The sequence below is a fragment of the Gossypium hirsutum genome, chromosome A11 (assembly GCF_007990345.1).
Source record: "Gossypium hirsutum isolate 1008001.06 chromosome A11, Gossypium_hirsutum_v2.1, whole genome shotgun sequence".
NCBI classification, from domain to species: domain Eukaryota; kingdom Viridiplantae; phylum Streptophyta; class Magnoliopsida; order Malvales; family Malvaceae; genus Gossypium; species Gossypium hirsutum.
The window spans coordinates 4,071,781-4,213,030 of NC_053434.1; the positions used below are offsets into that span (position 1 = coordinate 4,071,781).

The window sequence follows — 141,250 nt, forward strand, 5'->3', positions numbered from 1 at the left end:
TTTAGAATTTTTTTAAAAAGTTATAATTTTTAAAAAATATAAATTTTAGATTTTTTTATAAATATTTTGGATTTTAAAAATGATTTTTTGAGAAAGACCAATTTGTTCATTTTCAAAATTGACAAGGACGAAAGGAGTATTTATACCGATATGTTATTCAAATTATTCGAGTTATTTGAATTGTAAAATTCAACTCGATTCAAACAAGAAACTCGAAATACTTATTCGAGTTGACTCGAATAATTTGATTCGATAAACTTGAATTTCGAATTTTTCGAATCGAATTGAGTTTTAGTCATCCCTAGTCATACGACTATAAGTAATTTTTTTTAAAGTTCAAAATGTTATACCAGAAAATTTATTAAAAGAAATTTTAATGTGATAACAATTGGAATTAAATTTTTAAATCCAAAAAATAGACGATCGTATTCCTAAAAAATTAAAATAAAAAGATTAAATTTTAAATGTACAAAGTATATAGAAATTTACAGCATAATTTAAAATTTAACATTTTTTTATAATTTAATACAAACAAATAATTAATTGGGACGGAACCATACTAATTATATATTATGAATGGACAATAATACCAACAAATTAATTAATATGCTTACATGGCATAGTTGTATTGGATTAGAACTTAATTACCTGAAGAAAAAAATACTACTAATAGTTATAGTTGTAGTAGGAGTAGATAACTGCATCTTATAGCATAAACGAAACTTGGAAAACCATTCCTAATTAGAGTTCTACAGCGGTAAAATTACCCAAATTCTCACCAAAAACAAAAGCGTAAAATAAAAAAAGTAACAAAACCCCACTATTTAAGCAAGCAGCTTTGTGGAAAATAAACAAGGTTTCAAAGGAAAAAAAGATTAGAAGAGAGAAAAAACAGAAAGAGAGAAGCAGAGTTGCCATCGCTCTTCTTCTTCTTTTATTATTATTAATTTTTTTTAATCGTCGTCTCTCTTCGCTGATGGGATCATTAAATCCTTTTTTTTGGTTATTTTTGGGAAAAACTTAAGATTTGCATTTTCGTAACATTGAATTTTAACTCTTCCCTTTTTTTTTCTTGTACGAATTTTTATTATTTTTTCAATCAATTTTGATCTCCGTTTTCTATTGTTTTTCTTGGTCGTTCAACTTGACGACTTAGGGGAAAAAAGGGAAAGGAAAAAAATACAATTTTGTTTAATTAGGGTTTGATATGGCTGCAAATATTAACACGGCTAATTTCAATACCTCCGCGGCGGTGACCGCTGTTAATCACTCTCCCAGTAGCCCTAACCAATCACATCCTGTCACGAATCCTGTTTCTTCGCAACGGAATCAAGTTGTTCGTGGAGAATTGGAGACGATCGCGGCGGTTCCTTTATCGTCTTTGTCGTATTCTTCATCATCACCATCAACGGCTATGATTGAGCCAACTGTTACCACGATGGGCGAAGAGGAAGGGGCGGAGCATGGGAATGTTGGTCCCAATGGCAATGCTGCTAAGAGACCGGCTTGGAACAAACCTTCTAACCTCACGTCTGAGTCTGAGTCTGAGTCCGTTATGGGGGCTCGGGCGTGGCCCCCCTTGCCTCAGTCCGCTAGGGCTCCTTCCAAATCACCTTCAGATTCGTCCAGAGCTTCGTCGGATGGATCATATTCTCCTTTTGTCCCCGGTTCTCAGGTTTGTTTTTTCAAATATCTAGGCTTCTTTGTTAATTCCATTTTACTCTTACCGTTTCAAGTATTTTGATACCAACTGTTAAATAGATGAAATTAACTGATTTAACTGAACTGAGTTAAAAATGCAATTATATTTACAATTTGCATTATCTGTTTGATAAGCAAGAGATTGAGGTTAAATGCAAAGAATCTAAATTGGCCAAAGCAGCGAATGCTGTGAGTATTGAATTGTTAATCCTGCTTTAGGGTTTACATGAGTTATATTTCATTTGAAGCAATCTGAATAACATATGTTATGCATGAATACAGGGAGTGTTTAGAGATTAGCTTATGCAATGTTATATATGACCCATTTTATTTATTTATTTTGGATTTTGTGGCTGCTTAGACTTGATGTTTTGCTATGTTGCCAAAATTGTAGGGGAGCAGACCTGCATCATCATCCTCTTCTTCACAGAAACAAGTCAGGAACAATGCAAACTTCAATTCAAATTCCACTGCAAACCATACAATGCCTGCACGCCAGAGGTCAATGAAGCAAAATAGTAATATCTCTGCATCCAATGATGGCCTTTCACAGCCACCACCTCAAGGTCCAATGGTTGAAGCACCTCTGAATAGCCCTTCTAGGGACCACATACAGAGAACTGGATTTCTGCCTTATAGTGGTGGTCCTGATCAGCAGCATCCACGGAATTCATTTAGACATCGTAACAATGGTCCGCATCCACGAGGAAATGGTTCTCACCATCTGAATTACAGAGGAAGGCGCAATCAAGACCATGGAAATCAAGATTGGAATGGTCGAAATTTTATTAGTAGGGATGGTCATATGATGCCAAGAGTTGCTCCCAGGTTTATGAGGCATCCACCACCACCACCACCTTTGCCAGCTAATACTGGACCGCTTTTTGCTCCCCCACATGTTCGCCCTTTTGGCACCCCTTTTGGCTTTCCGGGTAAGCTGTACTTTTGCTTTAGTTCTTTTCTTTCTTTTTTTATTTTTTGGTTGAATAAGAGTGGTAATCTGAGTTTGCGCTAACATCTTGGCCTTTCTTCAGAATTTTCATCTCAGTTTTATTTAGTCCCAGCCCCTTATCCAGAGTCACTTAGAGGTGTCCCTTTTATTCAACCAATGCCGCCAATGTTTCCCCCTCCTCAAGAGCCTCAAGACCATCAGTTGTATGCTAAGATAGTGAATCAGATAGATTATTATTTCAGGTAACGCTCTGTTTATGTGTTAACTTGGGTGACTTATTTAATTTAATGGCCATTTGTTGGTATAATATGTTACCAATCATCTAATTTTCTGTTCTCTGCAGTAATGAAAATCTAATTAAGGATACATACTTGCGGCAGAACATGGATGACCAGGGCTGGGTTCCTATTAAATTGATTGCCGGCTTTAGAAAGGTGAGTGTTCAGACTTCAGAGATTTTGAAGTTGATTTCATTTGTGTGATTGTGATAGTTCCTGTCAGAGCTTTTTCATGGCGATACATTTTGGGTCTTCGGCAACATCTTAAAGTTTCATAACTTCAATAATCAATGCCTACTGGACTCATCTGCTATTCCTTAGTGGCAACTCTATGCTGTTATCGTTAGAAAATACATATATTAGTTCCCTATGAGTGTGCTTGTCGCTGGCTTATCTTAAGCTGTTGTATGTGCTTAGGATTTTCCTCATGCAGCAACTTAGGTAACATTTTTGTTTATGCCTTCTCCTTTTCAGGTTTCACTTTTGACAGCTAATATTCAGCTTGTAGTAGATGCTCTGCAAAATTCAACAGTTGTGGAAGTGCAGGTATGTTCTAGAATGAAATCCTAGGTTATGCTTTTTTATTGATTGATCAGTGTAATGAAACATATGCTGCTCTGATCCATCTTTAAGACACACACACACACAAACACACACACAGTGCCTTGTACTGTTCATGCTTTCTTGATGGTTCCATTATAGCTGAGCTCCAAAATAGTAGAATGATGTGGTTTCTGGTGTCTAAATCTTCTTTGCATTTACATTCCAGGGCGACAAAGTAAGGAAGCGGATGGATTGGATGCGTTGGATAATGCTGCCTTCTTTTCAGTTCCCTATCAAGTCTGGTCAAGATATGCTGGTAGCCGGTGTTCAAAATATTTCATTGGATCAGGGAACTGCTAATAATCAGACTGGTTGAATGATCCAAGGAGATGCTAGCGCTGATGGACAGTTAGGTAGATGATGATCTGAGAAAACAATGGTTACGGATGTAATTGAATACAATAAAATCATAAAAGCTTAACTTTAAATTTTCAAAAAAAAAAGCACAACTCTTTTTTAGCATTTAGAGGAAAAAGTAACATGTTATAGACTCTTTTAACTTTAAATATTACATATAATTTCTTAATATACCGTTCAATTATTGGTTTTTGTGTTTTGGTATTTTAATTCTTTAAAGTTTCAATTTCGTCGCTCATGAAAATTGGTTTCTTAAGTCACTTGTACGGGGTGGTGATATGGCATTTGTTAGTTTGACTTTGATTTTTTTTTCCTGCTAGTTGATTTTCTAAACTTCCGTTTCTTGGTTAGAAATGGGTACTCGGAGAAAGTCTCCACAACCGGAGAGTACTTAGAGAGTGACCAGAACTGGAGCAGAAAATTACATAAAAAAACAGACTGATCTTCTTCTATGAACTAATCTAAATAAAGGATCAAAAACCATCGACCTCCTTAATCCTATCACAATCCGATTTCCTATAACCAAACCAATATCCTCATTTGCACTAACATGTCAATCCCCATCATCAACAGATTTTACTACCATCGAAACCATCCATTTTACTATCACCAAAACCAACCATCCTTCCCTTTTACTATCACTGAAACCAACCATCCTTATCATTGTTGCATGTCATCCGATGCTTGATGTTTAACATTTTTGAATGAGAACACTAACATGTCAAAGTCTTTAAAAAAAAATGCTTTCGAATGAGATTTTTCTCCGACGGTTCATTCTATTAGTGAATGAATATGATTCATTCAATAAAAGCATGCAATTGACTAGATATCTAAAAGTAAGAATCTGTCTTCATTTCCCTCTCTCAACCAACATTCAATGTTTAAGCCCATGAGTGAAGTCATCTACTCAGACATAAAATACTTACATGAATGCGAGTGGCAGGTTGAGAATCCTTCCTTCGTCTTTAGTCTTTACTTTCGGTTTGAATACCAAAACTATGCGAGGGAAAATGCTAATTAAAATTCTCAAGAGTTACACTTGTATGTACTACATGCATGCATCGTAAACTCAGATCAACAAATTAATCAAAGAGTTGAACACCTAAGTCAAGGTGTCTCGGTCATCATACAATGTATATAGCTACCATCAACTCTCTTTCTAGATGAATACTACAAATCCGAAGGACTCCATGCTATTATAATATCTTTAAGGAAAGAGACTTAAGGTTAGTGTTCAAAGTTTGCTTAGTATGTCGCTTGCACTTAAAATAAATTTTATACTTTTAGAATGTATTTTTTATTCTCGTCACACTAAAATAATTGATGATGAAAATAAAATGAATTAAAACATTTTTTAATTTTCATGGTGGTTGTGAAGATTAATTGATGATGAATTTAAAAAAAAATAAAGTATTTCTCTTTCTTTTAAAGAAATGGAATGTGAAAGCCTTTCAAAATATCAACCAAAAAATTACAGTCTTAAAATAAAGATTGAATAAGCTGATGAGATGATAATCGATGAAATTTAGATGATTTATGTTCTCCGGTCCTCTTGGGCACTCCTTTTATTGTCGAGGTTACAACAAATATGCTGCAGGAATGGAAATTACTCACACTTTTTTAATTAAGTAGAAAATTATTTAAAAAAATTTCATCTCATCCACCATTTAACGTAGTGTCTATTAAAAGAATAAAATTTGATAACATTAATGGGTAAAATAAAAAGTTTTGGTGTTGGATGACAAAAATATAAATATGCTAATAGTTGATATATATTTGGTAATACAACAAGCTTGAGAAATTTTACCAAAAACTCTTTGAGCTCACAGATCTTAGGGGCGGCCTTTTCCTCTAAAACATCATCAGCAAGTATATTTTAAAAGAATATATGTTCCATTGGAATCTATAAGAAAGCATTACATATTTTAAAAAATCAATTGTTCCATCATGTGATCTACTTAATTAAAACATATGTTTTATTTAACCATTTACTAAAAAAAGATTTCCCCCAATTGCCAATCCAGCCCCCCTAACTATCAAGTCACTTCCATGCAAAATGCTTTTTCAACCCCAAAAGTCAAAAGGTTTCTTTTTCACTGGCATGAAATTCTCATTCTTGCAATATTTAGGAACAATGGTTGTGTCAAGCAAGGAATTATTGATTTGTAAAACTCACCAACCTTAATAAGCAAGCAAAACTTGATTAAAATCTCAACACTTTCTTATCCCCAAACCTCCAGTTCTTTAGGCGAGAAGAAAAATTCCCGTTCTTGCCTCTTTTACGGGTAGTGCGTTGTTATTCCAACAAAATTTTCCAATTACCCTCTCTTTATGTCTTCGTTGATAGTGTCTCTTAGACTAAGGAATGGGATGGCCTATATCATTGTGATATAGCCGTTCTACTATGGATTCCCTCTTCCAAGGGTCGAATACAGGTGGAGCTTTCAATATCCCTATGTTTCTACTATGATTTTTGTTTTCAGGATGTTTAAAGGGACGCAGTGATAGAAGGGAGCGGGTGATGCCCCTTTTAGATGTTTCAGGTGACAATAATTGTGGCACCCTACCATGGCTTTGTTTTTTGTCCACTATAGGAAGCGGTGGTTTAAGCGCTGTCCTATGTTGGTGCCGTTGCGACCTTAGAGTGATATCTCATTCTTTTACCTTGAGGTGTGCTACGCTATTTTGTGCCAACAACTCTTGAAATTGTTGCATGATTGGTCGAGTGTTACCTTCCTCTTGAAAGCTGCCATAGTTTCCCTCTTCTGGGTGATCCACTAGGAGATCAAAGGGAAGTGGACGAGAGTGTCCGTCATTCCACTGTTGAGGTAGCAAATATGATGAGTGATAGGCCTCCACCATGTTGGCTTCGTCGCGCTCCTTAAGCTCAAAGTCACTCGACCTTTCCATTCTAGGTGACCATGATTTTCAGCGGATAAAGATAGTTTTTTACCTCATTTTCTCTTTAATTGATGTTAAGGGGTATTTATAGGGGAGAAGGAGATGAATGAGCTTAGGCACCATGATAGTCTGTCAGCTTATGGTGCTATAGGACTTGACGGACCAAATCTGTTGGATGTGATGATTTTTTTTAGGATGCGAATGGGGCGAACTGATCGGTTTCTTAAGGGGTCTCCCAAACATATCTTTTATAGATTGTCTAGGCCTAGGGGATATGATATATTGGCGAGAATGTCAACTTGGGGTCTCTTGGGGAAAGTAGCTAGTGGGGAAGATGTCTCGCGAAATCTTAGGAATCAAGTGTAGTTCCGGCGTAGACTTTTACGTTAATAGATCGTTTTGGTGAAGGGATCTAGATATCTCGTAAAATACAAGATGTAACAAATATATTAAATATTATTTTTTTATATTTCAAGATTTTATATAATAAATTTTAAAAGGTAATTTCTATTATTTAGTATCAGTACCACGTTCTATAAAAAGAATTAATACATGTTTATAACCCTTTAATGAAACAATTTAAAATTTGTTTTGGTGAAAAAAAAAGAAAAAAGGAAGAGCTTAAATTACACTATAGTATTCTGAAAATGGATCAATTCTCTTAACCTATCCAAATAAAAAAAATCTAAACTCTTTGTTGGGGGGAGTAAAAAATTTGCAACTCCTCTTTATTGACTAAAGCCAACATTGCTAAGTAATCTACGACTTGATTTTACTCTCTAGAAAGGTAACGTAGAATTCATCGACCTTCTTGGGATAAAATGTATTGTATCCTTCTTATCTGAGCAGAATTTGAAGGAATAGTAAAACTTCATTGAATCGCTTTAACAACTTCTAAACTATCTAATTGGATAATTACCTTATCGTAGCCTCCACGTCGAACAAGTTTAATGCCCTCCAAAATTCCCCACAGTTTAGCATTAAAAACCGAACATTTTCTTAAATATTTATTATATTCAAAAACTCAATTACTAATCACATCCCGTACTGTTCCCCAGCAGCTGCATTATAGAGTGTAATCGAACAAATTTAATGTTTTAATAAAGCAATTAAGTATGAAAAACTTACGTGTGCTTTTAAACTACTATTTACTTGCAAAAAAAAAAAGTATTCCCAATCAATTATTAAGTGGAAAATACAATGATTATGAACACTTATTTTATGTATGAGTTGGGTAAACATACGTATTTATAAATGAATTGTAAATCTCTCAAGTAGGCCTACTCCAACATAAAACACTATTTTGATATTATATATTATATTGATTAAAAAATATATATTTTTAAATATTATATATTATATTAATTAAAAATATTAAAAAATCATATATAATATATACATAATCCAAAATAATAATAATAAACTTTTTTATTGTAAAATTCTAAAATATATAAATTTAAAATTTAAAAATCAAAATAATAAATAAAAACTAAATGATGAAAGTCTAAAAGAAATATAAAACATAAAAAACAATAATTTTACTAAAAACACGTTTTGATTATTTACAATTGATGTTGTAAGATTATAAAATAGAAAATGAGAATAATTTCGTAAGAAATTTTTTTTTTTAACTTTTCACGCATTAACGTGCACATGCAACAAGAATAGTAGAAAATTTTTATATCCATTTCTTATATACGATGTTAAATATATATATGACTTTTGTTGCATAAATATATTTAATATTTAAAATACTCGACGAATACCTCTAAGCAGGGGTGGGTCTAAGAGGGCTGACAAGGGTCTCGACCCCTAAAATGATTTTTTTTCATTTATGTTTTTTATAATCTATAAAATATTAAATTAGTAATAGTAAAATTACATTCTATCCTTTAAAATGAAAAAAAATTAATTTAATCTTTTAAAAATTTATAAAGATATAGGCTATTAAAATGGTGAAATTGCATTTTTGAATTCACCCCTACCCTTATAAGTCGTATTTTTGGATCTGCCATTGTCTCTAAACCAGTAAGAGATTGCAAGGGAAGGGTGACTCCTTAGCTAAGGAGGCTTATGCCCTTTGGTCCACTAATTATGATTAATACAAGTTATTTATAGGCTTATACACTTTGGTTCACTGTTTATGATTAATATAAGTGTATAATCATGATCATGTCTTTGAAAGATTCTACATATATATAATGCTATAAGCATTTTAGAGCTTTTAAAACACCCACGAGCTTGTTCTGAGACTATTGTGCTTTAAACGGCCTCCTTGAGCCTTGTTGCCTCCGTTCACACTTGGAGGGGTCTTTGTCCGCTTTTGGTAGCCATCTTCTACTCTAAGACTAAAAGCTTGTTTTGTGATTGTTGTTTTCATAAAATAAATATATCCAATTGTCAATGAGTCCTTGACATTGTTAACAAAGACTAAAGCTTCGGGTTTTTTGATATTCAGGTTTGTTGGTGCATGAATTATTTTAACTAAGTTGGGGATACAGATAGGTGAAAAAGAAATAAAGTAGAGTGTCTGGAGAGCATACCCCTAAAGAGAGTATTTAGAAATATATATAAAGGGGTTTTTCTAAGTCAGATTCCAGGTCATTAGAACAGGTCGAATTATGATATATTTTTATTATAATTCTATAACAAGTTCATGTGTGTAATTACATGTGTGAGTTTTTAAACTCATAATGCACATTATCACATTATTTAAATCAAACTAATTATATGCTTATGATTTAAGTTGTGATTTAGCTCTTAAACCATACTCTTTTTTCACTTCAGAAACTTTTTTCCTTATTATATTATTGGTATCTAAATTATTACGTAGCATTCTCATTAGACACCAATAATTTTTTAGATGAAATGAGACAATTGAGATAAGATAGAATTCAAGTACCAAAATAGAAAAAAATAGATACCACACCAACACCATATAAAATATGTTTGACATGGAAAATTTTAATTCAATCAAGATATGAAAAAATTGCACTAACACATAATCCACCAAAGTCGTCTTCAATTAAAATAAGGTGGAAAGTGTCATTAGTCATCCAATTTTCAAATGGATGCACATATTGTCTATCAGTCTATCTAATATACATAAAAAGGTTAAAACCATCTGATTAGGCTTATGATGAACTGAACAAAGTGGAGCAATCTTACATTAAATTCAACTTACATGTAAATTACAGCCTAAAGGCATAGATTAAAAAAGAAAATGCAAAACAACGTTTATTTCAACTTACACCTATCTTCTCAATCATACAAACAGCATAAACCACTTCAAGAAATTCATCAATGGATTCAAAATAACTTCTGGAAAAATGTTTCACAGTGCATGCTATTGGAGAAGAGACAACTGAGTAACACCAACTAGCAACAACCCAAGTCTCAGAACCTTGAACTCTATTCTGCTCGGGACTGGCCAGCTCGAGAAGAGAGGATGATGCCAACGATGAGTCCATACAGAGCCAAAGCCTCCGCAAAAATGAGAATAAGAATCATTCCGACAAAAAGCTTTGGTTGTTGGGCATTGGCTCTGCAAATAAATTCACAGACAAACTAAATCAAACTTCGTGCATTCTCATACTTGCCATAATTTATATATACAAGTAACCGAGAGAAAACAACAATGACTATCGGCCATAAATTGGATGCAATACAAGAAAATACCAGAAAGCTATATCCATTGGCAACTATTCCAATGGCTCACAGGTATCATGAGACAAATATTAATGTACATTAGATTGTATCATTGGGAACTATGAGCATCTACTTGGTAAAAGTATGATACTAGGAATCAGATTGTATTTTGCCCCTTTTACTTGGAAAATGGGCAAATTAGCCTCAGTACATTAGATTAGTTAAAAATTTCCAATCTGACTAATTCTTTTTTCCAATCTGGTCCTTTCTATTAAAAATTTCATCTATTTCTACTGTTAACAAAAAGATCAGTTTGCTCTTTGATCTAAGATATTTGTCCAATTCTTTGAGTAGAGGGGCCAAAATGCAATCGGACTCTTAGTACAAGAGCCTCTATGATACTTTTACCAGCTCTACCCAGATTGGGAAACTATATAATATTTATGTATATACATGTAGAAACTTAAGCCCGTACTTCGAAATGCCTTTTGACAATACTTGGGTGCGAGTAGTTGCAAGCCAAATCTAAAAGCTAAAACTTCACCAAAATGACTTCTAAGACTACATTTCTGAAATCGCAGATTTTAGCATGCCCTAAGTTCAATTGCTTTTATTACTAGAATCAGGTAAAAAAATTTTGAATTCTGCAAACAATATTTCAACTTTAAAGAGAAGAAAAGGGAAAATAGCATAATAAAAAAAAAGGTAATTACAATCAGATTAGATAAAATACCTAACGCCAGCATCGCCGACGATTCCAATAGCCATGCCAGCAGAGAGACCAGCTAGGCCACAAGCGAGACCAGAGGAAAGATGAGCATAGCCATCGAAAAGGTAGTAAGATTTGGCCTTTGGGTTAATCCCGGTGCTTATAATAACCGCAATAATCAACCCATAAATACCTAAAACACCAGCCATAACAACGGGGACGATCGATTTCATTACCAGCTCTGGCCTCATCACTCCCATCGACGCCACTCCGACACCGCTCTTGGCCGTTCCGTACGCCGCTCCCATACCTGAAAAAAAAACCGAAAACCAATTGGATACGGATATTAACACCAATCAAAAACGGCAAAACTTTTGGAGTTGGAAAGGGCTCATGTTTTTTACAGGAGAAAACGAGAGCAGCAGCGGCCCCAAGGAAGCCAAAGAACGGAGCAGTTTCATCGCCGCTGAATGTGGACGCCATTTTAGTTTCTCAAGACTTTCACCCACGATTTGAACAACTTTGATCGGTGGATTTCCTCAATAATTAGAGAAGAAAGAGAGACAGAGATGGAAAACGATCTATGAAGCTTCTTAGTGGCCAATGCCCATAGCCATATCATTAACTCAATTAAAAATGTTTATTGGGCCTGTTTTAGAACAAGTTTTTTATGGGCATATTTTAGGCCAAATTTGGGCTCAATTAGGGAACTTTTTCATGGGTTTACTCCTTAAAAAATAATTAAGAAGCCCAAAAACTATACTCTAAAATTTCGCATTTTCACACTAGAAAAAAACTCGACTCAAAGAGGCTCATCAATCGTGAAATAATAATAGCAACTAATGTGGACAAAAACAAACCATCAAAGTGTAATCATTTAATTGTGCTATCCAGTGATAGTCCATTTTGGTCTTTTACGATTTGAAATGAGCCTAAAGCTCTGATAGTGGACTTATGGAAAGGTCATCACAACGTCCATAATATTAATTGCCTTCGCTTTTTAATTATTTCAATGATGGCTCCATTAATTTAAACCAAAAGACCCCTATTACCTTATCTTAACCATTGTCTTTAATCACTTACCATTAAGTTTAATGCACTTGAAACGTGTTAATCAGTTTAAAGACTGTATGTAAATATGTTTTTTTATTAGAAAAACTAAGCTATTTAAATAATCACAACTTGTGTAAATATGTAATCTTGTAAAAACCATGTGTTGTAATCATATTGTATGTGTGAGTGTGTGTGTGTGTGTTTGGGGTATTATCAAAAGCTTATTAAAATGGAAAAATAAAAGGTACCAACAAAAAGAATCAAACCTTTTCGACAAAGGAAAAAAAATGTAATATAATTATAATGAATCCCAAATTGTAGAATCTAGAAGAAAAAAGAGCAAAAAAGGTTTGTCTGCGCAACATGAGCTAAACAGAGAGATCTAAAGAGTCAATTTCCATCGTGTTATAATCGATGCGAATTGGACCCCTCATATGGGGCAACGAATATGTATACAGTGAGGAGCCCAATTCCCCATTGTAAACCACCAGGACCCAGCTCCCTTCCTTGTTATGGCATTATCAATTTGTCGCCCATTCTTTGCCAATCAAAATGGCCCATCTCTACATATTTGAGAGCTCTCCCTGTTGAGAAACGTGGTCTAATGAATGGCCTATCCATTACAGGCGACCAACTAATCAACATCAGACACATATATCCCTTTGTGAAACTGAAAAACTCCTTGTTTTTCCTAAAGCCTGTTTTGTCTCTCTGTGTTACTGTTCTTTCACTGACATATACACATACCTAAAAGGATAAAAAAGTTAAAACCTTCAACACTACTATTCTTTCACAATGATTCTGATATATTAAAAACCCTGGTTTTACTGCAATATTTTGCAAACCATTTGAGAGAAGAAAGTGTTTGTTCGGGTGTTGTTTTCAAATCATTCACATGCTTTTCAATATAAATTAGCCACAGGATACATCCACTACTCTCTATATCACATGATGGTCAATTATCATCTCATAGAATGACATTTTACTGATAAATTTTTAAAATATATTGTCCAGAAGAATTTGTATTTTTATTTCTTTGTGAATTCGAACGTTATGAAATTAATGCCTACAAAGAGGTGCAATCATGGTGGTAGTCGCTTGAAAGAAGCTTGTTTTTCACACCTTAAGAGTATAAGTGGAAGAGTGTCGAGATATAAGTGTAGGTCATGAGATTGTTTTATATATCTTAAGGTAAGGCAGTGTTCCTTGAGAAGAAAAAACAAAAGGGAAAAAGAAAATAAAGAAAAGGAGTTTGGAGGGTTGTCTATGTCAGGAAAAAAAGGGGTTTAAGATCCTTATAGGACCCCCCAAAGATATACTTTGGCTGGTTACGCTAAATCTTATCTTCACATTTTATTTTATTTTCATATGTTAGCCAAGTATTATTTAATATTGCTTATACATCGTTGTGTTAAACTATGAAAAGAAGAGAGATGGGTTTTCGGCTTCACCGCCCCAGCTAGGTGGTGGCTGTGGGTCCACAATGAGGGTTTAATGAGTTCAATGATGCGGTCCGCCGCATGATTGTAGACCCACCGCCGACCCACCACCGTCATACGTGGACAATGCATCCACTTCCTGTCTCCATTGTATCCATGTTCTTGGCCATAATATTATATTATACCATTTGTTTAGAAATCATGTCTCAAACAAAGATATGCATCCAAGCATTTGCTTTAGTAATTGATGGATATATATATGTATAATCTTTAACAAGATTTGAGTCTTATAATAACTTATATATATAAATATGTTTGAAGTATACATGTGATCATAGAGTTCAACACTATATTATAGAAAGCTATTTTTAAAGGTGATGATTTAGATTAATTAAATTAATTTGTGCAGTAATTTTTTTTGGTTGATATCAATGTATTTACCATTGGCTTAATTTTCAAAGAGATAAATAACTAGCTACGAAACTCATTTAGTGAATTTTCTTTTTGAAAGTTTATACAAATTGTACAATCAAAATACAAATTCAAATATAGATTCCAACCCAATAGAATCAAACTATATTATAGCATAAATGAATTAATAACTAGAAAAATCTAGACAAAAGTTGATTAATTCAGACTAAAACTCACACACAGCATTAATGCATAGTAAATTTTTGAAACTCTTACATATAATTGTACATGATAATTTTCGAAATTGAGTAATCAAGACTCCACAAATATTTTTCCAACATAGACTAGTTTTTGATATTAATTTATGCAGTTCAATTATGTTACCTTTTTATAGTTTTGTTTCTTCTCACACTAAATTGTGAAAGCGAATTTGAATCGTTGTAAGACTGTAACTCAATTTTTGCACTCAACGTTTCTTTTCCTTTTTCTTTTTCTTTTTTTTCGTTTTACAAAATTTGTACAAAAGTTTGGCATTTTTTTGAATTATTCAGAGATTTGCATGAAATTATATGGTAAAGAAAAGTAACGTTGTATTGGTCCAAGCCAAATAATTGGTATCCAAATTTAGCATGAACGTGCGACATGCTTGATTCCGAATTACTCTATGATATTTGCATAAAATAAATAAGAATCAAAATTTCAAACCATATAATCCTCCGTGCGTCCTTGCATTTTTATCTATGCCGGCATTGCTAGTTTAAATTGATCATCAACACAGATCTCACAGATCTCGCCTGTTGGGGCATGCATCAGCCCCATCATTCGGATTACGATAGGAATATATACCATCGTATATTGGTCAACAATTGTGGCTAATAAGGTGGGTTTGAATTTCCTTTTATCTAAGTTAATATTTAAAAGGTAAACTACAAAAATAGTCACTTTTGTTTGCCTCATGTTACATTTTAGTCATTTATATTTGAAATGTTACGTTTTAGTTACTTATGTTATTATTTTGTTACGAAGTGATCACTCTTCCGTTAAGTTCTGTTATCTCCCTAACGGTAATCTTACGTAGCAGTTCAACTAAATATTACTGAATCTGCTAATACGTACTTCATCCGGATGAAGTATGTATTAACAGATTCACTAATATGATTATATATATATTTATGAATATATCACATTACAAAAATAAAATTTTAAATACTTATACCTAATAAAACATGTATCTCATTACAATAATAATTATTTTCCAAATAACATATTGTTTTATAATTTTATTTCTTATTTAATATTTTAATTTAATTTTAATAATACATACTTTATCCGGATGAAGTATGTATTAGCAGATTCAGTAATATCTAGTTGGACTGTCACGTAGGATTACCGTTAGGGAGATAATAGAACTTAACGGAAGAGTGATAACTTCGTAACAAAATAATAACATAAGTGACTAAAACGTAACATTTCAAACATAAATGACTAAAATGTAACATGAGGCAAACAAAAGTGACTATTTTTGTAGTTTACCCATATTTAAATTTTGTAATTTTTTTATATCAGGATTTATATATATATTTTTTAAGTTAATTCCTAATAGTTTGTCGAAAAAAGTTGGATAAAAAAATAAGTTCAAGCCTTAAGAATTAATTTGAACTAAAAAATAATTCAGGTTCCGATGTTAGAATAATATTTGTCTAGTTCAAGGATTAATTTGGAGAAAAAAAGTAATCCCAATGCAAGGACAAGTGTTAAGTTCAAGCCCAAAGAATGTATTAACCCATTTAATAATAAAAAAAGTGTTGAGTATAATGATAAGAAGCATTATACTTTTAAGAAGAAAACTCAGATTCAAATGATATCATTTTGAACCTGAGTTTGACACTCTTTTCTAGTGTGGTACTTGTATTATTTTTTGTTCAAATTGGTACATGTATTCGATAAAAAGTTATATATTTTTGTCCCCAAAAGTGATAATGTTAACTTTTACTGTTTAATTTGGGTTTTAAGATTGATCTCATGAAAGTCAATTGCTAATATTATTATGTTTAAAATTTTTATAATTTTGTTAAAAAAATAAATTTAGTGTTAATTATGAATTTATTTAATTTTATGTTTAATTTGTCAAATACAATACAACAGATGTAATTTAAATCTAATATTAGAGTTGATTTTAGACACTTAAATATTAATATTATTAGATAATTATAAATTTTCATTAAATCAATTCTAAAATATTGATTAAATATTAAAAAATTCTGATATCAAAATATATAATTATTATTAATATAATTACCATAATAAATAAAAATAATACAATATATCTCATTAAAAAACTCAAATTCACAGTTAACATTTATAAATGGTCTTATTAGTGAATCAGTGAGTGACAGAGTGGAAAGATTCTTGTCGGCAACACGTGGCCGAGGTTGTCGAAATGTATACCAACGTGGCATCTGTATAAGTAAAGAATACTATTTTTTTCAATAAATATAATTTAAAACGAAAAGTGCAGCGACTTTATATATAAAAAAAACAAAGTTAACATTCTATTTATTATGCTAAGTTAAGCTTTAGGATTAGTCTCATCCGACAATGAATACGAGGCGTTATTATTTTTCTTAAAAATTTACAAGAATAAATAAGTCTTAATTTGATTATAAAAATATTATTGTTAATGTAAAAATTTATGAATTTAAGTATGTTAACCCACATTATTATTTTATTTATAGATTGACTAAGGATTATAGATAAAAAATATTGTGTAAAAAAATAAAAATAAAAATCATATTAAAAAAATAGTGATAAAGGTAGTATTTCTAATAGAAAGAAAAAAATTCGAATATTAAATATTATTAAAATGATAAATATAATCTCTAAAAATTTAATTTCTATATATCATAAAATCAACCTAAAATATGCTTTAATTAAAAATAATAAATAAACAAAAAGAGAAGTGGTATATAGATTGACTTGTCGTGAAAGCGTCGAGATATGTAAAAAGGCAAAAAAAAAAAAAGAGTGAAAGGTAGTATAGAAAGCTTTGACGTAAGGGCAGTGGGGACAGGCATCAACCATGCGCAATCGAGCGGTCCTCCCCTATCCCTTCTACCCTTTTAGATTCGCTTCCCCTTCTATTCTTTAATTCTCTGTCCCTTTTCACATCTTCTTCTTCATTCTTCTCCTTCTCGTCTTCTTATCTCAACAGCTACTACTTCATTGTTCGTATAACCGGGTAAGCTTCTTTGCATTTGCATGCAAAATCATCTTTGTTTCCATTCAATAATTTATTCTTTTCCACATTCTTTTGCATTTATCAGCCTGTTTTTTTTTTTAATCTCTCTTTCTCTTTCTATAAGGCAGCACATCGCTGCTTCCCTAGATTACAAGTTTGGATGTCACAGTCCGGTTAATCTCTCTATTTTTCACATAATTTTTGTTTGGTCAAAGAAAGCCACCTTATTCCATATATAATATATAAGACTGAAATTTGGTAAACAAATTGTTAGAACGTTCATTTCTTTTGTCTTCTGCACATTCTAACACTAACAGGCAATTTTTCTTAAACTGATGATTTAATCTAGAAAAACCCTGAGTTGGACTCCATCTCCTTTTCACTCTAGGTCTCTCTCTAGCAGCTTGCAACTTGCTGACAAAAAAATCTTACCTGATCTTGACTCTCACCTCGCTTATGATGTGAAAACATGACCTTATTGCCAAATTCTGAATTAAGTTTAAAAGTCGTTTTTTTTATTGATTAAGTGAACGTTTTGAAAAGTATAGCTATTCGAGAATTGAAAGCCAAACCCTGAAAATATTTTGTTCGGGTTTGCATTTTGATTTTGTCTCTGGTAGTAATAGTATATCATCAACCTATCACATAAAAGAAGTCACTGGTCAGAGGTGCTATGGATATTCTGGACAAGCAGACAAAGTGGACCGGCTCCGCTTCATTGGCGATCAGACACAGCTTCTGCAAGTTCCTCATCAACACTGCTTTTCTATTTTCTTTTTCGTTTTCGTTTTCTTTTTCTATAGTGCTTGTCAGAAGATGTCAGGCCTTTGATCCATATGGAAATGGTGTCTCTCTTTCTTTTTGCCTTCCAAGGAAAAAACAAACCTCCTTTTTTGTTTTCTTTTTTAAATTTTGTCTTACAAACAAACAAACGCATGCTTAATTGTGATCAGTGTAAAAATATATATAATTAAATTTAAAATTTAAAATTCCCCTTAATTTTAAAGTGACTTTAAATTTTATTATATTACTCTTTTTACAGTCCCAAACTCAAATCTTTATAGTATAGTTATTCTTTTTTAAATGAAGAATGTAATTTGTTTTTATATATATAGTAGCAGTTGTTATAATAGTTTAGTAATGGAAATCCCGTTCTTGATGCATCATTTCCACCATTCACCAGCACAACTACACAAGACAACATCATTACCTCAAACCTCTAGTTGTCTGTTTTCTAGAGGGGGGGATTATGTTCCATTTTATTTTTATATTTAATTCTAATGATTCTTTGTTTTTCCCCTTTTTCCCTTTCATCTCTTCTTCTTCTTCTTCTTCTTCTTCTTCTTCTTTTATATTTGAAATAATTGGTTTTCACTTTTAAGTTTCTGTCATAAGAGAAACTAAGCAACATTGTGAGTGAGTGCTGCTTATTACCAAATGAGCTACCTAGCTATAATACTTTTTTCTTTTTATATATAAAAATAGCAATTTGGAATACAAAAGGATCGTATATATGAATTAACCCAAGTTATATACTTGATTGTTATTTATAGCATTGGTCACCTTTTTAATAGAAAATAATTCATTATCTTTTTTAGCTTTTTTTTCATTTACCCTTTTAAGTCTTTTTTCTTTTTCTCCTGTTCTCTTATTTAAGTTAGATTTATTGGTTATAATTTAGAGATGATGAAGTAAGAGGACTCGAGGAGTGGGTAATGCTAATAGTAGTAGTGTTGGTGAACTTGATGCAGCAGCAACAAGAGTTATGATGGAGTCAACGGAGTCATGTGTCCCACCTGGATTCCGGTTCCACCCGACGGACGAGGAGCTTGTTGGGTATTATCTGAGAAAGAAAGTTGGATCACAGAAGATTGATCTTGATGTTATCAAAGAAATCGATCTCTATAGAATCGAACCATGGGATCTTAAAGGTATATATCTATATACATATAAATCACCACCAACCACCTTCTTTCTTTCTCCTTTTTGGTTTTGATAATCTTTTAGGGTTTCTTTAATTTTGCTGATCTAGATCCACAGTCTGGGTTTCATTTTTTGCATGAGAACTTAAAAACCCTAGACATGGATCAGTTCAGTTGTATACGTGTGTGTAGCTGTATGCATAAGAGCTGATTAATGTATGTTGGTGATGAACAGAGAGATGCCAAATAGGATGTGAGGAGCAAAACGAGTGGTATTTCTTCAGCCACAAGGATAAGAAGTATCCAACAGGGACAAGAACTAACAGAGCAACCATGGCTGGTTTCTGGAAAGCAACAGGGAGAGACAAAGCAGTGTATGATAAATCAAAGCTGATCGGCATGAGGAAGACTCTTGTTTTCTACAAAGGACGAGCTCCTCATGGCCAGAAATCTGACTGGATCATGCATGAATACAGACTCGAATCCGATGATCATGCTTCTCCGAAGGCAAGCCCACATACATAAATATTATCATCCTTAATTAAATTATCCCATTCTTTGTCTAACATAGTTGTTATTAAATGAAAAAAAAAGCATATATATCTTCTTCATCTTCATGTCATGTCCACCATCTCAAAGTCAAAAAAAAAGATTCGACCAAAAAAAAGTCAAAAAAAAAAAGTTAGTATGCTTTTCGATCCCGGCCCTATTCCTTTTCTGGCATGGGCTCTTTATCTCAACCCTTATTCATGTCACTTTGACTACATGATGGGTTACGCAAAATTCCATCTCCTTCTATTGTTTTCATATGTCATATGCTATTGTTTGATTAGTTTTTAAAGTTTTTTTTTTTTTTTTGCAGGAGGAAGGATGGGTGGTTTGTAGAGCTTTTAAGAAGAGAATCACTGGTCAAACCAAGAACATGCAAGTGTGGGAGTCGAGCTATTTCTATGATGAAGCAAGTGGCATGAGTTCAGTGGTCGATCCAATCGATTACATACCCAGGCAGAACTTTTTACCCCAAAATCTCCTTTGTAAGAAAGAAGCAGATAATTATTCCAACTTTGTGGATCACTCGGATGATCAGTTTGTAGAGCTTCCTGAGCTGGAAAGCCCATCACTGCCATTAATAAAGAGGCCGAGCTCCATATCAGAGAAGACTAAACATGAAGAAGAAGATGATGAAGAGCTGAACAATAGCAAGAAATTGACTGATTGGAGAGCACTTGATAAGTTTGTTGCTTCTCAGCTGAGCCAAGAAGATAGATTTGAGGGTGAAGGAGTTTCAAGCTTTGACGCCATTAATAATAATAATAGTAATAGTAATAACTCAGACATGGCATTGATGTTATTGCAGAATAGTAGTAGAGAAGAAGGGAATAAGTTGAACGAGTTCTTAAATTCGAGTTCAGATTGTGATATTGGAATATGCTTATTTGCTAAGTGAAGGGGAAGAAATGAAGAGATTACGATGATGATGAAGAGGCTTTTATCGCTTATTATTATATCGTTTGATGCATAATGAAGACATATTTTTGTAAAAAGAAAAATAGTTGTGAAATGAGTGAAGTTCTCTCCATTTCTTGCTCGAAAAATTGCATTCAAATTATCAGTATTTACTATTATAAATATATATACATGTATATAGATATACCTATAAGCTTTGCGAACCTGAATTGTTGGAATTAATTTCACAACTTAAAAATCCAAAATTCGCCACTATTACAATGGCTTAAATTTATGATTACATCCAACCCGTATTACCTAATTATTAAAATGTAATTTAAGTTCGAGTCAGTATTAATATTAATCAACATTAACAATACTCTAATTTAAAAGTTGAGACTAACCTAAATTTAATGATAATATTAAATTCATCAAATTATAAATTCTACTAAAATTTCATTATTAAAATATTTTTAATCATGAAATTTTACTAATGTTTACTAATTAATTAATTAATTAATTGCTTTTAACATATATATAAACTCAAAATACTATATTATAACTTACTTATAATTATAAAAGAATAATTTAAATTTGAAAAACTTAAAATAACACATTCAAAATAATACAAACAATGTTGATTGAATTTTAATTCGATTGACATTGATATTGCCGTTAGTGCATGAAGACATGGGTTTAAGTGTGTTAAAGTGCATTATCTTCTTACTTAAAGGTTAGGGAGGGGCTATAATTAGTTTAGACATTCTATCAAAAAGAGCACATATAATATATTTTTAGTAACTCATGATTCACTTTAAGAAAAAGGAGGAAATTTTTTTTATATTGAATAGATATTATTTTTTACTAGATTTTTTATTGTAAGTTTAAATTTATACTAATTATTCTTCATATTATTCTAAATTGTTTTGATACATATATAAAAATGAAGTTTTTATATTAATAATATAAATTTTATCATATGCATTTGTGTGTGAAAATCACGTATTTAGAGTACATGTGAGCGTTTAAAAATAACATATAATAAATAAATAAAAGATAAAGCTTAACAATAACACATATGCAATATGTATGGAATTAAAATAAAAAAAATTAATTATGAGTATATAGAAATTTAAATAGGTAAATACATCAAATTAAAAATATTAAATGTGCTTTAATTGTTTATCATGCTAGTGTCATTTTTCTTGAGTTGGTATAGAGTTGACTTGTGACACCAATTTAATCAACGACATTATCAATATATACAAACAATGTCGGTGAAATAATTTGTATAATAACATTGAAATGTATATAAATATTAAAATAAAGTTTGGTTGGAGTGGTAAAAAAAAATTTATAGATGTTGGTGTCATATGTCCAAATATCAACATTTGTAAATTTTTTTAATAAAAGAAAGAGAAAAATACTTTCGTCATAATATAACTTATTTAAAATATGTAAAGTAATTTTAGTAAATTTTTTATCTGAGTTGGTATTGACTTCCGATCCCGACTCAATCACACAAATTATATGTAATCAAAGGAGGTATTAGTAATGCAACCCTGTAGGAAAATATGGTATTTTTTATATAGAGAGGCTAAAATATCCTTGTTAATGCAGCAGGCTAAGCAAAAAATAACGCAAAAAAGCTTGGTTTAACAGCCTTTTTTTATAATTGATATCCTTGGAACGATAGTGGTTGGTCTGCCCAACCCTACAACATAACTATAACATGCTACCATCATAACACTAATGGGTTGAAAATAATGAACAAAAAGAAATTTGGGAATGAAAATGGGCTCTTTTTCTCAACTGGATTAATATATTACTATTGATGCATTATTAGATTTTCTCGGCAACCAAACAAGATGGAAGATATATAAGAGTAAGACCAATATTGAAAATCCCCAGAAGACACATAGAAATTGATCATACAATGTTGAGCATGTGGTGTGAGATTGGTGGGTCCATGGCTTGTCTAGCATGCGCTAGGCACCATGGCTTCTGTTGCCCATGCCTTGTAATTGCCTTTATTCACATTTTCTTTTACCCTAAACCCTGCTCATGTTCAGCCTTCCCATTGCTATATAGCTTCTCAGTTCCATACATAAATAAAACCAAGTCACAAGAAAAACCTACATTAATTTTCTATAATGAAAGTTAAATAATTACTTTTCATATAATTAAGAGATAATTAATTACCTTTTTCTGTACCAGCTGCCTTTTTTTTTTTTAACTTTCAACCGAAATGATTAAACACTTAAGTCATCAAATGATTATAATAAAAATTTTCATTATATGAAAAAGAATAATTGATAATTATCATACCGAAATTGAATTACCTTATTGTTTTGGGTAAATTATTAAAATAGTCACTTGTGTTTCTCTTAGGTTACATTTTAGTCACTTATATTTAAATGTTATGTTTTAGTCACTTACGTTATTGTGATGTAACATTTTAGTCACTAAGCATTAATTGTCGTCAATGGTGTAATGGTAAGCTAATGTGGCACATTAAATCATCATTTGAAACGAAAATTTTAGGTTAAAATATACAACTAGTTCCTTTTTTTTTTGAGCAATTTATTTTTTTTCTTTTACGTTAAAAGAGATGGAGAATTGAGGAAAATAGAAAAGCAGAAGATAATAGAAAATAAAGAAAAAGAAATAAAGTTAAAAGAAATAAAAGAATTGCTCAAAATGAAAAGATATAGGGACCACCGGACCAGTTGTATAATTTAACCTAAAAATTTTGTTTAAAATAATAATTTAACGTGCTACATCAGCTTACCGTTACACTGTTAACGGAAATTAACAACTCGGTAACTAAAATATTACAACAAGTTAACGTAAGTGATTAAAATATAACATTTCAAACATAAGTGACTAAAATATAACCTGAGGGAAACAAAAGTGACTATTTTAATAATTTACCTTATTATTTTTGGCAACTTACCTTATTTATAAGTATTGTCCTTTTTTTACTTGAGATTTTACAAAGTTAACTAATTTAAAGAATTGTCTTTGATTAGAAATTCCTGCCGACAAAGTTCATTGAAAACACATTTCAGCTTTTAAGGCCTTTGAAGTGATGCGTGCAACAAAACTAAATATATCGGATAATTTCGGTAAAAACAACCCTCTAGTCTCTTTCAATTTTGAAATTGAATAAATTGGTCATTTTAAAAAAAAATCAGAGTGATTTAATCCCTGTCAAATTCGAAAGTGAGCAACCAAGGATAATTAATCATAACATTAATTGTTTTCATCAATTGTATATAAATTTGATTGGTATAATAATGAATTTAGTCCTCAAACTTTATATATTCTTTCAAGTTTGTCATGATTTAACAAATTTAGCTCACAATATTTATGTAAATGTGTAAATTTTGAGGCTAAATTTGTTTGTTTTTTTAGAATCAAGACCAAATTGACAAAATATGTATAATCAAGGGCCAAAATTTATTATTATACCAATCAAAATTATGTACAATCGACATAAGATATTAACGTCTTAATTAATTGCCCTTAGTTGCTTACTTCAAAAGTGACACGATTAAATGACTTTGTTCTTTTTAAAAGGACCAATTTGTTCAATTTCGAAATTGTGAGGGACTAAAAAGATCTTTTACCAATAATTTCATGCTATATGATTTTTTTTCCCTTTTTCTTGTAGATATAATTAAGTAATAAATAAATTAAATTAACGTATAATAGTTAGGATTCGGATCTTAAAATTTGAAAAAAAAAATGTATAATAGTCTTCGAATCTTTGATGTGTCAACAGAGAACTTTAAATGATTATGTTGTGGGTGAATATTAAAAATATTGATAGTGAAAATGTAATAATCTCCAACGTTTGATACCCAAGTCCAAGAAACAAAAATCAGAGATGCTTTTGTTGAATGATTTAGGTTTGAGTGAGTGAGAGAATTTGGATGGTAATTAGTGAATAGGGTTGACGAAAACAAAGAATCTTTCTGGAAAACAATGCGAATGATGCTCAACCATAGCACACAACAATCCAAAACATGCCCCATTTTTAAGATTTGACCTTTTGTTTTTTCAATTAAGATTCTCTTCTTTGTTGAATTTCGTCTTCATCCACCTACTGTCTCATGATTAAGTAGTACTGAAGCTCTCACTTAGCAACAAGTCAAGAAAAATATCATTTTAAGGGAACCTAGAGATGCGGCTATTTTACTCTTTTGACCCCAAAAAAATAATATTTACAAAAAATGACCCTAGCTCAAAAACATTCACTCAAATGACCTGAAATGAATAGTAAAATTGGGTAATGAGAAATAGATAGCCGGTACAATTAATTTTTTATTAAAAAATAATTTTTAAGGTTTTGGACACTAGATGGTCGATACCCATTTATTTTTTAAAAAAAAAAATTTTGAGACGCTGTCCCATTGATGGCCAAGCCAACTTTATTTGATTAAAAAATAATTTTTTTGGGGGGTGTCGTGCCGGCCAACAAAGGGCCAAAATCACCCAAAAAAAGAATATTTTAACATAACCCCTCCTTATTTTCTCCTCTTTTTTATTTCCCAAGTTTAATTACATATTTTATATTTTAAAATAATATTAAACTCTTATCATGTTTTTTAATTATTATTGCATCACTCACATTTAAATTTTAAAATTAATTTAAAATATATTGAACTACATATTTATAGGGTTATGTTGCAATATTCCCTTTTTTTGTTGGGTGATTTTGGCCCTTTGTTGGCCGACACCACACCCCCTAAAAAATTACTTTTTAAATAAGGTAAAACGGTGTCGGCCATCAGTGTGCCAGCACCCAAAAATTTTTTTTTTAAAAAAATACATAGGTGTCAGCCATCTAGTGTCCAAAACCCTAAAATTTATTTTTTTTAATAGAAAAAAATTAGTGGTGCAGGCCATCTATTTCCCATTACCTAATTTTACTGTTCATTTGAAGTTATTTGAGTGAATGTTTTTTAACTAAAGTCATTCTTGTAAAAAAAATTTTGGGTTAAAAGGGTAAAATAGCCTAGAGATGCCATGTTGACAAATGCTCATTTCAACTTTAACCAATCACCACATTGAATTTATGTTGATGTGAAAGAAATGGGTCTTTTAGCTTTTAGTTTGATTTGGTCTCTCTCAGGGTTCCACCCACATAAAATTCTAGGGAGTAGTAAATGGGATACAATATTTACTAATTAGGCTATTTTACCAATCTAACCTAAAAAAAATTAATATTTACAAAAATGATCATGGTTCAAAAATATTCACCAAAATGACCTGAAATGAAAAGTAGATTGGGATGATTGTGTCATGCTTTAAAAAATTAATTTTTTTGAGTTTAGGAACCCAATGGCTGGCACCAGGTTTTTTTTTTAAATCGTAACATACTGGTATAAAAAATACTAGTATTTAAAAAAAATTAGTTCTGGCCATGTAATGGTCGGCGCTAGAGATATAAAAAAAAATTGGTGCTGACCAGTAGATGGCTGGCACCAGGTATTTTTTGTGTCCCAAGCCAATTTTTTTACTTTGGAACACTGATGGCTGGCACCAGTGAATTTAAAAAAAAATGGTGCTGACCATGTAATAGCTGGCACTAGGTACATTTTTCGAGTCCTAAGGTAATATTTTTTTTTACTTTGGGACACTGATTGCCGGCACCAGGGTATTTAAAAAAAAAAATTTGGGTGCTGGCCATTTAATGGCCGACACCAAGTACATTTAAAAAAGAATTGGTGTTGGCCAGTAGATGGCCGGCACTAGGTACAATTTTTGGTCCCCAAGACAAATTTTTTTTATTCTAGGACACTGATGGGAGGCACCACTGTATTTAAAAAAAAATAGGTGCAAGCCAATAGATGGCCGGCACCAAGTTCAAATTTTGGCTCCCCATGCTTCTTTCTTTTTTGTACTTTGGGACAGTGATGGTCGGCACCATATTTATCATATATATATAGGTGTTTTGTCTTCCATTTGAGTTTTTGTTTTCTTTTTCTTTGTTTTATTATTTGAAAATCGAGATTAAAAATATTAGTTTTCTTTGTTGAGAAGGAAGCAAAAATTTTTTAAGATGAGTTCTTAAATTTTGTTTGTTTATGTTCATTTTGATGGAGAAATAATAAATATAACTGAAAAAGGTTGTTTATTTCAAAGTTGAAAAAAGAATATGAATGAGATTCAACAAGCATATTTCGCTGGCAGATTTAAAACGAAAAATCAGTACAAAGATAGCAATTCGTTGTGGAAAGCAAATGTTTAAAACTGTTTTACAAATTTCCAGTTTCAACTGATCAGCTCAAGTTCTCGTAAATGGAGCATGAAGATGATGATAATCTAGGGACAATGATAGCAATTTATTGCCCCCCTAAGATAAAAAATCTCAGCCCAGTTGAGTTGTTCGCGGAGATAGCTGAATCGGATCACATTCAAGTTGTAATTCTAGCAAGCCAACGCTCTGGAATTGATTTTGATCTTAACGTCTCCTAGGAAGATCAGTCGAGTTTTAGACGATCAATGCCAACTCTCAAAAATCCAAACATCGGTGGATATTCGTATAACATCTCAAACTCATGTACTTGTCTAGAGATCCATCCAAAGGTGTTGGCCACCATAGAAGATGGTGATGAAGGGTCTGATAATGGTGATGAAGGGTCTGATAATGGTGATCAGTCCCACTGTGATCTCAACGATGATTTCAGTGACCCTAATTTGGATGACACCCCTGAAAACATAAACGAGAAAGGGTCAGTGGAGGGTGAAAATGCAAACCCTTATTCGGCTGGGAACACGGCTGACGGAGGCGTCCGGACCGTTACAAGCCAACGTTGGGGACGTCGCTGAGATCACGATAATTTTAATTTTTACATGTAAATATTTATTTTATTTTGTAATTATTCTGTTTTTAATATTAATTTAATTTCTCTAAAATAATTAATTGTTTGAATAAATGACTTCGAAATATTTAATAAAAAATATATACAATAAAATACAAACATTCTACAATATTAATACAAAAAAATAATACGCACTAAATTAAATTTAAACATCCAACAAACTACAAACAGATAGGTAAAATTAATACACGAAAATTTTAAATTCCAACACATATAATATGGATTAAATTATATTTACATATACAAAAAAATACGAACATTCTAATAAATTAATACACGAAAATATAAAAACGAAACCTTAAATCATAAACAAGTACATTAAGTATACAAATATAAAAAAAATACAAACATTCTAAGAAATTAATATACGAAAATATAAAAATGAAACCTTAAATCCTAGACAACTACATTAAATTTACAGATATAAAAAAATACAAAAATTCTAAAGAAATAATACAATTATTTTGAATAGTAGTTTCTTCACAATTAGTCGTCTTCTACTTGAATTAGGTCTACGTTGCATCAGTACCTCACTTATAAATTGTGGAATAAACGTTATTGTACCATAGATAATGTCCATCTGCGTTGGACATCTCGGTTAGCCATTTATGGTGCAGAAAGTCATCCAACCCTTAATGGAATAACCTTTGGGGTGGATATGACAGTATATAATTCAATTCCTTTAAAACATGACAGTATATAATTTAACCCTGAAATTCGATTGTACACCACGAAAAACTCTCATTTACAATCTACTATCAGAACCCAAACCACCCACTATATACAAGGTTTGGTGCCGGTCATCCGTGTTCCAAAATAAGAAAAAATAAATTTTTTAATATGATAAAGTTGCTGCCAGCCATCGCTATCCCAAAACCAAAAAAAAAAAGTAGGACCTGGAAAAGGTGGTGCCGACCATCAGTGTCCCAAAGTGAAAAATAAAATAAAATTGCATTGGGAGGCAAAAAATGTACTTGGTGCTGGTCATTACCCAAATTAAAAAAAAATAGACTGGTGCCGGCCATCAGTGTTCCAAAAAAAATGCATTGGGTGCCGAAATTGTACTTGGTGCCGACTATGTAAAATTAAAAAAAAATACACTGGTGCCAGCCATCAATGTCCTAAAGTAAAAAAGAAAAATTGCCTTGTGACACGAAAAAAGTATTTGGTGCCTGTCATGTACTGGCCAACACCAATTTTTTTTTTATATCTTTGGTGCGGGCCATTACAAGGCCATAACCAATTTTTTTTAAAATACTGGTTTTTTATATACCAATATGATACGATTTAAAAAAAATACCCTAGTGCCGGCCATTGGGTTCCCAAACTTAAAAAATTAATTTTTTGAAGTCTGACACAATCATCAGGCAATCATGGGGCTAAAAATTATGTAACGCCTGCCATTGGGTTCCCAAAACTCCAATTTACTGTTCAATTCAAGTCATTTTGGTGAATGTTTTTAAATCAAAGTTATTTTTATAAATATTAAATTTTTCTGAATTAGATTAGTAAAATAGCCTCCTAATTACTAAATACAATGATAGACATGTATATAGTTATATGGCTATATGCAACCCACTAAATTATCCTAACAGTTGATATTGAGGATATCAAGACTTTAGGTTCAAAGAATGTGTATGAAGGAGATTAATAGGCAATCCACAGCTTAAGATATTCCATGATTCCAAACAATGAGCTACAACATTTCAAAAATGGAATTGTGACAAAAAAAAAATGGGAAGAAAGTAACAGTGCTTTTGTTTGTAAGTATTTGCTTTAGATTAAATTTATACTATTATCAGTAATATTTTTAATTATAAAAAAATTAATTATGCTAGTTTTTAATAAATTGACTAAAAAGGGTTGAGACTTGAAAAAATGGATGGCTTTCTTTGGGTCCTTTAGTTAGACAACTCGGAGTAGTGTTCAAGCTTTTATCCTTAACCCCAAATGTAAAACAATTTTTTATAAGTTCCAAATTTGAAATAGTTAAAAGGTATTTCCACAATCAACAATCTACGGCTCTTTTAGATGGATATTGTATTTATTTGTGATTAGTGTAGAAATAGTTGTAGAAATAAGTTTAGAAGTTGCAGTGTGAGACAAAAAAATATTAAACACGCTGCATTGAAATTAAACACCCATACTCTTAAATCTATATAATATTAAAAATCCTATCATATGTATATGTTTGTGAAAACGATGTATTTAGAGTCGAGTTAAAAGTTACTTTTTTTTTAAGTTTACTAAAAAGTTATTAATGGTATAATGATAAAAAAATATATTTATAAATTTATTAAACATAAATTTAATCCCTAAATATATTAATTTTTTTTATTTTTAAATTATATAAAAGTACGAAAAAAACAGAAAGGTAATCAAAATAATATCAAACATATAATAAAAAAGCATATTAATAATTTTTTTAAATCAAACTAACCTCCCATACCAATACCAACTCAAACAAACTGAAAATTTTGAAATTTAATACTTTTCGTAAAAGCTATCTGAAAACCGACGTGGATTTCTAAAATGGGAATAGATGAGTTAAAATCTAACAAAACATAAGTTCTTATCAAACTTAAAAATATAAAGTTAGTTGGTTCTATAATACAAGGATTAAATTTCATTTTTGACTATACCATCCAGGACTTGCCCCATAGCATTTTCTAATGCAAAAATATAACAAAGATAATGAAGACATGAACCTTTAAATCACAAAATGCATAGTGCCTAGAAAATGGAAACAAGGCCTTTCTCAAGCACATAAAATCTCCTCAGTCCTTAGTTCCACACACTAATACAAGAGAATTGCAAAAATTTAAATCATCATTAGAACAGAGCAATTTCACATGAAACGACCTGGTGTATAGAATCATTGACATACACGGCAGTTAGGTTAGAGAGGGAGATAAAGAGAAGAGAAGAAGGCAGAGAAATTTAGTTCACCAAATATTTGTTTATTATAAACTGGCAGTCAATTTCACACCAAAACCAAAAGGGTTCAAAAATTATGCCATGAAATTAGCCATAGGCATTATCAGAAGTGATTTCAGAATGTTCTTCGATAGAATTTTCCGAGAAGACTGAACTAATTGCTCACGATATCCAGGCTCCATCAATAATGATTAACCAGTTCGCATTATGATGTGAACACCGCTATCGGTATCCACAATGTCACTTATCTCGCCAATGTTAAGATTATATGTTGCATCCTCAAATGGCTTTTGCATCTGGCCTCGACCAAAAGGACCTCCACCAAAAAGTTTGTATAAGGTTTTTAGTTTGCATTATGTCCCGTAATGCTGGTATAAACCAACTAAAGGTCACAGATAATTAACAATAAGAACTGAGTTGAGGCACACTCCTTGCAGCCTGCAGGATATAGGCAAAGAAAATTACACTAGTATTTCAACATTTTAATAGATTGGCAGTAACCGATGTCAATAATGAATAACATACACAGCATGACCATAGTTGCAAAATGTGCTAGAATTTAAGATTAGGCTAACTTCCATTGTGGAAGAACAAGTATTCCTTGGAACCTTGGGTTCGAAGCAGGTAGTTAAAACTCCATCAATAATAGGAATAAAAAAGAGTTATTAAGAAAATTTAAAGTATCCATTGTCATATATGTATGAAAGCCCATTTTTATCTCAGTTTCTTTGTAAGAAGCTCATGGTACAGTAAAAAAAAAAAACAGAAAAAGGCTTAAACCTAGGAAGACATTTGCTGAAATATTTGCACCATGAGAATGGATATGATAGCAGATATAAGACAAAGAAAGCCAGATGTAAAGGGCTGTTGTCAATTTCTAAGGTTTTTTTTTCTTTTCTTTTTTTGGTTCAAACAATTCCTAAGCTTCTGTATGTTTTAAGTAAAATAAAAGGAAATATCTCAATCGCTATTTGGCTCGCCAGGTTAAAAATCTTGACTTGCAAAGCAAAGCCATTGAAACCAATTAAGTCTTTAATACTGTAAAGCAAAACATTAACATGGAAACAAACTAACCAAGAAACTACAGTTATTAACATATTGGATATCTCTGAAGCCGATGAATAACTGAGTAACAATCTGTTGAGTCAACCTACTTGACAATTACAGCTCTGATTGCAAGGGATCCCAAAAGTCTAATATCTTAAAGACTTGAAACCCTAATTTCATTAATCCAATTCACCTCAAAACTATATTTTACAAAGTATTCGAAACGCTTGTAGTAACCAAAGTGTCTCATTAAACAACCCATAACTATATGACTCAATTGAGACTATCTTTTCAATACTTGTATTGACTCAAAGCATCTTTTTCCCTGCCATAATTTAGCTTCTTACAAGCTTGTAAGCAACCAAACAGAAAATAGAATTCAATTAAAGAAAAAACTACATAGTTCCAGATCGGAGAACTCTATTTTCATATCTAAAAACTAAATCAGCAAAGAAAGTTTCAACTTTTGCACCGCAATCAAGTCAAACAAACTCACCGAGATCACCGCCACGTTTAGCGGAGCTGCAATCCGAGTAGCGAGAGGCAACCTCGTCGAACTTAGCCTTGTTGGAAACGATGTCGTCGCCGAGAAGTTTAAGCTGTGAGACAGCGGCGTCTCGGGTGGTGGTGGAGATGACGCGACCTTCTGGATCCTTCCAAGAAGCCTTACGACGAGAGCCTTGGTGATTGATGAGTATGTGAGATGCCCTCACTTGATTGGCCGCCGTTGATGATGACATCTTCTTTGCTGTTTTTAAGAGACTGCAAAACAAAGAGGGAAAAGAGAGTTACTAACTTGCTATATATAGACTGTGTAAAGCTTCGGTGAATTCGCAAGTCCTCATTCATGTACTCTAATCGTAGAGAAAAACCGGGTATTATCTTCTAACGTGTCCTTCTCTCGTTGCTTATGAAAATCAATTTAATTAAGTATAATAACAAATTTAATTATTAATATTTATATATTGTTTAAGTTAGTCTTTATCTTCTTTTTTTAAAGTTAAATTTATGTTTAAATTTGACTTTTAGATTTAGTGAATTTAAAGTTGTTTTTTTTTCAATTTACCCTAAAAACATAAAAGATTAATAGAACTAATTTTATTGGAAGTTCAATCACATTTTAAAATGAACTTACTTCAGTTATCTTTTAAATTGATATATCGATCGATTAGTGATTTATCCAATCAAATATTACTACAAAATTATCTATGATACGGGCTCCATAGGCCACCTTCTCGGCCTTACAGTTTCCCCAACATCCAAGTGCTTTGGTAAACAGCATTATGGAAGGTTACATGAGAGAACCAAGGATCGGAAAAATTAGCATCAAGTGATGAAAGAACTTGGGAATAAGCAATCCAAATTGAAAACACAAGCATTATTAAATTCAAACAAAATGAACCTAAATATAAATGCCAAAAGAACTAAAACAATAAGTAATACCCTACGCTTAAGCCTTATCAGCCTTGGCTGCGGTGGCAGCGGCTTGTCCTCTGAGCCTACCAGTCCTCCTCGCAGCAATAAGACCAACCTTCTGCCCAGGAGGAGCATCACGCCTAACAGTACTAGCATGACCAATATGTTGATGGTTACCACCACCATGGGGATGCTCAACTGGATTCATAGCCACACCACGCACCTTAGGCCAGCAGTTCCTCTTCACCCTGTACTTATGGTATGCACTGCCCGCCTTAAGAAGAGGTTTCTCGGTCCTTCCACCTCCTGCAATCTGGCCAATCATTGCACGACACCCACTCGGAACAATCTTCTTAGAACCAGATGGAAGCTTGATCCTGTAAAGATTACACACTACAAGGTCATTACCAAAACAACTAGTTCCATGTCCGTCTATAATCAATCATTACAACCTAATTTCAACGATTTAAGAAAAAATTAGCAGTGAACCATGGACGCATCAAAAAGAGTATTGAATTTCACATACAAGAGCCTGTGATTGTCAACACATTAGACAATTAAATTTTCACACGATAAAGGGCAGTGAAACCTCATTTGAACACAAGATATAGAAGTCTAACACAAATACTGGATTGAAATCAGAATCCAGTAAACAATTAAGCACCCTTTGTATCCACCAGTTGTATCAATGTTCTTTCTAGATTCGCACATAAGGCTAAGCAATAACCGAAACAATCTAAAGATGTATCAACACTACGTCCAAATAAAGACAGTAAGTATCTGAGACCTGGTGGTGTCGTTATCAGGATTGTGACTGATAACAATAGCGTAATCACCAGAAGCCCTAGCGAAAACACCACGATCACCAACGTGATGTTCGACATTGCAGACGACTGCTCCTTCAGGGATAGATCTAAGAGGCAACACGTTCCCGACCATAAGAGTAGCCTTCTTACCGCAGTACACGAACTGTCCAGTGTACATGCCTTCGGCAGCAACGAACAGTTCCTTCTGTTTCTTGTAACGGAATGGATGACGGAAGACGACGCGGACTAATGGAGCACCACGGCCCGGGTCGTGGATAACTTCCGTGACGACACCTTTAAGGTAGCCATTCCGTTCACCAAAGTCGAGACTGCGGAAACGAGCGGCACCCTTGCGATGGTGGGTGTGGGACTTGAAAACAGTACCCGCACCCTTACGTTGAGCTCGGATGACACGACCCATTGGGTGATTATGAAGAGACCTCTCTCGTTGAGGCGGCCGATGGAAGCGAAGAGACTAGTTAAATGGGGTTTTAAGATAAGAGATTTGGATGTAACCGTAAATGTACAGTGACTATATTTAGAAATTGGTTTTGGGCTAAGAGAAAATATTGGATTGTTGCAATTATCCAATCCAAAATCAGTGGTTTTGGCCCAATTTCTTTTGGATAGAACTTGTATTATTGTATGTGTTTGGAAAGACCCAAAACTTAGTTTTTCAATCTTTTTGGGTAAACTACTTAGTTGGTCACCCAACTTTCAGGACACTTTCATTGTGGTCATTCAAAATGAAATTTGTGCAATTTCATCACCCTACTTTTAAGGTGTTTTTTTTTATTTTAGTCACCTATGTGTTAAATCTCTAACAAAGGTTAACTGTACATGCCACATCATGTTTACACTTTCATTTTGGTCACTTAACTTCTAGATCGTTTTCATTTTGATCATCCAAAAATTTTTTTTTTGTTAAGTATTGATTGGGGTAAAAAATTTAAGTATTAAAATGAAAAAAATAATTATAATAATTTATTAAAACAATTTTTAGTTTATACTTGTTTACCCCCATTGTTGAAAATTCTAATCTTTTTTAATATTTTAAATTTTAAATTTCGAAGCATCAAAATCAATTAAATAGATTATTGAAAAATGTTATACCTTGATAGTGTCAACAAATTTGTTACTAAAACACTGAATTTAATTCAATTAATTAGTTTAATTTCCTTCTAAAATTTTAAATTTTATTTTATGTTTTTAACTTAAAATCAATTAAAGAAACTCAACTTTAATAATTGTTTAAGAAATACAATTTTTTTATTGTATAGCATTGAATCTTTTATGCTAAGCTAAAAAAATATTATAATTAATTTAATTAATTAATTTTATCTTACATGCCAAACAAAACTCATAAATTTTTTTCATCATTTCTTTATCCAAACGAACAACAAGCAAATAATTTAATAAGTTGCAATGAATTTTCTTCTTTTTCATATAGCTTAACATAGAAGATTGAAGATTATATAATTAAAAGAAATTTAAGTTTTGTAGGCAATCATTAAATATGAGTTATCTGAGTTGATTTTGTTAAGGATAATTTGGAAACATAAAATAAAAATTTTAAAATGTAGGAAGAGATTAAATTAATTAATTTCAATACTATGGCGATAAATTGGTTGACATCAACAACTTATTTTTAATGTTTTGAAATTTAAAATTTTAATATTAAAAAAAAGAAATTAAGAATTTTCAGCCATGAAATAAACAAGTACAAATTGATAATTTTGTGAATTATTTTAGTTTCTACCACTATTCACTATAATCGTTGATTTTTTTACCTCAACCAATACTATAAAAAAAAAGATATTTTTTTGGTGACCAAAATGAAAGGGACTTACAAGTTGGGTGACCAAAGTGAAAATGTAAGTATAATGTAGTGTGTAAAGTTAATTGTCATTAGAAATTTAACGCTCAGGTGACTAAAATGAAAGTGCCCTAAAAGTTGGGTGACGAAATTGCAAGAATTTTATTTCGAGTGACCAAAATGAAAGCGTCCTAAAATTTGGGTAAAAATGATTATTTCAATCCTATTAGTTTTTATTTATTAATTTGGTTTAACCAGTTATAATTTACAAAAAAAACTGACCTAATTAAATTAGAGAAATTGATTTTAGGTCGATCAATCGGCTTAATCAAATTAAGTTTTTTTTTTTAAGTTTCACTAGTACAAATATATATATATATCTAACCAAATTTGATGTAGAACCCTAAAATCCAATCAATATAGTGGGCAATTGACAAAAACTCTCACATATAACATTCACTCAAAATGAGAGTAAGACCCACACATCATAATTGCTGAATGGTGAGCATAAAATCTAAGCCTCCAATGTCGATGGCCTTGACCTTTGCCAAGTGTACCAAAGTGTTATTGGCTTAATTTTCTTCCAATTTTATTTATATGCTAATCATTCTTTTATATATATATATATTTTTTTTTCACACAATGCTTAAAATTACCCCTAATTCATGAATAGAAAGATAATACGTTTCAGTATATTCGAATCTACATATTCCTATATTATCAACTCTACCCATTTATTTTAATCTATTTATAATTATAGGAAATCTAAAGTAGCACATATGTTTCTGTTGGGGCTAGGCTTGTTAAAATTATGGTCTACGACCTAATATTATAATTTAATTTCGTGTCTCGCATCAAGAGGACACCAACACTAGTTATGTACGAGTAAAGATGTGGAAATTTCATAATACGTACGAAACCAATGTCAGCACCCTGTGTGTTGAATTATCACGAAACCATGTAAATAGAAATAGGTTGCATGTTATCTAAATAACTAATTCTAAATCATAACATGTGTTAGGTACATTCTTGGTAAAATAAAAGGCATTAAATATCCATCAACTTTTGGTTATGAAATAAAAGAGAAACATGCAACTCTTGCCTACTGTGACAATTTATCATACCTTGTTTCATAATAATTAGCAAATCAATTATTAGAAATAATAATGTTGGTACCATAGTTTCGAAGCAACAAAGAGGTTAGCGAGAGTTGTACCAACCATGTGGTCAATATTAATGTACAATTTCGGTAAAAGGGTGAAAGCCCCACGCAACAAATTTCTATAAAATTACATAATTAGGATGGTAATATTAAATATTTGCAAATTTTAAAGATTTTGATTTAAGTATTTTTATATTAGTTTATGGGTTAATATTTGTTGCATTGAGAATATATAATTTTATTTCATGAGTAATTTCAAAAAATTATTATGACGTTTCTTTTTTTAAATATTTTATTATAAATTAATCAAGCTTCCAATTAGATAGTCATATTTGTTAACTATAAAAAAACTGCCAAATTTTTTGAGGAAAAAAAGCCAAATATTTAGAGTTTTTCTACTTTAATTATTATAATTAATAGGACTAAAATGTAATTTGCTTTTTGAATTTATTCAAAGATATTTTTTTTGTATTTAATTTTTTTATCTAGTTGATACTTGAACTTGTTTTCTGTCACTTAGTTTAGTACTTATGCACTATCGCCATCAGTTTGTGCTGATACAACATTGATAACCAATCCTATAGTAATAGTGACAACCTCTAAATATAAAAAAATTTTAAAAAATATAAATTAATTTTTAAAAAATATAATTTTTTAGACAAATTCAAGTATTAATTAGGTATTTTTTGGACAAATTTAGGTTCCAATTAGATACTTTTAAACAAGTTCAAGAACTAATTATATATTAATCCTTAAAAAGTTAAAATTGTTTAATGTATGTGACAAAATACAAATTCAGGAATTAATTAAGTAAAAAAAATAAACATCAATTAAATACTTTTTAGAGAGACATTAGTTTTTAAAAAAAATAAGATTGAGAATATTCAATTTTTTATCCATATATAGTCATTATTTCTGCACAATATAAAAAAATTATGCCACATTTGAATGTTGCACATTGTAATTATCCTAAAAAAAATTATAAAATCTAAAATTGATTTGCCCATACCAATCAAAGATTACTTTACCCAATCGGGTCTCCCAAACAAATCCAACTAATTAATTTTAAAGAAATTGCCGTATAGGAAAAGAACTTTTGAATCATGGCCGTTGAATTCATTCGATCGCGCAAGGCAAACCGTCTACCCAAATGCGGTAACACGATGCTTTCCTTAGACCTAATTGCACCATCGTACTCCACCAATGAAGAGCGGAGATGTAACCCATAATACATTGCCACGTGTCCAGTGTAGGGCAAATTCGCAAATCAAACGAAAATCAATTTGGCAGCTTTTTAAAAGGTCAATACGCCGTCGCTTTTTTCTCCCATTTTAGGGAGCGTTTTTAAAGTGAAGCCAACCCGCTCCACTCTGTGTCTTGTCTCTGTTGTTCTTTCTCTCTTCACACTCTGAAGAAAGAAATTAAAAATTAAAAAATAACCGAGTTTTTCTCGGGATTGATTTTTTAACTCTTTAAATCAATTCCAGTTCACTGATCACCGATACCCTGCATTTCTTTCCAGTAAGTTCAATTCAATTTTTTTTTTTCCATTTCGTTGTGGAAAAAGTTTTTAATTTTATTTTTGTTAAATTTCAGTTTAAGTTTTGTTCTTTTTTTTTTCTTTTTATAATATAGATTTTGAAATGGACCGACGAGGATGGCCATGGAAGAAAAAACCTTCCGAAAAGACTGGAACCGACAAGCAGGGGGTTGTATCTGATGGAACCAGTGCTTCTTTGTCTTCCTTAGCATCTCTTGGAGATCAGGTTTTCTTTTTCTTTTTATTTTTCACTTGAAAAATGCTATAAAATGAAACCATTTATGGACCTTGTTCCTAATTGTTTGGAGTTTTGGATTTTTTTTTTGCTGTTTACTGATAGGAAAAGTGTAAGAAGGTCAATTATGTTCAAATATCCATGGAATCTTACGTGCATTTGACTGGGTTAGAGGATGAAGTTAAAAAGTTAAACGATCAAGTTAGACTATGTGAGGATGAAGTAAAGAATTTGAAAGGGAAACTATCTGAAGCCGATTCAGAGATCAAGTCTAAGGATGGTTTGATTAGTCAGCATGCGAAAGTTGCTGAGGAAGCTGTTTCAGGTATGGGTTGGAAATTTTAATTTTCTCTTTAGTCCTACCATTAAGAGTTATGATTTGAGAGCTTTCATGTACTTTTTAGGATGGGAAAAGGCGGATGCGGAAGCTTTAGCGTTGAAACGACAACTTGAAAATCTTACTCTCTTGAAGCTTTCAGTAGAGGATCGAGCAGCCCATTTAGATGGTGCTCTTAAGGAGTGTATGAAACAGGTAAGGAATGTGAAAGAGGAAAGTGAGCATAAATTGCATGATGTGGTTCTAGCCAAAACTATACAATGGGACAAAGTAAAGCTCGGTCTTGAAGCGAAAATAGCTGAATTAGATGAAGGGCTTTTGAGAGCAGCAGCTGAAAACCAAGCGCTTTCAAGGTCGTTGCATGAGCGGTCAAATTTGATAGTTCAGATTGAGGTAGAAAAATCTAAAGCAGAAGCTGAAATGGAACTTATTAAGGAAAACCTTATGTCACGTGAGAAGGAAATAAGCTCACTCAAGTACGAGTTACATATGGTTTCTAAGGAGCTCGAAATTCGCAACGAAGAAAAGAATATTAGTGTAAGATCTGCAGAAGCAGCAAACAAGCAACATTTAGCGAGTGTTAGCAAAATTGCTAAACTGGAGGCAGAGTGTCAAAGATTACGTGGCCTTGTTCGTAAGAGGTTGCCGGGGCCAGCTGCATTGGCCCAAATGAAGCAAGAAATTGATCATTTTGGCCGAGATTTTGGTGGACCTCAATCAAAAAGGAATGCGGTTAAGAATCCTAACCCGAATTTGTCTCCACAGATGGAATTTTCTGCTGGCAACTTGCTGCAATCCCAAAAAGAGATTGATTATCTTACTATGCATTTGTTGGAGATGGAAGAGGAAACAAAGATGCTTAAAGAAGCTTTGGCCAGTCGCAATAGTGAACTGCAGGCTGCCAGAGACGTGTGTGCTAAGACGAGTGTAAAGGTCAAGAGCTTAGAAGCACAAATACAGGCCCTTAATAATCAAACAAGCTCCCCTAAGTCAAGCATTGGGCACCCTGCCGGCGATCATTCAAGTCAATATGCTAGCAATGCACCTAGTATCACTTCCATGTCTGAAGATGGGGTTGATGTTGAAGGACGCTCAGCTGAATCTTTGCTACCGGCGACCTCTGATATCTCTCATTTGGAGATGCAGAAGAGTAGCCATAAAGTTCACAAGCAAGAGAATCCCAATTGCTTGGAATTGATGGACGACTTTCTGGAGATGGAGAAGTTGGCATGTCTGCCAAATGATGCTGGTGGAGCTAATGATGTTTCAAGCCATCCAGGTAATTATGGGAATTATAGAGCAGAAGGTAATATGTCACGCAATGCTGTCCAAGATCAGGACATCTTCTCTGTGCAAGAGTTTGGTTTTAGTCCATCATCAAAGCAGGGTTCTTCAAGTGCAAGATCCTCAACAACAGAGCTTCAGCACGATGTGGAAAATCTGCCCTTCCAAAAGCTTCAGTCGATGATTTCTACGATATTTGAGTCTCAAACTAAGGACTCGAATTTGGGGAAGGTTTTGGAGGATATCAAATGTGCTATTCTGGAAATACAAGGTTCTCTGCCTCAGCACTGTTTATATGAAGGAGTTCAAGCAGGTCATGGTCCCTCTGATCCAAAGGATGTATCTGGACAGAGTTTGATATTCTTAGATGAAGAGAATATTACTAAGAAAAATTTGGCATCTGCAATATCTCAGATTCATCAGGTTGTACTATCAATTGGCAGAGAAGCAATGAGAGTTCAGGACCCTCCTACTGATGGTCATAGGCTAAGCAAAAAGTTAGATGACTTCTCTGCCTTTGTGGATAAATTTGTATTTGACAAGAAGGGTTTGGTTGACTTCATCTTAAGACTTTCTCATGTTTTTGCTGAAGCTGATCGACTGAACCTTGGTTTCCTGAGATATAGGGATTATGATAGGAATGCCAGCTATAATGATTGCATAGACAAGGTTGCTTTGCTAGAGAATAATGTTATACAAGATAACCCATTGAAACATGCATGTGGTGGAGGGTGTCATCTTTGTCATTCCTGTCCTGATTCAGAGGTAAATAGAATCTCCGATCCAAGTTTTCAACCCGGTGCTACATCATGCTCATGCTTATTGAAAGAGTTGGAACAGCTGAAATTGGATAAACAAAATATCACAGTGGATCTTGCAAGAAGCACCGAAGATCTTGAAAATGTAAAGTTGCTGCTGCAGGAAACAGAGAATAGTCTGACTGAACTGAAGTTACAGTTGGCTTCCTCTCAAAATCTTCACAGTCTTGCTGAAACTCAGCTGAAATGTATGACTGAGTCTTACAAGTCACTGGAATTGCGTGCTCAAGAGTTAGAAGCTGAGGTAAACCTTCTGCAAGAAAAGTCAGCGAAGTTAGATGATGAACTACTAGAAGAAAAGCGTGGCCATCAGGATGCGCTGGCTAGATGCAAGGATCTTGAGGACAGAGTGCAAAGGTAAGTGATTAATTATTCATAATGCTTGATGATACAGTGAGCACATATAATCTTTAACAGGCAATCAATTGACCTAATAAAAAAAGGGAATTCATTAAATCAGTGAACTAAAAAGCACTCCAAAATGATCAACTACTATGTGAAAGTTGTTGGCTATTTTGATGTTGCACTGTAAGCTCCATCAGTTTTATTGTGTCGCATTATGTCTTCTAACATTCTCTAAATACTTTGATTCTGTTAAGGAATGTGGCCTCCTTTTTCTTTCCGTCATCAGCAATAGGAGATTCTGAAATGAAGATGAAACAGGTATGTAGCATGATAGTAACTTTGTTGGAGAACCCACTCAAAGAAAATATTAACCAAGAAAGCAAGAAAACGTATAATCAACTGATGGTTGTTCAGATATGCTGCTCTAACGCGTCTAGGGGTGACTGATATGCTTTTCTCTTGCACATTTATTGTCTAGAATGTTTGTTATCCTCTCATCTCTAGGGGTGATTGCACTTTTTTCGCTTGTCCTCTTTTTTTGTTCATTGTCATATAAAGGTTGGAGATCTTTTAATTGATTATAGTATCCCTTGATGCTCTCTGAATGACTGTTAACTTGAAAGCTTTAGCTGAAATTATCTGTTTGTCATTCTCTTGGCAGGAAAGAGAGTTAAAAGACGCAGCACAAAAGCTTGCAGCATGCCAGGAGACCATATATCTTCTTGGGAGGCAGTTGCAATCTTTGCACCCTCAGACAGAGAACCACCAGACTCATCACAGTGACAAGCTGTTGGGTGAAAATTCTGCAGAAGGCAGACTGAATCATAGTGGTTCAAAGGCACAGGATATTCACCACATCGATGACTTTGATCGCATTGACAGTGTAGCTTCTGCTGATGTGCAATCTGTGAGTGAGGATTCCTTGCATTATAGTCATTCCACACAAAGTCCCTTTGATAATGAGCCCAATCTTTCATCGAGTTCTTTGACGAGCTTGTCTCACCTCAGCCACAGGCGTACCAAATCTACATTCTCTGCTTCTACTCTTGAGCGAGAGAAACATTTACGTAGTTTTGGTCGTCTTTTTTCATTGGAAGGGAAGAATGAGCAGTAGAATTGTGCCATCTAGCTTTTGTATAGATTTCCAGGTTTATGGGATATATGGCAGGCTCTGAATTTACCATAGCAATTCGGCTGGCCCCATCTGTCCTAGATATTATTTCTTTCTCTTTTTCACTCGGAGTGCAGTTGCGGTTCTGATCGGAACTCGCAGATTGTAGAAATTATAGTAATGATGAAATGAAATGGCAGATCTATATGCCCTTATAATTAACTGCAATTCTCACACAAAAAGATCTTGGCACTTACGAGTAATATCTGAGTAGGCAACTAATAATATTTTTCCCAGCTCCAAATTATATAAACTCGTTAGTATGTCGGTGGCTTGTGTGTTTTTTCTAGAGTTGTTCAAGGGTTTGATCCTCTGTCACTGAAAAGATTTTGAAAGTGAATAAAAATATGAAGCTCCAATGACAAGATAATTTGGTAACTTTTTAAGAGAAACTTTAATTCTCAATATTTATGAAAAAAATTTTAACACCTAATATTTATATATTGTGTAATTTGGTCTTTTTGTAATTTTATTTCTTTAAAATATTAAGGGTTAATTTTAAAATAATGAGAAAAAATTTAAAATTATTATTGAAATATATTTTTATTATTTTATTATTTTTTAACAGTAAAATAAATTTTCTAGGTAAATTAGGCCGACCCAAAAATAAAATTGGGCTTGAAACTTTTTATGAAATCAAGAATCAACCTGGCTCAACTTGTAAACACCTCTAGGCTAGATGTTATTGGATTGGGTTATTTTATGATTGAGTTATATTAGAGTTTTTTTGGGTTAATTTATATTTTGATTTCAGTTAGATGTTGAGTATTTGACTATTAGGTTCCCTATGGATATAGGGTTGGATTTATATAATACCTAATGGTTTATTAGGCTTAGATATCCAAAATTGATAATTGATCAACTAAACATTTAAATCAATTAAACAAACTAAATTAATTAATTAATTGCAGTTAAATTAATTCACTTATCTCTATTTATTTGGTTTAACCAATTTTTTCTCACCCTTAAGCATAGAACAATTAAAAGAAACAATACAAAGCAATTGTTTACACTATTCATTAATCATTTCCTACATCTACGAGGCCTTAGATAAGGAATTCATTATTTAAATGTAATATATAGACACCAATATAATTTCTTAGGTGGTTAAATTGGAAAAAATTTCTTTCTAAATTTGTTCCAAGTAAAAATAATCGACCAATACATGTAAAAAAAATCAATGATAGAATCAACTATGAATTTAATGGTGTGACTAAGCATTTCTTAGGGCGTTCAAAGATGATTCCACCATTACCACTACTTGGAACAAAATGCATATGAAACTTAGGACAATGAGGATTCAAATTATAATTCCATTCGAATATACTTGTTCGATACAAAACCCTCAATTTCATCCCTACAACAAAGCTCATTTCCCCTTTAGTTTCATCTTTCCTTAATCTTTACAACCGAGAAACAGTTCCTATTCACTGATATGGGCCCAGCCTGACGTGGCCCACAAACAGTTCTAGTCTAGCTTTATTTCACCATCAATCACAACTTTGCCGAAGAAGGTAGCATTTGGTATCACTTGCAAGATTATCAAGGTGATTTGATAATATTACTATCATGATCATCACCTTAAAGCACAAAATTCCCAATTTTTTTGGCCCAAGTTTAAATTGCACTTGCATCCTATTTGTGATCAAATGAGCTTCATTTGGTTAGTTTTGTTTTTTGTTTTTGTCAATAAAAGTGAAGGAAAAAAGGAAGAACAAATAACTAAAAGCAACAAGCAAACCACTAATTAGAAGAAACCAAATTCAATACCCCAGTATCAGGTGGAAAGAACCTGGATTTCCCTTAAAATCTTTACAGTGCCCACTTGAGGGGAAAACTTTCATACATGCTGTAAACAATTAAAGAAGCAAAACAAAATTAACAGTCATGCATACAGGTATATGTAACTACAACGAAGGAATTAAACAATTTCATCATCTTTCTTCAATCCCTGATCAATCCCATCAAGGAAACTGTTTACAAATAAAATAGAAAGTTGCATATGTTTTCTTTCATTTCATAGGTTCAAAATGAGCTACACAATCATCTACTGTTGTTAACAACTTAGCATATACTATTTAGCTACAACCAGTTCTCTAGAGGAAATGAGTTACAACTAAGTCTAAGAAATAAGGTTGATACATCTAATATCCACATCCCTACATCTTCATCACAGTTCACTCTGTCATCCATAAAAGAAACCCAACAAATGAACTCCGATGGTAACCTACCATGATCATCATGTACATTCGTAACTGGAGGCCGGTTTTAGAGGTTGAGGCATCCCATCAATCACACTCAACTCTCTTCTCAGCTTAACAATATGGGCTTGCACCTATCAAGCGGTATAAACTGTCAAAAGATATTGTCTTTTGTCTCACAAGTTCATGAAAAATAAAATAGTAACATCAAAACATGCATGATTACACATAAAAGCCTGTAAGTCAGGCCGAAAGCTAATGGAGCAGATACACTATCAAGGCCAAGAGTGTGACTCAACAATTCATATTGACATGGCATGGGAAAGACAGACATCTACAAAAATGGTAATGTTGAAAGATGCTTTAACCTGTACATTTGGCTAGAAGTCTGTACAAGCAAACAGCATGCCTATTCGTAACTAGAAGTATAAAAGCAAGGAAAACGTCACAACAGCTCAACCAAGTTAATTCCTAATATGAAAGGCAATTAAGCTATTCCAACCTGCTGACGAGCTGAGGCAAGTTTCAACAATTCATCTGCCTCTGAGAAATTCAAAAACCACTGACTGAGTGGATGATCCTTGGTATCGCCCCTTCCCTTCTCATTTGTATTTTCAACTGGTGCTGCAGAAACAAGCAAACCAATCTTAAAGAAAATTTTCAACGAACAAATGTCCAAAAAGGGGGCAAAACCAATAAATTTACCCAGAACAGGCAAACTAAACCCAGCAGGCATCCGCGGCACAACAACAGCTGGATGATTTTGCACACGAGCAAAGAAACACTCAGAAGGATCTGGAAAAACAATCTCATTGTAAGATTCCATAACGACAGGTTTCTTGGTAGACTGTGGGCCAGATTCATCTTCAGGATACAACTTCAACATGTGATACCTACAAATACAGAGCCTAGTTAGTAAACAAGGCATCAAATCAAGTGAGCAAACAAATAAACAACTCACAAATCCAAATGCTTGTCACAAACATCACTGTGGAAGAAAATGCTAATGCCAATTTCAAATTCACCCCAACCACATTCTGATAACTCAAAAGGTGGCGCTTCAACAATTCTTGTAGGGTTATTGAAACTGGGATGAAGTTGAAATACAACATGCTTTATCACTGCTCCAAGATCTTCATTTGTTGCCCCACGCACATAAACAGTCCACTTATGCGATTGTGACCTAATCGAAGGAGATCAATCTATTTAGTATTATTAAACAAGATTAAAAGGGGGGGTGTTTATTTAATGAAAAAAAATACTTACTCACTAGCCTTCCGACCGAGATAAAAAGCTATAGTTCCATAGACAATTGGAACACAAATCTCAATATCTTTAACTCTCTTGTTTGTACCCTAGAAAATGATCAGAAAACAAAACAAACAATGCCTTTATAATGAAGATAGAGCTCAACAGGAAAGGGAAAATCTTTCTCAGCAATAAGCAAATCAAATGGCAGTTACAACATTTCCCAGTTATTGTTTTCGAATGTTAAAAGCAGAATTATGGTTTATCTTACTTAGGAATAGTAAATTCAGTTCTCGTGGACTAATTAAAAACCTCACAAAAAAAGAATGCAGCATTAAACGACAACTACTACTTCCTACTATGCAAATGGAATAATTTTACCAAAAACTTAAAGAAGCCAAAAGAAAAAAATTGGAACGTTGTTTTAGTAGGAAATGCAGATAAATGCGAGGAAAAACAATTGAAGAAGTTAAAATAGAGAACCTTTTTGTCGCTATCATCAGTGGTTTTGCTAAGTTTGATGATGCGCTGTGGCTTGGAAGCAGACCCACCATCCTCAACTTGCGCTTCGATAGCCGTGTGAGGCATTTCAGCAGACAGTTGAAGTGGGATCAAACCCAGAAGCGAAAGAAGGGTCGTTTTTCACCTTCAATTACGATAATTTAGGGATTTTTTTATCAATTCTGAGTTGGTGGGGGGGAGGATTGGGGTTTTAGGTAAAGAAGAAATTGTGGTTGTGGGCCGTTTTCCTTTCGTTATTCTTCCACGTCAGCAGCCATATGCGCAAAAGGAAATTATAAAATAATATTTTTAGACTCCCAAAATATCTTATTATTGTTTTATGGATAAAAATAATATCTTAAACATTCGAATCAAATAAAAAATTATTTTAAATTTTTAATACAACAATCATTCCATTATAATAGTTGTTTTAAATAATTTGGTATTGGCACTGAAGAATGGTAGATTTATTATTTATGCCCTTAAAATTTTATAAAATTACATTTTAGTATAATGATAAAATTACACTTTAATCTTAAAAAATTATGATTTATCCCTAATTCCTTAAAAGTAAATTTCTAACTTTACCTTTATTACTCAGACATGAAATATTGTTCTAAATGTGTAGTTGTTAGTTCAAGCCTATACCAGATATGATAAACCTTGGAATTGCATACTAGAAAAAATAGTTGCATATTGGCACTCCTCAACAAAGTCGAGAATAGAAAATCTACCTTCACGCATAATATCTTATTGATAGTTGAAAAATGATGAATACAATGGACATCTAACTTGTCAAAACTATGTATACTAATTTATTTTCAAAACTTTTCTCTCTAAATCATTTAAATTTATTATATTTAGATAACTAAACAAGAAAAATAATTCGTTGAATATAGTGCGTTACTTACGTACAATTATTAAAAAGCACTCACCAAATCTACCACTTAAATCCAAGAAAATTTAGTCAAGATTATTCAACTAAAGGTTTTTAGAACACTTTCAAATCACGTAGATTTCTTATATCTAATAAAATTGTTTATTTTTTACTGTTATTCTGAAAATAGGGTCAAATCACGTACTAATAAAGCATTCGGTAATCCTAAGCAACATTATATAACCCTATTACTAGCCCTACACTGTAAAACACCTATTCAAAAGGTTCCAAATATACTTCTCCTCCATCAGAACTCTACTAATAATGATGAAAATGATAAGATAAGTTTGATTATTGAAGTATAGATAAATCGACACTGACAGACACAAAATAAACAATTACCCATGTTGAAATCTGGCATGGAATGACATATATATGATGCAAAGGCAAGCCAAGTGGAGTGACTATTATTTACTAACTCCATTTGCTTTGCACATCCCGAAAATGGTGCCCCCTCGACACCAATGACATATTTTACACCAAGTTTCACGTCTCTCTATATATATGGATCCAGATCATCAACACATACTTTTCAACTTTAATTACAAGTGTAAAAGATTTCTACCCTATATCATTAATCAACTTTTCAGATTTGTATCCATTTAATACAGGTTCGACACATCAATGATATATGACTACCATTTAGGTTAAAATGTGATGCAAGTTCCTATACTTATCAATATTTTTATTTCTCTATATTTTAAATTTTTAAAAAATGTTTTTCTTTTCAACAAATAAAGTAAACGTTACGAAATAGCTATGGTTGACATTTCTTTGGAAGTAGGAAATGAATGCATCTTTTAGCACATGCAGTTGCTGTTATTGACGTTGATGCAGGGATGAATATTAGCCTAAAATCATTAAAAATTTTATTCTTAATGGATCCACGTAATTTAATTATTTTGATCAAATAATAAACAAAGCAAATGTGAATGAGACATTGATATTTACCTTTTGATTTTCACGATTTATAATTATCATGTTCGGTCTTCTATTTTCTGTTTTTTTTAATTATATTTCGAATCGTTGTCTTAAATTTAAATCTACTTTATATTTACTCAAACACGTATTTATAATTGTAATGATTGTAAATATTAATTTAGTTGGTTTAATATAAAAAATAATCAATTTCTTTTATATTCAAATAAAATTATTTATTATGTATTAGTTGCTTGAATTAATGGGCTTTTTTATATTAAAATTAAAAAATTATCGGAAATTATTATTAATTAGTTGGTTTAATAAAAAAAGTATTTTATATAAAAAAATAAAAAGATATTATATTTTCTTATGGATACAATTGAACTATGTGTGTAATTAGAGAATATGGAAATTTTTTTCTTTGTTAGAAAGGATAATTAATAATGAAACCAAATCTAATTACAAGCAAATTCAACTAATGTTATAGGGGCTAAATTTTAATTAATCAATCCAAAACACAACGCACACAATAGAAGCTTGAGAAAGACACATCATCTACTTAGATAGTCGATTAATCATCTACTTAGATAGTCGATTAGTGACCTAAACATTTTTAAATTTAAATTTAATTTATTAGCTCAAAAAATGCCGATAGTTTATAGTTTCATTTATATAAAATATAAAAAGCTTAGTATATAATTTAGTATGCGGTATATGTATTATTTTTTGGTCAAATATGGTACATGTATTTGATAAAAATTATAATTTCGGCATTTAGAGGTAGCTATATTATTTTTTTAGTGCTTAATTTGAGTTTTTGGATTTTTTTGATGAAAGTTCATAATTAACTAGTAACATCAGCAATTAACTTTTATCAAATCAGCCCTAAAACTCGAATTAAATCACATCCATAATACTATATTTGACAAAATAATCTTAAAATTAAACAAATTTCCAGTTAACACTAAATTTATTTTATTAAAAAATCATGAAAAATTCAAACCTAGTAATACTAACAATTAATTTTCATCAAATCCAACATTAAAAATCAAATTAAATGCTAAAAAGTTACCTTTGCACACCAAAAAAAATATATTTTTTGTCAAACTTAAGTACCACATTAAAAAAATATCAAACTTAAGTACCAAATGGTATTTATATTAAACTAAAAGAGAGTAAATCTGTGAAATAATTAAAATTCTCTTTAAAAAACAATTAAAATTTTAATTGAATCTGTTTTTTTATATTTATTATTTTTAAAATTTAATATTTTTAATAAATCACACATGTTAGTATTTTTTTTATGAAAAAAAAAACAGTATACATCCTATGTGATAATTAAAAAAAAAGTTTAATCATAAATTTGGCCACTAAACTTTTATATGTTTTGTCGAAATGACCTTAATTGTATTTTTAAATTTTTTTTGGCCATCAACCTTTGCTTTTTTTTCTTTTTTTTTTCAATTTGTTTTTTCTAACCGCTTAAATGAATAAACTCAATGTTTCAATATTTGTTTTTTTTCAAAAGGTTCCAACCTTTCATACTTTTGTTTACTAAGAATTTTTTCTATTGAGTTAAATTTTTTTAGATAATTACGCTTATTTTTTAAATTAATGTATTATTTATTTATTTTTATTATTTTTCATATGTAATTATCTTATTGGGTTATGTAATTAATAAATTATATTTTATTAAAAATATTCCACATATAAAATTCTACATCATCCCCATTTACATTTTTAATGGTATTTTTATTAAATCTGTTAGAAAAAATATATTGAAAAAAAAATAAAAGTTGATAGCAAAAAAAGGTTTAAAAATACAATTAGGGCCATGTTGATAAAACATACCAAATTCTTTAAAAACAATGATGAAATAATTTTCTTTAAACCAAATAAAGAAAAATAAAATTTTCATAAAAATGAAAAGAAAAGAGAATATGTTGGGTTCACTCGTTCAAAAACTCAACAGAAATGGAATAAGCATCGCATTAATTCGCTAATACACAATTAACCATAGTTAAAAGTAAAAAAAGAATCATGAATAAAATCTCCTAAACTCGATATCTTGCTTCTTAAAACAAGAAACTCCATAACCGTCCTTCACCATGATCTGTTCTCTCCCTATTTTTCAAATTTCAATTCCATCACGTTCTCTTTTCGGATTCCGACCGTCTTTCGCCGCCGCCTCCACCACTATCACCAGTACTTATGCTTCCAAAAAAGACAAAGGTTCGACAGGCGGTTATCTGAGCCGTCCAGGAATGGCACCCTGTACGTCGTTGTACGAAGTGCTAGGGATATCCGTGGGTGCCTCAAATCTGGAAATCAAGGCGGCGTACCGACGGTTGGCAAGGGTTTGCCATCCCGACGTGGCTGAAATTGGCCGGAAAGACTTGTCCGCCGAGGAGTTCCTGAAGATACACACGGCTTATAGTACCTTATCGGATCCCGAGAAACGAGCCGTATATGATAGTAAGCTTATCTGGAGACGCCAAAGGCCGTTGGTTTCGGCTTCTAGGTTTACCGTATATAATAAGGGGAGGAGTTGGGAGACCGATCAGTGCTGGTAATCGAGTTGACTCCCTCTCCTACTCACGCTACCGAACAGTGCATGTACCAGTTGGTTATAAAAGCACCGGAAGGTTTTGAGGGAGAAATCAGAGCCCTTGATCGTGCAACGTAAGAGCGCTTTTTTTTTTCTTCTTGTTTTTATTGGCTGATGCACGATAAAAGACTCAGAGTGTGAGAAAATACATGTATAGAGAAGAAAAAGCTTTCGTTTGTTTAAATTTAAACAGAATCGGTCTTTGCTCACTAATTCAAGAACCGGGGCCCAATAATGGAGAAAATTCTAAAAGCCCAGTCAATGCTTTGGTCTGGCCTGCATCCATGCATGATTGATTTTATTAAATTATGATTCAATCACTAAATGTATTTTGATTATATTTTTATATTTAGTTATTTTATTAAAAATTAAATTTTTAACCATGAAACGTGACATGGTGATTGCTTATCTCGTCCCTTAACTATGTGGTCTGGAATTCGATACTAAATCATGAGAATGAAACATATTTTATGATTATTTATTTATCTTTTTTAAGAATAACCGCGACAAGAAAATTAATTATAAATTATGCCAATCAATCCTTTTACCGCGTATAATCTTAATCCAACAGATTCTATCTTCAGTATTTTATATCAAAATCTATTTACTATTCGGTATGCGTTCATAATAATTTTAGTTATGAAGTTGATATAATTGCATGAATATTGATAATATTTTTATGACATGAACTTACTATTCGATATGTGTCTCATTAGATTACATGACTTTAAACCTCAAATATTTAAAAAATGAAAAATTGATCGTCTAATATCTAGAAGGGGATAATAGCTCATCAGATACCCCCTTTTCATCATTATCATGAATTTTGAAATTTTCTAAGCAGATCACGTATATATTATCTTGAAAAGGTACAGTTCAAGTAATTACTGAAATATTTATTATGGTCAAGACACAACATAACCTATCCATCTTTGTATGTATGTGCACATGCCATTTTCATTGTTAATGTGGAGATTATATATAGGACAATTTCTTATGGTCCACACATTTGCATTTTGGCACATATATACATATATATCTTTGTACAACATTTACTTCAAATCAACAGGGGGTGCATGTGAACAAAGATAATTAGCACGATGCGGGTTCAACCACTTTTTTGTCCACTCTTGCCGTGTTTATGGCCTTTTATTACCATTATAGGCTGTTTTAAGCAATTTTCTTCAATTTTTTGTATTTCCTTTTCGTGTTAGATAATTGATAGTCTTATTCACCCAATGCCTTATCGAAAATTCTCGTGTGGAAATTTCAAATTATTACAATTTACAAAGTGGAAGATGGTATTTAAGAGATTGGTTTTTTATTTATTAGTACACTTTGCTGTGGTCAAAATGCACCAATTTTGAAAATGGAGACTACACCATAAATAATACTTACTATATCAATTTGTGTGATGAATAGAACTCATATTTATCTTATTTATGTGTATATTTAAACACATGGCATTAAAAAAATAGTGTATTCTTAATTGGTATGAATAAAAAATGAGATATATAATGATATTTTATATTATTTGTTAAGTTACAAAATTTACATTCTATTTAATAAATGATTTTTACATTCTTAATTAAATATGGGTTAGGACAAGGTAGCTTCACGGAAAAATATTGTAATCTCGGGATTGGCCAGTAACACACATAATACCACTAATTTAAGGGTTAATGCAATATTTGGGACTTAAACCTTGTAATTGTTTCTAATTTGGAATTAATTTTTTTTTAAGTTAGTCTTAGAACTTGGTAATTGTTTTTTAATTGTAGCTTCAATTAGACAATTGTTCCTATATCAAGACTTGAACTTTTTTTAGGTCCAACTTTTTTATAAGGAAATATTAGAGATTAACTTGGAAAAATAAAACTCAAGACCTAACGCAAGTAGGGGTGTTCAGTCGGTTAACTGAACCGAACTAGTATTAACCGAATTAACCAAATTAAAATTAACAGAATTGATAATATATAATATTAATTTTTTAAAAGTTCGGTTAATTCAGTTAATTATCTGATTTCAAACCAAATTAACCAATAACTAAACTTTTAAAAAATCATTAATCGACTTCCAACTGAATTAAATCTGTTCGATCGATCGGTTAATTTAATTTTAACTAAAATTTAAACACCCCTAAATACAAGCATAATTACCAAGTTTAGAAATTAACTTGAGTAAATCAGTAAGTAGGTAAGTAACCTTTCATTGCATTTAAAAGATACTCACTGAATTTGATATACCAAAAAAAAGTAACCTTTCATTTTATTCAAAAGATAGTATTATAAAAGCGTGAAATATGCAGTATTTGGGAATCACGTATCAGAAAGAAAAGGGTTTCCGAATATCACTCTTCACTCTACGTACAAACAATTGTTTTATAAGTTAGTCGTTTGGATTATGACGTCTCCAACATGCACATCAAATTCCACATCTGCGGTTGCTTCCAGGAAACATGTCCGCTTTAACAAGCCGCCAAACAGCCTATGGCATATAATAAACTCAGCTAATTTGGCATATCACTCACCTTTAATCAGTACCACCTTTAATCAGTACCACAGATGCCTTATTTTTATTGGAGAGAAGGACAGTAGCTCCCTGACTTGTTTCATTGATGTCTCCCACGCAGACAGGCAAAAGCAATGAGGTTAAAAAGAAAAAAAAAAGAACCCAAAAAGTGTCAACCAAAATCTAGCTTTTCATTCCAATAATCTCTTTTGAAACTATTTAATAGATGCAAAAATGGTTGTGCTTCCTTCTTCCTTCTCGGTCGTTGCTACAAACCTTTTAAAACGATGCAGTTTCAGCCCAAGGAAACTCTAGCTATCAATTTGAAACGTGAAAAATTTATTACTACGATACTTTATTGCAGTGAGTTTTGCTGTAACCATCACTTTTCTTCTCTTGCTTTTTGCCTGTACTCCACTCTTTGTTATTTAGTCTGTATCCGTCAGAGTTTCTAACACAAGAACTGGTCTACGAGAAAACGAAAGTACGCAGTAATAGAATATGATCATTTATAAAGTATTGTACATGGACATAATTGTATTTGAGCATTTTATGGGGCTTGGATGATTGAGTAGATGGCTAAATACAAAAATCAGATTCAGACATTCATAGCCACAGGCCACCACTACGAAACATCGTTTATCGTTTGTACTCGATGGGGATACTTGAGCAATCAGGAAAGAAGCTGTGTTTATTGCTTTGGAGAATGGGGTCCGCAAAGGGATTGCTTGTCCCGATTAATGTAAAAAGCTTTGGTTAATTAATATGTGAATTAAGATATTGGGAAATAGGTGATAGTTACTGAAAACGAAAGGGGCTGATATGGGTCTGCAAAATAACTTGTTTGCAGATACAACAGGGGATAGAAATCTTAAGTGAAAGCCAAAACAAATAATCGACATCAATTCATTTACAACAACTATTAGTTTAAGCTGAATCTAAGATAATTATAATACTACAATCACTTCTGCCAAATAACTAACTGATACTTGAATACACAAAAATTAAACCTTCAAAATTCTCAACAAAAAGCACACCTTTATTGTATGAGAAAGTATCGTATGAATCTGTGATTCCACATCATTTTTACCCCTTTCATTAGAAAGGGGTAAAGATGATATAAAATTACAGTTTCATACATTCTTTCTCTTGCTGTACAGCCTATTTGCATAAAATTATCTTCAATATTGAATAGGGTAAGTCACCCTTTAACAAGCTCCATCCAACTTAATTTAAATTTAATTAGTTACTTAACTAATAAGTCTTCCACTTAAGTCCATATTAATTTCATCAACTTGTTGTTTTTAAAATAGGATAACTAATAAAATAGTCACTTTTTTTATCTCAAGTTACATTTTAGTCACTTATATTTGAAATATTACATTTTAGTAACTTACGTTAACGTATTATAACATTTTAGTCACTGAGTTGTTAATTATTGTTAACGGTGTAACGATAAGCTGATGTGGAACATTAAATCATCATTTCAAACTAAAATTTTAGGTTAACTTATTCAATTGGTCCTCATATTTTTTTGTTTTGAGCAATCTAATTTTTTTCTTTTATATTTTTTTAACTTTCCTTTTCTTTTCTTTTTTTTATTATCTTCTGCTTCTTCCTCTATTTTTCTCCCTTCTACATCTCTTTTAGTGTAGTTTCTCCATGTTTTCCATTTGTTAAAACTAAAGGGGAAGAAGGAAAAGAAAATAAAGAAATAAAAAGAAATATTAAATTGTTCAAAAAAATAAAATTACATAAACTAGTTTTAACAAATGAAAAATATGAAAAAAGTACGTTAAAAGATATGGAGAATGGAGAAAAACAAAGGGAGAAGCAGAAGAGAATGGAAAAAAAAAGTTAACAGAACATAAAATAAAAAAATTAAATTGCTCAAAATAAAAAATATGGGGACCAATTATATAATTCAACTTAAATTTTTTTTTGAAATGATGATTTAACATGCCACGTCAGCTTACCATTACACCGTTAATGAAAATTAATGGCTTAGTGACTATAATATTACAAAATGTTAATGTAAATGACTAAAACATAACATTTCAAACATAAATGACTAAAATGTAATCTAAAATAAACAAAAGTGACAATTTAAAAATTTACCCTTTAAAATATAGTAAGAAGTTTTAAATAAAGATGAGTTTTTTATCCTTCAAAACTTCTAACACATAAAAAAAACTTAAATAAAAAGTGGAATTCTTTTGAGTCTAGTTTTCTTGTTAAAAAAGAAATGTTCAACACAACTGGTTTAATATAAATAAAATTAAAAATATTTTTATAAAATTTGAAAATTTTAAATTATTTTTATACAAGTTAAAATTGTGATATACCTTTAACGGCTCTAGAAGATATACTTTTACTGCTCTAATCTTACTATTCAAACAGGAAATGGAACTATTGAAACAAACAGTTAAATTTTTCAACAAAATTTGCAAATTAATTAGGTGAGAAAGAGAATATTTGCATATATGACTTGAGAAGAGTTTTTTAATCAAGATAATCAGTATCGCACCCTCAAACACACTATTTTTCAATTGAAATTGGTGTGTACCCTATTGGTCTGTTTCAATGTGTAGTTTTAAAATTTTTAATATTTTTTAAAATATTTTACAAATATCAAATCAATCATTTTAAATAAATTCCAAATATAAAATATTAACGCACCTGTTAACGCTCAATATTTTAATAATATATTTTTTATATTTTATTACCATAGCGGTAAAAGATTAAAAATTGATACATAATATTTTGACTAACGTGATTGAGATTGGACGAAACAAACTAACATAATCTATACAAACTAAAATTTTAATTGGTGTGAAAAAAAATTAATTATATTGATTTATTATTGAAACTATACTAACCGAAACAACTGGGGTCACAATATCTCTGGTTAAGGAAGAATTTGATATGAAATTAAGAATGGATCCCACTAGCTACATAAGTAAAAGACATAAACATTGATGTAAGGTTCAAATATGTTCAAATATGTTAATTTAAAGAGTGTTAAAGTATAAATTAGTCTCGATCCTCTTAAAATAATTTTTTTTATTTAAATCTTTTAAAAAATTTAAAACTTTAAATTAACAAAGACTAATTTATACTTTAACACTCTTTAAAAATAATAAAAATCTGATTTAATTCTTGAAAATTTATAAAAATATAAACTATCAAAATAATAAATTTATATTTTTATTATCATAAAAATTATAATTTAATTTGAAGGGTTAAAATATTTTTTTAGCTTCCCTGGTGTGGGACTCCAATATTGATCATTATTCATCCTCAGCTGTCATCGTTGATCGTACCCACTTTGTGATATCTCCTCCAATAATCATTCATCAATTATCTCCTCCAATAATGTTTACTTTGGCCCATGCTCTTCAACCTTTTTACGTTTTTCTAAAAAGAATAAAGTTAGCTTTTTTAATTAAATACCACGTCATTAATTTTTAAGATAAAAAAATATTATTATTCACTCACTCTTATCAAATATCTTCTCTCACATATATGAATTTTAATTATTTTTCTTTTTTAAGTTGAAAAACCAATATATGTTAACCCATTCTTTTTTGAAGGGGTATTTTATAAATAGAAGTAGGCTTGAAATGGACTTCTTGTCTGGTGATTACTTTCTTGTATAGTTAAATTTTTGCCCTATTTAGAGTACGAGCTAAAGTGAATTTTTTGAGGTTTGGTGGGTGGAGATTGCAATAATTAAATGAGATTGAATTTTTTTTTACAATTTTTTATATTATTTTTTTACTATTTTTAATAATGTTATTGATTTTAATATAGATGTTTTATAATTTATATGTTTTATTCTAGATTACATATATTTGAATTTTTATATATTTTTTATATTTTTAAATGTGTATATATATTTAATAAAAAATATTTTTTTTGCATAAATATGTTAAGTGATGCTTTGTGATCGATTATAAAGTTTTTTTTTTAAACTTATGTCAAGAAATAGACTAAAAAATATAACGGAAGCATATTTTAAGTACCAAACTGGAAAATGAGTGTACTTTAAGTATCAACTTAAGCTAAAAAAATTAGTATACTTAAAGGGTCAAATTATGAATAAAACTTAAAATAATTGATTGGGTGAGAAGAAAAGAAGAGAAGAGAAAAGAAAACGAACCCCAAATTTAAACATGCAATTGCAAGCACTTTTAACTAAATCAAGCACTCCAACATTTTAAGGGGAAAAATATGTTATTAAAAATTAACCAAAAAAGTGTTCAAAAATAGCTCCAAAATTCATTCACCCAATTTTAAGTTAGAATCTTTCAAATTTGCATGTGGCTCATATGTACTATATATCCTCCATTCTTCTGTCTTTTGGATGTTTTTGAGTGCACAGGTGACGTGGGTAGGGTAGAATCATGATATTTTGGGATTTTTTTTTTCGTAAAACAGAAATAAATTATTGTCATACACATAGTTAACAAACAATTTTTGTTATTCGCTCTCACGACATAAATCAGTATATCTACTTGTGTTTGGTTTCAACTAATGAATATCGATAGATATGATTTTATTTTAAATAATTGACATATTATCAGTGTTTTACTTAAGGATGATTTTATCAATCATTAATACATAACTAAATTATTTTTTTAATACATAATTGATTTTTAAATAAATAGGAATTATATCCTTATTTATTTATCATATTTTTATTTAATTTATTCATTTCCTTTTGTTTTAATTATAAAATAATAAAAATTTATTTGTTTTATAATTATGTTAAGATTTCATGGAATTATATTTTATTTTTAAGTAAAATTAAGCGCTTCAAACTTATATTTAGTTCAACCATATATTTACCTTAGATGAATTGGTTAAATTATTTTTATTTAAAATTATATAATTTACATTATTTAAAAGATATTAATGAAAAAATGATTCAAAAATATAAAAACAAAGAAATAAAGAAAAGTTTGAAGTTGTCTTAAAGTTATTTTTTATACACTTGAATAAAAAATAAAACTAAAAAAGTTAATATGTATTCACATAGAAAATTATTAAAAATGAATAAAATATTTTAATTTAAAAAAAAATTGGTCCTGGTTGAACCCTTCTAAAAGCAAAAATATTTTTTTGTTCACCCATTTTATTTTCTGTCTTTTTTAGTCTTTAACTTTAATTTTTTTATTAAATCACTTCAAAATGAATGGAAAAATTAAAATTTTTAACGTTATTGACGTTGCATACATGTGAATCATCAAGTGGATGACACATCAGCATTTAATTAATTTTTAAATATTTAAAAATTCAAAAAAAGTTATAAAATTATTTTTAAAAATTAAAAATCATTAAAATTATAATTTTTTAAATATTTTAAAAATAGTTAAATATTGACCTGCCATTTACGTGGCAACCCACGTGTATGCTACATCAGTAAAGTTAGCAAACATTAACTTTTCCTTCAATTTTGGGGGTGATTTGCAAAAAATACAAGCTCAAGAAATGAAAGAAGAGAAAAATTAAATTAAGGGCTAAAATAATTTTTTATCAATTTGAAGGACAAAAAAAGTCATTATAATTATTTTTTTTTAATTTTTGAAAAACTGAAAATGAAAACTATTATTCAGAAAATAAAAATAGAAACCAAACAATATCCAAAAATCAGTTTTATTTTTAAATTTTAAAAAAATGATAAATAAAAATGAAATTTTATTTTTAATAAATGAAATCATGTACTTTTTGAGAACAAAGAAATAAAATAAATTATTTTTACAGTTTAAATCAAAATGTATCAGATTTAATATTTAAAAAACTATTGACAAAAAAATATTTTTATTTTTATATGAGTTTGAATGAGTACCAATTATTTTAAATTAAAAATTTTTGCTTTCATTATTTTTACTTTTACTTAAAACAAATTTTCATTATTTTTAAATTTGCACGTATTTCCATTTTTATTCTTTAAAAATCTTTTCCAAAATGTTTAATTAGATGCGTTTATCTTTCATTTTCCAATAAAATGAAACCGAAAATGATTTTTATTTTTTAAAACCAGACGAAGCTTAAGTCTCTCTCACTTTATTTCTATTCATTTTAAAAAAATTTAGGGTTTACTTTTCTTTAAAACTTTGATTTTTCTTCGATCAATCATCTTTTGCGATTTGAATATTAATTAAAACTTTTTGAACGAAAGCAATAGTTTTTTGTTTCTTCACGTGTATGAGTTAAAAAAAATTATTTTGTCAAGTGTATGGATTGTATACTTATTTAGCAAAATATGCGAAATCGGTAGCTGGAGTTTCGATTTCAAAAGTCGCCACCAGCAGTGTCCAATTTCAGTGAAAATGGGTGGAGCAAGCAGGAAGGACTTGAAAGTCTATCCTGCAGAAATCGTCTTCCACTTTAGGGCAAAGGAAGATGAAATGCTCAATTATAAAATGGAGTAATATCATGATAGTCCCTGAACGTTTATAAATTCCAATATAGCCTATCCACTTTAAAATTTATCAAAATTTTAATATGGTCTCTTCACTTATAAATTATATTTTAAAATAGTGTGTTATTTTCTAAATTAAGAAGTACTAAAAATTTTAAATTAAAAATTATTATAAGAATTTTAAAAAATTATAATATTGAAATACAATTACTTTTAAAAATATGGGAATTTATAATTTACTAGTTAAAGAAATTATAGTAACAATTTTAAATCGAAACTTAGATGTTCCTTTCAAATTTACAAAGTAGTTTTAATAATTTGTAATTTAGATTTTTAGTAATTTTTAATTTAGAAAATAATATACTATGTTGAAATATAATTTGTAAGTGAAGAGATCATATATAAATTTTAAAGTGGATAGACTGTATTGAAATTTTGATAAACTTTCAGGGACTATCGTGATATTACTCCATTTTATAATTGAGCGTTTTCACCTTCCTTTGCCCTAAAGTGGAAGACGATTTTTGCATCGTCCCTGCTTGCTCCAGCCATTTTCACTGAATTCAGACTCTAGGGGTGGCGACTTTTGAAATCGAATACTCCGGCTACCGGCTTCGCATACTTTGCTAAATAATTCTTTTTAACTCATATATTTTGGAAAATAAAAAGCCAAAGCAATACCACTAAAGCAATATTAATTAATTTCTTAAAGAAAATTAAGTTTTTAAGACAATTCTTGATTGCTTTTAAGTATCCTACTAATAATAATATTGAAGTTAAAATATGCTATTAGTCCCCGTTTTATATAGAATCTGATATTTTTAATCACTATATTTTAAAAAATTAAAAATTTAATTATTTTATTTTTTAAGTTAAAAATCTTAATTCAATAATTATCACCATTGATTGTTTCTACTAAAATTTGTCAATTTAATATATTTATTTTCTGTGATACGTCACAATAAGACAGCTTAAACAACATACTAAATTGATATTTTTTTTATAAAAATTACTTATGATTTTAATGATTTAAATCAGAAAGTTTTTTTTTTGCCCTCTCAGCTATGCTTGAATTTAAATTAAATGATTTGAAATATATTTTATTTAATCTTAATTTTAAAACATATAAATGTAAAGATAAAGTTATTTATTTTATTGTTCTTTAAACAATAATATTAGCTTTATGGATGCATGAAGTTTTGGCATGAATTTCTTTTAACAGTTTTTGGCTAGACTTGATTTATTTGTATAAAAAAAATGAAAGAATTTAGATAAAAATGAAAGTTTGAAAAATGGGTTTGAACAAAAAAATAAAATTCATTTTTTAAACGGATTAGGTCTCGATTTAAAATTTTTTTGGTCTAGGCCTGAATCAGCTTATACTTTCTTTTTATTGTCATCTCGTTATTATATTGCTATTATATTGTTGTTATTATTTGGATATTGTATAACTATTATTTTATTGTTAATTTGATTACTATTTTAGAAGCATTTACTTGTTAAGTTGCAATTGTGTTATTTAAGTATAAAAAACTTTTTTAATGTATTTTTAATTTGTAGGAAAATATTTATTTTAATATTTTTAGTGCATTCAATATATTATATTTTTAAATTTATTTTTATATAAAAAATTAATACGGACGGGTCAAATCAAATTTGAGTTAAACATTTTTGACCTGGGCCGGACTTAGACAGAATTTCAAACTAATTTTTTCAATAGGGGTGGAGCCCAATCCTAAAAAACAAACTTAAAAATTAACATAGTCCTAGTCTAAACTTAGCTCGACTCATGATTAGGACTACTTTAGACTCAAATATTTATAAGGCATTTTTTAACTGAGTTGTTACTTGTTGTTAGTAAGTTGTTTTTAAGGTACGTATTAATGGGGTTGGTGTTAAGTTAATTTATTTTTATTTGAAAGATAGTAATTAAGTATAATATAATAAATGGTAATGAAATTGGAATTTAATATATATTAAAGAAAAGTAAAATATGGCAGCAAGACTTCATAATTGTTATAATAATAAATTAGAAGTTCTCGTCGTTCTGAACAGTAAAGCTCACCCCCGAGAAAATGAAAAACGCGTTTGACCTTGTAAAACTCGTTCACCATGAATGCTTCTTCTTCATCTTCATCAATCTCCTTTTCCTTTTTAACGCGTACACACACTGAGTCAAAAAACACCCAAAATTTCTGTTGCCCTGAAAAACAGCAATTTAGGCCGCAAAACGTCGCTGAATCGAACACTTTCAAATACCCCACTTCTTCCCTCCATTTTCTCCGCTTATCAAGCCTTTTGCTAGAATCTTAAGAACCAAAACCCGACAAAGATCTGCCCTTTTGCTTTGTCTTGTTTTCAGCTTGATTTATTTGTTTTCTGGTCTGATCAATTTTATTTACTTTTTTGGTTGTTGTGATGGCGGATATTGTGAAACAAATCTTGGCGAAGCCGATTCAGTTAGCGGACCAAGTAACGAAAGCGGCGGATGAAGCGAGTTCGTTTAAGCAAGAGTGTGCGGAGCTTAAGTCCAAGACAGAGAAACTTGCTGGCTTGCTCCGACAAGCGGCGCGTGCGAGTTCCGACCTTTACGTTCGTCCCACGCGCCGCATAATCGACGATACTGAACAAGTCCTCGACAAAGCCCTCTCTTTGGTCCTCAAATGCCGCGCCAACGGCATTATGAAGCGCGTGTTCACAATCAACCCTGCTGCCGCCTTCCGTAAAATGTCTTCCCAGCTCGAGAACTCTATCGGCGATGTGTCCTGGCTCCTCCGTGTGTCAGCTTCAGCTGACGATCGCGACGATGAGTACTTAGGCCTTCCTCCGATCGCTGCTAACGAGCCTATTTTACACCTAATTTGGGAACAGATCGCGATTCTTTACACCGGTTCGCTTGAAAATCGGTCCGAAGCGGCTGCCTCGCTTGTTTCGCTAGCCAGCGATAATGATCGATACGGGAAACTGATTATAGAAGAAGGAGGGGTTGGGCCGTTATTGAAATTAGTCAAAGAAGGGAAAGTCGAAGGTCAAGAAAACGCCGCCAAAGCAATTGGGCTTCTCGGCCGGGATCCCGAAAGCGTCGAGCACATGATCCACGCTGGCGTTTGCACGGTATTTGCGAAAATCCTCAAAGAAGGTCCAATGAAAGTTCAAGCCGTGAGTGCGTGGGCAGTGTCTGAGTTGGCTGCTAATTACCCCAAATGTCAAGATTTGTTTGCCCAGAACAATGTCATCCGATTACTCGTTAGTCATTTGGCGTTTGAAACGATTGAAGAACATAGCAAATATGCAATTGCTAGTAACAAGGCTTCATCCATCCACGCAGTGGTTATGGCGAGTAGTAATAGTAATTCGAATGTGAAAAATGTTGTTGAGGAAGATCATCAGACTCAGATTCCGCACCCAATGGGGAACCGAGAGCCGAATCAGATGCATCATGTTGTTAGAAATACTATGGCAATGCAAGGAGGGGCGAAATTGCCACAAAAGCCTAGTAATAACCATGTTAGGAGTAATAGTCAGGGCAATGTCATCGCCAAGCAAGCTCACCAGCTCAGTTATCAGTATCACCAGAATGGTCTGATTACAGGGGCGAGTACGAAGGGAAGGGAATCGGAAGATCCTGCAACCAAGTCTTCTATGAAAGCAATGGCAGCTAGAGCCTTATGGCATCTTGCAAAGGAGAATTCGCTTATCTGCAAGAGTATAACTGAGTCCAGAGCATTGCTATGTTTTGCTGTTTTGCTTGAAAAAGGAACTGAAGAAGTGCGGTTTAATTCAGCTATGGCATTGATGGAGATTACAGCTGTGGCAGAGCAGGATCCTGATTTGAGAAGGTCTGCTTTCAAGCCCAACTCTCATGCTTGTAAGCTCATCGTGGACCAGCTGTTGAAGATCACTGAGCAGGCCGATTCAGAGCTGCTGATTCCTTGTATCAAGGCTATCGGAAATTTGGCTAGGACGTTTAGAGCTACGGAAACAAGGATGATTGCCCCTTTGGTCAAACTTCTTGACGAAAGGGAAGCCGAAGTTTCCAAGGAGGCTGCAATTGCACTCGCCAAGTTTGCTTGCACGGACAACTATCTACACCTTGATCACTCCAAGGCAATCATTAATGCAGGAGGTGCAAAGCATTTGATTCAGCTTGTGTATTTTGGGGAACATATTGTTCAACTCCCAGCATTACTTCTCCTATGCTACATTTCCCACCATGTACCTGACAGCGAGGAACTTGCTCAAGCCAAGGTTCTTACCGTGCTCGAATGGGCATCCAGGCAATCCAACATGACCCAGAATGCAACTGGCAAACTCTTACAAGAGGCCAAAAGTAGATTGGAGCTGTATCAGTCTAGAGGGTCAACCGGATTTCATTGATTCAATCACTTTCCCTTTGTAATTTCTCTCTTTATACAGTACCCCATCATTGAGTTCATAATTCTAAATTGGAGTGTACATACAGTTAGAAGTCTTCCATATGCATGCTAAGTAGTATTGTCAGCCATTTGCAGAGTTGCTGCTTTTTTTTTTTCTGTTCTGTGTACTCACCAATTGCCCTAGGAATCCCAGCTGTCTGTTAGTTTATAAACTATAAGTTAAATTCCCTGTATTATTGCTTTTCCTGTATGCAATGTTGGGAAATGCAAAGTTAGCCTTTTTTTTCTGCTGAAACATCAGTTTATGGAGTGATGACATTTCATGCCGAAGGTACATTTGCAAGATTCTTTGTCTTAATGCAACATACTTCACTTTCAATTGTGAGATTCGCATGCTAATGTCCATTCACGTCACTAGGTTCGTAACCAATTCGAATATTATTGCTATAGCCTACCTTGTACCCTCCAAATTTGCTACTCTTTACTATCCTAGTTTACATCATGTGGAGCATTTTGGTTTGGTGATATTTCCTATATGGATGATTGCGTTGCAAGCTAAGAATCAGATTCCATTCCTGCAGTTCTTACATATGGACAAAATATCATCGCTTACATGGAGCGTTTGAATGAAGATCCGTTAATTTTATATCAACCATTATTATTATTAGTATTTTTATTTTTATATCAACCATTATTATATATGAAACCAACGGAACTAAAATAAATAAATGAATAAATAATACCCAGAAGATGACATAATATAAAAGAACAAGTCAGATACAAAGACCTGCCCGAATCTATATGACAAGAATTATTAATGAATTAAAGTTTATACAAGTGGTAGGTGAAAATAACAAGACACTAGATGTAAGGACGTCAGCCACAATACTCGGTACCGTACTTGCCAGTACCTACAGTTTCAGTCATCAGCCGGTACTAAGTACAACTCTCCATGTGCGCGTCGTTAAATGGATTTGAAAAAAAAAATTTCTTTTAGAGAATAAGTCGGGCTTCATGTAAGATTTTTTTACTCAAACTTAGCACAATTCGAATTTATAAAAAAAATTATTTTTTTCTATTTTTACTATTTTGTTGCTATTTTTTGTTGTTTTTTTACTGTTTTGTTATCATGATATTATTATATTGTTATTATTTTATTGTTATGGTTTGAATATTCTATAATAACTATTTTATTTTTAATTTTGTTATTATTTTAGAGGTATACATTATATTTTAAGTTGCATTTATGTTAATGTTATTTAAGCATACATAGTTCTTTTAATTTGTTTCCAAGTTGTTGGAAAATATTTGTTTTAATGTTTTTAGTATTTTTGATATATTATATATATTTTTTAAAAAATTATATCAAAAATTAATATAGGCAGGTCAGGCCAAGCTCGAGTTTTAGTATTTTTTATCCGAGTCGAGCTTGGGCAAAATTTTAGGTCCATTTTCTGGCCAGGTCCAACCCTAAGATTTTGGTTTGGCCCGGCCTGACTCATGAACTCTTCTAGTACTAAGTAACTTAGGCTTTATTCTAGTGAAGATTCGATATGTTTCGACTTGTTTTAATCAATACTGATTTTTCTTGATATGTGTTGGCTCGGCTCATGTTAGTTAGTACAAAGTTTCTGTTTCAATCAATATTAACTTTTATTGGTGTATACCAGCTCCTATCAATTAGTACAAAATTTTGATATTTTAAATATAGTATTTTTTCGTATTAAACATTTTAAAAAATACATTTAAATTTAAAACATAATTATTAAATTAAGTCACTGAACTTAATTAATAATTTTAAAATTTATATCTACATATAAATATATAGATAATTATTTGATATATTGAAGGTTGAATTTTTTATCTCCATAACTCCGGCTATGGAGTTAAAACAAAATTCTACCCCAGTTTATCAAATAATTATCATAAATATATTTTTTCTTTAAAAAAAAATCATAAATATATTTATATAGACATATTTGAAATATATTTATATAATTTATTAAAAAACTAAAAATTATATGTGAAAATAAAAATCAATAAATCCCAAATACAAGCTGCAACACATGAAGCCCCCACACCAAAAGCTCATAATAACATGCTAATGAATGAAAAATCAGTTTCATTTTCTGTGAAACATCTTATATAGCAACTGAACAATGAACATTTTATTTTTGGTGAAAATCAAAATCTAAACCACATTTACACATTGACTCAAGATATAGTAGTAATGTTGTTTCTATCTCTTTTGCAATGTGCATATTGGAAGTTCATCAGCTGCTTCTTTTGTTTTTCAGGTTCCTGTCTGTTTACTACGGAGATGTTTCCAATGGAAGGAGAATGGTCTCTGTCAGAGCCCAGGTTACCTGCTAAAGTTGTGGAGGAATCAAAGAAAAATGATGAAGGCATTGTGATTAAAATGCAAACTTGCCCTTTTCACATTAAGATGCAAAATTGCAAATTAATCAAGTCTATAAGCCATTAGCAAGTTCAGCTGGTTTTTGTTTGTTTCTCGTATGGCCTCATCATCATATTTTTGCAGGTATCCCTTTATGTTCTTTATATATTGCCCTTGTCTTTCTTTCTTTCGCTCTATTAGTAATACAAATATGCAGAAAAAGGTCATACCCATTGGTTGAACATACTAGAGCTACATTTGGGATGACAATGAACATTCTTTGCCAGTTTGCCCTGTCTGGCTGTCCCCACAACCCTTTCCTATTCTATAACACATCACATGGTTCCCACATCAATTCTTATCTTTTTTAGGTTATAAATACTTATACACATAGGCACATATTCCTCATCTAAATATTTTCCTACCAAGTGCTTCTAAATTTGATTGTTCACAGCCTTCTTTGAAGTTCACTTCTTTCATTCCCTCCTTATTCAATGGCTACTCATCAGCTTTCCATTGTGTTGGCTATGTTCTTCCTTCAACTGTTCTTAGGTCTCAATTCTTTTGCCAATTGATTTTTCGTTGTCGTTTTTAGTTTTTCTTTGCTTTGTTCGTATTGGTTTAAAATCATGTTCTTGTTTTACAGGTTCTCAATCTCATTCATCAGTGTTCACAATGGTAAACAAATGCAGATACACAGTTTGGCCAGGGGTTCTGTCAGGTGCTGGAACACAGATTTCTCCAACAGGTTGCATTCTTAGACAAGGCGAATCAACATCCGTCTCGGTTCCAACATCTTGGTCAGGTCGCTTATGGGGTCGAACTCTTTGCACCGAGGACTCTTCTGGCAAATTCTCTTGCCTCACTGGAGACTGCGGCTCATCTACACTAGAGAATGTTCAAGTAGTGGTGCTAGCCCTCCTGCCACTATTGCAGAGTTTACATTAAATGGTGCTGGGGGATTGGATTTCTATGATGTTAGCCTTGTTGATGGATACAATCTCCCAATGATGGTATCCCCAAATGGTGGAACTGGAGGTAACTGTACCTCAGCTTTTATCGGTGGTGCCATCACCATTTTGGCGGCAATGCGGCAGCTGTGTCATCTCTTTTGACAATGCCAAGTTGCTAACCAACAACATTAGGAGCTCTTCCTATTTCTATATGGCAATTTTGGACCTCCGATAGTTAGGTCCTAGCAAACCATAGAAGCAATTTGTAGCATGAATGGATTTGAGTGAAGAGTGAGAGCTGGCGATTGGACATAAATTGCAGGAACTGACAATTAGTTCACTATGTAACCTTTTTTTTTCTCCTGGCAACTGTCGCCTACTAATGCCAATGGAACTGACTTCATTTATCTCTAGCTATTTGTTTTATATGGAAGTGCAATTTCGTTTGCCCTTTATGCCTGATGATGACAATTATCTGATGATTTGTTTAGTTTAAGATATGGTGTGGGTTTTACCCTCACATCTTGATTATTTTACCAACAATAGATTATTAAAAAATTGACCTCCTGTAAGCAAGCTATACATCAATGAAACAGATATTGTTAATCTGTAGAGCTGTGACAATCGTCACATAGGATTATCTTCAATTTCAATTTAGAGAAATTATTAACACAAAATTCTAAGAGTAATCCAAAATAATCACCAATATCATTACTTTTAATTCGAAGATATAATTATGTAAACACAACAATACATCAGATTATGCATGCAAAAAGTGAATATTTAACCAATAGGCCATAATTTAGAATTCTAAACAAGTATAGTTAAATGTGTATAAATTACACATAAGATATATTTAGTTTTGACTTTTAATATCTCTTCCACTATTCCTAATATCTATTTTAGGATAACTAGTAATTGTTGTTTAGAATAATCATAGCTTGTGAATAGCTAATTAAGAACAATTTAAGACAATTGTCATCCGGAATAATTGTCATTTAAAAACAATTTTTGTTGAAAATAAATATTGTTCGAGTCAACTCTTCTTTAGAATTGTTCCTTTCTTTAAGAACAATTATGCTCAAAATAACTTTGATTTAGAACAATTGTTTTCCAACGATAGTTATTATTCAAAATAAGCTCGTGAAAAAACAAAACAACTTACAATAAAATAAAATTATCCCAAGCAAAATGTTCTTCATGAAATGTTCCACAAAAGATATTTTGGACAATACTATTTTACTAAAGTAGAAGAAGTAGAGATAATCTTAGAATATTGTAGTATTTTCCAGTTATCCAAAGAATTTGATTTCATAGATAAATATAGAGATACTTCAAAGATTTTTCTTTAATTTTTTTCTATAATATTGAGTTTTTCTCCTTTCCTTTTAGAATTATAATAAACTCTTTTTTACAATTCACAATTGCCAACAATTTAAGTTCTTTCTTAATAAAAATATATTAATATTTTTGTGAAATTTATGACTTCTAAACTTTCTTTAAAATTCTCTAAAGATTATCTCTTTGTTTGGTCTTACTCTGAATTACAATATTATTCTTTTTCCACCTTACGACCCATCATCAACTACTACCATTATTGTTAGGTTTTTTTAGTATTTCTTTTCGCCATTTCTGAATACATTCTGTTTCATTTGTTTAAAATGTTATAACTTAATGGAATGTAGACTTGTTCATAGCCCGACCTAAAGGTCTGTCTGAAATGTGAAAGGATTTGGGCAAAAATATAGGCCAAAAAATGGGCTTGGGCAAAAAAATAAGGTTCGTTTAAAAAATGGGTTGGGCCTCGGGTAAGGCATTTTTTGTTCAGGCCCAGCCTGAATTCACAAAATGACAAAAAAGAACCGCTATTTTTTTGTTGTTTTAATGTTATTTTCTTCTTGTTTTCTCCCTATTTTGCTACTATTTCACTATTATGTTACTACTATTTTGTTGTTATTGTTTGGATATTGTATAACACTTGTTTTATTGTTAAATTTGTTATTATTTTAAGAGGCATTTGCTTGTTGAGTTGCATCTATCTTAGTGTTATTCAAGTATACATAATTTTTAATTTTTTTTTAATTTGTTGGGAAATATTTATTCTAATGTTTTTAGTATTTTTGATTTATTATATCTATATAAATTGTATAAAAAATTAATACGCCCTGGCCGAGCTAGACCCTGGTTTTAGCATTTTTATCCGGGTTAGCCTTTGACAAAATTTTAAAATCATTTTTTGGGCCGGACTAGCCCGAGCCTAGCAAACGGGCCTAATTTTTTGTTGGCCCGGTCTCAACCTAACCTAGCTCATGAGCACCTCTAATGGAAAACCGCCTACTGTTAAAATTAATCGAACTTTTGTTATTCATTTGGCTTGTATAAATCTCCTAAATTGTTTGAGGATAATAAACTTGTTGATTGTGGAAAGCAATGGAGTGGAAGCAAATATTATGAAATGTTAGAAAATTTTCAAAATATTTATAATGTTCCAATAGTTATAACTGAAAAGTTACAAGCGACTTAAAAATAATGTTAGTTGGTAATTAAGCAAGAGTTCTCACTATTCATAGTGAACACTTACATCTCTTGTCACCAAAAGTTATATCACTTAATTAATAAAAAAATTAAAGGGTCATAATTATTCAAGTTGATACCTATTGAATAATAATGTTTATGATTAAAAATATGATTATCCATTTGGGTAGTTATGTCCTTATGAAGAGACACGAGACCTCTTATAAATAGGAGAAGAATTTCATTTGTTGGACACACCCAGAAACATAGAAAAAAGTTTCTTTTTGATCTCTAATCATATTTTATATTATTAGATTGTTCTATAAAGGATTACTGCATAAATTCTATATAGAAATTGATATCATTGTTATGTTCCACTCAATATTCGGTAGACTGTTTTCGTTAGTGCAAAATGTAGACAGTCATTGGGTTTCATTGTATTCTCAAGTTTCATTTGTCATTAACTCTTTCACACACCATAATATAAGTGATAGCGAATAGAACATTAAAGAAAGTGACATTGATACACGTTTTGAACCCTTTGTTAATTTCTCATAAATTTATTTTTATCCCCATGCACCAACATCAAGTTCATCAACGTTACAGAATTGGTATATTTTGTCCCACCATCTATCCATATATGTGTAATTTTAAAATCTATTATCACTTTCTAAAAAAAATCATTACCATTATTGTAGATATTAGATTCATCTATCGTTATTTAGTCTTGTTCCGTGCCATTTTAATATTTAATATAATTAACACATTTCTTCAAAATAATTTATTTCAACATAAAACATTTTTATCTTTTAATAATTATTATAAAAAATATTTTTATAAATTTACTTTTTTTAATAATTATATATAATGATAAAATGATAATTTTATATAAAGTGAAATACCGAAATTTATCTCTTAAATGAATTGATTGAAAATCCATTTAGATTCTATAATCTAACTGATAATGATGCTTCGAATTACGAATATTCCTAAATCAGCCATAAGTAGGCAAAGCAATAGCTTGAGAAGGGCCATTCAATCTGTCAACCTCATAAACATGTATTTATCTGCTGTATTGTTTGACTTGAAGGTGTAAAAAGCCATCTTCTAATTTAGTTTTCAGTTTCGTCATAGATAATACCTTTTTAGTCATTTAGACAAGGAAAGAAGTGTGAAATATACTGCTACGGCTGTAAATGGATGATGTCATTAAAATAGAGTTTACTTCACAAACCATTTTGACCTACCTATGGATGTTGGGTTTTATAAGTTGATTTCCACCTCAGCTTTGATACAAAACTCGGCATTGGCTTGTTACAAGTTTCTATCCTTTTTTAGGCCACGACTACAACACTTATTTACTGTGATCCCGATAGGTTCTAAAATTCCAACTAAGCTGTACGATCACTTTTGCTAAAAGATGTCATATGTGGCATTTTCGATTAAATAAATCTTTCAAGTATAGTGGATTTGAAGTTTGACCCAACTTTTTAAGAATTTTGTGGATTAATTATTTAAGATTAGTAATATGTAATTTACAGTGTCTTGTTAGATATTTGATAAAACAGACAAGTTTTTCACATACTAAGAATTAGCTTAAGTAGTAGGATAGTTGCTCACAAATGTTGTATATGCGATAGGGCATCACAACGTACTCAGCATTTTTTTTTTGGTAGATAGCTGTACATCATGCATAGTTCATTCTAATTTCCGATAATGGAGGATTCTGGCATTTCCACCACCGTTGGCATTAAACTTTATGGACAAGTGAGTCAGTGCATTCATATTGTTCAATAATGAACCATTTGTTTTCAAACAAAGTTGGTGATCTTATCCTCAAGGAATTTAATTATTTCTAACAGTGGAGAAATAGACACGATAAACACATTATAAAGCAAAGCAAGCTACGTTAAATTAAGAAATTTTTTTCTTTTAATAAAAGCAGAAGATGAAACACTTTCAGCTTTCAACCCATATCAATTTCTGATAAGGCAAAGCTAAAGGGGCAAATATTATATTGCACAACTTTTTCCATTTCCCACAATGGTGGTTGTTTGTTTGACCTTTCATTTTTTTTTTTAAATCCTGCTATTTGTTAGTATATTTTGTAATTAATTATTAATTTCATTATTTTCAAATAAAAATCTTTAAAGATTAGATTATTTGTTAATGTTAAATTTAAGCCCTAATATTTAAGTATTAGGTCCAATCCATTTTTCCATTTATATTATACATTACTTTATTTATATTTTTATAAAAACAATAAATATATAATACTATAAGGAAATATTAGAAAAACATATTAAGACTTTTATGATATGCAAGTTGCTTGTGATGAACTGGAAAGGCACTATAGTGTTTCTTTTTTTGCGGGTGGCCGCGGGGAGGGGGAGTTTGCTTTACTAGATAGTGGTAATGGTTTTATTGGTGCATGAATTTGCACTAATCATAATTTTTATTAATGAATGGCTGATTTCCATGCACTCCTTTTTTTTATGTTAAAAATATATATTTTTAATAAATTTATTATAAATTTTGTTTATATCTATTTTTTACACATAATATTTAGAATTACCTATAGTTTTTTCTTAATCTATAAATATGAATAGAAATTTAATACGCTTTAGAGCACTCAAACTCAAGTCCTCCTACATTAATAACAGTTCCGATATCAATCGAAAAATTAAAAAAAAATATAAATGAACTTTTTTATACTAGATAAAAAGTTAGAAAACAGCACAAAAGAATTAGATTATGTTTTTGAGTTAAATTCCGGTTTGTTTAAAGAATTAGATAATACGCTTCATGGTTCTTCATACAGCTGCAAAAACTCTGAATAGTTCTCTTCATAATCGTGATGTCGTCCAAGATCGAATGCGCTTACCTTTGTAAAAAATTTTGCTTTCCCTCAATAATTCTTCCCATGAGTTTACCTATCCAGATGTTGCAATAAAAGTCCCGCGTAACAATTTCATCATTTTGGTGAAAGCTCCGGCGTCTGATCCGAAACATCTTGTGCTCCGGTGACAACATTTACAAGCATGCTTCGTCTACTCCATCTTAGAAAGATATTATGGCGGTTTGTTAGACCACACTTTTGTGGGTTTCACTCTTCTTCTGTCACGATTGAAGCAGACATCGATTTAAGTATGTCATTCTAGTACTATTTACCAATTTAAAGCCATTCTATTAATCACAACTTTGAAGCTATACATTCAAAAAATCATTTATAAATACACATAAATTTGAATAATTTTTTTTTTAAAAAAGGAGCATTACAAATTATTACATAATAATTATTCTAGGAACAGATAAATCCATAAGATCTTTATGCAATATATTTAAAGCAAAATCAGGGGGTTAAGACCAAAAGTGAAAACTAATGTTCATTCATTATGTAGTTTTTGCTAAACAATCAGTCAACCTATTACATTTACGATACACATGAGTTATTTTGAATCATATTTATCCAATGTGATTCGACGGATTAATTATCAGATTGTTTGGTATCATATTTCATATAAAAACAAATTTAAACGATTAGTTAAACAAACTTGACCTCCACATAACATCCGTGTGAAAACCACTTTTATGCTTTTCATCATAACAAATATAATACAATCTTTTTGTATATATAAAAATGGAAAGTTGAAAAGGGGAAAACTAAAGAAACACAGAACCGAGCAACCTTTTATCTGACAGAATGTTTTCTTACTAGAAAAATCATCATAGTGATAAAACATGACACTAAAACTTTATTAAAGAACGATGGATTCCAGTAAAGAAAAAAAAAAAAGGAAAAGGAAGATGACGAAAGAAAAAAAAAATCTTATCTACACGGCATACCACACATCTATGGAGATCCCCCCTGGATGTTGATGGCAGTAAGTTGTAATATTATATATTTGATACGCGCCTTAATAATTTTTAATGATAGGTATCATCAAGTTATCATCATATATATACATGTTATTAATGATGAACAGCAATGAAGGCTGTTAATTTTTAAGAAAAGCCAACACATTTTTACAATGGTTTTGTTCTTACAAGGTGCAGTTTCCAGACGAGACATGAGGCCCATCCTGCCATGGTTGAATCACACAACTTGCAAAAGGAAACGTAAACAGACAAACCAATCAAAATAGGAAAGTTTTAGTTTAGACATCCCACTTGATAGTTAAGTGCTTCATTGCGATTGCTAACGTTTGCGGAAGACAAGAATTTTAATAGAAAACAGCTCCTGTCTTTCTAACGTTTTTTACAGCCCGAGTTTGGCCTTTAGTGCACATCAGCTTTGCTTTTTTACAACAAAGTTTAAGAGTATTAATATCTACCATTGGTATTCATATCAAACTAAAATATTTAAAAAAAAAAATTCGAAAATCAAGTTATCTTCGACTCAATTGATCCCTACTGACCAAGTTGACAAGCAGTGGCAGAATTCCAATATGCCCCTCGAAAATTTTAATTATGTCCCTTACAATTCTTCAAAATTTTAATTAGACTATCAAAATTTTAAAAATGTTAGCTAAACTTTCTAAAAGTTAAACTTTTAAAAATTTTGAAAATTTTCATTAATTCTTTTAAAAATTTTAAAATTTTAATTAAGCCCTTCAAATTTTTTTTAAAAAAATCTTATTAAACCCCTAATTAAAATAAATTAAACCTTAAAATTTTAAAAATTTCCTTTGATGCATTTAGAAACAGGGGCGGAGTTAGAAGACTATAAGAGCCTCGGTCCTCCAAAATAAAAAACTACATTATAATTTATAAAATTTTAAATTAATAATAATAAAATTACATTTTATCCTCCAAAAATAATAAAAAATTAATTTAATATTTTAAAAATTATAAAGTTATAAACTATTAAAATGATGAAATTATATTTTTATCATTATAAAAATATATAATTTAATTCTAACCTTCAAAAATTTTTTTTGGACTCTGCCACTATTCGAAAATCTACTTTCTAACCCTTTCCCCTCGTTTTACAGCAACTTAGATACCAAAAAGGAAACAAGAAATCCCTTCCCTTGAGCTTTTATTATCGCTAAAAGAAGACGAACAAGATAAACTAAAATCGATGACGCATTAAACATAAATGAGGGAACTTGGAGTGCGTTAAAATGAGAGATTGAAGAGAGCTGATAATAAACATTAGAAAATTATAAAGATTATGAATAGGGCTCCCACTATGAGACACTAAACTATTTGGCTGGCATATTGAGGAAAGGGACCTTATCTGTAACAGTGGTTAGTCAGCTTAAAAAGCTGAACAAAGCAGATCCAAATCCTCATAAAAGTTGAGGGTCCCCTTTCTATAAAGCTGTGTTAAAATGAAAACAACCAACGAACTCTAATGGAAGTTGCAGCAACTTATCTAAACCTCCACGTGCTTTAACACGACGATCTTCCAATAATATTTGGACACTTGTATCTGTCTAAGATTTGGTCTACGCGGACTTGTTGGACTCTGACACTGCACAGTCCAATGACCCTGCCTTTTTTTCCTTTTTTTTTTTCTCTTAACCAATGGTTCAGTTCAATGTGTGACATCTACGAGACATGGTGCAAATCTAGCTTTTGGAATCTTGTATGAAAACTATAAGATTTCAATTTCCACGTTATTTTTCCTTCATTTAGATTTTATCTTTGACTTAAATCTTATTATATATAAATTTTGCCTAAGTTTATTTTGGATGGGGCTTTGATTTTATTTCGATTATTAATTTTATCATATTTTATAATAATAGACCGACCTACAGCCAAAGTGGTCAAGAGAAGGTCAAACTGTGGACATCAAGGGACCCAAATGGTTTTGTAATGTAGCAAACTTACCCTAAAAAACTAAAACCATGGTTTCATTTTCAACAAGCTTTTAGGTTCTATGTGATTTTCTTCGATGATGCTATAAATGAAAACTTTGAATGTGGACATTAGGGTTGCACAAAGTCTATAGCGACAATTGTGGGTTTTTTTTTTTATTATATAAGATAAATGTTTTTCCTAAAATTGCTAGGTAACTTTATTGAAAAAATATGTTGGTGTTAACTGGATTTGCACTCTCATTACAAACATTTTAAAGTAAAAAGAAAAAAATAGAAAAAAAAATTAAAGAAACAAAATGAGAAAAAGCTAGATGATAGGATGAGGGGCCAAAGAAGAAAAGAAATAACAATGAGGTGTTCATTTGTGCATGTCATTTCCACTACCAAAGCATAATTTAGCTGAGTCAAGCTAAAGTTGTATAAAGTTTAAACTTATCAAATTGAGGCGTGAAGTTTAAATCAAGTTGAATCGAGTTTTGTTTTTAAAATCTAAGTTCGATTAGAGATAATAATCAAATTATTTAAGTTCATTCGTTTATCTAGTAAAAAATTAACTTGATTTTCGTATTTAGTTTCAAACTTAATTATTTGTACTTGCATTCAGCACGACAATATCTATGACCAAATTCTAATTTCTTTTATTAAATTTGAGTAGCTTGCAAACACGAGTTTCTCATTACAGCCTAAGTTTATTCAAGCATGCTTCCTTTATATATAGGAGATGAAGAGCACATAATGAGATCCCTTACCGTCACCACTACCACTACCATCACTCAACAGATAAGAGGAAACCATTGGAGTTTGCTCTTTGCGGACATCTTCTTCATTCTTCCTCGATCTTTCTCATCTGCTAAAGCAAAGAAGCCTTGTCTTGACTACTGTTTTTTGCTTCTTCTTCTAATTCCTTTGACCACCCTTCAATTGCATTACACCACTTCCTACATTAGCTTTGCTTAATCTCAAGACCAAGTTCTTTTTTTTTTTTTTAAATTGTTTTGAGCCACACCATTCATTTTAGAAAAGCAATTAAAAACCAATACTTAATAATTAAAACACCAGTGACATTGCTATAGATTCCCTATGGCTCGGTTCTCCAGTTCTCACCATTCTTTTATCACGTTCTTGAGCTTCATTCTGGTCCTGTTTCTTGAAGGTAACGTGAATATACGCTTTTCCAGAAATGGGATTGTTCACATGTCGTAAAGTTCTGATCTATTTGATAAGGAAACCAATCTGATCCTGTGTTGCTCTGTTTTCCTATGATTCCTTTCCCAGGTGTTGCGGCTGCCACTTTCACATTCATCAATAGATGCGATCACACAGTATGGCCTGGAATTCTAGCAAATCCAGGAAGTCCAAATCTGGAAAGCACAGGCTTTGAACTCAAAAAAGGCAGTTCTCGTTCCTTCCAAGGTCCTACAGGTTGGTCAGGTCGCTTCTGGGGCAGAACAGGCTGCAAGTTCGACGACTCTGGTCACGGATCATGCGCTACAGGTGACTGCGGCTCTGGCCAAGTTGAATGCAATGGGGCAGGGGTCACCCCACCAGCCACCTTGGCCGAGTTTACGCTCGGTTCAGGGTCGCAGGACTTCTATGACGTGAGCCTGGTTAATGGTTACAATTTGCCTTTGACTGTGGAAGGACATGGAGGTTCAGGAGAGTGTGCCACTACCGGCTGCGTGACGAATTTGAACAAAAAGTGCCCGTCTGAGCTGAGAATCGATGGTGGCGGCTGTAAGAGCGCCTGCGATGCGTTTGGGAAACCAGAGTACTGTTGTAATGGTGCCTACAATAGTCCAGCTGCTTGCAAACCATCCATGTACTCAGAAATGTTCAAGTCAGCTTGTCCCAGATCCTATAGCTATGCATTTGATGATGCCAGTAGCACTTTCACTTGCACTGGGGCTGATTATACCATCACTTTCTGTCCTAGTGGTCCAAGGTAAATTTCTATAACATAAACTTGGCTTGTCACCATTTGGGGTGGTGGGCTTTTGATGTGATATAAATTTGATAGTTGCATATAAATATTTACGTGGCATTTAACTTGGATGCAGTTTGAAATCTTTAAAGGAAGCTGGAACAACAGTGGAATCAGGGTTGGATCATGATCCAATGAAGGCAGCTGCAATGGCCAGTCAATGGCTAGCAAATTTGGCCACCGGTGACTCACCCAGAATCCAACCATTTTCCCCAACCCATTTTGGTTTTGCTGTGACTATTTTTCTTGTCCTTTCTCTCTTCTTGTAGTGTTTCAAGTGAGAAAGAAGTTAGTGACAGAATCCAGATTGTAAAGTTCACCCACTACAAAACCATGCATATTTGCATTGCACCTAATTCGATGTAAATCATTTTGTTCCAGAAATAGAATCCTTCTGCTTTTGGATCGAATATCTATGGTTCACAGCTTGTTAACTAAAGTGAAAGATTCAAAAAAAGTAAAAGGAAATAACTTTTTTTTAGGTGACTTTAAGGGTGCATGATTGCCCTTTCTCAAAACTAGATTTAACTTAAAAAGGAAACAGTGTATGCTTTGAACTTGAATCTGAGTTTTGATATGGATTGCTGTGGAAGGTCATTTTGAGTGAACCACCACCAATATCGGATTCTCTATTAGTCTGCATTGTGGATCTAACGACCAGGATTTGAATCTCTCTGACATTAAAGACGGTGTAGAGAGTTTTGAGCACCTATAGTTCCGTAAGGCTCTATCACTAGTGGCTCAATTGGTACTCGACTAAAGGACTCGTGGAGTTCATACCAAATTAACTACAAAGCAATACTGCTTGGTACAGTCAAATAAATGTAGCCAATGAATCCCAGAGCTAAAATATTAATTTGACAAGAAGTTATGAAAATAATGGAATTATGCAGTCCCAATTCTCTCTCTCTCTCACACACACGCATATATATATATCTCCTTGGGCAATGCTTTTAAGACCAGACAATCTCATTGGGATCGTGTCCTTGATCCCAAGAGCAATACCTACGTCCTGATAGAATCTCCTAAAAAGTAAACTCCCATATTCCTTACTTGCCTATACAATTCTCTCTATCGCTGAAATCAAAGCCTTTCCCTCGAGCCAACTGACAGCCCATTGAAACTCTGAGCCCCGAATGAATCATAATCTCGTGGGCGCCGTCGAATAAGTAGCCAATAATCAATTGAACTAAAGCGGCACCACAGACCTCGTACTAGCGGTGACAAAACAATCGTTACAAAAAAACATGCACAGTTTGACCGCGTTTATTCAGCTGGTCGATTATTTTGTTTTTCTGTTAAGTGATTTTTAAATTATATTTCCTACTCACCCTTAATTGTTATCTTTGTTAAAAATATTAATCAATTAAAAGCTGACATGTGGTATAAAGCCCCTATAAATAATGTCATGTATTTATTTACATCAATAATTTCAAATTCACTTGTACCAAAAACCAATAATTTCAAAATAATTATATAATTTTTTAATATATAAAAGTTCAAAAAATATATTTCTTAAAAATTATTTTTATAATAGACTAACTATATAAAATTTAAAAAGTTATATTGAAAAGCTAAAACGTATATTAAAAGAATTTTAAAAAATAAAAAAAGTCTAAATATTCAAAAATAAAAAATATAAATATAAATATTTCAAAAAGAATATTCAAAATAATAAAAAAATCAAATTAAAAGTTTGTCAACCCTAGTCAAGCCAATTTGCAGTGCTTATGTTTTTTTTAATGTCACATATTATTATGTGATTGAGCCTCGTTATAGATAAATTATTCATGAGTCAGATTATTTGTTTAAGTTCGAAGACTCATTTGAAATTTAAAAGAGATTTGATAAAAATATTAGACCTATTTAAAGTACAAGTTAGGCTTAAGTTTGAACATTCAAAATCTGAACTTGACTCGATCCTGTTTTTAAATTTATAATATTACCCTAATATAAACATTAAAATAATATTAAAATAATTGTATAAAAAATTTAAATAAATAAAATATATATAAAATTATTGAATATTAAATTAAAACAATACAAATATTTTTAAAAAAATAATATGAACAAATTTAAAATAAATTTTAATCAAACAAAATTTTAAACTCGTATTTGCATAATTCCAGCACAAACGACATCGCGTAAGCATCCCTTCGATCAATTTATCGGACCAAGGAGTCGCTTTATTCATCTAAAACGCCGGCGTTTTCATAGCCTTCTTTAAGGCTCATATATCGCGTTATATTACCTGTGAATGGAAATTTGGAATCGCTCATTATTGGCAAAACATAAGAGAGTAAAATTGGAAACATCATGGGTGGTTTGAACCCAAGGATAACTGGGCCAGTGGAGGTCGAAATAGCCCCGTGGTTAACAGAAGAAACTAGGCCCAAACCTCCGTCAATAGCTCCATTAGGAGGGATCCTACCTACCTACCTTCCCAACTACCACATCAAAGGCATATCAGCCCCCCATATCAAGAACAGACTAAGCACATCCAATTACAGTAATAATTCATTCTACCTCCACCATGTATAATTTATTCATAACTATAAATATGAAAATGACATATATTAAAGTATGTATCAACATTCAACAACGACAAAAAAGTATGTATCAACATTTGGTTGCACTTCCCAGACCACGTGGCAACATGTCATTGCTACTTGCTTCGTAGGAAGTTAATACAACTCCCTTATCCTGACGCATCATCCCACTTCCACTGAAATTGGGCAGCAAGACACCGATCAACAGCAGTGGTCAATGAGTATAGTAACGACAATATATAACTATCCCAGCCCACGTTTTATCTCTTCACCGAAAAGAAAAACCACGTATAGGAGGGAACAGCCGCAGGATCTGAGATACAACGGCTGAAAGTCGGCAAATACTAACATATAAACGAGTCTCCATGGGATCTCTGGACCTAAGGTGACTTTTTTTCCCCTTGTTCGTGTTCAGGAAGTGTAGTTGGTGCAAAACTTTGATATGGGTGTTTCTTTTGTTGTCTTCCCTTGTTGTTTCTTTCTTTTTTCTCTTATATATTTTAGCTCAGGATCAGAAGTTGTTACCATTCATGTTAATGAAGCAAAAAACTTGCTGCAGTCAGGCTACCGTTACATCGATGTCAGGTAACAAACATAACAGGATTCTGTTGAAGTTCCTTAAAATTTATGGTTTGAGATTCATTTCCATTGACAACAGGACAGTGGAAGAATTCGAGAAGGGACATGTGGAAGCAGAGAATATTCTTAACATCCCATACTTGTTCATCACACCAGAAGGTCTGGCAAGCTCTTTTTTCGTCCTTAAATTCTGTCGTTTATACAGAGTATTTATTCTGGCGCTGCAGGTAGGGTGAAGAATCCTGAGTTCTTGAAGGAGGTTTCATCTCTTTGCAAGGAGGATGATCGTCTCATAGTGGTAAATTTCGATTTCATCTTTCTTTCTTTCTTTCCATTTTTATTTATTTATTTATTTATTTATTTCAGTTTCTTTATATAAATGATGTGGGAGTTGAAGTGGGCTGAACTAGTTTCATTTTCTTATAGGGCTGCCAAAGTGGGGTGAGATCCCTTGCTGCAACCGCTGATCTTCTTAAAATTGTAAGTTCATTCTATTCCAACTCTGAGACACAACTTTCCTTCTATTGTAGCTTAAAAATAAAGGAAAAGAATGCAGATGGTGCTTTTTTGACCGATAGTAACTAACTATACTCAACAATGATGTTGCAGGGTTTTAAGAATGTGCACGACATGGGAGGAGGTTATCTTGCTTGGGTGGAGAACGGGCATCCTATAAAAATGGAGGAACCTAAGAAGGTACAGGAGCCTGCAATAGTAGAAGACAAGCCAAATGAAGAGCTGTGAATGGTGATTGTTTGTTTGCCAGTTGTTGTCATCTTGTTCGCCTTGCTGCAATTCTAGTAACTTATAATGCCGCATGTAATTTTCAACAGGGGACCTGCAAATTTACTATTATTTCCCCCTTCTATCTCTATGGATTTGACCCCTCCTTAATTTGCAACCGCATATGTTAAATTATTAATGAAAACCGTGCTTCACGCTTTTTGGCTACAAGTTCCCTATTGTCTTCTCTGTAAACCCAAATTCAGAAGTTGAAAAGCAGTTCAGGGAAAAAAAAAAAAACTAAAAAAGTAAATCCAAACTTTTTGCTTTCTAATTACAGGCTTATTTACAGATGTGCAATGGACAATGAATCATACAGGCTTATTTACAGATGTGCAATGGACAATGAATCATTCAAATGATACAATTTAAGTGGAAGAGGTTGGGATAACGGTTGCTTCACTCAGAAAACAGGGCAGCCTTTAACTATGACCCCTTGGGCGGTTGGGCAAGAAGCCAAGGGACATCCATCTGAATCACTTCCCCACCAGTTAAGACTAACATGCTGCATCCCTAGGCATAAGTATAGCAATACCCCCATAAAAGCCAATCCGGCATCAAGTGCCCCAGAGAGCACATAATTATGGCGGCTCCACCAGCCACGATAATATCTATAAGCAACAAAACCAGATGCAAAGGCAATAAGAACCCAACTGGTGTAGTTGACAGCAGTAGCTGGTGGCATGTTGACTGTTGCACCAAAAAGCACAGGCATAGTAATAAGTTTTATCCATGGCTTGTTTGGAAAGGCCTTAGATGCAAGCCAAACAAGGACAGGAGCTATGGCCCCAACTAAGAAAAACCAGTTTATGGCAGAGTAGTAGCCAAGATCACCAAAGATTCTTCGAGGTCCAATCAGACCCCAGATAACAGAGGCATCGTAAAACACATGATCACCAGGACAAGTCCAGAGGCTGTCCGTTGGAAGCATTTCTCTGTCGCATATGTCTGGAACTGTATCCATAAGCCACCACGCTGTTGCCAAATGCGCTAATGCAGCTATTATTGTACCACCAACCTGATAAGAATACCATACCATGACAAGATGAATAGGTAAATCTGTCTACAGAAGGAAACACCTTAAAAAGAACAACAAAAGAATCATGAAGAGGTGAACCTGAGCTATGAACATGGATCTAGGAGGAATCTTCATGTAGTGACCGAGTTTGAAGTCTTGCAAAAAGGTAATCCCTTGTTTCATACTTATGTATCCATACACTTTAAAGCACATATTAGCAACAGGGTACCCTGGGTATATGTAGCCGATGATATATTCTGTAATCACATTCAAAGCTGGTGTCTTCAAAAGAAAATTTACCCATGTCAAAATACCCAAACAAAACTAACAGAATATAAGGTCAAATCAACAAGCAATCATTATCTGAGTGGAAGAAAATTATTCTCAATTATGTGAGCAAATAATCTGCAAAATTTAGATAAAATTGCATGATATATATTTTTTTAAAATACAGAACTTGTGAAATAGCAAAACTATACCTGATTTGTTGTGGCAGTAATAACTCCGACAGGGAGAGTGAAAAAAATGGCTAGACCACAAGCTAACAAAACACCCCACCATGGCAGCTGGAGTTGATCATTGTAATACTGGCATAAAAATATGGTTGCTGCAATGTTTACTATAAGGATACACGTAAACCACCATTCAGGTACTTGCTTGTATTTTCTCATCAGCTTTGTATGCACATCCATCTTTGTCTCTTGGAAGGCAGATTTGCTTCGTTGCAAAATTTCGCTGCACCACTAAGATAAGTCACTTTAACTTGCTGAATGTAATGAATTGACAGATATCAGTTTATGTAGTCTGTGCCTGATTGCATAAAATGACCATTCAGTAACACTTCTAATTACATGCCCTTTAGTAAAGAGCAGAATTCACTTGCATTCTAAATGTGATTAAGCTTTACATGGTAGAGCAAAGCCTCTAGGTCGAGCAATTGCAATCGAAGAGACTATTATGCCTGATGGATCAAGAGAGGAGGTTAGTGTGGCTTACCTCCCATGAAAAAGGATTACATGTACAACAGTGGCTGTCAAGCAAGCAAAGCCAACACCGTAGGACATGGCAAAGAAGGAGCTGAGATACAGGCTACCCCCACGCTCATATGCCGCCATGTCAATGTGGAAGTTTGAGTCTATAATAGCTGAAATATTGTAACTCTGCCCAGTAGAAGTAAACAAGCCGTCTGAGAATATGGGGAAATGCTTGGCATTGAAGAGATTGAGCCAATAAGCAATGGGAGTGATGATATAGGTGATAAGAGCAAAACCAACAGCAATGTTAACAGTTGCAAACCAAGGGCTAGCAAGAGGACTTCCAAGGTAGGCGGATATGCTGGACCAATCAAATCCAATGGCACCAATACCCAAGCCATGAAGTCCTGAACCTAGCTGATGTGCTAGGATAGAAGTTGGGAATACCCAGCAAATCCAGGACAGGGAAGTTAAAGTTGGGAAAAGGTAGCCTGGAAGTACATAGTAGGCAAAGCTGCAAGTGAAAGCTATGAGGAAAAACTGGTTTCTTGTCAATCTGCCCTTAGCTCTCTCCTCTTTCTCATGTAATGCCCTGTGAGATTTTAGTGACTTTAACTTCAAAAATCTACAAAATGATTAATGAACTATTTGAAATTTTTTATTTAAATCACTCGACAGTTAAAATAGTTGTTGTATGACTTTTTTTGTTAACACGAATCAAAAGCCCCCTCCCCTTTTCTTTTATAGTTCAGATTTTTTTCTTCTATGAATTAGTTTTGAATGTCGAACCAAAATCAAAACAGTTTTTTTCTCTGATCTTTAATACTTTCTGTCAAGTCAACTGATTCTAAGCAACATTTTTTTATCTATCTATAAGTATTAATGTACCGTATCAATCGTTAAATAATCGCTTAAAGTTCATTAGCTAAATTTAAAAAAAACACTTAAAAGCTAAATTTAAAAAAAAAAACTTAAGACTTAAATATTTTTTTGAATAATTCAATATCTTAAATAAAAATTTTCAAATAAATCTTGTGATATTTTGTAATTTTTTAAAATTAAATTAACATAAACCTAATTATTGTAGTTTAAAAAAAAATCCTAACAGTAATACAAGGACAAAAATGTAAAAAAGTTCAAGCAAGAGAATCTTGTTCAAGAGAATCTCATCATGGAAGAGATAGCGTAGACAAAAGCTGTAAGCCACTACAAGAAAAACAGGTGGCAAAAAATAATGAAAGAAGAATATAATAAATAATCAATGGCGTGTTTGCTTACCTAAAGAGGGAAACTTGGACCAGATTTTGGGGCCACCACATGGCAGCTGGCTCCACCAAATAGCGGCGAAAGATACCAGCCCAGCCGAAACCGAGCACCTGGGTAGTAAAAACGACGAGCAATGCCACTAGAAACGACATCCTTTTCTTGTAAAAGATCTTAACAGCGGTGACTAAATGGATCGCGTAGACATTTCCTGCTCCGGAATTGGAGAAGATGGTAACAAGGACGTGCTCTTTTACGTTAAACGGCCCGGGGTTGAGTGTAAACTCAAAATTCCGGTCTTTGAAGAATACTCGATCGGTGACCGTTGCAGCCAAGAGGTGGCCAAGAGGAACCACCGCGATCTGGGCGGAGATGGAGGAGATGGAGAGAGGTTCTCGACGGTACCAGAAGAACTGGTTGAGAAACGAAAGGAGGAGGCAAGCTAGAGTGCCTAAAATCCACGTGCGAAACGTAAGAGTTGGGAGGGAGGGGTCGTCTGCGGTAGGGACCGTGAGAGCCACCTGCTCTATGGGACAGCTCTCAGGATCGTCCGGCGATGACGGAACAGAACCGGATGCATGGGGTTGGTTTTGGCCGGAAGGAGACTTTTGAACTGCGCAGTAGTTGTTTAGATTGGAGGAAAATCAAAAAGAAAGAGCGAGAAAGTTGAGGAAAAATAGAAGTAAAGAAGTTGAGAAGATGGAAAGTCTTACGCAGAGGAGCAGCGATTTCTGGGCTAGTGGCTGTTGTCATCGGTAACGGTTTTTCCGATGTCCCGGAAAAAATTTGAAGGTTGATCCACGGCTGTGTAATGGAAGCCCGAAGATGAGGACTTTGCTAAAGCTTAATGCAGGCAGCTCTTAATCCTGACCATTGGTTTAATCTGTTAATGTCGTCATTGATTACGCAATAAAAATATTGGGTCTTTTGTTTGTTTTCATTTTAATTCCATTGGATGTATCTTACTACTTGTAGGGAAAGATTCATTTGAATATAATAAACACGTCGATTTTTTACTATTTTTTGAAAATAGGTTGACTTAAAAGGAAGAAGGGTACTTCAATTGCAGCCTTAGCAGGAGCATAGTTGGATTTAGCAGAAATTACTAAAGGTAACAAATCTTGGGCTGCAGCGCGATAGAGTCATTGTAAGTAAAGTTTGGGACAAATTGAGAAATCATAAGGAGAAAGTTCCTTGGTACAAACTTGTATGGGGTAATCTCATACTCTTAAACCTGTTGTTAACATTTTTGGAGTTTTAGGTGAAAAAATAAATTAATTTTTTTAAAAAATTATAAAATATAATATAATAAAAGTTGAAAATTTTTTAGAATCATAAGAGATAAAATATTTATGATGAAGTTCAAAAAATATTTTTTTGGGTCGTCTATAATCTCAAAGTTCAAGCCTGACACTCCCTAAGTATTCTTTTATTGCTTTGCTTGCTATGAAGTTGTCTTTTGTAGGGAAAAGAATGAAACTAGGGATCATCTTTTCTGTACCTGCTTTTACCCCAAGCAGGTGTGACGTTGTGCTCTGCAAGCTAATGGATGGGATGTTTGTCACTCTACTTGCCAGGCCGAACTTGATTGGAGGTTCATCAATGGTAAAGGAAAATCCATTATGTCTACAATAATTAGAATTGCATGGAATGCACACATTTACATTCTTTGGGTGGAAAGAAATAAGAGATTGCATGGAGGATCTTATAGGCAAAGCCAGTTTTGTTTAATTGGATACAATGTATAATGAGATTTAGATTAATTGATATTAAATTAAAAATTATAAAATTTAATCTTGTTTTGTTTAAGAAAGACTTTTTACTTCAAGTTGAAGAAATCTTTCATGATTAGAAAATACAATAAATCTTAAAATTATATATGAATTATGATTTAATGTGCAATTATATATATAAATTTTGATTTTGTGTAATTTTATATTTAAAATTTTGATTTGATTCCATTATTGTAAATTATTAACACAAGTATTGATATAACATCATTTTATGTTTATATATTGCATACATGAATAATTATATTTATCTAATATAAAAATAAATTACTATATTTATTTCTTAAATGTGTATGATTAAATCAAAATTAAAGCTTCAAATATGTATCTGAACTACAATTAGAATTTTTTATGTATAATTATATCAAATTAAAATTTATATATTTAATTATACATTAAATTAAAATTCATATATAATTTTAAGATTTATCCCTTCCACACTATCACACACGTTCAACGATGGTGCACCCATAATTGAATGTCACTAAAAGTCATGGTACATGCTAATTGGCATTATATAGAACCGGAACGTACGTGTACCCCAAATGAAATGGGCAGACGTGATGTGCGCATGGCTAGCTTTGATTTTTTGAAGGGCTATTGGGGGATTCCACTAATCGCAGTTGGGTAATTGGATGTGGCCCCTCATTAGCTGATGGGTTAGGGGGCGGGGGTCCTTGAGAAGACATGGTTGAAACCAGAGCAGGGTATAAGTAATATTTGTTTTATGTGATGCAAAGGGTAAAATATTTATGATGCTAGTTCATACCTAACTATGGCCTACAGCACAGGTATTAAAAAGAACCTAGGAAGATATAGAATTTTGACTAATTTGCAGGCAAAGAATTAAAAAAAAAAAAGAAGAAGAAGAAAAGAAATGGACGGGTTATTTGTCATTTGATTTTATATTTAAAAAGTTTGATAAAAGTATATGGAGGTCTTTATATTAGGAGTTGAATTGCATATTGTTCATTCTACATAAAAAAATGAACAAACTAATCTATGTACATTAGATCAAAAAGTAAATTGATCATTCCATTAAAAATTTAATCTATTTTTACTGTTAAAAACTAATCCATGTATGTTAACAAAAAATACACATGAAATGTCATGTATAACTATTTAATTATTAATATTTCATTAATCATATCAATTTTTAGTCATAAAAATGATTTAATTTTGCAATAGGTACTCCATAGTATTGAGTTTTGCAATAGGTACTCCATAGTATCCTTTACCAAAAAGTTTAACCTCCAATTTAGTTTCAACAGTTTTCGTCTCTTCTTCTGCAACTGCAAGTGCTTGTGTCCATTTAGTTAATATTTAAACAAATCAGGGGATTATTATGATGCCCATTGGATAAATCCATTAAAAGGTTTAATGTTGCATCTTACTTTATTTTCAAGGCTAGAAATTTCTGAAACTAGACTCTGCATATATTACACAACCATAAGAATACTGGGGACTAATTTGGTTGATATCATATATATATACATATCACCAGTTAGACACAGGAGTACTTGATACTAGTGTTTCAGTTCTAAAAGCAAAATCGGACGCCAACCAGACTAAGGGTGAGTTTAGATGGGCGGTGCGTTTAGTTGCGGTTAGTGTAAAAATAGCGGTGGCGGTGAGATTAGATACTGTAGCGATACTGTAGCGTGAGACAAAAAGTAAGCTAAACGCACCTCACCACAGTCAATCACCTATCCAAACGAAGCCTAAGTCTTCTGTTGCTCATATCGGAAGAAGCTTTAGATTTTTCATATTATGGATGGCAAAATGGCTATAATTGTTGTGTTCCCATATCTGATAGTGGGATAATAAACTAAAATGATAGTGATGTTGATTTTCTAACCTGTCCATTTCTTTTCTTCTTCTTTTTTTTAATTCTTTGCCTGAAAATTAGTCAAAATTCTATATTTTCCTAGGTTCTTTTTAATACCTGTGCTGTAGCCCATAGTTAGGTATGGAATAGCCTCATAAATATTTTACCCTTTGCATCACAGAAAACAAATATTACTTATCCCCTGCTCTGGTTTCAACCATGTCTTCTCAAGGACCCCCGCCCCCTAACCCATCAGCTAATGAGGGGCCACATCCAATTACCCAACTGCGATTAGTGGAATCCCCCAATAGCCCCTCAAAAAATCAAAGCTTGCCATGCGCACATCACGTCTGCCCATTTCATTTGGGGTACACGTACGTTCCGGTTCTATGTAATGCCAATTAGCATGTACCATGACTTTTAGTGACATTCAATTATGGGTGCACCATCATGGAACGTGTGTGATAGTGTGAATTTGATATGTTTGTTGTATTGGGTTTTGCTTTAAATCTATGCCACTAGCTCTCTATGCCCATAAAATTTGTCAACTCCAAGCTACGGATCAAATAAAGTACTCAGCTTCCATTGTAGAAATTCCAACCAATCCACCTTTTTCATGCAATATTAAATAAAGAATTATATCAACATCTAAATTTATTTTCGTTAGCCAATGAAATCTTGACACAGTTGATAAAAACGAAAGTTATAAATTTTGAATATCTAAATTTGAGACTAATCATGTACAATTATATGCTTGAGTCTCGAATGTTATTATGTACCTATCATATACGTTTATTATGTGTGGATTTAATTCATACTCGTAGTTATTAAAAGATATCTCTAATTATTGTAAACAATCCATTTAAATCAAGATTAGCACCAGTTAAGGTCAAAAAAATCTTTTCCTCTCTACCAGGATTTGTTCTTTGGAGGCTTAATTTTTATTTAATACCTATCTATTTACTTTACTAATATTCCATATTTTCTTTTTATGAAAAAGATGTCCATAGAAAACGATTATCATCATGGATATTATTCTATGTTTGATATTATTTTAATTAACACCCATAAATTTACTTTTGTAGTTTATTTTTAATGAAAAAGATGTTCATAGAAAAGATTATCTTTGGATATTCTTTTAACAAACAATGAAGGTGATGTATTAGGTCGTGCCAAGTGCAGGAAAAGTGGGTCTTTTTGGAAGGTTTGTGAAACCACCATCTGGTTATCGCCTTAGTGAAGACAAAGGAATGAAACATGATTGATGTAATAGTATCATATATTTCCCTGTCAAGTAAGGCAACAAGAAAGGAACAGTGAGTGTGTGCAACATTTATTGGTAGACACCATGTCATGCTGCATGCTTTAAAGCCCTGGTGGAATCACAAAAGCTAAGTCTAGAGGATGAAAAAGATCAACGAAGTCTTCATCTGTTAAAATAAAATGAATGTAATCATTGGCTCTTCACATTAATTTTTCTTATATACCTAGTTAGGCTAGCCGATTGAAGTTAAACAAATCATATATATATATAAATCACCGAAAGACGAGTTTTGACATTAATTGTCACTACCCCATTCAAGTGAAATTGACTGTTATGCTTGTGCTTGAAGTTTGTAAACCTGTTTTGATGCTTAAACTTGTACTAGAATATTGAAAATTTTTGCTTTTTAGCTCTAACTTTCAGCATAAAATGTTGACACATCAGAAGATATAATTTAATAGAAAATATGTTGCCGATGAGGAATGGCTCCCCCACTTGTGAAAATTGTAAGTCGTCGCGCATTGTTGTCTTCAAAAGAAAAGTGGGAAATGACAAAAGAAAGCAGTATATTAAGAACACTCCCCCACTTAAGATTAAAACGTATAAAAATGCATTGCACATAAGAGTTTGTTAAATCTGCGCACACAAACGCAGAGTTCTTCATATGGGTTCAGAAATGACAGAAAAATCTCCTACTACAAGTTGTGAAAGTTCACCAATTGTAGCCTCCCCAATGGGTACTCCTTTGAGGAAGGTGTTGAATAGAATTTCAGGTTTAGCTTCATCTTGTGGGAGGAAAACAGCTCCCGGAGGCCAAGTACGTAGGTTTTTTCATAGGGATGTGGAACAGGAAGAGTTCCAGTATGCAAGTGCTCGTTGTCTCTCATCATATTACAGTGTTTTTGTAGTTCGCCTTGCAATCATGGTTAGTTTATTTTCAGATTGTCCTTTCCTTTTTAGACTTACACTACAACCTCAAATCATATGTAGATGATTTCTCTTGTTTCTTTCCCTTTCAGGTCATGCTAGCTATTTTAATTGGGCTGTTGACAGTTCTAACTTGGCATTTTACAAAGATGTACACAACAAAATCACTAAACACCTTAGCTTTCGGTCTTCGTTATGAACTTCTTCAGCGTCCGATCTTACGAATGTGGGGCATCTTAAATTCTACCTCAGAAATAACAACTGCACAGGTCCAGTTGTCACAGTATGTTATCAGGCGGTACAGCAAGCCTACCACTCAGGCAGAACAAGTTGAGGTTGACCCTTGATGTACACTTATTTTCTTGTTTCCCAACTTTGTTTTTCCTTCTTTTTTGGTTGATTTGTTGCAGTCTCTTAGCAGCTTTATCAAATGATGAAAGACATAACATGGGCACTATTCGCCAGTCGTAAAGCTTTCAATGCCATAACCATAAATTACAAGAATGGATTTGTCCAGGCGTTCCATAGAGATCACAAGAATAACAACACATTCTATATCTACTCTGATCTTTCAAATTATTCAATCAGTGCCACCCAGTCTCATGGCAGCAAAATGTTGTCATCACGACAAGGGTGGAACGACCAGTTCATTCGTGGTAACGTTTCTGCAATATGGTATCGTGAACCACTTGATCCTGTCACTGGGGAAAAGACAGGGAAGGCACTGCCAATTCCACCGGATGAGCTTATCAATATAGCAGGCCCTTCTCAAGTGCCTGATGGGGTAGCTTCATGGCATGTGTCTGTCAGCAAGTATACAGATTCACCGTTGCTTTCTGCAGCACTGCCAGTTTGGGACTCTACCAACACGAGTATTGTAGCTGTTGTTGGTGTCACCACTGCACTTTATAGTGTAGGCCAGCTGATGAAAGAGCTGGTTGAAGTGCATAGTGGGTACATATATTTGACCTCACAAGAGGGTTACTTACTGGCTACATCCACTAATGCTCCTCTTTTAAAAAATACTACAAAGGGGCCTAAGCTTATGATGGCTGTTGATTCAGAGGATTATGTGATACGAATGGGAGCACAGTGGCTACGAGAAACCTATGGCAACAAGTATCCTCCTGGTAATGTGGTTCATGTGGAGAAGGCCAATCTTGGTGGCGAGAATTATTACATCGATTCGTTTTTTCTCAACCTAAAACGATTACCTATGGTAAGTTCAGAAAATATTTCGCCCTTTACCTAACATTAAAATAATGCATTTGGATCATAGGATACATGAAGATATCATATCACAGAGGTGACCTCTTTATGTTTCAATCAGAATACAAATATAATTAACCGGAGTATTGTTTATAACTGTTTAATAAGACACTTACAGGTCTGAGACGGTGCAGGTTGGAGTCATAATCATTCCAAGAAAGTACATAATGGGGAAGGTTGACGAAAGATCATTGAAGACATTGGTCATATTGATATCTGCATCTGTTTGTATCTTAGTTACTGGATGTGTCTGTATTTTGATACTTACAAATGGAGTATCAAAGGAAATGAAACTCAGAGCTGAGTTGATAAGCCATCTTGATGCAAGAAGAAGAGCTGAAGCTTCAAGCAACTATAAAAGCCAATTCCTTGCAAATATGAGGTAACCAATTTCAATCCTTACAAGCTACACTTTTCCCTCCTTGTTACACATCGTGCCTGCGCCTTATGGATCTATTGTGTTGCAGTCATGAATTAAGGACACCTATGGCTGCTGTTATTGGCCTGTTGGACATTCTTATCTGCGATGACCGGCTTTCAAATGAGCAGTACGCAATGGTTACCCAGATCCGTAAATGCTCAACAGCTCTTCTTCGACTTCTCAACAACATATTGGATCTGAGCAAGGTAAGACATAGGACAAACCAGTTATATAAGGAATTGGAAATATCAAGTAAATATATGCATAGCCAGCTCTTAAGATCAAAAGACCATGTTTTGAACATAAAAATAAGAGTATATTAAGTAATAAGTGGTTACTGTTATGTAACTCCACCTAGCACAGTGTTTTTCAACTTCCCTTTAGGCACGATTATATACATCAAGGTGTGATCTGATAAATTTCTGGGCAACATGTCTACGAATCTGTGTTGGACATATATCTGTATCTGGCACTTATTACAGGTCTAGTTAACATAGCTGGGAGCAGTTATTGGTTATCATACAGTATAGAACTTATCTTTCATGGTGCACCTTCAGACCCAGAAAATCACACCCAGGTCATTGTTCTCCAAATATTTGATAGGTTGAATCAGGAAAACTGGTGTTGGAAGAAGCTGAGTTTGACTTGGGACGGGAACTTGAAGGACTTGTTGATATGTTCTCTGTACAGTGCATAAACCACAATGTGGAGACTGTTCTGGATCTCTCTGGTATGACTCAAACTTGTGGGTGAGACATTATTTTTTTAATCAAAAGTTATGATAAACAATGAAAATCGACATATATCTGAAAAAAAAAACATTTTTCCTTTCTTTTTGTTAAATGATTTTAGATGATATTCCGAAGTTTGTTAGAGGAGACTCTGCCAGAGTTGTTCAAGTTTTTGCAAATCTAGTAAGCAATTCCATCAAGTTCACAACATGTAAGTTGAACACTTAGATGCTCATTTTTTTTTTGTAACTTACCTTTAGAGACAACTTGCATGATTAACTGTTTGGAAATGGCTTTCAGCGGGTCATATTATATTGCGTGGATGGTGCGAGAATCCCAGTGTATCTAGTGATTCTGCGAAGTTTTCTCGTGTTCAGAAGAAATCACTGTCTGCATTAAAGACGAAGTTGAAGCAACATGGAAACCATATGAAGGCAGCCAACAAGAGAGACAAGAAAATTATTCTTTGGTTTGAAGTTGATGACACTGGCAGTGGTATGATTCTTTTGTTTTTGATACCGTAGGAATTATATCTGTACAGTAAATATAAAATGTTTCATTTCGAGGAAAGCAAATGGGAATCTGTATCTTCCATGATCTGCAGGAATTGATCCAAGCAAATGGGAATCTGTGTTTGAGAGCTTTGAGCAAGCTGATCCTTCAACAACTCGGACGTAAGTACTTCAAGCAAGATCAAACGGACATTTATAAACGAATCAATGAAAAAAAATGGAAAGAAATCTAATGTGGAAGAAATCCATAGAGAGATTAAGAAATGTAATGTACAGATTTCATCCTAAGTTCTTTTCTTTTTCCAGGCATGGTGGCACTGGTCTTGGACTATGCATTGTGAGAACCTTGGTAAGTGAAGTGTCTTTGTACATGTAAAGTTGAACACAAAAAAGAATAAATTGTTAAGAAAATGAAAACTTTTTTTCCATCTTTTATGATCAACTGCACAGAATATGATGAATTCCATCTCTCCATTTTTTTAGTTCATCATAGCCTCGTACTGTCTATGACAGGTTAACAAGATGGGTGGAGAAATCAAGGTTGTAAAAAAGGATGGTCCAGGAACTCTAATCAGACTATTCTTGCTGCTCACTACTCCTGCAGATAGCACAGAACAACATGGTCAAATGGATTTTTCGAAGCATAATGTAGCGGTGAGTAAAGCTTTGCTCTTTGGAGCTGCAAACACTCTTCTAAGTCTGATTTCTAATTTGCATAAATGAAACACAATACATCTTGAGACTCAATATTACAGCTTTCACTTATATCCGTGACAGGTTTACGAGAGAGCACTTTAGTTAATATTCTATTCTATCTAAACCTTGTCCTAGAAAACCAAAATTTGTACATTCTGCTTGCCCGAGTATCAACCGAGACAAGATAGCTCAAAACAACAATTTAGAATCTAACACACATAAAACGTGAATGCAGGTGATCCTTGCCATACAAGGCAACATGGGAAGATTGATTATGTCCAAGTGGCTGTCTAGAAATGGAGTGCTCGCTTTGGAAGCATCTGAGTGGAATGAACTGACACAAATTCTTCATGAACTGTTTCATGTCAGAACTCGTAATTGCGGTTTTGACAATCATTATTCACTAGGTGAACCTCTGAGATCTAAGATACACGGCCTACAAGACATGAGGAACCTAGTTTACATTATAGTTGTTGATCTGGGCCTGCTTGACTTGAGCACTGATATATGGAAAGAACAGCTTAGTTTTCTTGACAGATTCTCTGGCCGAGTGAAATTTGCATGGATGCTGAATCATGATACTTCCAATGCAATAAAGATGGAGCTCCGCAGGAAAGGACATATATTGATGGTTAATAAACCATTGTACAAGGCAAAAATGCTTCATATTTTGGAAGCTGTCGTAAAGGAGAGATATGTTGAACTTCACAAGAGAAATCCAAAAGGAAAAGAAGGTGGTTCTCATGAATGTCTTGAAATCGATTCAACTCATTTCGAGAGTTGCAGCTCTGATGATTCTGATAGTTCTGAAAAGGGTGGAGCTAATTCTATAAGTTGTGTGCACACTGGAGATAAACCAGAAGGAGAAGGAACTATAAAATCCAACACATTGAATTGCCAGACAACTAAGAATTGCCTAGTTGAATTGACGCGTTTAGATTCAGAAGTGAACAATCTAAAGGCAGAAGAAGATGAATGTAATGGCATCACACCCAAGTTACATGACACTGAAGATGCCAAATGTGAAAATTCCAATTCTCCAGAGCAACATCACGTCGGCAGCAGCACTAAAGATGGAGACGATTCATATACAAGTAAGGCAGCAAACGGAGACAAATCTCTAGAGGGTCTACGGATACTGCTTGCAGAAGATACGCCTGTTCTCCAAAGGGTAGCAACCATCATGCTGGAAAAAATGGGAGCTACGGTAATTGCTGTTGGAGATGGACTGCAGGCAGTGGACGCGCTGAACTGCGAGCTTGTTGGAAAAGACTACAGAACGGAGTCCTCACTGCAAGAAAGAAGGAATAGATCGCAGACAGATATTAGTGATTCCCCTCCATATGATTTGATTTTAATGGACTGTCAAGTAAGAAACCACTTGGGAGATACATAACAACAGTGCTACATATCCACTAATTTAAAGCTTCATGCTGACCCACACACAGAGCATTTAATCATATATTTTCCCAACTTTGTTATGTTTGTAGTGTAGTTAACTTTTCTGTGTTTCACGTTAAACAGATGCCAAAGATGGATGGATATGAAGCAACAAAAGCAATTAGGAAATCAGAAGCAGGGATGGGTTGGCACATTCCGATTGTTGCTTTGACAGCCCATGCAATGCCATCAGATGAAGCAAAATGCTTGGAGGTTGGCATGGATGCTTATCTAACAAAGCCAATTGACTACAAGTTTATGGTATCCACCATTCTTTCACTCACTAAAAGATCAGCCTAAAGTTTCCCGCTCGACAAAATCGGTAACCAAATAAGAATGTGATAGGCGGCTTCCGATGTAAAGATGGATACAAGTTTCTTGTGGAGAGAGGAAAAAGCAATCGTTTAACATGTCTAGTATACCTAGGAGTATGACCAAGTTTCCTGTCTTAGAAAGTGGTTTTATCTAATGCTTGGGTAGTTTCTTTAGTTAATGTAATAAGATAATGCTTGAGTGTCTTAAGACAACCCTGTAAATACCCAAAGCCCAAGTATTAATCTATCTGTATTGTTATTGGATACATAATATATGATATATAGCTATAACTATATATATATTAGATTTTTTTTTGAAGAGAAAGCATATAGGGTGAGGACACAACTAATAAAGTTAAATGTAGATTTAGGTAGAATGTTGTACCAGTAGCACACTAATTAATTAATGATGTTGCAATAATTGCTTGCATTTGCTTAAATTAATTATATAGTGGTTTTATTTTTTAGTGCAAAGCATGATGCTATGGTGTGAGCCTTTCTTTAGAGTTAACATGTGAATGTTTATGGCTGTAATAAGATTGCCAGCAAGGTTTGATTCCTTTAGGAAAGATACTCATCAGATTTGATCCTTGTTGATATATAAGTAATACTTCACTTTCTTTTTAATATACTTTCCCAGTCATTATCGTAAATAAATAAACCAGTGGTGTCCATAAGTTAGGCTAGATCGGGTTCGAATATGATATTAACATATTTTATTCTTGTTCAAGTCTAACCGACTCAAAATATGAGCTTAAATTTTTGCTCAAGTTCGTCCATGTTTATAAAATAATAATTCAAGCCTATTTTAAGTCCATCAATATTATTTTTTCGGGCCTAATATTTTTACTCAAATCCTTTCAACTTTTAGATAAACCTTTGTGTTCGAAAGAATAACCTAATCCAATAATTGATCTAAAATTAACTACTAAAAAAATTAATTTGTCTATTGATATTGCTTCATTATTTACCCTTTTTCTCATTAAAAGAACAATAAGCAACCTTCGTGACATATAACAATAAAATGATTCCTCTTTTAAAATTTTACGGTAATTACTGATATAGACTTTTAATAAGCCTTTCAGATATCATTAAATCAAAATCAGCAACTAAAAGTTCAGTAAAAAACTGATGGAGGAACTATTTCGCTATTGTTTGTAAACTACAAGGTCAGTTAACTCATTTTTCAAGTAGAAGGATGAAAATTAAACTAAGGGTTGAGCTTGGCTTTTCAAGTGCAAACAAAAGTCAATGTGCAAAAATCCAGGATTAGTGTGAACTAAAGAAGACTGATGGGGTTGAGGCTCGTACTTGTGCAAAAAAGAATCAGCAACAAGGGCAAAGTTGTCCCTAAAGAAGACCCTTTTAGCACTTATCAATTGTCCTGATATGGTCACGGCTCACAATTCCCTATAAAAGGCAACACAATTGAATATTCCATTTTATATTTTATTTCTAATAAGATAAACACGCTTGCAAGTTCATAGCAAACGACGCCATTCTCCACCTCAAAGGAACACTCCACTGTATAATTTTCTGACAAGAAAATTCGGAAAAGGACAAAACCCCCCTGTTTCATTATAATTTAGATTCCATTGCTAAGATGAGTCTTAACTCGGTTATGATGCAGCTTTAATCTCCATCCAATTTGCCTTTCCCAGTTTCACCATTTCCAAATCAAGCTTTCCAATGTCGCTTTAAATGTGGGTTTACAACAACACCTTGGGTTCAGTCGTTGCATTGCAGGTTCGAGCGGTATGTTGCAGTAGCCAGTAATATTTTAAGGGTAAACTACAGGTCATCTAATTGTTGTTCTTTCAGTCAGTTATCAAATTTTCTAATTTAATTATTCAACTATTCTCTTTTTCTTTTAATTATAATTTTTAAAATTAATCTTTAAAATTTAAAAAAAAAAAACTCAACTTAATTCTCAAAATTTCCCTTCCTCTTTCGTTTCTAAAACACAAAAACAACTACAAATCTCAAAGACAGAAACACAAATAAAAATAATCATTGTAAGAGAAAAATAAAAAAAAATACTCTAGCAATATATCTGCCGATTCCATCTTGTTTTCTTAAACAAAAAATTTATTTTTTATATTGCCGACAGTTTATCCATTAGTTCATAGTGAAATACTAAGCTTTTGATATTTTTCCCCCTATTCAAAAGCTTCTAAAAACATATTACACATAAATGATTCGTTGACTTTTGCATTGAATCTTTGTATAGCCGCAACTTTGGGAATGAAAAATGGATGAGATTATGGTTCTCATCATGAGTCTGATGTTCTTTATATGCTTTATTGTGTGGGGATTTGTAATTGCATTTTCATATGGAAATATGAAAGGTGATAATGAGCAGAAGGAAGATGGTGTAAAAAAGGAACCTGAAGATGGCAGCGATGCACATTAAGTTTTGGAAGCCACCAAAGTTATTGTTAAATCCAACAACAATATTGCTGAAGCCATTGGTGATATTGATGATGATGAAACTGTAGATGTTGGCGTGCAGGTTTGTTGTATCTTTTGTTCATGATATTTAGCGTGAAGGTGGAGGCAACAATGCTAGTGGCAGTGGGAGAAGAGGAAGAAGGAGATAAATTTAAATTGAGACTTCGTAAATTTTTAAAGATTAATTTTTTTTTAAAATTTTAATAAATCGATATAATATGTGAAATTAAAGATTAAATTTATTATTATATTTATGTTTAAACTGCTACCTTATCTTACTGCTAAAAATTTAACAGTACTAAATAAAAAATAGACAAAAAAATAATCTAGATTAATTAAGTGATCAAATTAAAAAATTGATAATTGGGTGAAAAAAAAAGTAGTGATCAAATTGAAGCAAATTAATAATTGAGTAGAAAAAAAAAGACAATATTGAGTGACCTATGATGTAATTTATCCGTATTTTAATAACAGGAAAAAGTACATTCCAGGAGGGTAACTTCGTCATTAAATCGGAATATAAAAATTTTAATTTTCTGGCTCTCTGCCCCAAGTTGGTTTCACCATCACCACGGAGTAGAGTAACAGCCAACATTTTCATGTTCGAAGAAGCTTTGTTTGCTGTGAAAGATAGTTTCTTGAAGATGAAAGACCCTCCATTGGTGAAAGCTGCAGTGGTAAAAGCAACAGATCTTTAGACTAAGTAAAATTAACTCACAGCTCATTTTGTTTCCCTCTTTACTGTTTAGTTGCTTCAAATTTTAGAAAAAAAAAAGTTGATCTGTGGCAGAAGGGTGAAGCAAGAAAAAAATGGGATGTTGGTACTCAAGGATCGATAGGGAAGAGATTGTTTCGCGTTGCAAGGCGAGAAAGAGATACATGAAACAGTTGGTTAAAGCAAGACAAGCTCTTGGTGCTTCACATTCTATGTATCTGCGCTCTTTACGAGGCACAGGCTCAGCTCTCCTTCAGTTTTCCAACAATGAAACAACTACCCACTCCCACCACCGTACTACTCCGCCGCCCCAACAGCCGGCATTGCCGCCGCCGCCAATGAGTCCTACTTCAGACACTTGGACATCTGCTACCACGGCCTCCCCTGTTCTGCCGCCGCCTCCTCCTCCTCCTCAATCCAGTAACTGGGACTTTTGGGATCCATTTGTTCCAGCTACAGAGTCACGGTCAGCCACAGAGGAGGAATGGGAGGCTTCCACGTCAGTGCCTGAGGTGGCGGTCACCGCTACAACCCCCACGACCAGGGCTGCAAGCATGGCACCGCCCCCTTCTGTGGTGAGTGGGTTCTCGAAAGATACGGGAAGTGAGCTTGCTATGGTGGTGTCGAGGAATAGTAAAGAACTGGTGGAGATCGTGAAAGAGGTCGATGAGTATTTTCTTAAAGCTGCTGATGCTGGTAGCCAGCTCTCGTTGCTGTTAGAAGTTTCAAATTCCAATTTTCCTGCTCAAAGTAAATGAGTTATATCTCTCTCATTCTTTTCCTTTTCTTTTTCTCTCTTAACATTTCTGGGTGGGTTTTTTTTTTCTTTTTCTTGTTGCAGGTAAAGTGTATAACTATGGTTGGAATCTGACTCCAACAACTTGGGCATCGAATCGAAATTCAAAAATGGAAGAAACTGGGAAGTTGGGAGGCGATAGGACGGTAGAAAATGGAAATGTAGGTGGTACTATTCTTAACAGTAGCCATTCTTCTACTATAGAGAGATTGTATGCTTGGGAGAAGAAATTATACGAAGAGGTCAAGGTACTAGATCCTGTTCCATGGTTAGAAAATTTGCAGTGGCCTGATGAGTCAAAAAAAGTGATCTATAGTTTTAATCTGACTGCTCTTTTACTGGTGATTTGTTTAGACTGTGGAGGCTATAAGGATGGAACATGAGAAGCGGGTGGCCCAATTGAGGAAGCTGGAGTTGAAGAGAGCTGACTATGTCAAGACTGAAAAGACTAAGAAAGAGGTTGAAAAATTAGAATCCCAAATGATGGTTTCTTCACAGGCCATTGAGACCATATCAGCGGAAATCATCAAACTGAGAGAGTTAGAGCTTTATCCTCAACTCCTGGACCTTGTAAACGGGTTAGTCTAGCTTGTTTATCACTTTGCTTCCACGTACTTGTTTCCCGTTTGCCTTGAGCATCAATATGCTGCAGACACTAGCCCTCATGTCATCTTTCATAGACTGATATAGTTCATTTATTGTTTGAGATTGTACAGAAAAAGGCTATGTTTGGGAGTTGGGACCCTCTCTTTTTGTTGTTTCCCTCTCTTTTTGACTGATTTAGAATTGTATATGGAGTTTCTTTTGACTGATTTAGATGACAAGTGGAATCCATTTGTACTTTGCGTCCTATTGTATCAGGTTGAGAATGGTCACTAACTGAATAGTTTTAGTGGGGTCTCCATTTATAATTAACCATAATCTTTACTGATTCCTGTATTCCTCAGGAAGATAATCCTATGGTCCTAATTGTATGAAATTTGAAAAATTGGGCATTCATGCAGCTAACGGATTGACCATATCGGGCTAATGCATGCTTATGGTTCCAGGTACTGCTAAAGTAATCTTAATCATCCATACGGATTCATATGATTCCAAGTTGGTTCCTATATACCATTGGTTCCCATTGGAGATTTATAGGATGTGAGGTTGTCCGCAGCAAACAATATGCTTTTTACCTAATTTGATGTCCTTAATTCTTTCTTTTTAATCTGCAGTGGAGGGTTATTGTTTAAATAGTTTGTTCCTCACATTAACTCTGAATTGAGGGTTATTTCCTTGTGCAGGTTGATGTGGATGTGGAGAAGCATGTACGAAATTCACCAAGTTCACACACACATAGTTCAGCAGCTCAAGTACCTTAACTTTATGCCTTCTAACGAGCCAACTTCTGAGATTCACAAGCAATCAACTCTCCAGCTCGAGCTTGAAGTCCAGCAGTGGCATTCTTCTTTCTGCAACTTAGTCAAGGCTCAACGAGACTACATTCAGTCCTTAGCAGGTTGGCTCCGGCTTAGCCTTTTCCAGTTCAGCAAAGACCCACTTTTAAGAAACAATGAGGAATCGAAAATTTACTCTTTTTGTGAAGAATGGCATCTTGCAATTGACAGAATTCCAGATAAGGTAGCGTCTGAAGGAATCAAGAGCTTCTTGACAGTAATCCATGCCATCGTGGTCCAGCAAGCAGAAGAGTATAAGCAAAAAAAGAAGGCAGATTCTGCTTTGAAAGATTTTGAGAAGAAGGCAGCTGAACTTAGATCACTGGAAAGTAAGTATGGCCCGTTTTCCTCCATGCCTGAAATGAACAAGTACCCTGTTGTAGAAAAACGAACAAAGGTGGAAATGTTGAGAGCAAAGGCTGAAGAGGAGAAGAATAAACATGAGAAGTCAGCGAGTGTAACAAGAGCAATGACTTTAAACAACCTCCAAATGGGGTTTCCTCATGTCTTCCAGGCAATGGTGGGATATTCAAGTGTATGTATGCAAGCTTTTGAATCTGTCTACAATCAAGCCAAGGGTATTGATCAGGAACATGATGTGAAGAGAATACTTCCTTGAGATCGAAATGATGCTACCACTGATACGTGTTCGGTATTTGGATCAAAGTCCAGACAAGGAAGAAAATTCCAGTCAAGTAGGAGTGTAGAATTGTATAACTTGTTTTATTTCGTCATTGGAAAGTGTTGAATGCTTTGCAAGTTTCTCTTTAAAACCTTTTTCTGTTTGCCTTTTGAATCATGAAATTATGTTTTGGTAATGAATTGCTCTGAGAGCAACCAAGTGAAGCACTTGTATTGCTTGAGATTAGAAGAACTTTTCCCTAGCATAGTTGAATAACTCCATAGCTGCAACGCAGAGTCACTCTTCCAAAGGCTTGCTTCTCATCCAATTCTTTTATACAACTGACTGTATCTGACAGGCACTAAATTGCTTTACAGCAGCAGTGAAAATTGGAGAAGTTGCCTTAACATAGCCATGAGTTGTGGTGTGGTAGTTACTTACTTCATTTTTTAACCATGTTAGAAATTCGATTTTCATCCATAAGAATGAAGTACCTGTGACAGGGGGATTAGCCACTGCTATCGATGGTGGACATTTTAATTCCAAATTATTTTTTCGACTTTTCTATTATCTCACTTTCATTTCTATTTCATTCATTTTTTTTCAATCAACTAAACACACCCTTTAAATTGAAATATTGCACACATAAATATATAATCAAATATAAAAATAATTTAATATATTTATTTATTTAAATATATATAATTAAACCAAAATAAAAATTATATATATTTGAAACACAATCAAAATATATTTTATATATAATTACTCCAAATTAAAGTTTATATATTAAATTATAAATTGAATCAAATATAAAATTTTAAAATTTAATCCTTTTAAAAATTAACTAAAAATTTAATCCCCTGCATCATACATAACATTAGTAATTAATCTAGGTAAATTAGTAAGTAAATCATCATGAGTATGACAAAATCAGTCGGTGTAAATCCCATTTTTAGACTTCTAGCAATATCAAGGGCTTGATTAGAGTAGGACATAGACATGCGTAGCACAGGATCACTTCGATCGAAAACGAGACTTGAAAGGCGTTAGGTTCACGAAACAAGTCAAAACAACCTCGATAACAATTAAGAAACGTCTCTTAGTAAGAGAAAAGAAAGAGCAAATTAAGATTCAGAAAAGATCAAACAATAGGGACCGTAAAAATGATCGCAGACGGAGTCGAAGATGAAGAGAAATGGCTCGCCGCCGGCATTGCTGGCCTCCAACAGAACGCTTTCTACATGCATCGCGCTTTGGTAACTCCCTTCTCAATTATTTTGTTACACCTTACTTGGTTGAAGGGAAGTGAGATTATCAGGGGAAACCCTTACTTGCTTTAATATTGTTACTTAATTTGACCGTAGAAGCCCTAATTTTTGCAATATTGTGAAAATTTGGCGCCATATTGATTATTTGTGATTTTGTTAGGATTCGAACAATCTCAGAGATGCTTTGAAGTACTCTGCTCAGATGTTATCAGAACTTCGAACCTCAAGGCTTTCCCCTCACAAATACTACGAATTATGTTAGCTCTTCTCTCCTGATCTGATCTCGATCTTGCATTAGATTCATGAAGTGATTGGTAAATTCCGTTTTGGACTGCGATTTTGATTGTTTTTGGTTGATGGTACAGATATGCGAGCATTTGATGAATTGAGGAAGCTGGAGATGTTCTTTAAGGAAGAGACAAGGCGTGGTTGCTCTATTGTCGATCTGTATGAGTTAGTACAACATGCTGGCAATATATTGCCAAGATTGTAAGCACAACTAACATTCAAACTGTTTAATGCGTGCTTCATCACTTCAGCAAGTGTACCAATAGGCTTCAGGCTGTTTTTTTCTTGTGTAATTTATTTCAGCAAGCTTATGCAGTGGATTTAAAGCGGCTTTTCTGTGGGTTATCGTATGGTAAATAGTTCTATGTTATTTAGGGAAATTTTAATTAACCTAGGTCCTATACATATGTACAATTAGCGAGAGCATCATCTTTGGTTCATCTGTAGGGTGTGTGAAATGGTTTCTTTTGGCACGTATATTGCATAACGGGAAAGCATGTTCAAGTAGCATAATTATTTTAGTAACTTGCTTGAGCAATTTCGTTTGAATTACCAAAAAATGAATATATCTCGGTTTCACTTACGTGTACAATTTGTGTTTAACATGGTAAGCCTTGTGATCTATGTCAGGTATCTCCTCTGTACTGTAGGCTCTGTTTATATTAAATCCAAAGAAGCTCCTGCTAAGGATGTTCTTAAAGATCTTGTTGAAATGTGCCGTGGAATTCAGCATCCCGTACGTGGGCTCTTTCTTAGGAGTTACCTGGCTCAAGTTAGCAGGGATAAATTGCCTGACATAGGTTCTGAGTATGAAGGGTAAGAAATTAAAGTTTTCTTTCGTTTCAGGAAACGGAGGCCATTTTTGTTTCTGTTTTCTAAGAAAATGGAAAACGTTGAAGAAAACATGTTTGGTTGAAAATTTTAAAAATGATATTTGGAATATGAAAATATGTGGAAATTAAAAAACAATAAAAAGTTGTTTTCATTGTTTTCCAAAAATAAGGGATTTTAACAATTTTCGAAGAACCTGGGTCAGTTCATTTGAAGTTAAATGAAAATAAGGGATTTGATATTTAAATAGGGATTTTAACTTATCATTTTCCATACTTTTTTATTGAAAAAAATTCCACCATTTTTTTTTTATTATGGATTATCAGATGTGCTTAAAAAACTAAATCATTTTTTCAATGCGCTATCAAACAAGGCCTAATTTATGTTTTCTGCAATATCTTTTATGCTTGAATCTCCGTCTATATCAAAAAACCAAAATTTGAGTTTATCCTCCATCATTTATGCACTATTCTTGGCATGCTCCTCTCTCACTGGAAATATGGTTACCAAATTGATTCACTAAATTATTGATCATGTCAATCCTGCTATGATTTTGGTTATGATCTGATCAAATTGGTTGGTTAATAGATAACTCATATAATCCTCTTTTTCAACCTTTAAGCTGGTCCTCTGTTGAGATTTCCTGACCAGTGGTTGACTTTCTTGATCCCTTCAGGGATGCAGACACTGTCGTGGATGCTGTGGAATTTGTGCTTCAAAACTTTACGGAGATGAACAAGTTGTGGGTGCGGATGCAGCACCAGGTTAGTTGACTTGAATATCCATGGTCTGTTCCTGCTCTCATGTTTGGCATGCATGTATCACAAAAATGCTTGCATGATAGGGAGGTAAAACTATATCATGAGGGCATGATTTCTGGTCATGCAGGTGTTATAGTGCTTGTCAATCATTCATACTCTTAGCTGATCCTGAATTGAGGCTTGCTGTCGGGCTTTCTGGTCTGCAGGGACCCACCCGAGAAAAGGAGAAAAGAGAGAAAGAGAGGAGCGAGCTAAGAGATCTTGTAATATCTGTGACCCACAACTGGTAAATTTCACTGCAATAATGTTGAGTACCAGTTTGAAGGATGCTTACGAAGGGTTTTGCCTCTCCCTTGCTTGCTTTGATTTTTAATTAGGTTGGGAAGAATCTTCATGTGCTCAGTCAAATAGAGGGTATTGACCTTGATATGTACAAAGAGACTGTTCTTCCCCGTGTACTTGAACAGGTTGGTGTCGTGCACATGCACGAATGCGCTTAAACTTAACTCCTATGTTCTGTCTTGGAGCTTATAATAGGTAATTTTGGCTTGCTAACCATCAAGCGTTGGTTGTGTAAAATATCTTGTCAGGTTGTCAATTGTAAAGATGAGATAGCTCAATACTATCTAATGGATTGCATAATTCAAGTCTTTCCTGATGAGTACCACTTGCAAACTCTTGATGTTTTACTGGGTGCTTTCCCACAACTTCAGGTGTGTCATGAATGTGTGTTTCTGTTATTGTCTATGGTTCCTAGAACTTTTCTGCTTCTGTTATTGTCTATGGTTCCTAGAGCTTTTCTGTAATTTGCATCATCTACATATTTCTTCTTGTTCCTGGTGTGTGGATCAACATGGATGGGTATCTCCACTTAATATTTATGACATAAATGCAGCATCTTAAGCACGCCCTACAATTTCTGAGCACTTTCTTCCTTCTGTTTTTTCAGCCAACTGTTGACATCAAAACCGTGCTATCTCGATTAATGGAAAGGCTATCAAATTATGCTGCTTCAAGTGCAGATGTGTTGCCTGAGTTCTTGCAAGTGGAAGCTTTTTCAAAGTTGAATAATGCCATTGGAAAGGTAAAATTTGTTTCCAGAGATAATCCTTCGTAGCTTAACCTAGATTAATGTTGTAAATAGTTAGTCTTATTCTATCTTATGATGCAGGTGATTGAAGTACAGCCTGATATGCCTATCCTTGGTGTGATAACTCTATATTCGTCTCTTCTTACATTTACTCTCCATGTCCATCCTGACAGGCTTGATTATGCCGATCAAGTTTTGGTAAGCTACTGTCTTAAGCTGTATAATGCATATTCGCATAAGGCTTATGATTTTATTGCTCATAAACCAAGAGATGTTCATACGCTAAATCAATTTTTTTGCTCTCTTCCCAAATATTAAATTATTGTCTGTCTGTCACTTGAAATTCGTATGGTGGTGCTTACAAGCTTGATTTATAAAGAGAAAGCTATTTAATCATTTGTTCCTACTTCCATCTATTTTCACAGAAGTTAGAAATCGACAAAGAGGTAACTTGACCTTGTTATTGTTCAGGGAGCATGTGTTAAAAAACTCTCTGGCAAAGAAAAGCTCGAAGACAAGAAAGCAACAAAACAGATTGTTGCACTCTTAAGTGCTCCACTTGACAAATACAATGACATTGTTACAGCCTTGAAGCTTTCAAATTATCCTCGTGTTATGGAATACCTTGACAGTGAAACAAATAAAGTCATGGCAACTGTGATAATTCAAAGCATTATGAAGAACAAAACTCGTATCTCTACTGCTGACAGGGTATGTCTGTAATTATGTTGTTTACTGCTTTGAGCTTGTTTTTTGTTGAAGGGGTTTCTTGATCTTGTAACTTTTTGTGACAGGTTGAGGCGTTGTTTGAACTGATAAAAGGTCTTATTAAGGACCTGGATGATGCTTTTCATGATGAGGTCACTATGATTTATTCATCTTCATTTTTATAGAGTTAAATGTTTATTTTTAGCATGTTCACCAATATGCAGCATGACAACTATTCAATCTTGCATTCAGGTTGATGAAGATGATTTCAAGGAGGAGCAGAATTCTGTAGCACGTCTTATTCAGTTGTTGCATAGTGATGACCCTGAAGAGATGTTTAAGGTACTTGATTGGGTGAAAGCATTTTTGTTCTCATAGCACGATTGATGCAGTCAAGGTTAGGTAGTCAAATAGTTCTTAGTGCATTTACTGGGGTTTTCTCATGAACACTTTGCTAATATGACCTCAACAATTACATAGAGTTTATCCTGTATCAGGGCTGAAGGCAGAAAATTTTTGTAGGGGGTCCGAAATTAAATTGTATATTTTTATGATAGTAAAAATGCAATTTCACCATTTTAATAGTCTATATTTTTATAATTTTTAAAGGATTAAATCAATTTTTATCATTTTTGGGGGGCCAAAGTGCAATTTCTATCATTTTTATAAATTTTAAAGGGGCCTAAATGAAAAATTTTCTATTTTAAGGGGGGGTGGGCCGGGGCCCCTGCCACACCCCCCCCCGGGTGGCTATGCCACTGTCCTGAATGTTCATAAATGGTACATATTTTCTGCTTTTGAAGTATTTGTGTGTTCAATTTGATTATTTGTAGATAATATGCACGGTGAGGAAGCATATCTTGGGTGGAGGACCAAAACGCCTACCCTTCACTGTCCCTCCCCTTGTTTTCTCTTCACTTAAGGTTTGTCTCTACTTTGTGTGTTTGACTATAGAATGCTATGACATTAAAAGTGAAGACTAAACAAATATTCCTGTTGATATCTAAGCAGATAATGGCATGTGTTTGAGTATATGGTGCAGCATTTTTGACTTCTCATTGCTGCACTTAAGTAACATTTTAAGAAATTGTCTCATGAAATGGATTTGGTCCAAAGAATAAAAATCCGGATTTAAAAATATTAAATATCTTTAACTTTTATACAATTGCAAAAATACCTTACACTTTCTATCTTTAAATAGAAAATTATTCCCCATTTCCCCTTGCTACTTTCTTGTTTCTGTACCCTGGGGTGCAGTTTAACTTAATGGTTTTAATTCTTTGCACCTTTGATTCTTCTTTCTTGTAATGATATTAACCTTAAATTTTTTGCTTGTTAGTTGGTTCGGCAACTACAAGGCCAAGAGGAAAATCCTTTTGGAGAGGAGGAATCAACTACGCCCAAGAAAATATTCCAGGTTTTGAATCAGGTCAGTCATCTTCTTCAGAACTGCAGTTAGGCTACTACCTGCTTGGGTTTTGAAGTATGAATAGATTATAATATCTGATCATGGTGTATTTAGATTTCAAATTGTGATTTGTGTTTGGCAAAAAGCTTTGTTTGAACGCATATTGAAGGTCCTCATGTCTATTCAATTCTATCTGAATTCCCTGCACAATTTTTTTTGCATATTTGATGATGATGTAGTTTCTGGTTTCAGACTGTTGAAACTCTCTCTAACATTCCGGCCCCTGAGCTGGCACTACAGTTGTTTCTGCAGTGTGCTGAGGTACATGGTGTTTTTGGACCTTATATATAAAAATCATAAGTTAGATAATTTATTTTTTTTCCTAATATTTATGATAGATTTTTATTGATCAGGCTGCGAATGACTGTGATTTAGAACCTGTGGCATATGAATTTTTCACACAAGCTTACATTTTATACGAGGAAGAGATTTCAGTAAGTTTGCACAATCTGATGAGTATTACAATGCCTCTTTATAGAGTCTCTACAACTTACATGGCTATTACTAATAAAACGTGGGAATTAGTAATTGATTTTTGCTAATATATGCTTTTATAGGACTCAAGGGCACAGGTTACTGCTATACATTTAATAATTGGAACTCTGCAGAGGATGCATGTCTTTGGTGTTGAAAATAGGGATACTTTAACACACAAGGCTACAGGGGTAATCTTTCTATTATTTCACGTGTTTAGAAAGCAGCTTAGCATCTTTCAACTGTACTTGACTTGAACCCTTGTATTTGAGCAGTATTCTGCGAAACTTTTGAAGAAGCCTGATCAGTGCAGAGCTGTTTATGCATGCTCGCATCTCTTCTGGGTTGATGATCAAGACAATGTAAAAGATGGAGAGAGGTAAGGTTGACCTTTATGTTCATAGTCTCATGCCTACATGTTATGGGCATGTGCATCCCATCTGGTGTTTGCATTGAATCTGGATGAGACTGAGAAGCCTTGGGTCATATTGATCTAATCTTTTTTCTTTGCTTTTGACTAGGGTCTTGCTTTGCCTTAAGCGGGCACTGAGAATTGCAAATGCTGCTCAACAAATGTCGAATGCAGCACGAGGTAGCGCTGGATCAGTCACTCTCTTTGTTGAGATACTGAACAAGTAAATTCCTGCAAACCCTGATTGCGATGAAATTGTATTTGGTTTGTTCAATATTATCCTAATTATTTGTAATGGGAATTCCATCCTCACTGTTGTTGGTAGGTACCTTTATTTCTTTGAGAAGGGGAACCCCCAGATCACTGTTGCTGCAATCCAGAGTCTGATTGAATTAATAACAACCGAGATGCATAGTGACTCTAGCACACTAGATCCAGCAGCGGATGCTTTCTTTGCCAGCACTCTCAGATATATGGAGTTTCAGAAACAGAAAGGTGGAGCTATAGGTGAAAAATATGAACCTATCAAGGTGTGATGGCGAGAGCCCCTGTGAGTGTTTTTTTTTTTCCTTAAAAAAAAGGTTGTAGACTTTTGATTTGTTTTGTCCACAAAAGAATTTAACCGGATTAATAGTATATGCTCCCATTGGCCTCTTTGGCTAACGTAGCAAATTCTTGCATCATATCATGGATTGATGCAAAGTAAGAAATGTGTAAGTTTATTCATGCGACTGCTGTTTAACAGTTTAGATGTTAAAAAGTTGGTTTTAAACAGACTACCACTTACTGTTTTCAGGGATGAATTTTAACTCAAATATTCAGTTTTGAAACATTTCAAGGTAACCTTCGTTAATGACTGCTAGTTGCCTACGGTGCTGCTGCTTGGAAGCCTAATTTTCTGTCAATTATTGCAATATATGATTTCTACCTTTTTAATCATTTTAATATAATATATGTGCAATAACAATTCTATCAGTATAATATTCTCACAATATATGTGACAATGCCTTCCACGAAAAGGGTGAGTAATAGGTAGGGTTGAGCAAAAGTAAGTTCTTTTACTATATATCATACTGAATAAATTTTTAAGGAAGTTAGGGTATAGAAATAATAATTTACTGTTGTAGGGACGATGTAGAGTTTATCACATATGGATCCGTGTTCGTTCCTCTTTTAGTTTATCAAATATGGTCTTCCCTTTCTTTTACCCTTTACAGATAATTAGAGGTGTTCATGGCACAATTGGGTTGGAAGTGAGTTTATGTAAGTTTATGTATGATAATAGTATACTCTTATGCTTGACTCTGTTCAAAAATTTAGGTGAACGTATTTAGCCATGTCCATTTATAACTTATATAAGCATATTTTAAACCTGCAATTTTTAAATATATATTATTTTTAATTTAATACTTAATATTTCTAATAAATTTTCTTTTATTAAAATTTAAATTTAGACTATTTTTTATGTTTAAATATTATATAAAAATAAAATATATACAAAAGTTTAAGGCCGGTTGGGTTAGTTTTGAGAAAGTATAAAAATAAAATATATAAAAAAAAGCCTCACTCAGAAAAGCCACAGTGAGCAGCCATAAGATATTTAATTCTTCAAAAGCCGTGTGCCGTCTTTAATAGTAGCATGCGACTAAAAACCAGAGTTGATAGTATGAAACGCGGCATTATGTTATGGCAATCAAACAGTGGCTGTTTTGCAATTGTACAGAGACACCGTTGTTCAATCTTCCCCGTGTACTTGCATTGGTGAGGTGCACATGGACAAATGCATTTATCCCATGTTCCGTGTGGGATCTTATAATATGTGACGTTTGCTTGCTAATCCATGTAAAGAAGTAAAAGAGAATAGAACCTTGTGCGAATCTATTTGGACCAACTTTACTAGAATAACAAATAAAAGGGTAAAATATAAAAATAGTTATATATCTTTGTTTTAAGTTTATATTTTAGTCACTAATGTTTCAATTGTAATAATTTAGTCACAGATAGTTATCAATTGATAATAAGTTGGTTATTAGTTTATTAGTTGTCGTTAAGTGGTAGACGAAAATCACAGCTAGCAGTACAACGGCCCTTAAATGGCCATTGGAGGCAATGTCATTGCCACATATTTAAGCATTTTTTTTCCAAATCTTAAATGATTTACGAGTTTGGTTGTATTAATTAAAATCTCAGTGAAATTGTATTATCACACGTTTAGTTTACTATGTACTTTTCTAAATATGTAATAATTATTTTTGAATTCACCTTATTAAATAAAAGATAATATTCATGTATTTAATTTTTATAATAAAATTTATTCTTAACAAATATTTAGATTAAATATTTAATAATAAAATCTAATTTATAGTTTTTAAAATTATTTTTAATTTATAATTCTAATTGAAAGCAAAATTGTTTCAATCTTGCATATATTTTCTAAATATAATAATGCATATATAAATTTATTGATATAAAAAATTGTTTTGAAATAATTTTTTTAAAAAAACTAAAAAACACGTTTTATTTTGGTTAAAGACTAACTCATAGGAATATTAAAAAAAATAGTTGATTCTAGGTATTACTATGAGCAAAACTATAAATAATTAAATGATATGAAAGTAAAGTCATAGGCATCTAACCCACAATTCTTGCACAACTTAAACGGTACAATTCTGGCCATATTCTACAAAAAAATAATAAATATTTCATATAAATATAAGTGCTAAATTAAATTTATAGCTAGGATAAAAATAAAATTAGGGAATAAAACTATCTTGCGAAGAATCCATTGAAGTAATAGAGAAAATCAAATAATATGCAGGGAGGAGGCACTAGCTTTTTTATGTTTATTAATAGACTAATATCCTAAACCAATATAAAATAGGGTTAATTTTGTTTTAATATTTTTTAACTTTCCAGTTTACATGGAAAATCAACTTTCTCATCTTTTATCATGGGAATTATATTGTCATTTTATAGAAAAGTAGCTCTCAAAGAAAAATTAAATTTTGAAGAAAATAAATAAAACTTGACATATCAAATATTGGAATCACTTTCCAACTGATTAAATTCTTAAGAAAGTGATTACTTTCCATTGTACCAAAGGCTGCCTAAATTAATTTGGTTGGATTCACTTAGAGAAGAGATAACAAAGAAAGGAAGAAAGATAAAGAGAGTGAAGGCAGTAGATATTAAAATCATTTAAAATTTAAAAAAAAATTACTTAAATATGTGGAAATGACATCCTCTCCACGTGGCCATTTAAAGGTGGTTGTACTACTAGCTATGGTTTCTATCCATCACTTAATGGCAACTAATGAATTAGTGACTAAATTACTATAATTGAAACATTGATAACCAAAACGTAAATATAATTAAAGATATATAACTATTTTTATAGTTTGCCTAAATTAAAAGAAGGGCGTGGATTGAGTATGTTGAATTTGTTAAAGCTGTCGTTTTACACATTTTTTAATTTGTTAATTAATATAAAAATAAAATATGCCTAATGCATTGAATGAAAAAAGGGGGAAGATTGAAGTTATTTAAAGACTTGATTGTTCAATGTATCGGATTTCAAAAAGGATTTCTGGTACCACATCATTACTACCTCCATTAACTATTTAACCCCCCCCCCCTTCCCTTTTTTTTAAAATAAAACAAAAACCACAATTTAATTGCTACATATTACAGTTAACTAAAGAAAAGGATAAACTACAGTCATAGTCACTTAACTATGAATTTTTTTTTGTTTTAGTCAATTAACTATAAAAAAATAACTATTTGGTCACTAATGTTTTGAAAATTGTTTTTTCTGGTCACTCGACCGTTAACTGATTAACGTAATAGTAATTTGACACTTTTTTAATCGGTATAATAATTTTAGTCCTCAACTTTTATATTTTCTATCAATTTGACACTTATTCTATATAAAAAAATCAAAATTATTTTTAAAAATTGAAAAATTATATAAAAGTATATAAAATTATAAATATATATATAAATACATAAAAAAAATTAAGTTATACATCATTTTTAGTTTGACTATGATGCAAGGATGATTCATTTCTAGTGTTGTGTTTTTTTAAGGTTAGTGTTTTTATTTTATTTATGGGCCTTAGTTCATCTATTAGTAACAACTTTTGCATCAATTTTCTTATATAAGTTTAATATTTTCTTATAATCTCGCTAAGCTAATCTTCTTAGTTGTTACTTTCAAAGAAGTTTAAGAAGATAACTTTCCAATGACTTAAGTTTGAACCAACAATGTCCAAAGTTACGAGAAAGCTGATGACTCGGGTTTCAAATCCAACCCGCTTGGAAGTCTTGGATATGGAGCACTGTACAAGTTGAATTCAATGGTTGGCAAATCGAAAAATGTTAATACCGAAAGTGATGGGAGATGGTGACGGTGTGGATTGATGATGACCACGATTAGGAACCGGTGGAGTGTACAATAGTTATAGACGTAATTAGGTCTAGAACCTAGGATCAAGAACACATAGGTGTATGGAGAAGGAGAAGGCGACAACATTGGTTTGGGAAGGGCAATTAGAGTTTGCCGTTTCGATGATGATAAGGAGGGTAAGGGAAAATGGGAAGTGAGGAATTGAGGAATTGAGCAAACATGGCAGATGTTGGGTTGTTGCAATGGCGATGATTGTTGAAATTATTATTTAGTTGATGATTCTATTAATTATAGTATTAATCCATAATTTGGAGCCAAACTGTTTGCTATTTGTTCCAACTAGAAACAATTGTACAAGAAGGAGGAACCAATGAGAAATTTTGGGTTTCTAAATAAAGCTTAGCAAAAGGCAAAGTTGTAGACACCTTCAAATTCGAATGTTCTTTTATCTATTTTGGAGTTTTTCAAATTCTTAAAAGATTTTTTATTTTTATTTTATTTTATATAGGATTAAGGTCAATTTGATAAAAAAAAATATAAGTGTCGAGGATTAAAATTGTTATTAGACAGATTTAAAAAGTGTCATGTTATTGTTATATTAAGGGTTTTTTACTAAAAAAGTATAAAAAAATTAAAAAAATTCCAAAATAATATACCTAAAAAGTTAATTACTGAAATGGTATAGTCAGGGTGGTCACGCCACCCTAACAGGTGGCACCACCCTGACAAACAGTACCGGTACAGTAAAAAAAAACTTTGAAAACGAAAAAAAAAGAGCTGAAAACGAAAAAAAAATAAAAATATGGGACACATGGGTGCCAGAGGCGGCACCAGTGTTGCCTCTGGCAGAGGCGGCACCAGTTATGTGGGTCCCACAAGCGGCACCTAAGCACTATAGAACCAAGCAGAACCAGCAGCCCCGGGAGCAAGAATCAGCAGCAAGGAGAAGAAAATAAAGAGAAAGAAAGGAGAAGAGAAGAAAAAGAAAGAGAAGGAAAAAAGAAGGTATAATTTTTTTTAAATAATGAAATTTTATATTGTTATTGTATTTTTGTTGTTATTATTATTGTTGATTTTTATTTTTTTTTTGTTGTTAGTTATTAATATTGTCAGTAAAAAACCCTTATTATTATTGTTAGTAAAAAATCATAATTATTGTTAGTTATTATTATTGTAAAAAAAACCCTAAAAAGGTCTATTTATGTTATGTAAAGAATGTATTATTTTGTTATGTGTTTTAGGTAGTTTTTTACCCTTATTATTTTAAAAATAAAATAAATTAGCAAAATAAGTTGTTTGAAAGATTAAGTACCATTTTTGGCACTTTTGGCACTTAATCTTTCAAACAACTTATTTTGGTATTTTATTTTATTTTTTATATTATTAGGCTAAAAAACCCGTTTTAGGTTAATTAGATAATATTTATGAAATTTATTTGGCATGTTATAGATATTGTTAGAAATGGCAACATATTTGGTATTACCTGATGAAATAACGAACCTATTGGATTCTAGTTATATGCTTCGTAAAGTTTATAATCTCTTATGGAGCAAGGAAAATAGCAAGACAAAGTATAGGTTCACGAAAGTTGACTGGGAAGCAAAATGTGATTGACATACCATGGATGGATAAATTAGATGTTAGGAAATTACCAAGAGAATTTCTAAATTCAATACCCGCTATAAAAATTGAAGAGGAAGAAGATCCCGAGGAATTGCCAAATTGGATTGTAGAAGATGAATATGAAGAGAATCAAGAATATCTAAATTGGATTTACAGTATTTTCCAGAGGAAGATACAGGGTCGGAGATGGAAGAAAACATAGAACTGAATTTAAATGGTTAAATGTAAAGATAAATGTTGTTTATGTATAAAATGGGAACTGAAAAACTATGAGCTTATGAATGAAAAAATTGCATGCATATTGAGTAATTAATTTTTTTATAATAAGTAGTTTATTTGGTGTTCGGAATTATTTTGAGAAAGTTTGTTTATTTTTTAACAGATTGAGCATTGAAGATGGATAATCAATTTTTTTATGCGTTTATTTTGATGGAATTATCTTGACAACAACCGTTGGATGCATATTTGAATGTCGACAACAAATAGCAATGAGATTTAATAGAAATGTCTCGTTGGATGATATGAAGGGAAGAATTAATGCAAAAATTGTTAGACGTTGTGGGAGAAGGATCTCGAAACTTTTTTACAAGTTTCCAGTTTCGACAGATCCAATCAAATTCACTGAAATGGAACTTGTAGACGACGAAGACGTGGAGACAATGATCGCTCTTTATTGTGGGAATGGGAGTGACAAAAATGCACCAATTCACTTATTTGCTGAGTTAGCCGGTATGGAGGAAAATGAAGATCTCATTGCATATGGTGAAGAACATAGAGCTCAAGAACCTTGCATGGTGGCTCCAATACCGTACGTTGATAGTGAATCGACTATACATGGGATTGATATCGATCTTAATGTTACACCCGATATGGATGTGGTTGGTGATGATGGTTACGATAGCAGTGGTCCTTGTTATCAAGAAGTCGATAGTGATAGTGATCCCGATGTGGACGATGTCCCCGATGATATTGACGATGAAGATGTGAATGACGATGGAAACATTAACGCGTCTTCGGTCGGGAACCAGATGCGACGTATTGTGATTCACAATAATCCTGGGCCACACATGTCGCTCATAGACCCCGATGCGGCGCATGTAGCCGAGTTTCCAGAGTACCCTAAAATACTTCCTGCTCACCGACTGGCCGTAAGTTCTGATCCTGAGGAGTTATTCGTCGACCAGAGATTCGAAAGTAAAGAAGAGTGCGTACTTGCTATTAAGCGGTATAGCATGAATATATCAGTAGATTATAAAGTTGCAGTGTCTAAACTGACATTATATATTGGAGAGTGTTGGAAGTCGGCGGAAGGCTGCAATTGGCGGGTACGAGCTGCATTTATTCAAAATTCGCAGATGTGGGAGATACGCAAATTTGTTGGGCCTCACACATGCACATCAACACGTATGACAGAAGATCATCGAAAACTTGATTCTAAAACTATCTGTACGTGTATCATGCCAATGGTGAAGGACATGCCGACCATTAAAGTATCGGTACTGATTGCCGAAATACAAGCACGATTTCAGTATCGAGTGTCATATCGAAAGGCATGGATAGCAAAACAAATGGCAATGGAGCAATTGTATGGGGATTTCGATGCGTCGTATAACGAGCTACAAGGATGGATAGCAGCTATGCGGGAGTACGTACTAGGGACAGTCATTGAGTTACAGACACGACTTTATTACGGCCTGGATGACCAACTACAGTCGGGAAAAAGAATTTTCCATCGGATGTTCTAGACGTTTGATCCATGTGTGCGCGCATTTCCCCACTGCAAGCCATTTATGCAAGTGGATGAGACCTGGCTATATGGAAAATATACACAGATCTTACTTCTTGCGGTTGTTCAATACGGCAACAGGAACGTGCTCCCGATAGCATTTTCCATTGTAGATAAGGAGAACATGGAATCGTGAGAATTCTTCCTTACCAACCTGCGGAGGTATGTTATTAGCAACGATAATATTTGTATTATCTCTGATAGAGGGAAAGGATTAATTGCCGCCATTAGACGTTCCGGTGTACCATGGAGATCCGTTTACTGCATCCGTCACATCGCAGCTAACTTCATTAGAGATTATAAAAATGCAGACTGGAAAAGATAATTTATGAAAATAGGTAAATGATAGCCTTATCTTTTCAATATAAGTTTTTAGGGCAATACTGTAACTTATCTTTTCTTAATACATATACAGCGTACGAGCTAGAGCCACACATTTTTCGCCAAAGAATGACTCGACTTGAGAGTGACATGGAGGGTTAAACGAATACATCTTTCCGACAGTGGTTGGGTACTATGGAGCAGTGGGAATGGGCTCAAAGTTTTGACGAGGGCTTTCGTTATGGTCAGATGACCACAAACTTAGTGGAGGGGGTCAACGCTGAATTGTTGAAAACACGACATCTTCCGATTTCAACAGTCTTCTCGGCTTCATTCTACAGGTTGGCTACCTTGATGCCAAGAATGGGTCAGCAACAAGTTAACCAGATTGAGGCGGGACACGTGTTTGTCGAAGATGTCAGGGATGCAATGGTTGCAAACCGTCGGATGGCTAGGTCGATGAATGTAGAAATATATTCACGATGCCTTGAAACGTTTCGAGTTACGGAGACCATTGGTCGTCGACCTAGTCTACCACCTAGGTCCTATGGAGTTGATCTCCGGAATAGACAATGCGATTGCAGGAGATTCCAAACACTTCATTATCCGTGTGCGCATGTCGTGGCAGCGTGTGCTAAAGTGAACCTTAATGTTGAACAATTTGTCGATGATGTGTACACACTCAATCGCACGTTACGTGTATGGGAAAATGAGTTCCCTGTCCTGCTTGACCTGTCTATGTGGGAAGTGCCTCCGACGACTTTCGAACTTGTCTCAGACAGAGGTCTACGCCGGAATCTGAGAGGTCGTCCGCAATCAACTAGAATCCGTAATGAAATGAACATTAGGGAGAAATCCGAGGGTACGCGTTGTGGATTATGCAGGTTAGCTGGTCATAATCGGAGTAAATGCCCACAACGAAACTATCATGTCGGACAATCGTCACGATCAGGTAGGAATTGAACTTATGTTGTAATGTATTTATTTTTATATGAAAAAAATTATATTGCAAATATTTCTCTATTTGTTCAAAATCCAGTCAAACTGTTTTTGTACAATATAATGATATTTATCATAATATCATTTTCAACTAATCATGAACTCACCATTTCATGGATCCCATGGTCAATTACACAATAAAACTTAATATAATCATCATTAAATTCTCATGAAGCACACATAACCAAACATTCCATTGATCAAGGTAATTTTTACCAATTACCTACACTCAATTACCAATATAACTACATATGTATCATCTATTTCATACGTCCATGAAATCTCTATATATATATCGGTAATAGTATGTTCCAATTTAATTAATGTTCCAATTAGATTAATGTTGTAATGTATTTAAAGTTTGTTCCAATTTATATTACAAGACTAAGTTTGTTACAAGTTTTAGTGTTTTAATGTTCAAAAATGTCCAAATTAATCTAATTTATGTTATGGTCAAATTTTGTTCCACGTTTCAAAGTTCCAATTAATCTAATTAAATATATACAAAAAAATACAAACTTTTTAATATCAAAACCCAAGAAACTCCTAAAATTGATGGTTCGATGGTGTGGTCCTAGGGGTATATTTCTGCGGAGGTCGACGTTCACGTTGTGGGTGATTGCGACGACCAACATCCTCTTCAGTCGCAGGTGAGGGTGTCTGATACATAGAAGAACTGGAGCCGGGAGGAGTGCCATGCTGCGGTGGATACAACCTAGTAGGAGTGGAGTACTGCAGTGGATACGGCCCGGGGGTAGTGCTATAATGCGGTGGATATGGGCCGGGAGAGGTGCTGTGCTGCGGTGGGTACGACCCAAACATATTTAACCCGTAATGGTATCCACCCCCCGATGAGCCCGGGAAATAGTCATTGCCCACCAAATCCGGATGATAAGAAGTATCAGCCGAATGTGAATGCGATGACGAGCCCGAAAAATAGTCATTGTCAGGTACAGCCGGATGATAAGAAGTATCAGTCGAATGTGAATGCGATCGCTCGGACTCGGCCTCTGGCTGTACCTCGAGCTCCGATTCTGGGTCATGCTCGGCATCTGGCTGTGGATGAGTTCTATATCTGGCTCGTATGCCCCAGATCGCTGCACGTGCGGGGGGACTATAGTCGACTGCCCACCAAGTAAATATGGCTTCCCCATACTAGAGTACCATTGTATGTACTCTAACGATGGGCGCAAATCGAAAGACATATCCATCTGAGGTCTTCGAGCCATCCGACTCTCCCACACCGCAATATATCTCCGGTGCGTAACCCCCCAGTGCGTAACCCCACCTGCATTGGCGAATCTGGGATGTACTGGATGCAACCAAACTGTCGTAGTACTCGATGTAGCGACGTAAAAATTTTAGCTTAGCTTGGTCGCTAATTGTGGCGATTTATTGAAAAAAAGTTTGAAATTTGACGTTTGATTTTTGAAATAAACAGGGAGTCGCCACCGATCCTTTTTCCTAGGTGTGATCGGACACCTATTAGATCTCTTATTAAAACAAATAAAAGGCTAAGTTTAGGTCTACGTTAAAATCCAGAGAAAATTTAGGGTTCGGGAGTCGGTTACGCGCGAGGAAGGTATTAGCACCCTCGTGACGCCCAAAATTGGTATCTTATTAAACACATGTTGTCTTGATTTTCAAAAATACGAATTCAATTTGACATTTAAGTGTGATCCGATTGAAGGAAATGAGAAGTTGCAAGTTTTTTTGTTTTTTAGAAGGATGTCCCGTTTTTAACACGAGCCAATTAATTTCACCCAACATAGCGATGAAATCGATGACTTAATGTTAAAATCGGTACATTGCCTTATTCTTAAAATTAAAATGTAAAAAGTTTTTAAAATGATAGTAAAAAAAATCCAAGAATATTATTGTCAAAAAAATGCGAATAATGATGTGAATAATAAAATATATAAAATATAAAATATTAAAATATCAAAATATCAAAATATTAGAATAATAATAATTAATATTGACAAATAAAAAATGAAATAGAAATAAAAAAATGTACATAATATATATATTAGAAATAATAATGATGTTTAAAAATCAATACTATTAATAATACTACATCAATATGTACATATATAAAAAATAAATACGTGATAATATTAAAAATATGTACATAATATAGTGTTAAAAATACATACATAATATAGTTAAGATATATACATAAGATAACATGTAAAAATATATATATAAATAATATAATATTAAAGATATATACATAAAATAGTATAAAATATATATATACGTAATATAGAATTTAAAATATACCTAATATATTAAAAGAATATATATAATATAATATTAAGAAATATAATAATAACAAAAAAGGAGAGAGAGGGAGAGGGTGGATGATTTTCGGCCACAAGGTCGGCCATCGTTCGGTCGCCGGACCGCCGCCGGCGCCACCGTACACGGCAGTCGGACCTCAAAAAAACTTTTTTGGTAAAAATGGGTAAGCTTCCTCCTTTTGTTTTTTTTTACTTTCGTATAAAAGAAACAAAATAAGATTGAAAGGAAAACAATAAGTAAACAAAGAACTTAAAATGAGAATAGACAAAGAAACCTCTTTTGCTTTGATCTTTGATTAATCTCCAAAAAAAAGAAATTAGCTTCTCCAAAAACTAGCCTTCACAATAACTCTTCTCCTTAATTACTTTAAAAAGAAACCTCTCCAAAAATCCTTTACAATAACATTCTCTTCCAAAAACTCTCCAAAAAAAATCCCCCCATATACAAAATATGAGAAGGCTTATATAGCCATTTACAAAATATTTTTTTATTGTTTATGTCTTCATTTGTAGGTACAAGTGGTGGTGGAGAAGGTGTGGCTAGTGGAGTTAGTGGTGGAAAAAGAGTGGCTAGTGGAGTTGGTGGTGGACAAGGTGTGGCTAGTGGAGTTGGTGGTGGAAAAAAGAGTGGCTAGTGGAGTTGGTGGTGGAAAAGGTGTGGCTAGTGGAGTTGGTGGTGGAAAAGGAGTGGCTAGTTGAGAAAAGTTTAAGTTGTGGGCTAGGTTTTTTATTTTGATTTGGGCTTAGAATTTGGGCCATTGGGGTTTTGATGTAAATTGGGCTTTGGGTATTTAAGATTTTGGGTTTTGGGTTTAATTTTGGTGGGTTAGGTAAGGCTAAATTGGGTTTTGATGTAAATGGGCTAAAATTGGCCTACAACAGCTGCCCCTCTTTGCTTATTATCGTGTAACGAGAATAGAGCAAAGATATAAAGAAAGGCCAATTTTGCCCGGTCTTGCTAAGTATGGACTTCTTTGGTGCTCTTCTCATCCAGGTAGTCTTTTTCCAGTCCATCGCATCTTGTAGCTTTGGTTCAATCCACTGCAAATTCGGAGATATGCCTTGTAGCTTCAATCTGTTCCAATGTAATTCAATCTGCTCTTCTATCGCTTCAGTGAGATAAGGTTTTGGGTCTTCTCTTCTGCCAGTTTAGAAAGGCAAGATCTGATATCCTCGATTAACTCCACTGCAACTTCAGGGAGAAAAAATCTGGTGTCTTCAATCAGCTCTAATATTGATTCTTTACTCGGCATGTGATCCTGAGCTCAACTCATTTCTCGCAATATGAATTGACTCTGTAAAACTAGACATTAAAAACAGAAATTGAAAATAGCTCAGCACGTGAGCCAAGGCTCAACTCACCTCTCGCAAAAGTAGATTTTGAAAATACCTCGACATGTGAACCCAAGGCTCAACTCACATCTCGCAATATGAGTTGATTTTTGAAAAATATAAATTGAAAAAAGCAGAAATTAAAAAGACCTCAGCATGTGAGCCGAGACTCAACTCACCTCTCGCAATATGAGTTAATTTTTGATAAACAGAAATTGAAATTACCTCAACATGTCCCGAGGCTCAACTCACCTTTCGCAATATGAGTTGATTTTTTTGAAAAACAGAAATTTAAAAATACCTCAGCGTGTCCTGAGGCTCAACTCACCTCTCGCAATATGAGTTGATTTTTTTTACGAACAGAAATTGAAGAACAAAAATTGAAAAGACCTCAGCATGTGAGCCGAGGCTCAACTCACCTCTCGCAATATGAGTTAATTTTTGACAAACAGAAATTGAAATTACCTCAGCGTGTCCCGAGGCTCAACTCACTTTTCGCAATATGAGTTGATTTTTTTGAAAAACAGAAATTTAAAAATACCTCAGCGTGTCCTGAGGCTCAACTCACCTCTCGCAATATGAGTTAATTTTTTTTTACGAACAGAAATTGAAAAACAGAAATTGAAAAGACCTCAGCATGTGAGCCGAGGCTCAACTCACCTCTCGCAATATGAGTTGATTTTTGACAAACAGAAATTGAAATTACCTCAGCGTGTCTTGAGGCTCAACTCACCTCTCACAATATGAGTTGATTTTAAAAACAGAAATTGAAAACCAGAAATTGAAAATACCTCAGCGTGTGAGCCAAGGCTCAACTCACCTCTTGCAATATGAGCTAATTTTTTATGAACATAAATTAAAACCACCTCAGCGTGTCCTGAGAGGCTCAACTCACCTCTCGCAATATGAGTTGATTTTTTTGAAAATCAGAAATAAAAACATCAAAATACCAAAAGATTTCATCTGGTGGAACTCAGGTGTCTTTTCCTTTGATTCAGTACAGCTATCATCGAAACCTCTTGTTCTGCTGAAATACATGTATATGTCATGCATGATGTTATCATGATATGCACATGTTTGCCTTAAATGCCTTTATGCCTACATGATCATGCTATGCGCCTTGGGCTTACTTGTCATATGTCTATTTCCGTCATGATTTTTGATGATCTGCGTTCATTGCTTTGACTCTTGACTTTCTCTTCAAGCTCTGTACCCATTCTCTAGCTTCACGACTAATCTGTGTTTCTCAGATATCGCTCTTTTGCCCCTGGTTGAACTTTGTCTTTGCTTTGAGGCTCTTGTACTTATCAAATTCTTATCTGGGTAATGCTTAGCACTTCTTTTGTTTAGAGTATGTCATTTCACTATTTATCATGTAAATGAACCCATAATGAGATGCATGAAAAAGGTCAGATAGGGACAAAAATGATATTTCATATTCATCTATTTCAAATGTGGCAAACAAAGCAAGTTAAACAATGAGAGTAAAAAATGTCAAAAAAAAAAGAAAGGATCGTATTCAATGGATACAAATGCTCTAGATATTCAACACATGAACTCTTCCTCGTTCCTCAATCAAAAATCTTTTCGAGCGCGGCTTCTTGCATAGAAGATTTCGAGCTTTCAGAAATGCTTCAAATACCGTAGCCTCACTGCTTGACCTATCGTTCGACCGCCAGGTTTGTTTCATTAGGACGCCCTCTCGGGTTTTCATCCTAATCTTTTTGTACTAATCAAGACGCCCTTTTCGGGTTTTCACATTGATCCCTTTTTTTTTTAAGATGCCCTTTTCGGGTTTTCATCTTAAGCATAATATTTCTTCACAACATCTGAGTTCACTGGATTCGACAACTCTTTCCCATCCATCTCGGTAAGGATCAAAGCTCCTCCTGAGAATGCCTTCTTTACGACCTACGGTCCTTCCCAGTTTGGTACCCATTTCCCTCGCAGATCTTTTTGTATTGGGAGAATTTTTCTCAGCACGAGTTCTCCTTCATGAAATTCTCTTGGTCGTACCTTCTTGTCATGGGCTGCGATCATTCTTTTTTGGTACATCTGCCCGTGACAAATTGCCCTGAGACGCTTTTCTTCAATGAGGTTCAGCTGATCATATCGAGCTTGTACCCATTCTGTTTCTTCTAACTTTGATTCCATTAAGACTCGCAGAGAAAGGATCTCAACCTCGATAGGTAGCACAGCTTCCATTCCATAAACCAGAGAGAAAGGAGTTGCTCCCGTAGATGTCCGCACAGATGTGCAATATGCATACAAAGCAAATGGTAGCTTCTCGTGCCAATCTTTATAAGTCTCAGTCATTTTCCCAACGATCCTCTTAATATTTTTGTTGGCTGCTTCAACAGCCCCGTTCATCTTTAGGCTATAGGGCGAGGAATTATAATGCTTTATTTGGAACTGCTCGCATACTTCTTTCATCATCGTATTGTTCAGATTCGTGGCATTATCTGAAATGATTCTTTCAGGCAAACCATACCGGCAAATGATTTCCTTTTTCAAAAACCTGCAAACTGCAGTCCTCGTCACATTGGCAAACGAAGCGGCTTCTATCCATTTTGTGAAGTAATCGATGACCACAAAAACGAATTGATGTCCATTTGATGCTTTTGGAGAAATTGGCCCTATGACATCCATGCCCCACATAGAAAAAGGCCACGGAGAAGTCATGACATGAAGGGGTGAAGGGGCTACATGAATTTTATCGCCATAGATTTGACATTTGTGGAATTTTCTGGCAAAATTGATGCAGTCATTTTCCATTGTCAGGCAATAATAACCGAGTCTCATGATCTTTCTGGCCATATTGAAACCATTGGCATGCGTTCCGCAAATTCCCTCATGGACCTCTTCAAGTATTTTTCTGGCTTCAACATCATCTACACATCTCAAAAGCATCTGATCCTTTCCTCATTTATACAGGATATCCCCATCAAGAACAAATCCCGCTGCCATTCTTCTAATTGTTCTTTTATCGTTCTCATTCGCTTGTTCGGGATACCTTTGATTCTTGATATATTCTAAGATATCATGGAACCAAGGCCGTCCGTCTACTTCTTTCTCAATGCTACAACAGTGTGCAGGGACCTCGTATATGATCGTTTTGAGGGGCATTATTTCTGCTTCTCTACTCGCTTTGAACATTGAAGCCAAAGTGGCCAGGGCATCAGCCAGTTGGTTCTCTTCTCGTGGGAAGTAATGAAAATTTATTTCTTTGAATTCCTTGATCAATCCAGCCACTAAATTGCTGTACTTAATCAATTTTGAGTCCCTCACTTCCCACTCTCCACGGATTTGGTAAATCACTAGGGCTGAGTCCCCGTACACCTCCAAGATCTTGATGTTTCGTTCGATAGCTGCACGAAGCCCCATGATACAGGCCTCATATTCTGCGATATTATTGGTACAGAAGAAGTTCAGTCTTGCGGTGAACGGATAATGATTCCCATCTAGTGATACCAGGATTGCTCCAATTCCATGCCCTAAAGCATTTGACGCACCATCAAAGCACATCTTCCATGACTTCTCTTTTGATGACTCGGATTCTATTTCTGTGATGCACATTAAGTCTTCGTCTGGGAAATCGAATCTTAAAGGCTCATATTCCTCTGTCGTTCGAGTTGCTAAGAAGTCAGCTATTGCGCTCCCTTTATCGACTTTTGACTTACATAGGTAATGTCATATTCTGAAAGGAGGATCTGCCATCGTGCCATTCTTCTTGATAGTGCCGGCGATTCCATCATGTATTTTATTGGGTCCAGCTTTGAAATTAGCCATGTCATGTGATACAACATATATTGTCTGAGTCTCCGAGCTACCCAAACCAGAGCGCAACAATATTTCTCAATGGACGAATATTTTGCCTCATATTCAGAGAACTTTTTGCTGAGGTAGTAGATCGCTTTTTCTTTCTTTCCTGACTCGTCGTGTTGCCCTAGTACGCAACCCATTGAACTTTCGAACAAAGTCAAATACAATATCAATGGTCTTCCAGGAGTTGGCGGTACTAGCACTGGAGGACTGGATAAATATTGTTTTATCTTATCAAAGGCCACCTGGCATTCCTCGTTCCATTCTCCCGGGTTATGTTTTTGAAGAAGCCGAAAGATTGGGTCGCATTGGTTGGTAAGTTGAGCGATAAATCGGGTGATGTAGTTTAATCTCCCTAAAAATCCTCTAACTTCCTTTTGCGTGTGCGAAGGTGGTAATTCTTGGATGGCTTTTATTTTATCTGGATCAACTTCGATACCTCTTTCACTGACAATGAAGCCTAGCAACTTTCCCGAGGTAGCCCCAAATGTACATTTGGCTGGATTAAGCTTTAGCTGAAACTTTCTCAGCCTTTCGAACAACTTCTTGAGGTTCACTACATGTTCTTTTTCTCCTCGGGATTTAGCAATCATGTCGTCGACGTAGACCTCTATTTCTTTATGCATCATGTCATGGAATAACGTTACCATAGCCCTCTGATATGTTGCCCCAGCATTCTTTAACCCGAATGGCATCACCTTGTAGCAGAACGTTCCCCACATTGTTATGAAGATAGTTTTCTCCATATCTTCAGGGACCATCTTGATCTGATTATACCCCGAGAATCCATCCATGAAAGAAAACAATGAATGTTTTGCTGTGTTGTCCACCAACGTGTCAATATGTGGCAAGGGAAAATTATCTTTTGGGCTTGCTCGATTTAGGTCACGGTAATCCACGCACATTCGTACTTTGCCATCTTTCTTTGGTACCGGGACTATGTTAGCCACCCATTCTGGATATTTGGAGGCTTGTAGGAAGCCAGCGTCAAATTGCTTCTTGACTTCCTCTTTTATTTTCAACAGCATTTCGGGCATCATCCGTCTTAATTTTTGCTGGATGGGCTTGCATTCTGGCTTTAATGGGAGCTTATGGACCACTAAATCTTCATCTAGCCCTGGCATGTCCTGGTATGACCATGCGAAAACATCTTTGTATTCGCGGAGTAAAGTGATCAAACTATGCCTGGTACTTTCTGAAATAGAAGTCCCAATCTTCACTTCTTGTTTCCTCTCTTCAGTGCCCAAATTTATTGTTTCCACAGATTCTTCATGAGGTAGAATCTGTTTATCCTCTTGTTCCACCATTCTTAACAATTCAGGAGACGAGACATAATCTTCAGCATTTTCTACGGCTTTAAATTCTCCTAAGCAAACAGCCTTCTCAAAATCAATTTCAAGATTCATAACGGGCTTATTCATGTCGTCAATATCTGAGCACCTGAAATTTGAATGGAAAAGGAAGCTATAGAGGGACATCCAAGTATTGGAAACAACAATCAAAATGTTATGTCATGGCAATGAGGCAAATGTAAGGATAGGCTATGAAATGAGAAAATGATTATGAAATTAGTGATAATGCGAAAAATCGTGACAAAATGCATCTTCATTGATATTCATTTAAATGATAAAGAGCGAATGCAAGCTCTTACAAAAGAATTCTATTATATCTAAGGACACAATAGAAGCCTCTTTGTCAATGACATTTATACTGACATTCTGAAAACCCCTTTCAATTAACCCCAGCATGTTTCGTGGATCATCTTGTCCAGGGTACATCATTCCCGCAGATGTAAATGTTTTTGACAAAGGAGGGTACTCTATTGGTTCCCATTTTGGTTCTCGGCCCAAAGTTCTTGCAATTCTTCTCTCTTGATCCTTCTTCCACTGTCTTCTTCTTTGACGCATGTCAGGCTGGAACCCCAAACCGTATCGGGCCTTGTGGTGCACTGGCTTTAAAGCCCTAACTATTCCTTGCAGATGTCTCCCTAAACCTCTTCTCGCACGAGCTCCCCTTCCTACGATCAACTTGACACACATTCTGGTATTTCTCGATAGTTTTAGCATCGGAATTCTGTTTCCCTCAGCGACGAAAGTGGCATTGACGAATTCAAGGGATCGAAAGGAACATTCCACTGCGTTCTTGCTTACTTCCAGGTATGGCGCATCGGCAGAAATAGATGCGACAATGTCTTCTTCGCCCTCGATTGTGACCAAACAGCCATCCACGATAAATTTCACCTTTTGATGGAGGGATGATGGGACTGCTCCATCAGAATGGATCCAAGGTCTTCCCAAAAGGCAGTTATAAGAGGGTGTAATGTCCATGACTTGGAACTCGACATCATAAATGTAAGGGCCCACTTCCAAAGGGATTTCGATCTTTCCCATTACTTCGCGCCTCGTCCCGTCGAATGCCCTTACCGTGGAATGACAGGGCCTTAAGTAGGACAAATCCATCGGTATTCTGGAAAGCGTGGCCAATGGCATAACATTTAACGCTAACCCATTATCGATGAGTATGTTTGGTATTATGTATCCCTTACAACGAGTCGTGATATGCAGCGCTTTCACCAAGCCTCTACCATTTGGCGGTATCTCATCATCACTAAAAGAGATAAAATTGTCCGCATTCAGATTGTTTACCCACTTATCAAGCTTTTCGACAGATATGTTGTTGGCCACATAAGCTTGATTTAACACCTTCAATAAAGCATCCCGGTGTGGCTCTGAATTTAACAATAGAGATAGAACTGAGATTCGCGCTGGCTGCTTGCTCAATTGTTCCACCACACTATACTCGTTGTGCTTAATAAATTTCAAGAATTCTTGAGCTTCTTCCTCATTCACAGGCTTTTTAGTTTCTTGCACGGGTGGAATTTCTTGCTCAACTTCGACTTCGTGCATCACTATTTTCACTTTTTGCTTCGAGTCGCTACTTTTCTTTACCGGTTCAACTTCTTTAGAATAGCATCGTCCACTTCGAGTAAAATGACCTACCTCTCCCACATCTTCAGTTATGGCTTTGGAATTTCCAACTTCCGGTGTGAAAATATTAACATCGTATCTCCACGGTACTGTTTTATTGTTCTTATAAGGGAAAGGAGATGGTACTTCGATTATCATTTTTGGCTTCACCGGCTCTTTCTTCGCGTCATAATAAATTATTAACGGTCGGTCTGCGCTATATAAGAAACCCGATGATTGATTGTCAGAAGCGCATATTTCTCCTCTATCGGCCTCCTCGCTTTTATAAAAGATCTTAATCTCCTTGTTATCTATCATACTTTGTAGTAATCCTCTGAACTCGTCGCAGGACTGAATGTCGTGCCCTTCAACGCCATGAAACTCACAAAAACTGTGACCTTTTGCATCTTTTCCTTCGAATACTCCGTCAAGACGATAGAGCAACTCTTTTTCAACTAGTACCTCCCAGATTTTCTGCAGAGGTGTTCTTATTTCAGAAACTCATCTTTTACTTTGCCGTTCATTTTCCTCTCCTACTGCGCTCACATTCCCTTCGGTGTGGTTTGGGAATAGATTCTCGGTCGTACTGCCAGTACCATTAAATCGCAAAATGCCCGTATCGATGAGCCCTTGAACTCTCCTTTTGAAAGCAAGACAGTTATCAGTAGAATGCCCCTGGTTCCCCGCATGGTATCCACAACTAGCGTTTGGATCGTACCATTTTGGGTATGGAGGTTTAAGGAGGGCCATGTAATGGGGAGATATCAATTGTTTCTCCAAGAGTTTTGGGTACAATTCCCCATACGACACAGGGATAGGAGTAAATTGTGGCCTCTTGAGGTTGGGCCTTGTTGGTCTTGGTTCATTTCTGGGCTGGCTTTGAGCGGGTATCGTGTTTTGCGAAAAAGTGGTGACGGGTCTTTGGTTGTTCATGGCGTATACGGGGTAGGACGGATGTGGTGCTTGGTAGTAAGGGGTTTGAGGAGGATAATAAAAATTTGGAAGTGGATAATTTCGAGGTCGGGGTTGGTTTAGATATGGATTAGGGGCATAACGGTTTCCCATTCCCACCATATGGGCTTCTGGTTCTTTCTTCCTCATAGGCGCTGCCCTTTTTGAACCTTCTGAACCTTCCATTCTACTGCTCTTGACGGCATTCTCAGATATTACAATATCCGCAAACTCTTTCGTGGCACTTCCCACTAGTTTGTCATAAAACAGCGCCTTTAAGGTGTTGATAAAGAGAACGGTTATCTCCGTTTTTGTTAGTGGGGGCTTCACTTGGGCCGAGACGTCTCTCCATCTCTGCGCATACTGTTTGAAGATCTCTGATGGCTTTTTCTCCATCATTTGTAAGGTCATCCGGTCTGGCACCATGTCTGATACATGCTTGTACTGCTCGCAGAATGCAGACGCCAAGTCCTTCTAGGATCGAATCTTTTCTCTACTAAGTTGGTTGTACCACCGAAGAGCTGACCCTGTTAGACTATCTTAAAAGCAATGTATGAGTAGTTTATCCTCGTTCACATAACCGGTCATTTTTCGACAGAACATAATGAGATGTGCTTTTGGGCACCTTGTCCCATCATACTTCTCAAAATCAGGCACTTTGAACTTCGGAGGCGAAATTAGATCAGGTACCAAACTGAGTTCCTTGGCACCTAGTGCGGAGAAGACTTCAGTGCCTTCTATTGCTTTGAGTCTTTCCTCTAGACTCCTATATTTTGCGTCATGGTTATCCAATTTCAACTTGGCTACCTCTGCTGGGTCATCCAGATCTGGAACTAGTGGATCAGCAGGACTAGCCCCTGGGTTCGACGCGAATATTCCTTGCCCTAAATTAGTGGGTAAAGCAGGTGGCATAGGTCGATGTTCCAAGCCTGTGGGTTCCCCTTGAGTATACCCTCTTTGTGTTGTATACGCAGGCGGTGGAGTGAATCCCGGGGGATAGAGTGGATCCTGATCGTGGTGAATTCTTGACCGAAGTTCCATAACATCGGGGTTCTGCATGGGTCCTTTTCCTTTGACCAAAGTTGTCATCATCTCCATCATTTTAGCCATCTGATCTCTTTGATCGAGTGATTCCTCTCGAGATCTCACCATTAGGTCTCTCGTTTCTTGTTGCGATTTGGCCAGTTGCTCTTGTAATTCCTTTTGAGCCCTTTCCATCTTTTCAATTCTCTCATTGAATTCAGCTTCCATTACTCTAGCTTGTCGGCGCGTTTTATACGGATGACGTGGTTCCAGTCTTGTGGTATTACAACTGCGAATTATATATTTTATCTTCAGCGACCGAGTATGGGATATGCAATGTATGAATGAATGCATGAATGAATGCATGAATGTCAAATGAATGTCAGTCATGAATGAATATGCAAAAATTTGGTGTTAATTTCAAGATAGCCCCTATTTAGGCATTTCCTTAATCAAAGGAGTATAACACAACGTTTCGGTCACTCATATAATTGACTCCTCCATTAGAAACCTGTTTTTGGCAACCAATCTCTAATCAACACTTTCCTAACAAGATGCCTTCGATGCATGATGAAAAATAAAAATACAGACAAACGACCTTGGTTAGCGCAACACATATAAACAGAGAAAAACTGTGGAAAATCTAACAAATTAAGCTACTTGGTCCAGTGGACTCGATTCCCTTGCTTAGAAAGCACAAATGTAAAAGAAATAGAAGGTAAGATGTGCTTTTCTCGTGTACTTATTTCGGTGACTACTAAACGAGTGGAGGTTCGGCATGGCTCTAGTTGGGTGGCTCGTATGGTTCACTATATGCGGTTTTGGTTCTAGACAGGTACTCGAATTGCTCGTACTATCATCTGCTAAGATTAGCACGAAGCCTCGGTTATAACCCATCACAGGCTCACGAGTTCAATTCGAGGGATTACATTTACTTATGCCTATGCGGAGGGACAAGTTAACTCACGAAAGCATAAGTCATATGTAACCCGAAAGTATTCACTAGCCTGTGCGGAGGGACGAGTTAACTCACGAAGGCATAGCGTTTACTTTCACTTAAACGGACAGAGCCCGGGTAGAGAGCTTATGTTATGCAAAATGCCAGTGCACGGTGTGTGGGAGAAACTTGCAATCCTTCCATTTATTTTAAAACTACAAAACTAAAACAAAAGATAAAACAAATTAGGAGATACGTATGTATGATTTTTTTTTAAAAACAAAACTTAAGGATCATGATTAAATATTAATTTGAACACGAAAATTTGAAAATTTTGACAACACGCGTTTAATTCAACTCGACTCTCAAAAATGGAGGTCCCAGTAGAGTCGCCAGCTGTAGCGATGTAAAAATTTTAGCTTAGCTTGGTCGCTAATTGTGGCGATTTATTGAAAAAAAGTTTGAAATTTGACGTTTGATTTTTGAAATAAACAGGGAGTCGCCACCGATCCTTTTTCCTAGGTGTGATCGGACACCTATTAGATCTCTTATTAAAACAAATAAAAGGCTAAGTTTAGGTCTACGTTAAAATCCGGAGAAAATTTAGGGTTCGGGAGTCGGTTACGCGCGATGAAGGTATTAGCACCCTCGCGACGCCCAAAATTGGTATCTTATTAAACACATGTTGTCTTGATTTTCAAAAATACGAATTCAATTTGACATTTAAGTGTGATCCGATTGAAGGAAATGAGAAGTCGCAAGTTTTTTTGTTTTTTAGAAGGACGTCCCGTTTTTAACACGAGCCGATTAATTTCACCCAACATAGCGATGAAATCGATGACTTAATGTTAAAATCGGTACATTGCCTTATTCTTAAAATTAAATGTAAAAAGTTTTTAAAATGATAGTAAAAAAAAATCCAAGAATATTATTGTCAAAAAAATGCGAATAATGATGTGAATAATAAAATATATAAAATATAAAATATTAAAATATCAAAATATTAGAATAATAATTAATATTGACAAATAAAAAATGAAATAGAAATAAAAAAATGTACATAATATATATATTAGAAATAATAATGATGTTTAAAAATCAATACTATTAATAATATTACATCAATATGTACATATATAAAAAAATAAATACGTGATAATATTAAAAATATGTACATAATATAGTGTTAAAAATACATAAATAATATAGTTAAGATATATACATAAGATAACATGTAAAAAATATATATATAAATAATATAATATTAAAGATATATACATAAAATAGTATAAAATATATATATGTAATATAGAATTTAAAATATACCTAATATATTAAAAGAATATATATAATATAATATTAATAAATATAATAATAAAAAAAAGGAGAGAGAGGGAGAGGGTGGGTGATTTTCGGCCACAAGGTCGGCCATCGTCCGGTCGCCGGACCGCCGCCGGCGCCACCGTACACGGCAGCCGGACCTCAAAAAAAACTTTTTCGGTAAAAATGGGTAAGCTTCCTCCTTTTATTTTTTTTTTTACTTTCGTATAAAAGAAACAAAATAAGATTGAAAGGAAAACAATAAGTAAACAAAGAACTTAAAATGAGAATAGACAAAGAAACCTCTTTTGCTTTGATTTTTGATTAATCTTCAAAAAAAAAAACTAGCTTCTCCAAAAACTAGCCTTCACAATAACTTTTCTCCTTAATTACTTTAAAAAGAAACCTCTCCAAAAATCCTTTACAATAACTTTCTCTCCCAAAAACTCTCCAAAAAAAATCCCCCCCATGTACAAAAAATGAGAAGGCTTATATAGCCATTTACAAAATATTTTTTTATTGTTTATGTCTTTATTTGTAGGTACAAGTGGTGGTGGAGAAGGTGTGGCTAGTGGAGTTGGTGGTGGAAAAAGAGTGGCTAGTGGAGTTGGTGGTGGAAAATGTGTGGCTAGTGGAGTTGGTGGTGGAAAAAAGAGTGGCTAGTGGAGTTGGTGGTGGAAAAGGTGTGGCTAGTGGAGTTGGTGGTGGAAAAGGAGTGGCTAGTTGAGAAAAGTTTAAGTTGTGGGCTAGGTTTTTTATTTTGATTTGGGCTTAGGGTTTGGGCCATTGGGGTTTTGATGTAAATTGGGCTTTGGGTAGTTAAGATTTTGGGTTTTGGGTTTAATTTTGGTGGGTTAGGTAAGGCTAAATTGGGTTTTGATGTAAATGGGCTAAAATTGACCTACAACACTCGATCCCCGTGGTACCACTCGACTACATTGAAACTGATAATTGGTGCGTTAGTGCACCACAAATGAGAATCAACATAGGCAGACGAGGGTATAATAGCCGCAATTTCTGGTCTACGGTATGGCATCCATATAAACTGCACGATTAATACCATGATTAAAATTTAACACGGTTGGAGTAAGATATATAAAGCAATTACATGTAACGAATATTTGAATAGCTTACCCCTTCCCTGGCATGTTGTTCAATCATCAGATGATATATCGGGACAGTGTACGACCTCCCGATACCCGGATAAATACTTCATCTACGAAAACAATTTTCAAGTAAATATAGTATCGTTAGAATAGTATCATTATAAAGAAATTGTCAATTACTAACAAGTTAAATTTTATCACCTGTTAACTAGCGAATATACGTATGGCTGGTGACTAACCGATGCCAAGAATGGCATCCGATAAAGAGCCCATGATTGCAACAATATAAGGCATCCGCCCATGTCTACAGCATCAAGCTTTGTCATCCGACAAAGCTCACGATACAACATACCCAGAACTGCAGAACCCCAACTATAGGAGCGAGCACTACGCAGATCAGCTAACAGAGGTAAATACTGGAGATGAACCCTGTTGTTGTTCGAATTGGGCATCAGTACACCCCTTATGATATGCATAATGTACGCTCGAGCTGCACACACCAACTCTTCCTCGGTGGCATTATCTGATAAATGCTGAAAATTTTCTTTTAGCCATGTAAATTTCAGCTCCGAAAAAGTAGACTCAGTATCGCCGGGTGACACTCCTAGTAGGCTATAACAAAGTGCAGCCGGCTCAGCTATCGTACTTATGCCCGTGACTGCATTCCCGTCAATTGGGAGCCCAAACAGTAATGCAACATCCTCCAGAGTGACTGTGCATTCCCTACACGGCAAATGAAAAGTGTGGGTCTCCGGTCACCAACGCTCGACCAATGCGGATATTAAATCGTACCGCAATTCGAACGTCCGGGTCAATGCTGCTGACCCGAATCCAGCTAGCTCTAAGTAGGGCATCAGTCGTGCATCCGGGGAATATCCTACACCATTCACCCAGCCCCTTAATATGCGGTATGAGTCCTGACAGTGTTAAGTTACAGAAAATAGTTATAATAACATAATTTATTTTCTTAAATTACGTAGATCTTTTTTTAATGGAACCCTTACTTAACAAATAACAATATATTACCGTATTATTAACTGTCACATATGTGAGAAAGTTCCTTATTGATCAATGAAGCCATTGCGATGCCTGCAGTTTCAAAATAAATTTCGGTTATTAATTTTAATGTTTGATAGATTTTAAATATTTATTAGAATAACTTATAAAAAAAATAGCAAACAATTTTTTCGACAACATATTTTTTTTGCTATACTACATTAAAAAATTAAATATATCCAACTTAAATACAAATATTTTTATTATTGTTTTAAAATGATAATAATAAGTAAAACATTTTCGTATATTATTTTTTAAAATATAATATAGTATATTTTATTTTTATATCATTTTAGCAAAAAATGTTTCAAATGTATTATTTAAGTGTTTTTTATATATTACCACTTTATTCGTATTTTTTAATTTCGTATATTATTTCTTAAAATATATTATTTACGTATTTTATTTTTTTATATTATTTTAGCAAAAATTGTTTCAAATGTACTTAAGTGTTTTTTATATTAATTTAATAAATAACCCTGACTTTGGCACCTTGTTCGTATTTTTTAATTTTTGGATTTTATTTTTTAAAATATATTATTTTCATATTTTATTTCTTTATATTATTTTAGTACATAATGTTTCAAATGTATTATTTATTTAAGTATTTTTTATATTTTTTAAATAAATAACCCTGATTTTATCACTTTATTCGTATTTTTTACTTTCGTATATTATTTTTTAAATTTAATATTATTTTCATATTTTTTTATATTATTTTAGTAAAAAATGTTTCAAATGTATTATTTAAGTATTTTTTATATATTACCACTTTATTCATATTTTTTACTTTCGTATATTATTTTTTCAAATATATTTTTTAAGTATTTTATTTTTTTATATTATTTTAGCAAAAATTGTTTCAAATGTATTACTTAAGTGTTTTCTATATTAATTTAATAAATAACCCTGACTTTGGCACCTTGTTCGTATTTTTTAATTTTCTAATTTTATTTTTTAAAATATACTATTTTCATATTTTATTTCTTTATATTATTTTAATACATAATGTTTTAAATGTATTATTTATTTAAGTATTTTTTTATATTTTTTAAATAAATAACCCTGAGTTTATCACTTTATTCGTATTTTTTACTTTTGTATATTATTTTTTAAATTTAATATTATTTTCGTATTTTTTTATATTATTTTAGCAAAAACTGTTTCAAATGTATTATTTAAGTATTTTTTTATAGTTTAATAAATAACCCTGACTTTGGCACATTGTTCGTATTTTTTTATTTTCAAATTTTATTTTTTAAAATATACTATTTTCATATTTTATTTTTTTTTTATATTATTTTAGTAAAAAACTCGTCACCACCACATTGCTCAAAAAAGTTTATTTCGTATTTTATTTTTTCATTAATATATTTTTTAGTATTTTACTTTTATACTACTTTTTATAGAAGGTTTTAAACCCCCATCACATAAAAAATAAAAAAATTAAAATAATCATAAGTCAAATAAATTTAAAAAATATATTTAATCAACTTAAAACACAATTAACAAATAAATTACATAAAATAATAAGAATAAAATATTTTTTACACATAACATGTGTATTACTTCAATGAAAATATAAAATAAATACGAACATACATTAATATCTCTTCTCAACTAAATAACACATTGCAAAGAAATAAAAATAAAAATTATATCTGATTTAAGCAAATCAATCATCAACAACAATAATAATAACTAAAATAAATAACTTAAACTAACATTAAGGTTACCCAAATTTATAAAAAAAATTTACCTTTTTTTTTCCTTCTTTTTCCTTCCCTCTTCTTCTCCTTCTCTTTTTTTTTTCTTTTTTCTTCTCTCAAGTTCCGGCCTCCTTCTTCTCCTCCTCCTCCCCTTCTTTTTCTTTCTTCTTCTTCTCTTCTTTCTTTCTTCTCCTTCTCTTTTTTTTTCTTTTTTCTTCTCTCAAGTGCCGACCTCCTTCTTCTCCTCCTCCTCCCCTTCTTTTTCTTTCTTCTTCTTCTCTTCTTTCTTTCTTCTCCTTCTCCTTCTCTTTTTTTTTTCTTTTTTCTTCTCTCAAGTGCCGACCTCCTTCTTCTCCTCCTCCTCCCCTTCTTTTTCTTTCTTCTTCTTCTCTTCTTTCTTTCTTCTCCTTCTTTTCTTTTTCTTCTTCTCTTTCTGCTCCCGAAACTCAAGCACATTGGGGACCATATATTATGGTCCCCCAAACAAAACAACAAAACCCCTCTGCATGAGGGGTCAAATCGGCAATAAAGGGACCTTGGGCATCGGTGCCGCCTCTGCCAAAGGCAACACTGGTGCCGCCTCTGGCACCCACATGTCCCATCTTTTTATTTTTATTTTCGTTTTTAGCTCTTTTTTTTCGTTTTCAGAGTTTTTTTACTGTACCGGTACTGTTTGTCAGGGTGGTGCCGCCTGTCAGAGTGACATGACCACCCTGACTATACCATTTCAGTAATTAACTTTTTAGGTATATTATTTTGGAATTTTTTAAATTTTTTATACTTTTTTAGTAAAAAACCCTTATATTAATTACTTAACAGATGGGTGGCTAGAAAAAAACAATTTCCAAAACGTTTGTGACAACATAGTTATTTTTTATAGTTAAGGGACCATAACAAAAACCTATCCCTAGTTAAGTGACTAATAATTTGCTCATTTAAAAAATATCATTGGAATTGTGAAAGTTTAAAATAAAAGAAATAATATAAAATTGAAAATTAGGTTCACTTTGCTATTTGTACTTTCTTTCTTTCTTTTTTTTTTTACATTGATACTTGAACTTGACAAGTAAATCTATTTTAGTCTCTAAACTTAGACTTTATCAAGATTTGATGATGTGACCGGTATTATTGAAAAAGGACCGAATCAGACAAACCGAGAACCATTTGATATAACTCTTCGAACAAATGAGTTGAATTGATTGACTTGAAAACTATTTGAAAATGGTAAAAATAGAAAATTGAAACAAAAATCAACAGTGAGCAGCTTAAACTGGTCCAATATTTTTTATTTTATTTTATGATTTTTTAATTATTTATTTAGTTATCGTTAGTCCGACGATTAAACCGATCAAACTAGTTAAATTGAGAATACCACTCCAGTTATTAAAACATTAAATGTGACACTTTAATATCATACCTTATCATTACCTGAAAACTTATATATATTTTAAATTTTCATGTGATGATGTGGTATAATCTTATAATGTCACATCATTAAACTTTTATGTTTTTTAACTATAGGGATCAAAATAGACTTAGATATCAAGTTTAAGTGCTAAAGTGAATAAGAAAAAGTAAATGCACCAAAATAAAGTTTAGAGGCCAAAAAAATATATTATCCCAAAATAAATAAGTAGTAATAAAAATATTCCTTATTTTGGGTTAATTTTATTAGAAAAACTGAATCTATGATTCGGATTTTATATTGGTTAGAAACTTCAAAATATATTAATTGAGTTTATAAAGTATACTGTATTAATCATGTATTTTCATCAATCTGGCCAATAACTTAGATGTTAGATGCCAACTTAAATTTAATACGAAGCATGTTTACAACAAGTCGGTTAAATTACAAGCACGTGCAGTCTTATCACATGATTTGATTAGAACAGACGTGTAAAAAATAAAATAAATAACCTTCCTAAAATTTAATACCAATGTTTTTTTTTAATAAATTAGATTCAAGTTTGCGGAGTGCACACATATTTACAATTTTATTAACATGTTTTAAAAATATTCCACATCATATCTTAACTATATGCAAACATTTGAACTAACAACTAAGTCGGAGGAAGGACTCGATTAACTCAATCCTATTACTTTTAAGGATCCAATTATAGTGTTTCAAAATTGAAAGACTAATTTCAAATTCTAAAAACATTTGAGGATGTTTAATAAAATTAAGTATTGAACAGGGCATAGTTTTGAAGTTGAAAGATTCTCTCACAAAACCAAATTAAGAAATATATACATTTTTTTTTTGTATTTTAAATTTGGAATCATACTTTTAAATGTCAAATAATTTTTACCATGGTAATTTAAAACTTTAGAACACTTAAAATTTAAATTTGACTCGAGTCACGCTTAAAATAAAGTATATAAAAAGTTAAAAAATATATATTTTTTCCTTAAATATAAAATTTATTCTTTCTATTTTTATTTTTATTTCTACAATTAAAATTATTTTATCAAATTAAGATTTATTATAATATTATTTTTTAATTACAAAATAAATTTAAATTTGTAAAGAATAGGGGGATTATAACCTCCGTATAAAAATTGGAAGGTTATGGAATGAAATAAAGAAGTAAAGAAATTCCAAAAGGAGTGTGGGTCAGGAACTTTTTTTTGCCTTCCCTCTTTTTTTGGGCACTTACAGCAGTGCCGACTAACCACGTGGTACTTAAGATTAGAGAATCAAACACTCAAACTCCAAGCCTAATGACCCGCCTTTGGTGCCCTCCTTCCTCCTCTTCCTATCCCGTCCCTTTCACTGTTTAAAAAAATTATAATTAATTAACTATACAGAGTTTGAGCTACCGAACCAATCAACCACCAAGTGTCCTTTCCTTTCTTCTTTCATTCATTCTTTCTTTCAAACACTACCTTTTTTTCTTAAAGGTTTTTAAGTTAATTAAACCATTCTTTTTCTACCCACCAATGCCTTCTCACATTCATTTCCGTATGCCCTCTACTCACTGCTCCACCGTTTCCCTATCCCCAATTCCATTGCTAGGGTTCACTTTTTTTTTTAATTTGAATTTTTTTTTTGTTGACGTTAAAGAAATATGTATATATAAACAGGGAAGAGCTCTTCCTGGAATATATTATATGGTTTATAATTTATGATTTTGTTGTTTAATGGAAAATTGTGAACAAGTAGAATCCACCACGGCGGTGTGTAAGCCTTGTTTACAAGACGACGTCCGCGGCGGTGGCGGTGATGATGTCAGTAATAATATTAAATGTTCGAATCGTGATTCTCTACAAGGAGTGGAGTTCATGAGCATCGATCAATGCCAGAAGAATACGGATATGGACGATTCGAAGCTTGTCGGAAACGGTAACGTGGCGGTTCGAGGAGATGGTGGTGCTACGGTTGAGATGGGAGCGGGAGATGGAGTTCAAGTTGTTGAGATGATGAGAGCGGGGAAACGGAGGCGGGGAAGGCCGCCGAGGAATCAGGCAAGAATCGTGTCGTCATCGGCGCCATCACCTCAAAGGAACAAGGAGGATGAAGAAGACGTTTGCTTTATATGCTTCGATGGCGGAAGTCTCGTACTTTGTGATCGCCGGTGAGTTTAGAAATTTCTCTTCTATCAGAAGCTGATTCTAGTAGGAGATGGACCAAATTTTTAAAAAAGAAAACTCCTTATATATATATAATATTTAAATAATTACAAAACATTATAACTATTCCTTTTTTCAAAAGCATAGGAGTAAAATGAATTCCAAAACCAATTGAAAATGAACCAAGTGATTTCGATTTTTTCGGGGCAAAGTTGTCTAAGTATATAGTCTGTCCAAAGTCGACAGACGCTTAACACGTCCTTTTATTGTCTTTATCAGTGTTCTGTTTTTAAACTCTCGTGAAAGTTTGAGTACATAAGGTGTCGGGTTCCCGCATTGATTGTGCGAAAGAGCTAGGCACAACCAAATATCAAATAAATATTAGCTGCCGTCTTTTTAGACAGTTTCAGTGATTAAGGTTGTCATCAAAATCAGGAGATAAAACATCCCAAATCAACACCAACGTGT

At 33.4% G+C, this 141,250-nt stretch overlaps 16 protein-coding genes and 1 pseudogene across 23 annotated transcripts in view; 12 read left to right on the forward strand and 5 right to left on the reverse strand.

Annotated features, from left to right (window-relative positions):
- The first annotated feature begins 848 nt into the window (after window positions 1-848).
- LOC107923978 (la-related protein 1C) lies at window positions 849-4,060 on the forward strand. Its single transcript, XM_016854204.2, has 6 exons — window positions 849-1,675; window positions 2,096-2,633; window positions 2,736-2,895; window positions 2,997-3,087; window positions 3,406-3,477; window positions 3,701-4,060. The coding sequence occupies exons 1-6, from the start codon at window positions 1,208-1,210 to the stop codon at window positions 3,848-3,850; spliced, it is 1,479 nt and encodes a 492-aa protein (XP_016709693.1). The 5' UTR covers window positions 849-1,207; the 3' UTR covers window positions 3,851-4,060.
- Window positions 4,061-9,932: 5,872 nt separating this feature from the next.
- Window positions 9,933-11,786, reverse strand: LOC107924462 (V-type proton ATPase subunit c2). Its single transcript, XM_016854921.2, has 3 exons — window positions 11,554-11,786; window positions 11,174-11,459; window positions 9,933-10,336 (listed from the first exon to the last, which is right to left on the reverse strand). Exons 1-3 carry the CDS (start codon window positions 11,630-11,632, stop codon window positions 10,204-10,206), a joined length of 498 nt encoding a protein of 165 aa, XP_016710410.1. The 5' UTR covers window positions 11,633-11,786; the 3' UTR covers window positions 9,933-10,203.
- Window positions 11,787-17,146: 5,360 nt separating this feature from the next.
- LOC107923181 (NAC domain-containing protein 37) lies at window positions 17,147-20,791 on the forward strand. 3 transcript variants are annotated; one of them, XM_016853399.2, is made up of 4 exons: window positions 17,147-17,290; window positions 18,972-19,221; window positions 19,448-19,719; window positions 20,075-20,791. In XM_016853399.2, the coding sequence occupies exons 2-4, from the start codon at window positions 19,056-19,058 to the stop codon at window positions 20,657-20,659; spliced, it is 1,023 nt and encodes a 340-aa protein (XP_016708888.2). In that variant the 5' UTR covers window positions 17,147-17,290; window positions 18,972-19,055; the 3' UTR covers window positions 20,660-20,791. The 3 variants fall into 3 exon arrangements, with proteins under 3 accessions (XP_016708888.2, XP_040936586.1, XP_040936585.1); XM_041080652.1 differs by having other exon boundaries at window positions 17,212-17,290; window positions 19,042-19,221; XM_041080651.1 differs by having other exon boundaries at window positions 17,212-17,290; window positions 19,045-19,221.
- A 9,699-nt stretch (window positions 20,792-30,490) lies between these two features.
- On the reverse strand, window positions 30,491-32,275 carry LOC107922811 (peptidyl-prolyl cis-trans isomerase Pin1). Its single transcript, XM_016852980.2, has 2 exons — window positions 32,032-32,275; window positions 30,491-30,804 (listed from the first exon to the last, which is right to left on the reverse strand). The coding sequence occupies exons 1-2, from the start codon at window positions 32,273-32,275 to the stop codon at window positions 30,680-30,682; spliced, it is 369 nt and encodes a 122-aa protein (XP_016708469.1). The 3' UTR covers window positions 30,491-30,679.
- A 556-nt stretch (window positions 32,276-32,831) lies between these two features.
- Window positions 32,832-34,266, reverse strand: LOC107922925 (60S ribosomal protein L8-3). The gene is made up of 2 exons (XM_016853129.2): window positions 33,739-34,266; window positions 32,832-33,328 (listed from the first exon to the last, which is right to left on the reverse strand). Exons 1-2 carry the CDS (start codon window positions 34,176-34,178, stop codon window positions 32,986-32,988), a joined length of 783 nt encoding a protein of 260 aa, XP_016708618.1. The 5' UTR covers window positions 34,179-34,266; the 3' UTR covers window positions 32,832-32,985.
- A 3,795-nt stretch (window positions 34,267-38,061) lies between these two features.
- Window positions 38,062-42,627, forward strand: LOC107924455 (filament-like plant protein 5). Its single transcript, XM_016854914.2, has 6 exons — window positions 38,062-38,256; window positions 38,371-38,501; window positions 38,616-38,835; window positions 38,915-41,306; window positions 41,549-41,612; window positions 41,956-42,627. Exons 2-6 carry the CDS (start codon window positions 38,379-38,381, stop codon window positions 42,406-42,408), a joined length of 3,252 nt encoding a protein of 1,083 aa, XP_016710403.2. The 5' UTR covers window positions 38,062-38,256; window positions 38,371-38,378; the 3' UTR covers window positions 42,409-42,627.
- A 1,759-nt stretch (window positions 42,628-44,386) lies between these two features.
- On the reverse strand, window positions 44,387-46,687 carry LOC107922812 (transcription initiation factor TFIID subunit 14b). Of its 2 annotated transcripts, none has more exons than XM_016852982.2 (6): window positions 46,398-46,687; window positions 45,933-46,021; window positions 45,628-45,849; window positions 45,372-45,559; window positions 45,169-45,290; window positions 44,387-44,800 (listed from the first exon to the last, which is right to left on the reverse strand). In XM_016852982.2, exons 1-6 carry the CDS (start codon window positions 46,500-46,502, stop codon window positions 44,705-44,707), a joined length of 822 nt encoding a protein of 273 aa, XP_016708471.2. In that variant the 5' UTR covers window positions 46,503-46,687; the 3' UTR covers window positions 44,387-44,704. The 2 variants fall into 2 exon arrangements, with proteins under 2 accessions (XP_016708471.2, XP_040936587.1); XM_041080653.1 differs by lacking the exon at window positions 44,387-44,800 and adding an exon at window positions 44,868-45,085 and having other exon boundaries at window positions 46,398-46,676.
- Window positions 46,688-50,143: 3,456 nt separating this feature from the next.
- LOC107923523 (chaperone protein dnaJ 11, chloroplastic) lies at window positions 50,144-51,264 on the forward strand. Its single transcript, XM_041080655.1, has one exon. It carries the CDS (start codon window positions 50,382-50,384, stop codon window positions 50,844-50,846), a length of 465 nt encoding a protein of 154 aa, XP_040936589.1. The 5' UTR covers window positions 50,144-50,381; the 3' UTR covers window positions 50,847-51,264.
- A 10,561-nt stretch (window positions 51,265-61,825) lies between these two features.
- On the forward strand, window positions 61,826-64,525 carry LOC107924084 (uncharacterized). Its single transcript, XM_016854361.2, has one exon. The coding sequence runs from the start codon at window positions 62,238-62,240 to the stop codon at window positions 64,194-64,196; it is 1,959 nt and encodes a 652-aa protein (XP_016709850.1). The 5' UTR covers window positions 61,826-62,237; the 3' UTR covers window positions 64,197-64,525.
- A 1,923-nt stretch (window positions 64,526-66,448) lies between these two features.
- On the forward strand, window positions 66,449-67,953 carry LOC107923524 (thaumatin-like protein 1; annotated as a pseudogene).
- An 8,608-nt stretch (window positions 67,954-76,561) lies between these two features.
- LOC107923136 (thaumatin-like protein 1) lies at window positions 76,562-78,279 on the forward strand. Its single transcript, XM_016853349.2, has 3 exons — window positions 76,562-77,041; window positions 77,164-77,830; window positions 77,946-78,279. Exons 1-3 carry the CDS (start codon window positions 76,969-76,971, stop codon window positions 78,136-78,138), a joined length of 933 nt encoding a protein of 310 aa, XP_016708838.2. The 5' UTR covers window positions 76,562-76,968; the 3' UTR covers window positions 78,139-78,279.
- Window positions 78,280-80,375: 2,096 nt separating this feature from the next.
- LOC107924040 (thiosulfate sulfurtransferase 18) lies at window positions 80,376-81,948 on the forward strand. 2 transcript variants are annotated; one of them, XM_016854305.2, is made up of 6 exons: window positions 80,376-80,803; window positions 80,923-81,003; window positions 81,077-81,156; window positions 81,225-81,295; window positions 81,424-81,477; window positions 81,607-81,948. In XM_016854305.2, the coding sequence occupies exons 1-6, from the start codon at window positions 80,784-80,786 to the stop codon at window positions 81,739-81,741; spliced, it is 441 nt and encodes a 146-aa protein (XP_016709794.1). In that variant the 5' UTR covers window positions 80,376-80,783; the 3' UTR covers window positions 81,742-81,948. The 2 variants fall into 2 exon arrangements, with proteins under 2 accessions (XP_016709794.1, XP_016709793.1); XM_016854304.2 differs by lacking the exon at window positions 80,376-80,803 and having other exon boundaries at window positions 80,846-81,003.
- An 81-nt stretch (window positions 81,949-82,029) lies between these two features.
- Window positions 82,030-85,960, reverse strand: LOC107924039 (oligopeptide transporter 7). Of its 2 annotated transcripts, none has more exons than XM_041080656.1 (6): window positions 85,749-85,960; window positions 85,051-85,648; window positions 83,795-84,397; window positions 83,278-83,533; window positions 82,898-83,080; window positions 82,030-82,798 (listed from the first exon to the last, which is right to left on the reverse strand). In XM_041080656.1, exons 1-6 carry the CDS (start codon window positions 85,786-85,788, stop codon window positions 82,184-82,186), a joined length of 2,295 nt encoding a protein of 764 aa, XP_040936590.1. In that variant the 5' UTR covers window positions 85,789-85,960; the 3' UTR covers window positions 82,030-82,183. The 2 variants fall into 2 exon arrangements, with proteins under 2 accessions (XP_040936590.1, XP_040936591.1); XM_041080657.1 differs by having other exon boundaries at window positions 83,795-84,364; window positions 85,749-85,890.
- A 4,554-nt stretch (window positions 85,961-90,514) lies between these two features.
- LOC107924041 (histidine kinase 1) lies at window positions 90,515-96,523 on the forward strand. The gene is made up of 13 exons (XM_016854306.2): window positions 90,515-90,842; window positions 90,937-91,179; window positions 91,266-92,063; window positions 92,248-92,495; window positions 92,581-92,740; window positions 93,138-93,264; window positions 93,387-93,476; window positions 93,566-93,760; window positions 93,870-93,939; window positions 94,084-94,126; window positions 94,291-94,431; window positions 94,709-95,842; window positions 95,998-96,523. The coding sequence occupies exons 1-13, from the start codon at window positions 90,582-90,584 to the stop codon at window positions 96,211-96,213; spliced, it is 3,726 nt and encodes a 1,241-aa protein (XP_016709795.2). The 5' UTR covers window positions 90,515-90,581; the 3' UTR covers window positions 96,214-96,523.
- A 2,653-nt stretch (window positions 96,524-99,176) lies between these two features.
- LOC107922898 (protein ALTERED PHOSPHATE STARVATION RESPONSE 1) lies at window positions 99,177-102,491 on the forward strand. 2 transcript variants are annotated; one of them, XM_041080659.1, is made up of 5 exons: window positions 99,230-99,381; window positions 99,469-100,143; window positions 100,235-100,437; window positions 100,544-100,767; window positions 101,476-102,491. In XM_041080659.1, exons 2-5 carry the CDS (start codon window positions 99,489-99,491, stop codon window positions 102,245-102,247), a joined length of 1,854 nt encoding a protein of 617 aa, XP_040936593.1. In that variant the 5' UTR covers window positions 99,230-99,381; window positions 99,469-99,488; the 3' UTR covers window positions 102,248-102,491. The 2 variants fall into 2 exon arrangements, with proteins under 2 accessions (XP_016708593.2, XP_040936593.1); XM_016853104.2 differs by having other exon boundaries at window positions 99,177-100,143.
- Window positions 102,492-103,237: 746 nt separating this feature from the next.
- LOC107924399 (vacuolar protein sorting-associated protein 35A) lies at window positions 103,238-110,332 on the forward strand. 2 transcript variants are annotated; one of them, XM_016854834.2, is made up of 21 exons: window positions 103,238-103,509; window positions 103,682-103,778; window positions 103,887-104,010; window positions 104,440-104,625; window positions 105,317-105,404; window positions 105,608-105,664; window positions 105,779-105,868; window positions 105,992-106,114; window positions 106,351-106,485; window positions 106,573-106,689; window positions 106,963-107,202; window positions 107,286-107,351; window positions 107,452-107,541; window positions 108,033-108,122; window positions 108,539-108,628; window positions 108,860-108,928; window positions 109,006-109,101; window positions 109,225-109,332; window positions 109,417-109,520; window positions 109,663-109,776; window positions 109,879-110,332. In XM_016854834.2, the coding sequence occupies exons 1-21, from the start codon at window positions 103,417-103,419 to the stop codon at window positions 110,087-110,089; spliced, it is 2,388 nt and encodes a 795-aa protein (XP_016710323.2). In that variant the 5' UTR covers window positions 103,238-103,416; the 3' UTR covers window positions 110,090-110,332. The 2 variants fall into 2 exon arrangements, with proteins under 2 accessions (XP_016710323.2, XP_016710324.2); XM_016854835.2 differs by having other exon boundaries at window positions 109,021-109,101.
- Window positions 110,333-139,779: 29,447 nt separating this feature from the next.
- The window catches only part of LOC107922730 (zinc finger CCCH domain-containing protein 44), a 5,793-nt gene continuing 4,322 nt past the window's right edge, over window positions 139,780-141,250 (forward strand). Inside the window, exon 1 of the mRNA XM_016852878.2 lies at window positions 139,780-140,787. Within this exon, the coding sequence (XP_016708367.2) occupies window positions 140,354-140,787 (434 nt within the window). The 5' untranslated portion in view covers window positions 139,780-140,353. The remainder of the gene's footprint in view (window positions 140,788-141,250) is intronic.

Coding starts and splice junctions, on each gene's coding strand:
- LOC107923978 (XM_016854204.2), top strand. CDS start 1,208: ATGGCTGCAAATATTAACACGGCTAATTTCAATACCTCCGCGGCGGTG. Junction 2,634..2,735: donor CACCCCTTTTGGCTTTCCGG/GTAAGCTGTACT, acceptor GCCTTTCTTCAG/AATTTTCATCTCAGTTTTAT. Junction 3,088..3,405: donor TGATTGCCGGCTTTAGAAAG/GTGAGTGTTCAG, acceptor TCTCCTTTTCAG/GTTTCACTTTTGACAGCTAA.
- LOC107924462 (XM_016854921.2), bottom strand. CDS start 11,632: ATGGCGTCCACATTCAGCGGCGATGAAACTGCTCCGTTCTTTGGCTTC. Junction 11,460..11,553: donor TGCTGCTCTCGTTTTCTCCT/GTAAAAAACATG, acceptor TTTTTTTTTCAG/GTATGGGAGCGGCGTACGGA. Junction 10,337..11,173: donor GTCGGCGATGCTGGCGTTAG/GTATTTTATCTA, acceptor ATTTATTTGCAG/AGCCAATGCCCAACAACCAA.
- LOC107923181 (XM_016853399.2), top strand. CDS start 19,056: ATGATGGAGTCAACGGAGTCATGTGTCCCACCTGGATTCCGGTTCCAC. Junction 19,222..19,447: donor CGAACCATGGGATCTTAAAG/GTATATATCTAT, acceptor GGTGATGAACAG/AGAGATGCCAAATAGGATGT. Junction 19,720..20,074: donor ATGATCATGCTTCTCCGAAG/GCAAGCCCACAT, acceptor TTTTTTTTGCAG/GAGGAAGGATGGGTGGTTTG.
- LOC107922811 (XM_016852980.2), bottom strand. CDS start 32,275: ATGTCATCATCAACGGCGGCCAATCAAGTGAGGGCATCTCACATACTC. Junction 30,805..32,031: donor TAAACGTGGCGGTGATCTCG/GTGAGTTTGTTT, acceptor TTTTTGGTGGAG/GTCCTTTTGGTCGAGGCCAG.
- LOC107922925 (XM_016853129.2), bottom strand. CDS start 34,178: ATGGGTCGTGTCATCCGAGCTCAACGTAAGGGTGCGGGTACTGTTTTC. Junction 33,329..33,738: donor CCTGATAACGACACCACCAG/GTCTCAGATACT, acceptor TAATCTTTACAG/GATCAAGCTTCCATCTGGTT.
- LOC107924455 (XM_016854914.2), top strand. CDS start 38,379: ATGGACCGACGAGGATGGCCATGGAAGAAAAAACCTTCCGAAAAGACT. Junction 41,307..41,548: donor CTTGAGGACAGAGTGCAAAG/GTAAGTGATTAA, acceptor GATTCTGTTAAG/GAATGTGGCCTCCTTTTTCT. Junction 41,613..41,955: donor CTGAAATGAAGATGAAACAG/GTATGTAGCATG, acceptor TTCTCTTGGCAG/GAAAGAGAGTTAAAAGACGC.
- LOC107922812 (XM_016852982.2), bottom strand. CDS start 46,502: ATGCCTCACACGGCTATCGAAGCGCAAGTTGAGGATGGTGGGTCTGCT. Junction 46,022..46,397: donor CTGATGATAGCGACAAAAAG/GTTCTCTATTTT, acceptor ATCATTTTCTAG/GGTACAAACAAGAGAGTTAA. Junction 45,560..45,627: donor TGTGACAAGCATTTGGATTT/GTGAGTTGTTTA, acceptor CTGTATTTGTAG/GTATCACATGTTGAAGTTGT.
- LOC107923523 (XM_041080655.1), top strand. CDS start 50,382: ATGATCTGTTCTCTCCCTATTTTTCAAATTTCAATTCCATCACGTTCT.
- LOC107924084 (XM_016854361.2), top strand. CDS start 62,238: ATGGCGGATATTGTGAAACAAATCTTGGCGAAGCCGATTCAGTTAGCG.
- LOC107923136 (XM_016853349.2), top strand. CDS start 76,969: ATGGCTCGGTTCTCCAGTTCTCACCATTCTTTTATCACGTTCTTGAGC. Junction 77,042..77,163: donor TCTGGTCCTGTTTCTTGAAG/GTAACGTGAATA, acceptor TTCCTTTCCCAG/GTGTTGCGGCTGCCACTTTC. Junction 77,831..77,945: donor TTCTGTCCTAGTGGTCCAAG/GTAAATTTCTAT, acceptor ACTTGGATGCAG/TTTGAAATCTTTAAAGGAAG.
- LOC107924040 (XM_016854304.2), top strand. CDS start 80,861: ATGGGTGTTTCTTTTGTTGTCTTCCCTTGTTGTTTCTTTCTTTTTTCT. Junction 81,004..81,076: donor TACCGTTACATCGATGTCAG/GTAACAAACATA, acceptor CATTGACAACAG/GACAGTGGAAGAATTCGAGA. Junction 81,296..81,423: donor AGGATGATCGTCTCATAGTG/GTAAATTTCGAT, acceptor ATTTTCTTATAG/GGCTGCCAAAGTGGGGTGAG.
- LOC107924039 (XM_041080656.1), bottom strand. CDS start 85,788: ATGACAACAGCCACTAGCCCAGAAATCGCTGCTCCTCTGC. Junction 85,649..85,748: donor AGAAATCGCTGCTCCTCTGC/GTAAGACTTTCC, acceptor ACTACTGCGCAG/TTCAAAAGTCTCCTTCCGGC. Junction 84,398..85,050: donor GTCCAAGTTTCCCTCTTTAG/GTAAGCAAACAC, acceptor ATCATTTTGTAG/ATTTTTGAAGTTAAAGTCAC.
- LOC107924041 (XM_016854306.2), top strand. CDS start 90,582: ATGGGTTCAGAAATGACAGAAAAATCTCCTACTACAAGTTGTGAAAGT. Junction 92,741..93,137: donor ACATATTGGATCTGAGCAAG/GTAAGACATAGG, acceptor AATATTTGATAG/GTTGAATCAGGAAAACTGGT. Junction 93,265..93,386: donor GACTGTTCTGGATCTCTCTG/GTATGACTCAAA, acceptor AAATGATTTTAG/ATGATATTCCGAAGTTTGTT.
- LOC107922898 (XM_016853104.2), top strand. CDS start 99,489: ATGGGATGTTGGTACTCAAGGATCGATAGGGAAGAGATTGTTTCGCGT. Junction 100,144..100,234: donor TTCCAATTTTCCTGCTCAAA/GTAAATGAGTTA, acceptor TTCTTGTTGCAG/GTAAAGTGTATAACTATGGT. Junction 100,438..100,543: donor AATTATACGAAGAGGTCAAG/GTACTAGATCCT, acceptor TGATTTGTTTAG/ACTGTGGAGGCTATAAGGAT.
- LOC107924399 (XM_016854834.2), top strand. CDS start 103,417: ATGATCGCAGACGGAGTCGAAGATGAAGAGAAATGGCTCGCCGCCGGC. Junction 105,665..105,778: donor GGAGCGAGCTAAGAGATCTT/GTAATATCTGTG, acceptor ATTTTTAATTAG/GTTGGGAAGAATCTTCATGT. Junction 108,929..109,005: donor TGTTTCTGCAGTGTGCTGAG/GTACATGGTGTT, acceptor TATTTATGATAG/ATTTTTATTGATCAGGCTGC.